Raw genomic sequence first — 144179 nt, 5'->3', positions numbered from 1 at the left:
TAGGGGGAAATGTCACCAGAACCACAAAGCCAGTAAACTACTGTCGATGCTGAGGATCAGAAGGGCAGTCAGTGTAAGTCTAGAAACTACAAGAGCGCTATGAACAGTACAATGATATTTCTGCGAACATACTGAAATAGGAGACAAAACACAACCTTCGGTCAGAACTATTAAGCCAGCAAACAGTCGGGGATGAGGATCAGGAGGGCAGCCAATGTCATTGTGAAAACTTCAACAAAAATAGGACAGTAAAGTTTTATTCCTAAAATACTGAAATGGGGGACAAAGCGCCACCTTCTGTATTAGAGGAAATGTCAGCGGAACCACTAATCCTGCAACCTACAGCCGGGGCTTAGGACGTGAAGGGCAGCCAATGTCAGGGGTAAAGCTACAACAAAACCACGACAGGAGAATTGCAAAATATTGCAGAATACTGAAGTATTGCAGAATACTGAAATGAGGGACAAAATGTCACCTTCTGTATAGCAAGAAATGTCAGCTGAACAACAAAGCCTGCAAACTACAGTCGGGGCTGAGGATCAGAATGGCACCCAATGTCAGTGTGGAAGCAACAACAAAATCATGACAGTATAATTATATTATTGCCAAAACACAGAAATGGGGGACAAAACACCACTTTATGTAGAGGAGGAAATGCCAGCAAAACCACTAAGCCAGCAAACTACAGTCGGGGCTAAGAATCGGAAGAGCAGCCAATATCATGGTGGAAACTCCAACGAAACTGTGACAGAGTATTGATATTATTGCGAAAATACTGACATGGGTGTCTAAATGCCACCTTCTCCATAGGAAGGAATGCCAGCAGAACCACTAACCCAGCAAACTACAGTCGGGGCTGAGGATAAGAAGGGAAGCGTATCTCAATGGGGAAACTCCAACAATACTAAGAGAGAAAAATGATATTATAGCATAAATACTCAACTGAGGGACAAAACACCACCTTCTGTATGTGAGGAAATATCAGCAAAACCACTAAGCCAGCCAACTCAGTCGGGGCTGAGGATCAGAAGAGCGGCCAATGTCAGGGTGGAAACTCCAATAAAAGTGCGCCAGAATAAGGATATTATTGCGAAAATATTTAAATGAGTGCCTAAATGCCACCTACCTGTATAAAAGAAATGTGAGCAGAACCAATAATTCAGCAAACTGCAGTCGGACCTGAGCATAAAATGGGCAGGCAATGTAAGTGTGAAAACTCTTTAAAATATGACCGATTAAAGATATTGTCACGGAAGGATGAAAGAAAAGAGAGGAAGAAGATCGGAGACGCTGGCTGCTGCGTGTTGTTGGTGGTCAGCCATCTTAACTATTCTGACTCATCCTCTATATGTATTGTATTTTTATACACTCGCAACAACCCCGTAAAATATTGGCGGAGGTGCTGGGTAACCACGGCTGGAAACGGAGCTCCGCAGTGGACGTCGCTTCACCGTCCGCACCATGAATGACGCTGAGCATGCGGGTTCAACGTCGCTGCTGCCTCCTACGTCACCGTCGCCAGCTACGTTGCTGGCACCTTCGGTTGTCGTTACCCAACCCAAAAATCCTGGAACTTTCTGCGGGACCGATGACGCCGACGCTGTAGAGGGAGTTGTCATGTACGAACGCGTGAGTGGAATGAAGAGATGGGACCCTACGCTTATACTAGCTAACCTGCGTTTCTACCTAAGAGGCACGGCAAAGGTGTGGTACGAAAACCACGAAGAGGAGCTAACCAGCTGGGACCAATACAAAGAGAAGTTTCCAGCATTGTTTGGCAAACCAGCCGGCCGTAGAAATGCCGCAAAACAGGAACTGGCCTCCCGTGCCCTCTTTCAGACGGAGTCCTCTGTCTTGTACATCTAGGACGTGTCGTAACGGCGATCACGACATGACAGAAGCTGAGAAGATCGGACACGTGCTTAATGGCATCCCTGACTACTCGTTTAATCGGTTCATGTGCAAAAGCTGCTCTACAGTTGACGCTACCATTAAAGAGTGCCGACAACTCGAGTAGGCCAGAAGCCAACGCGTCTTGCAACCATACGCCAGACTTCCTAATGCTGCCGCAACGTCGACGTGTGAAGATCAACCCACACAACAGCATGCGTTGCCATCAGAGGACGTGGTGCAAATAGTTCGACGTGAATGGATGCAACGGCGCCCGCAGCTTTCTGTTCGCGTAGCCCTCATGCTACCATTCTTTCAGTTCCCTTCGTACAAGCCATCGTTCGCAAGGAATTTGAAAACATTGATTTACATTCTTTCTGTGCTGTCGCCAATCCCAGAGCTAATGAAGGCCCTTTAAGTACTCTCGCTCCGCCCCGACACTTCTCTCCGCGTTATCGCAACCCGACTGAGTGGAGAACTGCTGACGCCCAGCCGATATGTTTCACCTGTCGCCACATTGGTCATGTCGCCCGATACTGTCGCAACTCGTGGCCCTCAACACCTAGCACGACCGCATGAGTAGTTTTAATGTAAATACCTGCAATGTCTCCCCCACCGCCGAGTCTAAACGCGCCGACAATTCTGTTAGGAAGACGTGGTACAGTCACTCACCATTGCCGCGCGGACACCAGTCTCGTTCACCGCAAACGCGTCACCTATCTTCACGTTAACCGCAACCACGTCGCCTTTCATCCCCTGTGGCTTTTGGCCGCACCCTTTTGGAAAACTAAGAAATGGAGCCCTCGGAGGTGATGCTGCATTGCCTACTACTGCAGCAAATCTTCTGTCTGTTTCCACAAAGAGAAGTGCGTTGACGTTAAAATAGACGGCGTACTTGTCCAAGCACTCGTCGGCACTGGAGTCCACATGTCTGTGATGAGTGCTAGCCTACGTAGACGTTTAAAGAAGGTCCTCACCCAAGCAGCTGCCTGAGTGCTTCGTGTGGCCGACGGCAGTGTGCTGGTTGTTCTTGGAACGTCTACTGAGCGTTTAAGTATAGCCAGCCGCCCCACTTCTGTTCTCTTTGCTGCGCTCGACAACTGCACTCGCGACATTATCCTTGGATTGGACTTCTTATCCCATCATTCCGCTCTCATCGACTGCGCAAACGGCGTTCAGTTGGAACTGCCTCAAGTCGCTCATGCTCTGAGCACCACTCCATCGCACTTGTGTTCGCTGCACGATGTGCGTCTGCCATCTGAGGCAGTCACTTACGTCGCTGTGACCGCACAGCCACAAGTTCCTGACGGTGAATATGTGCTTTGCCCCATCATCGACATACTTTTGAACCGGAGCGTTGCTGTTCCTCATACTGTGGTCACGGTTACCAACAACGATGTCGTTCTTCCGCTTCTGAATTTCCGTCTGTGCTCTCAAGTGATTCCGGCCGGCATGTTTTTGCCCAGCGTTTCTAGTGGTTCCGAATTTGACATTGAGAGTCTGAATGCCGAAATTGGCTTATTAGCACCAATTGCACCTCACAGCTCTGGTTCCTTAACGGATGTATTTGCGTAAATTATTGCACCTGACCTCACCTCTACACAGGCCACGGATAGACGTCACCTGCATGAATCGTACAGTGGCATCTTTGATTTCGGCGGCAGGCGTTTCGGAAAAAAAATCTGTTGTTCACCACCGTATCAACACTGGAGATACGAATCTTATTCTTCGGTGTCCCTATCGTCTATCGCATGGTGAACGTAGAGTCATCCAATCATAAGTGTACAAAATGCTCCGCAAAGGGGTTACAGAAACATAAGCCAGCCCTTGGGCTTCGTCTGTCGTCCTTCTGAAAAAAAGACGGTACCTGGCATTCTTGCGTCGATTATTGGTATTTAAACAAGATCACCCGAAAAGATGTCTACCCACTACCACGCATCGATGACGCCTTGGAATGCTTGCACGAAGCTAAATACATCTCGTCCATCGATCTTCGACCCGGCTACTGGCAAATTTCGGTTGATGAAATGGACCGCTAGAAGACGGTCTCCTTCACGCCGGATGGCTTATATCAGTTCAAAGTGATGCCCTTTTGCCTATGCGATGCTCCTGCGACATTTGAACGTATGATGGACTCCCTTCTGCGAGGCTACAATCCGCCTCTTTCATGTTCCTGTGCTGCCCTCTGACGCACGCCACTGCAAACGTTTTGGGAGGGTGTTGGGGATTCGCCGGTTGATTTGTGTACCTGCGCCCATGTTGAGTGTGCGCTGCTTCTGCGGTTCGTGGATCGCGATTAATTATTAATGGTTTCTCCGGAGCAGCTTGTCGTTCATCCATCGAGTATAGTGGGTGAACAGGCCCGAGTGCGCTGTTGTAGTAACAGCGTGGCCGATAAAGGCACGCCGAGTTCTGTCTGCTGACGCGGCTGCCTTGAGTTCGTAGTCGCTTATGCTTGCCATTGCACATCGCTTTTTTGTATTACTTTTACACATTCACTAAACATTTCGCATATTCAAGGAGACTTCGAGCGCAGCCTTCCAGGTGGCATTTGTCAAAGCGGTGCATTTGTTTACCTCCACAGCTTCAGAAAGCTGTAAGATTCGGTTATTGTAGAAACGGCACTTTGCTGATGTGAAATAATCTCAAAACGTAGCAAAACATACGGACGAGTCAGTATGTTTCCTTAAACAACTTAGACGCTTAAACAACTGCGACTGTGATCCAGACACATATATATTACGCTGTTACTACTGAATCTCGCTTTTGTTTAAAGGGACACCAAAGTGAAAAATGATTTCTTCTGCATCAGTAAATTACCGTTCTACAACACCAAAAACACCACTGTTGCAACTATAAGACGTTTGGTAAGCCAGAAAAAGCGCAAGAACGAAATACGGGTGGCGACGCCTACTTACGTTCCTGCACCTGGCGGCTGTGACGTCTTGGATTTTGATGACATCTTCTAGGGCCTACTATATATATATAGCGGTACAGATCGACTACATTGTGTTGTAAGGGAACGAAATATTGAACATAGCAAGTTTCGGGAACCTTTATTGAGCCAACGAGGCACAAATGCGAAAACATACTTTGGAATCCCTGACGTCACGCTGACATACCGGCGCTGGGGTTTTGGCGCGAAATACAAATACTGATACTTGGACCTTCATTTTTTCATCTACTAATCAAACTATTTTTTTAAATGACTGCCCGCAGGGTTCTGAAACAGTGCTTCATTAGTCTAAACTGATTTATTGTTTCGCTTTGTGACCCTTTAACTTCGTCATACACACAGTTTGCGCGTGCTACAGAGTATTATTAGAGACAACTGTGCTCGGCATAAGTCCCCACTTATATGCCGTGTAGTTCTATCGCAAAAAGGTGGATGCCATCGCCGACACCGTTGGCAACTGAGCGAGTTTATGCTGCTGTATTGAATGCACTGTCGTTTCTTTCCTGTTTGACGCAGAGGTAAACAATTCTTCATTGCAATTAAGAAATGTCATCATAACAACACACACAGACCCACCATCAACGGGAATGCGACCGCCAGCGTTCGGCAACGGTGACCAAAGTACAATATGTTGGCACAGTGCTGTGTCGCCGCTTACCGCTTATAGACGTCAGACTCTGGAGTTTTGCAAGACGCGTAGCGCCACCTGCCGGTGCGAAGAGGCAGTAATTGAGTATTGCGAAGCCCGACTCCCTTGCTAAGTTGCCTATGCAGTTAGCGACTGCGAAACAACGATTTAAATAGATTTTGGTCCACATTGCGAGTGTTTTGCGCATTTAACACCCAGGCAGAGAGCTATGAATTTCTCCGCTAATCGGACGCTCCGTCGAATAGGTGTTCTGTGGCTGAACTGCTAAGAGCTTGCTGGCTGATGGAGGAAACGGCAGAAACCTCAATAGCTCCGCGCGCTACGAAGAAACGCCGCAATCGACGCTAGTGTTGTGCTGTAAATTGCCATGAACGTGAAGGACTGAATAACAACGTTCAGTTTTACCGATTTCCATCGCGATCATATGAAGGGGAAAGGCGAGAGCGCTGGATACGGGCCGTTCAACGTGTTGGGTAATCGAATTACTTGCATTCCCCACTACACAGCGGCTCGCATGAGAAAGTGCGACAATGTTGTTCCACTGTAATTGTGCTGCGTAGCCCTGACGGAGGACCGTGGCAAACAAGCGAAAACTCAAGAATCTGCAGCCGCTAATTCGTTGGCAACAGAAAAAACAACGTTACGAACCATCCTGTGTATGCGCCATCGATATTTCCACCTGTTAACAGAAGTCCGCCACCGCTTGACTTAACAAGGGGAACGGAGAGATTTGGCTGATCACTTTAACCAAACATTTTCGTTCGTTTATGAATTCAAAATCCTGTTCTAGAGCATCGTTGTATCCCGAGCTCATTTCGGTATTTTGTATGTCCTGCGCCGATACAACAAGCACGTTTCGCAATGTGCTTGAGCCTGCTCGACTGCGTCTTTAACATGTGAGCAATAAAGTTGCTGTAGGAGCACTGGATGAGTAATTGCGAAGTACCGCACATCTGTAAAAAAATGTCGCGTTTATTTACATATATATATGTGCGCGTGTGTTGCTTGAAGCGTCTGCAAAAAGATCAAAGGTACTGCGCGATGATGTAGCTCCTGCGAGACAGAAATATGCGGCGCGTAGCCACTGTAGGAAGCTTATACTTTCGTTATGTTCCCACGTTGTTTGCTGCCTTGGTAAACGTTTGCAGTTTGCTGCCCTGAAAAAGGCTATGGAAGGATTTACTCTCTGTAAATAATTGCGAGAAAAAACGTTACGATAAAATGCATCAAAATATAGGAGACACTTAAGTCTTGTGCTCAGGACATTTTGAATACGAACCAATTTGAAATGCTTAGAGTTTTATGCTGATATGCCTACAAACAAACCTGATACTCTCTGTACTTGCGAGTTGCAGCACGCCAAAAAAACACATGAGACTTCTCTATATAGTACATGTACTTCGCCCTGATGAGCTTCCTCCCTTTCCGAAGCGTTGATGGGCGGAAGCTTTGCAGGTCCTTGATTTTTAAGAAACCGTGTCTCAACACAACCGAAAGAAGAGGGTCCATTGTGGCCTATGCACCTTCTCTTGAGGACATCTCTTTTTGCACTACTCAGTTCGTACCAAGGCTGCGATGGGGGCGCTGGTGACGGGTTTTTCCGCTGACGGGTTTTTCCGCAGAAAATTGAGAGTTTCCAGGAAGAGCTTCTCAAACAGGTGCAACAGCTCAAAAATGAGCTAAACACGGAGCGTGAGGCACGGAAAGTAGTTGAAAAGAGACTGGAAGCAGCAGAGGAAAAGCTGAACAGGACCGCCATTGTGACCGAGAATGTGCGTGACAATAGAACACAGACCCCCGACGCGACAGGTGCGGGAGGGTCAGAGAAATACGTGGAACGCAAGCAGGGTGATGATGGGTTAGCTGGGAAGAGCAGCACCTACCTTGAGGCCGCTACGCGGAAAAAGCAGGAGCCCAGAGGACAATGCCCCTTGTCGAATCCGAATCACGCGGAAAATGACAAAGGGAAGCAGGCAGACGTAGGAGAGAGTGAAAGGGTGATTATTGCAGGCGATTCAAACCTGGCTGGGTGCTCAAAAGCAATTGTGGAGAGGGTGAAAGGCGACAAAAGAGTGGTGGTAGGGACATTTCCAGGGCGCACACTGGGTTCTGTCATGGAGCGAGCAAAAGAAAAGCTCGCCGAAAATGCCCACGTGCGCAACCTCGTCATAGTAGCAGGTGGGCTAAATGACGTCCTAAACAGGAAAGGGCCAGGACTAGCCCAGCGCATGGCGAAGGGGGTGGACGACTTGCGTGAGCTATCCCCTCAGGTGCAGATCGTGGTGTGCACGGTGCCGGAGGTGCCTGTGCGTGACATTCATGTACAAAGAGCCGTAGTGGCTGCTAATGAGCCAATATGGAAAATGAGCCGAGAGAAAGGCTTCGAGGTTGTCGATGTAAACAGGGAAGTGAGAAGTTGCGGTAGTTTTAAACGAGACGGGATCCTCTTCAATTACAGGTTAGCACAAAAAGTGGGCTGGCTACTTGGTGGTCGCGCTGTTGCTTTTTTAGGGGGCCCGCGGGCGCTCAGGAGTTCAGAGTAGATAGTAATGAAGAAGGTCCCCTAGGGGAACATCAGAAGAACATCGCCTTCGATAATAGAAAAAGGAGGAAAACAAAAAAAGAGCTCGCCATGCAATAGGTTGCATAAACATGCAGGGCGGCAGAAGAAAGGAAAAGTGGGCAGAGATTGACGAGCAGTTACACAGAGAACAAATAGGGGTGTATGCAGTTACAGAAACGCACCTTAGAGACTCAGAAGAGCCACCAGTTGTTGACAATTATGTTTCGGAAAGGTGCAACAGGACTAAGTCGGAAAGAAAGGGAGGGGGAGTCGGAACGCTCATCCATCAGGGAGCCAAATGGAAAGGAGTAAATTCACAATGTCAAGAGCATCTTTGGTTATCAGGTACAATAAGTGGGAAAGAAACTTGGCTGGGCGTTACGTATTTGTGGACCGGAAAAAATTGCACAGAGAAGAATAAAGAGTTAGTGGAATGCATAAGCGCTGATATTAAAGGTTTCGGGAGTGGGGCTGAAATTGTCCTATTAGGTGACATGAATGCCCACATACAGGATTTAGATGGCTATACCGACAATACCGGGAAGTCAATGCTGGACTTTTGTGAGCAAAATAACCTCGTGATCGTGAATACAGGGCCTAAGTGTGAAGGACAGATCACGTGGGAAGTAGGAAACCGGCAATCAACCATTGATTACTGACTGATGGCAGAATGAATTCATGATAAGTTGAGAGAAATGGTCATGGATGCGGAAGGGTTTAACAGCATAGGGAGTGACCATAAACGCATAATATTGAAAATGGGATATGTAGTTGGGAAAGAGAGCAAAGAGAGCAAAATGGCCAGTCCAAATTTGAACGCTGAACAAATAGCAAATGCAGTCACTAGAGTTCAGGAAGAACTTGGCAAATGGGCAAGTAAAGAGTGGGAATATTGTGAGCTTATCAGTGTAATAAAGACAGAAATACGGAAAGAGAACCAACATGTTCGTTGGAAAGGAAAAAAGAAACCGAAAAGCTGGTGGAACAAGGACATACGAGAAGCGATCTCCGAACGACAGAAAGCATCTCGAGAGCACAGGCAGGCAAAGAAGGCGCAGTTGCCACAGGATGAAGTAACTAGTAAATGGGAAATATACCGGGAGAAAAAGTCTATGGTTCAAATACTGGTGCAAGAAATATTAAAAGGCGAAAGTGAACGTTCGTTGTCAGAAATACGTGAGAAACAGAAGGCCGCACCTAGAATATTTTGTAACCACTTAAAATTATTAGGCAGGAAGTCAACAACCATACAACATATCCTAGACGAAGATGAAAACAGACTCGAAGGAGAAGCGGCAATAAATTACACCAGAAAAGCAACCGCCGAATCTTTCCAAGGCAATGACGAGGTTATACTCGTTGAAAAAAAAAGAGCACGAAAGAGACCCAAGGGGGAAAGCAGCTGGTGCTGACATATTTAAACTGGAAGAAAGCGGAAGAAGAAGAAGAAGAAGAAGAAACTTTAGTAAGAAGAAGAAGAAACTTTAGTAAAGAAAGCGGAAGAGAAAATTCCTAAGCGTACAGCCACAGGGCTAGACGAGGTTCCCGTTAGGCTGATAAATGAACTAGGACCAAAAAGTAAGGAACCTCTGGTGAAAGCAGCGGAAAGAACATTAAAAGATAGACGAATACCAGACAGTTGGCGACAAAGTAGAATGAATTTAATTTATAAAGGAAAGGGGGAGAAAGACAGAATCCACTCGTATAGACCGTTGACCATTACATCGGTAATATACAGGCTAGCAATGCAGGCAATCATATTAAAGCTTCAAGCATGGACAGAGAATAATGGCATTTTGGGAGAGCTTCAGAATGGCTTCAGAATAGGTAGGCGTTTGGATGACAACTTGTTTGTTCTTACTCAGTGTATTGAAATATCAAAAGCAGAATGCAGACCGTTGTATGTGGCCTTTTTAGACATTACAGGAGCCTACGACAACGTGGACCGCAACATTTTGTGGGATATCGTGGAAGGGGAAGGCCTAGGTAACGATTGTATACAGCTTTTGAGACAGATTTACCTAGAAATTACCGTTTGCGTTGAATGGGAAGGGATGAGGAGCGAGGAGAAAGTTCATATCAACAAGGGACTGAGGCAGGGGTGCCCTTTATCCCCGCTGTTGTTTATGACGTACATGGTGAGGATGGAGAGGGCGCTAGAAGGAAGTAATATCGGGTTTAATCTCCCATAGAAACAGGCGGGTACAGTAATAGAGCAGCAACTCCCAGGTTTATTTTATGCGAACTTCATTGTGTTGCTAGCTAACAAGCAAAGTGATTTGCAACGTCCGGCTAATATCTGTGGACAGGAAGGCAACGAACGATTTAGGTTTGCAGTTTAGCGTTAGAAAATCAGGTGTTATGGTATTCAATGAGAACAGTGAACAGGCAGTGGAGATACAGGGCCAAGAAATACCTCGGGTAACAGAATATAAATACCTTGGTACATGGATAAACGAAGGCAATGAATATATGGAAACACAGGAAAAAACCATAACAGTAAAGGGGAAGAGAAATGCAGCCATAATGAAGCACAGAGCGCTATGGGGATACAATAGGTACGAGGTCCTCCGAGGTATGTGGAAAGGTGTAATGGTTCCAGGACTTACTTTTGGAAATGCGGTTGTTTGCTATAAATCAGGGGTACAATCAGGACACGACGGGAAGCAAAGGTCTCGCATCGGGTGCTCACGGGAAGACTACAAATGAAGCTGTGCAGGGTGATATGGGCTGGACTAGTTTTGAAGTGAGGGAAACTCGCAGTAAAATTGAGTATGAAGAATGGCTGAGGAATATGGAAGAAAGTAAATGGGCTGGGAGAGTGTTCAGGTATCTGTACAGGAAAAACATTGATTCACAGTGGAGGAAAAGAACTAGGAATCTTACCAGCAAGTATGCGGCCTGTAGGGTGGACAACACAACAACAAAGGTCAAGCGGAAAGTCAGAGAAGCTGAATTAATCTCATGGGTGGCGGCAATGGAAAAAAAAACCTGCCATGAGTAACTACCTTAGAGGAAAAAACGAAATCAGGAAAGAAACCATTTATGATAACTCAAAGGGAAGCTCAGGAGGAGGAGGAGGAGAAACATTTATTTTAAAAAATAAAAGAAAGGACAAGCAGATGTCTTTCTGCTTGTGCGGGAGGCGCCCTTAGTCCAGGGCTCCTGCGGCTCTTGCTGTCTCCCGGGCCCGCCGCACCAGTTGCTGCTGGTTACGAGGGTCCGAACTAGTCAGCACGGCCTCCCACTGCTCGGGTGTGGGGTTGGGTATTTGCGGGGCCGCCTTCACGTTGGGGCACGCCCATGTGGTGTGATATAGGGAGGCGTAATCATTACAAAAAGGACATTTGTATGAGTATAGTGTAGGGTGGATTGCGTGTAGTCTGCTTAAATGTGGGTATGTATTGGTTTGTAGTTGTCTCCATGTTACGGCGTCTTCACGTGAGAGGGTCTTGTGTGGAGGTGGGTATTGTCGTCTGTTCAATCTGTGGTGTTGTAGTATGGCGTTGTATTGTAAAGGTACGGGCTCCATGGATGCGTCCGTATCCCTCTCTTGTGGCGCCCGGGTGGCATGAGCTCGGGCTACAGCGTGCGCACGCTGATTTCCACGGAGGGACTCGTGTCCTGGAGTCCACACTATTTCAACGTCCGGGAATGCTCATTACTTTTCGTAGCGAGATCAGGATGCCTTAGAACACGCACCTATAAAGCGAGATATAAGAAGGAAGAAGAAGCATGTGCTTGCTGTGGTAAAGCTAGGGAAACAACGGAGCATGTTTTATTAGAATGTGAAGACGTCTACCCAGCGGTCGATTTAGGCACCACTGGCCTCCTTGAACCCCTTGGGTTCAGAGGGAGCAGTGGTAAAGCAAACATGTCCTCAATAGACATTAGTAAGAGGCGACTGGAGGATTGGTGGAAAAAAAGTAGGGAAACGACAAAAGACGGAGACGTACAAAAGCACAGTTCGCAATAGGGGATCAGAAAATTTGGGCGTGGTAGTTCATAGTGTTTTTTTGTGTCTTTTTGCATTGTTTAACCTAGGTAGAATATTAGGCAGTATAGTAGGAAGAGCTTGGTGGCGCAACCCACCGCCCCGTTCCAAAGGGGACGCTCATAACATCCATCCATCCGCAGCGCCGCCTAGGTAGAGTCTGAGGTCTATTGTGTACGTGCCATGTGAAGTGAAGAGCAGTTACCAAATCACTATAGGGCCGCAACCTAACTAAAAGAGCGGTTTTTTTCGTCCTGACTGCTTATTTTTTAAATCCAGCTCCATCGGTAGCGGTTTCACAAACTCGACGGGGTCAGGCCTAACCCACACTTCGCTAAGCAGGATCAACATTAACTCAAACTTCACGTGCACGGCTTTGAGAGGACTGAAGCTCGTGCATTTCAACTTCTAAGATATGTAGACGTATTTTGAGCGCGAATAATTATATTTACAAGTGAACGAGCTGCAGCTATGGCTTTATCGGTTCGACAGCTGATCATGTCGGCTTTGGTCAAACTATCACGGCCGGCACGCTAATTTTGCCGGTGCTGTCGACACAAAATGCCGTCGCGCTATATATATACAACTAGAACCCGTCAGTTGCGTCGTTGTCGGCCTATTACGATCAAATCGTCTCAGTGAGAAAATGCTGAATAGTCGGCCAACCATCGACGTCAGCATCTTGTCGGTCTCGTCATCGACCCGATGTTACCACGCCTAAAACCAGTACATGAAGTCAGGCACGCGCTGCCACCACCAGCAAAAGTGGACCCACGCTGAAAGAAGATCTGCGTCAGCAACGTGTTTTTGAAGTGTCGCCCAAGTGTAGCGCAGGGGCTTATGGACAAATCTGACAGCCGTCAATGCAAGGCGGCAACTATGTGGTTCACGGTGCAGTCCTGACGAAGCCCTGGCCCTTTTCTGTTTCAAAGTGGAGTTGCAGCACGTTTTCCGCACCGCACCGAAGTCGAACTACCAGTACAGTTTCAACGCGGTACATGGCATGAGCGTTTGCCACAGCGTGCGTCCAAGCGCTTTTTTTTTTCAGGATACTTTCTCCCGATATCTGGCCGCGCGGCCGCGCGCGCGTCCCTTCCAAAACGTTTCGCGACTAATCCGCTAGAGCAGGGCGCATGCGCCGTCGCTCCATGAAAGAGGCGGATTGGACCACCTGTTTCTGTTACCTTGACGACGTTATTGTTTTATCTCCCACGTTCGGCAGCCACCTTACCCGACTCGCTGCCATTCTTGCGGTCTTCAGAAAAGCAGGCCTCCGACTGAACTCCACGTATTCGGGCGGCGTCAGATTACCGTGTTGGGATGCCTCGTTAACGCGCCCGGTGTCCAGCCAGACCCGGAAAAAGCTTGCTCCGCACGCAGTTTCCCTGTGCCACGTTCTGCTTCTGACGTACGCTGTTTCGTTACCCTGCCTTCTTACTTTCGCTGTTTCGTCAAAAACATCGCCAACGTTCCTCGGCCTTTGACATATCCAAAGAAGAACACGCCGTTCTCATGGGGCCCTGAGCAAGCTCACGCGTTCGCCGCTCTCACTGGATTTCTCACCACCCCTCCCATACTTTTTCATTTTCATCCATCTGCACCGACCGAATTCTACACTGACGCAAACTGCCATGGCATCGGCGCTGTTCTCGCGCAACAGCGCAATGGCACCGAGTGCGTGATGGTTTACGCCAGCCGCTCGCTGTCACCTGCCGAGAGCAATTACTCCATCACCGAGCGGAAGTGCTTGCCTTTAGTTTGGGCTGTCGCCAAGTTCTGGCCATATTTGTACGACCGCACGTTTTCGTTCCTTACAGACCACCAGGCACTCCGCTGGCTGTCTTCCCTCCGGGAACCGACAGGACGGTTTGGTCGCTGGGCTTTCCGGCTGCAGGAATTTTCATTTGTTGTCATATACAAGACTGGACGCCTCCACAAGGTCGCTGACTGCCTCTCTCGTCACCGCGTGGATCCCCCTGATCCTGTTGCGGAGGATCCGGTGACCGAGGTGATGGCTTTTACTGACATGACCGACATGTGCGCTGAACAACAACGCGACGAATCCTTACAGTTCATCATCGGCGCAGTGCAATCTGGCAGCAGTTACGGCACGTGCCGCATGTTCGTGCTGCACGACGGCATCCTCTACCGCCACGATATTAACCTTGACCGCCCTGAACTGCTCCTTGTCCTTCCTCATCATGTGCGATCCGTCGCTTTGGAACAACTTCACGATGCACCGACGGCGGGACACCTTGTAGTTTTGCGTACATGCGACCGCGCACGACCCAGGTTTTTCTGGCCGGGTCTCTACCGCTCTGTGCATCGTTATGTCGCAACTTGTGAATTGTGTCAGCGCCGGAGGAGGAGGAGGAGGAGGAGGAACTTTATTGTTACAGAAACCGTTGCGCGGTTTATTCCTTGGTGGTTCCCTTTGACAGGGTCCACTGGCGATCGCGGCTCGCCGGGCCTGGTCGAGGGTCGCCAGTTGGCTTCCCAGGTCCAGTTCGGAGAGTCTCGCCTCCCAAGACCACGTAGTGAGTGTGTGTGTTGTGACTCGTGGCGAAATTGCGTCGCCCGGACGGTCGGTACATTCGTGTGTTATGTGCGCGAGTGTCGCTGTGTGGTTTCTACACCAGGGACATGTCCGGGACGTATATCTGTCTGGGAAGATTGCGTGTAGACGAGAGAAATGTGGGTATGTGTTAGTTTGCAGGCGGCACCAATCCCTTGCCTGGAGTTTATTGAGAGCTTTGTGTGGGGGAGCGTATTGTGTTCTTCCGAGACGTTGGTCCTGTAGTATTTGTTGACTTGTCGTTAATAACTCGTGGGCCGCTCGTCAGTCTGTCGGGGGCTGAAGAACGGTGTGGTCTGCCGTTCGGCTAGTGAGACCTCAAGCTGCGCAGTCCGCCTCTTCGTTGCCCCGCAGGCCTTCGTGCCCGGGGCACCAGACGATACTATGGGTCCATTCTAGTGAGCGACCCAGGATTCGAATGGCTTGTATAGGGAGCGTTCCATTCATATATAAACGACGCGCCGCTTGTGAGTCCTAAAGGACGCGGGCGGACCTTCCCTTGCTCTCGGCGACGCGAAGTGCGAGAGCGATCGCTGCTGCTTCTGCTGCTGCGCTGCATGTGGCGCGGATGGAGGCAGAGGCTACCAGGTTCCCCTGATTGACAACGGCGAGTGGGTATTTGGGCCCGCAACGAGGCGACGAGGGATACGGTCAGCGCCGGAAGAAACCTCTACTGCCACCTGTCGGACGACTCCATCCAATTGAAGTTCCCTCTGAACCGTTCTTTCGTGTCGGCCTTGACCTGCTTGGCCCTTTTCCGACGACCACTAGAGGGAATTAGTGGATCGCAGTCGCTACTGATTACGCGACACGCTACGCGATAACAAAGGTGTTGCCGACTAGTTGCGCCAATGACTTCGCCGATTTTCTCCTCCACGACGTCGTTCTCCACCACGTTACACTTCGACAGTCACTTACAGACCGCGGCCGCTCGTTCTTGTCTCGAGTTGTGGACGACCTCCTGCGCTCTTGTGCCACTGAGCGCAAGCTGTCCACCGCCTACACCTACAAACGAGCGGTCTTGCGGAACGTCTCAACCAAACCATCAAAAGATGCTGTCGATGTACGTCTCCAACAATCACCGCGATTGGGACGCCATGTTGGCCTACATGACGTTCGCGTACAACTCGTCCCGACATGACACCGCAAGATATTCACCCTTTTATCTTATGTATGCTCGCGACCCTACATTGCCGTTTCACGATATCCTCCCATGTGTGCTGCGTGTTGCAACTGAGTACGCTCGGGAAGTCATCGATCGCGCTCACATGGCACGTCAGGTCTCCCGATCTCGTTTATTAGCCTCGCAGCACAAACAGAAAGAGCGTTATGACCCGTACCATCGCGATGTTAAGTTCGCGCCTCGTGCTTGGGTGCTCCTTTGGTCACCATGTCGTTGGGTTGGCCTCTCCCAGAAGCTTCTCTCTCGCTACACAGGGCCTTATGAAGTCCTACGTCAAGTTAACGACGTCAATTATGAGATTTCGCCGCTACAGTTTGATGCATCCTCAAGTCCGACGCCTGTTGACGTCGTGCACGTTTCGCGGCTTAAGCCATACTTCGCTCGCTATTCGCCTACCATGCGCCGAGACGGCGCTTGACCACCCAGGAGTCCTGTTACGGGAGGATGAAAGAACAGAGAGGAAGATCGCGGGACGCGGGCTGCTGCGTGTTGTTGGTGGTCAGCCATCTGAGCTTCTCTGACTCATTTTGCATATATATTGTAAATACACTCTTTATATACTCCCAACATCCCCGTAACAATATTATTGCTAAAATACTGAAATGAGGGACAAAATGGCACCTTATTTACAGGAGCAAATGTCATCAGAACCACTAATCTAGCAAACTGCAGTCGTGCCTGAAGATCAGAATGGCAGTCAGTGTCACTCTGGAATCTCCCGCAATACTGTGACATTATATTGGCGTCATTGCAAAAATGCTGAAATTGGGGACGAAATGTCACCTTCTCTGTAGAAGGAAATATAAGCCGAACCACTGATCCAAAAAACACAGTTGACGCTGAGGATCAGAAGGGCAGCCATTGTCAGTGGGGTAACTCCAACAAAACTATGTTAGTATTGTCGCGAGTGGAAAAGGCGAGTGGTTAGTTTCAAGCGAACGGTCGTTTACTGTTCGTTTCTGCAAGAGCTACCACACACACTTCATCTTCAGCTTCCAGTGTTACTAGCGCGTGGCATACCCCTCCCGGTCAAAAAAAAAAAGAAAAGAGAGTTCGTCTCGATGCGACTACACGAATTTTATGCCACAATAGTTAGCGACGGGTTAAATACCATGAGGAGAAAATAAATGAAATCAGAAAGACATCGGGCGTAGACCAGGAACTGCACCACAAAGTTTGTGAATCCTTGTAACGGGAACAATGCCAGAGAAACGTGGTCAACGAGAGTGGTGCGATGTTTCGGCTCGGACAACTTCGTAATTGACAGGACATAGGCGATGCAAATCTGTGTAGGGTCCAAAATATCGACGCATTAACTTTTATGAGCGTCCTCGTATAAGTATAGGGGTCCAAGCCCATACTAGATCTTTCGGCTTCTGTGTTACGTCTCGGTGGCGTATGTTGTATCAACGAGCATCATGACTTTGTCGTGATAGAATTCGTAGCCGTTCAAGGTGCCTTGTTTATTGGGCACGCTGAACAAAAGCGTCTGTATCTGGTGTGGTAGGTTGAGAAGTTGGCAAGAGCATCAGGTCCGGCATAATGGTGACGTCTCGTCCGTAGACCAATTGGAAAGGAGCAAACCCCGTGGTTTCTTGTAGCACACTGTCATACGCAAAGTTCACATAAGGGGGCAGTTCGTTGCAATCTTTACGATCCGTGGCAACATGCATGGAAAGCATATTGTCACGTGGTCGTGACGTTGAATAACACAGTAGCAGTACTGCGAACGACAAAACTAACTTTTATTGGGCGAACCTGTGCCCACAAAACAGGCTACACTTATAGCGCAACGATAGCGGCGAACACGCTCGGCGATCGTCGAAAATCTGATCAGCGGGTCAAGCGCGTCGGCTTTTATACAGCAATCATCGAATGTTCCAGATTAAACGTTGGGACCCGCATGCCTTCTAAAATGTTCTACACCATTCGTGTCAAGCGATGAAACCAGATAACACAACGTTCGGCGACAACAGACAGCGGATAGAAGCATCGATAACTTTCCAGAAACTTCGGACACATGCAGGCGCGTCCCGCGCTGTGCGATAACATTTGTTAGGCGACAATACTTGTCGCCCGATAAAGACAAGCACACGTGTCAATACCCCCCTCTTAAAAAGCATCGACCCGATGCTGCAAACAAACGAAAGTAATAAGTAAGCACTCATAGCAAAGAAAAAAAAACAAAATAAGGAAAGTTCGTTAGCGTCCGTAAAATGGTTTAAGACGCACCACGTGGACCACTTCAGGTCGTGCGCGACGTCGCTGTGAATGCGAAATGCCGTCTGGCACGACCTCATAGTCCAGAGCGCCAATACGTCGGATGACCTTGTAGGGTCCGAAATAGCGTCGGAGTAGTTTCTCACTGAGTCCTCGTCGGCGTATCGGTGTCCAAACCCAAACACGGTCGCCGGGCTGGTACTCAACAAAGCGTCGTCGGAGGTTGTAGTGTCGGCTGTCGGTCCTCTGTTGGTTCTTGATCCGTAGGCGGGCGAGCTGTCGGGCTTCTTCGGCGCGCTGGAGATAGCTAGCGACGTCAACATTTTCTTCGTCAGTGACGTGGGGCAGCATGGCGTCGAGCGTCGTCGTCGGGTTCCTGCCGTAAACCAGCTTAAACGGCGTGATCTGTGTTGTTTCTTGCACCGCCGTGTTGTAAGCGAATGTTACGTACGGCAGGACGGCATCCCAGGTCTTGTGTTCGACGTCGACGTACATCGCTAGCATGTCGGCGAGGGTCTTATTCAGCCGCTCCGTAAGACCATTCGTCTGCGGGTGGTAGGCCGTGGTCCTCCTGTGCCTTGTCTGACTGTACTTCAGAATGGCTTGGGTGAGCTCTGCTGTAAAGGCCGTTCCTCTGTCGGTGATGAGGACTTCTGGGGCGCCGTGTCGAAGCAGGATGTTTTCGACAAAGAATTTTGCCACTTCGGCTGCGCTACCTTTCGGCAGTGCTTTAGTTTCAGCGAAGCGGGTAAGGTAGTCTGTCGCCACGACGATCCACTTATTTCCGGTTGTTGACGTCGGAAAGGGTCCCAGCAAGTCCATCCCGATCTGCTGGAATGGTCGGCAAGGAGGCTCGATTGGCTGTAGTAATCCGGCTGGCCTTGTTGGCGGTGTCTTGCGTCGCTGACAGTCTCGGCATGTTCTGACATAACGGGCGACGTCGGCGGTCAGGCGCGGCCAATAATACTTTTCTTGTATCCTCGACAGTGTCCGGGAAAAACCGAGGTGTCCAGCGGTCGGATCGTCATGTAGGGCGTGGAATACTTCTGGACGAAGTCCTGACGGGACAACAAGAAGGTAGTTGGCGCGGACTGGTGAAAAGTTCTTCTTCACGAGGAGATTGTTTTGAAGCGTGTAGGAAGATAATCCGCGCTTAAATGCCCTGGGGACAACGTCGGTGTGCCCTTCCAAATATTCCACCAGGCCTTTTAGCTCCGGGTCTGCCCGTTGCTGTTCAGCGAAGTCTTCCGCGCTTATCATGCCAAGGAAGGCGTCGTCATCTTCGTCATCTTGCGGCGGCGGGTCAATGGGGGCGCGTGATAGGCAATCGGCATCGGAGTGTTTTCGTCCGGACTTGTAGGTTACAGTGATGTCGTATTCTTGTAGTCTGAGGCTCCACCGCGCCAGTCGTCCTGAAGGATCCTTTATACTCGCTAGCCAACACAACGCGTGATGGTCACTGACGACTTTGAATGGCCTGCCATAAAGATAAGGGCGAAATTTAGCTGTAGCCCAAACGATGGCGAGGCATTCCTTTTCGGTCGTAGAATAGTTGGCTTCCGCTTTTGACAGCGACCGGCTAGCGTAAGCTATCACCTGTTCGACTCCGTTTCTCCTCTGGACTAGAACGGCACCGAGGCCTAGGCTACTGGCGTCAGTATGGATTTCTGTATCGGCGTACTCGTCGAAGTGCGCAAGTACAGGCGGCGACTGCATGCGTCGTTTGAGTTCTTCAAATGCGTCGGCCTGCGGCGTTTCCCACTTGAACTCAGCATCACATTTAGTTAGACGTGTCAACGGCTCGGCGATGCGTGAAAAGTCCTTGACAAAGCGCCTGTAGTAGGCACACATGCCAAGGAATCTACGCACTGCCTTCTTGTCGGTGGGCTTCGGGAACTTTGCGATGGCAGCTGTTTTCTGGGGGTCGGGGCGTACTCCGGATTTACTGATGACGTGGCCTAGGAACAGAAGCTCGTCGTAAGCGAAGCGGCATTTTTCTGGCTTCAGAGTGAGCCCTGATGACTTGATGGCCTCTAGTACTGTCGTAAGCCGCCTAAGGTGATCGTCGAAATTTTCGGCGAAGACGACGACGTCATCCAAGTAAACAAGGCAGGTCTGCCACTTCAATCCTGCTAACACCGTGTCCATGACGCGCTGGAAAGTTGCAGGTGCCGAGCAGAGTCCGAATGGCATGACCTTGAACTCGTAGAGGCCGTCTGGCGTGATGAAGGCGGTCTTTTCGCGATCTCTCTCGTCGACTTCTATTTGCCAGTAGCCAGACTTGAGATCCATCGACGAGAAGTACTTAGCGTTGCAGAGCCGATCCAATGCGTCGTCTATCCGTGGAAGGGGGTATACGTCCTTCTTCGTGATCTTGTTCAGACGACGATAATCGACGCAGAAACGTAGGGTTCCGTCCTTTTTCTTCACCAGGACAACAGGGGATGCCCACGGGCTTTTCGACGGCTGGATGATGTCGTCGCGCAGCATTTCGTCGACTTGTTCTCTTATAGCTTCGCGTTCTCGCAGCGAAACTCGGTAAGGGCTTTGGCGGAGTGGTCGAGCGTACTCCTCGGTGATTATGCGATGCTTGGCGACTGGTGTTTGTCGAATCCTCGATGTCGTCGAAAAGCAGCCTTTGTATCGTCGGAGCAGACTTCTGAGCTGCTGTTGCTTAATCACTGGGAGACTTGGATTAATGTCGTAGTCTGGTTCGGGAACCATGGTCGTCGGGGTAGATGCGGCGGAATCCGAGAGGACAAACGCATTACCGGTTTCCACAATTTCCTCGATGTACGCGATCGTCGTGCCCTTGTTGATGTGCTTGAACTCCTGGCTGAAGTTTGTCAGCAACACTTCAGTTTTCCCTCCAAGCAGTCGAGCGATCCCTCTTGCGACGCAAATTTCACGGTCTAGCAGGAGACGTTGGTCGCCTTCGATGACACCTTCTACGTCAGCGGGTACTTCGGTGCCGACCGAAATAACAATGCTGGAGCGGGGCGGGATGCTCACTTGGTCTTCGAGCACACTCAAGGCGTGGTGACTACGAGGGCTCTCCGGCGGTATCGCTTTATCTTTCGACAGCGTTATTGACTTCGACTTCAGGTCGATGACTGCGCCGTGTTGGTTCAGGAAGTCCATACCGAGAATGACGTCTCGTGAACACTGTTGGAGGATAACGAAGGTGGCAGGGCAAGTCCGGTCATGAACGGTAATTCTTGCCGTGCAGACTCCAGACGGCGTGATGAGGTGTCCTCCAGCGGTTCGAATTTGAGGGCCTTCCCACGTAGTCTTAACTTTCTTCAACTGGGCGGCGATGTGTCCACTCATGACGGAGTAATCAGCCCCTGTGTCGACTAAGGCAGTGACTGCGTGGCCGTCGAGAAGCACGTCGAGGTCGGTGGTTCTTTGTCTGGCGTTGCAGTTAGGTCGTGGCGTCGGATCACGGCTGCGTCGTGTTGAACTGAAGTTGGAACGTAGCGTCGTCAAGTCGTCGTTCATCGGTGTAGTCTTGCCTTCCTGACTTCGTCGGGACGGCGGCGTGTCGTTGTTGTGTCGTCGAGATCGTTTCGTCGTCGTCTTCGTCGGCGGCGGAGGATCTTCGTCAGTTCGACGAACAGCAACCGCACCTCCATCGGTTGCTGCTTTTAGTTTTCCGGATATGGGCTCGCTGACCGGCCCCGGGATGGGCCAGTGTATGGTCGGCGCTGCGGCGACAGGTAGCGTCCAGGTGACGGCGAACGGGATGGCCGTCGAGGGCTCCACTGAGTAGCGGCGAGGTAATCGGCGATGTCACGTGGGCGCTCTCCAAGCTGTGGACGCGGCGCGTTGACGGCGAAACCTCGCAGTCCCATCTCCCGGTACGGACATCGTCGGTAGACGTGACCCGCTTCTCCGCAGTGGTAGCAGAGCGGGCGGTGGTCAGGAGCACGCCAAATGTCCGTCTTCCTCGCGTAGGTGCGCTGGGCGACGGGTGGTCGTGTTGGCGGCGGCAGCGGCGGACGACGAAATTGCGGCGTTACAGGGCCCTGGCGTGGTCGCTGAGGAGGGCCTTGACGGCGTACGACGGCGGCGTAGGTCATCGCTTCGGGTTGGGGTTGCGGTAATTGAGGTTGCACCTCCGGGACTCCAAGCGACCGCTGAACCTCATCTTTGACGATGTCAGCAATCGAGGCCACTTGAGGCTGCGACGACGGGAAGATCTTCTGAAGCTCCTCTCGTACGACTGCCCTGATAGCCTCGCGCAGGTCTTCGGAGGCCAGTGATTGAACTCCGGCATAGTTTGTAGCGTTGGTGCGGCGGTCGAATTGCCGGTTTCGCATCTCGAGTGTCTTCTCGATGCTAGTGGCCTCGCGAAGAAACTCGTCGACAGTCTTCGGTGGGTTTCGTACCATACCGGCGAAAAGTTCCTCCTTAACACCACGCATTAGTAGCCGGACTTTCTTTTCCTCGGACATTTCCGGGTCGGCGTGGCGGAATAGGCGGCTCATTTCTTCTGTAAAAATCGCGGTGGTCTCGTTGGGCAGCTGCACTCGGGTTTCCAGTAGTGCTTGGGCTCGTTCTCGGCGTACGACGCTTGTGAATGTCTTCAGGAAGCCGCTTCGGAACAGCTCCCAGGTAGTCAAGGTGGCTTCTCGGTTCTCGAACCACGTCCTGGCAGCGTCTTCCAATGCGAAGAAGACATGTCGCAGTTTGTCTTCGCTGTTCCAGTTGTTAAAAGCAGCGACCCTCTCGTATGTCTCAAGCCAGCTTTCTGCGTCCTCGAACGTTGAACCGCGGAACGTCGGAGGCTCCCTGGGCTGCTGCAGCACGACGGGGGATGCTGGGGCTGCCATTGGGGTGGACTTGGTGGCGATCTTCCTGCACGTCTCAGGTAGGAGTCCGTGCTCTGGGGGCAGTCCTTGCAGCCGGCGGCTAGCTCGCTGATCTTGGGCGACGTTGGTTTTGTCCTCGGGTTTCGGGCTTGGATCGCGGCTTTGCGGGGGCGTTCGGTACATGAACGCACAAGCACCTCCACCAGATGTCACGTGGTCGTGACGTTGAATAACACAGTAGCAGTACTGTGAACGACAAAACTAACTTTTATTGGGCGAACCTGTGCCCACAAAACAGGCTACACTTATAGCGCAACGATAGCGGCGAACACGCTCGGCGATCGTCGAAAATCTGATCAGCGGGTCAAGCGCGTCGGCTTTTATACAGCAATCATCGAATGTTCCAGATTAAACGTTGGGACCCGCATGCCTTCTAAAATGTTCTACACCATTCGTGTCAAGCGATGAAACCAGATAACACAACGTTCGGCGACAACAGACAGCGGATAGAAGCATCGATAACTTTCCAGAAACTTCGGACACATGCAGGCGCGTCCCGCGCTGTGCGATAACATTTGTTAGGCGACAATACTTGTCGCCCGATAAAGACAAGCACACGTGTCAATATCTGCAATTGTTTTGTTGAGACGCTCAGTTGACCCACTGGTCTGCGCATGATATGAAGTTGCCGTACGATACGTTATTCCACTCAGCTGTAAAATATCTCCGACCAACTGCATGGTGAAGGCCGTACCACGGTCTGTGATGACAGCGGTAGCACCATGTCGAAGGACGATATTTTTGACAAAGAAGTAGGCTTCATCTGAAGCAATAGCTCGCTCAACAGCTTGGGTTCCGGAGTATCGCAGTAATCGGTGGCGAAAACAATCCAGCGGTTATGAGCCGAAGACTTAGGAAATGGGCCAAGTAAATTCATCCCGACTTCTTCAAGAGGTGAGCAAAGCGGTCATACAGGCTGAAGCAGACCGGCTAGTTTCATTGGTGGAAGTTTGCGATGTTGCCTGTCTCGACAAGTTCTGACGCACTGCTTCACGGTTTGTTAGTTTTCGCCAATTGTACTTCTCCTTGATCATTGCCAGAGTACGCGTGATACCATGATGCCCGGACTTTGCTTCGCCGTGGCATGCACATAAATATCGTTGTGGAGAGAAGCGAGTACAACGAGCAGGAAAACAGTTTGCGTAGGGTGAAAGTTCCGCTTGTATAGCAAGTCGATGCGCAGGTAGAAATAGGACAAGTGACGCCCGAGCTGCCATAGGGGTTGCTGACAGCTTCCTTCAAGGTAATTAATCAAGGGTTGCAGCTCAGAAGCTTGGCGTTGTTGTTGAGCTAAGTTACGTTAGGTTAGGTTAGGAAGACGGAAGAGGGCAAAGAAAACTACAGTCATCGTCAGTACCTAGTGATGCGGGTTCGACGGGGCGCAGGAGAGACAATCGGCGTCGGTGTGTTTCTGGCCAGACTTATAGACGATTGCCACGTCAAATTCCTGCAACCGAAGGTTCATTCTTGCGAGACCGCCTCATGGATCCTTTAGATTCGCCAGCCAGCAGAGAGAGTGGTGTTCGTTGACCACGCGGAAGGGGCTTCCGTACAAATACGGCCGGAACTTCTGGATGGCCCACGCGACCACGAGACATTCTTTTTCAGTTGCTGAGTAGTTTTTCAGCAGCAGACAACTTGCACCTGGCATAGGCAATAACGTGTTGAACACCAGCTCGAAATTCTACGAGTGTCACTCGGAGGCCAACGTTGCTAGCATCAGTATGCAATTCTGCATCGGCCTGTGTGTCAAAGTGACCAAGGATCGGTGGTGTCTGTAGACGTCGCTGAAGTGCATGGAGAGCGTCGGATTGCGCCGTGCCCCAAACAAATGTGACGTCGTTCTTGATGAGTCGTTGCAAAGGTACGGCAATCAGAAAAATTGGGCACAAAACGGCGCTAATACGCACAAAGCCCTAAAAATCGGGACACATCGTGTTTTGTCTTCGTATCGGGAACAGAGCAACTGCCGTGGCTTTCTCAAGGTCGGGGCGAACACTGCTGCTCTTGACAATATTTTCACGTACGTGTTTGTGCCGTAGCGGACATAACGACGTTGGGAAGTGAAGAAGAGTTTAAAGTGTCTCGAGGATCGGTAGATGGTGTTAGTCTAGCTACTGAACTGCACCCTTGCAACTGTATATATTGTAAATACATATATTTTCTCCGCGTAACATTTCGGTGGACGTGCGGGGTACTCCCGCCACAAGCCGGCCCTGGATCTTCGCTTTCGGGCGTCACATCGGTTCCACTGTTTTGGCTACTGACGCTGCCTCCGCCGCTCAGACACCAGCGGAAATAGCGCTAACCCAGCTGTTCGGAAATTTTCATCGGCACTGGCAAGGTCGACGTCGAAGAGTGGCTGACATAGTATGAGCGCATCGGTAAGCACAAATGCGATGACGCACTTTTATTTGGGAGGAACCGCGAAGGTATGGTTCGAGACGCATGAAGCCAACATTAAAAGCTGGGACTCCTGCAAAAAGAAGCTACACGATCTTTTTGGAAGACCTACGGGACATCAAGTGGAGGCCAAGGAAGAGCTAGCGTCTCGTGCCTAGACATCAGCCGAATCGTACGTCGCGTATATTGAAGACGTTCTGGCTCTCTGCCCTAAAGCGGACGCGGACATATAAGGTTGGACATACATGTTTATTTATTTATTTATTCAATACTGTCAATCCCGTCAGGGAACGTAACAGAAAGGGCATTCAAAAAATTACACTGACATACAAACATGACAATAATAACGGTTTAGAAATACACTATAATACACAGAATATACTCATACATCAGTAGCAGTAAAAAATATATAATCAGGTTCACGCTGCAAGATTTGGGTTGGACAGATAACCGTGTTAAAATGCAAAAGAATTAAAAGTAGTAACAAAGTAATACTGACTGTAAACAAAAATAATTACTGAGATGTAAGTAGATCGTTTTCAACAAGCGTGATAAAAGCAGTTAGTGATGAACTATTAACAGAGCCCACGTTCAAAGCGTTGCAATCGCGTATAGTCTGTGGAAAGAATGAATACCTGAAAGTGTCAGTGCGGAATGAATACTCGTTTAGTGTGTGTTTGAGGGGGGGGGGGTTATGACGTGTTTTTCTCGTTTGAGATGTCGTTATGTATCGTGAGGTATCCATAATTAATTGATTATTTATGAGTTGGTAAATGGTTTTAAGGCGCGCTAGTTTTGCTCTGTTTTGAAGGGTTAGCTTCCCGGCTTGATTGAGTAGTTCTGTCGGTGAGTCTGCTAGTGTATGTTTGTTAAAAATGTATCTGAGCGCCTTTCTCTGAATGCCTTCAAGTTTTTTAATGAGCTTGTTAGTGAAAGGAAACCAAACTACATTGGCATACTCTAGTACCGGTCTGACAAATGTTTTATATGCTGGTAACTTTATATCAGGTGGTGCTAGTCTAAGGCGTCTATTAATGGAAAATAACTGTTTTAGTGCGGTTGCCGTGACTTTGTTAATGTGAGCATCCCATCTGAGGTCAGACGTCGGCGGTGAATTGCCGTCCACGGTCACTGATGACAACCCGGGGAGCACCGTGACGGAGTATGACGTGATGCAACAAAAATGAAGAGACATCTGCTGCAGTGGAAGATGGAAGTGCCGCCGTTTCCGTGTAGCGAGCAAGATAATCTACGCATACTATAACCCAGCGGTAGCCAGCTGACGTCTTTGGGAGTGGGCCAAGCAAGTCTATGCCTACTTTTTCAAACGGTAACGTCGGTGGCCTAACTGGTTGTAAATAGCCTGCTGGGGCCGTCGTCGTTTGCTTGTGGCGCTGGCAAACAGTACAGCTGGCGACATACTGTTTCCTTGTTTTCCAGAGCTTGGGCCAGAAAAATCTCTGTCTAAGTCGGTGTAGTGTGCGTGCAAAGCCAAGGTGCCCAGACGTGATATCGTCATGCATGGAACGAAGGACACCAGGGCGCAGGTTTTCGGGCACAACAAGAAGCAATGGGGGACCATCAGCAGAGTAATTTTTTTTTGTGCAGCAAACCATTACGACAAGTAAACGGTGTTGTTCCTGCTGGCTCACGTGCAGCTGCCCGTGGGGATTTCAAGGTAGGGTCGCACCGTTGCTCGCTCTCGAAAGTACGCAGGTCTGGAAAGTCGGATGAGCTGGAAACTAGGTAGACATCGAAGTCATCCTCCTCAGCTTTAGTATGCGGCGAAGGTAGACGGGATAGGCGATCAGCATCCGTGTGACAGCGTCCGCTCATGTATTTAACGGGAAAGCTGTACTCTTGAAGGCGCAAAGCCCAGCGGGCCAACCGACCAGATGGGTCACGTAGCCCAACCAGCCAACAGGGTGAATGATGGTCAGTCACTATCGTGAATGCGCGGCCATGTAGATACGGACAGAACTTCTGAATGGTGAATACTACTGCTAGGCACTCGAGTTCCGTAACGGTGTAGTTTGTCTCCGCTTTTGTAAGTGTCCGACTAGGTAGGCAATGACATGCTCACGGCCATCGCAGAGCTGAACAAGCACAGCGCCAACACCCGCACCGCTGGCGTCAGTGTGCAGTTCAGTTGACGCCTCCGGATCAAAATGCCGCAGTACCAGTCCAGAAGTCAACAAAAATTTCAGCTGTTGAAACGCCGACTGGCAGTCAGCAGTCCACAAGTATGGGGTGTCTTTGTGAAGCAGAGACGTGAGGGGAGAGGCAAGCTGTTCGAAATTCTTGATAAAGCGCCGGAAATATGAGCAAAGACCCAAAAAGCTTCGCAGATCTTTCACCGTTTGTGGCTGTTGGCAGTCGTGAACCGCTGCTATCTTTTCAGGGTCTGCTCGTATGCCGTCTTTGTCGACCAGAAAGCCTAGTACGAGGACTTGACGCTCACAGAAATGACATTTCTTCGAGTTTAAAATAAAGCCAGCTTGCTGGATACAGTCGAGAACGATCGACAGGCACTGATTGTGCTCGTGAAATGTCCGGCCGTAGATAATGACATCGTCTAAATAGCACATGCAAACTTCCCATTAGAGTCCGCGGAGCACGGTATCCATAAATCGCTCGAATGTCGCTGGAGCGTTGCATAAGCCAAAGGGCATAACGTTGAACTCAAAGAGACCGTCAGGTGTCATGAAGGCAATCTTCTCCTTGTCTGAGGGGTGCATGGGAATTTGCCAATATGCTGACCGTAAATCAACAGAAGAGAAATACGACGCGGAGTGGAGGCAGTCGACGGCGTCATCTATTCGTGGTAGGGGGTACACGTCTTTCTTTGTGGCGGTGTTTAGGCGGCGATAGTCCACACAGAATCTCCATGAGTTGTCTTTTTTCTTCATTAGTATCACAGGAGCAGCCCAAGGGCTACATTATTCCTGGATCACTCCTTTCTGTAACATTTCTTCAACCTGCTCGGTGATGACTTTTCTCTCGGAAGGTGAAACGCGATAGGGCTTCTGACGAATTGGCGTTGCTTGCCCTGTATGGATGCGGTGTTGCATACGAGACGCCGGTGGTGTATGGGACGCTCGTTGGCCTTGAGCAAAATCAACCACTGTGGCGTAGCGAGCGAGCACAGCTTCCAGCAGACACTGCTCACTAGAAGACAGCGACTTGTTAATCATGCGCTTAATGTCAGCAGAATTATCATGGCTGGAATCGAGGTTGGATTTCTTTTTTTTCGCGGTTGACATTTCGACCGTTCCGACGCTGACAATGGCTTGTTCATCAAAACTTGCCAGTTTAAGTCCTAGCGGCAATGTTATGGATTGTGTTGAAACGTTCACTGTCCACAAAGGAGCACAACCATCAGTGGTGACAACGAGGGAGCGAGGGACTATCGCATTTTTCTTGATTGCACTGTTATAATCGGGCTCGGCTAAACCACAACAAGAACCTGTACGAGGGCGAGAGGTATTCACAGATACAAATATTGCAGTCTGAGGGGGCAAACACGCATCTTCTGACACGGAGAGAACGTCGGCGGCATCACTGGTGCTATCTGTCCTTGAAGTTCGCGCGTCGCGGCGAAGAGAAATCGCGCCACTTCCACAATCCAAAGTTGCCCCCCACTCACGCAAGAAATCAATTCCTAAAATAATGTCATGCGTTGTACGTTCAAGCACAGTAAATTCACTTCGAAATGTCTGGTCCCCTATCGTAACTCAAACAGTACAAACCCCAAGTGGGCGTAACATTTCCCCGCCAACTCCACGAAAGGTAGCGTTCCGATCCCAAGAAAACATGACTTTTTGTCCAAGACGATTTTTTAAGGACAGGCTCATAACAGAAACTGCCGCCCCGGTGTCAACTAAAGCAAAAGCACTCACATTGTCAACTAAACGCACACTTTGTTTTTAAACAATTTTACACAAGGGGGTCTTGATGAAGATGAACATATTGCGGCCTCACCCCCGTCGGTCGCACCAGTTAGTTTTCCAGCGGCGGCGGCGATAACGAGCGACGACGAGGTGATGGAGAGCGTCGTTGTCGTGTCGGTGGTGGTGTGAGGCTGCGACCGGAAACGGGGGAGTCACTGCGGTTCGCGCGTCCCTGCTGCAGCCGCTGGAATGAACTGGGATACGGCCAGGGCTCGTCAGCGGGCACGCGGGGTGTGAAGAAGTTAAACCGTGGAGCACGCTGCTGGCGGCGGTGGCAATACCTAGCAATGTGTCCAGGCACACCGCAGCTGTAGCAAATGCGGGAGTCGCGGCTTGTCGCGTGTGACACCGGTGACGTGGGTAGAAACGTACTTTCATACTGGTTGTAGGAGGGAAGAGCCCGCGGAACAAATCGTTGTGGTGCATCTTGTCGGCGCCCCAGACTTGTCGGTTGCGGTGGCGAGTTGCTGCTCTCCGTACGATCAGCATAGGTCCTGCGAGGTTCTCGGTAACTCTGAGGTGCCCAGGTGGCCGGTGACACACGAGAGCGATGAACAAATGCGCACTGATGGCACACATGAGCGCCGTCAACCATTTTAAGGCGTTCAAGCTCTTCTTTAACCACTTGCCTAATCACCGAGGAGATGTCGTCGTGGGTTGGGACGGACACATTCGCAACAGTAGTAACATTGCCCAAGCGTCCAAACTTTGGCCCAATCCTTCTCATTTTCAGCGCTTCAAACGCCCGGCAGTGTTTCCTCAGATCAGACAGAGTACTAAGATCTTCCTTCGTTATAAGAAAATTATAAACATCTTCAGCGATTCCTTTAAGCAGATGTCCTACTTTGTCTTCGTCTGTCATGGTAGCGCTGACGATTCCGCATAATTTCAGAACAGCCTCTATGTACGTTGGACACGTTTCGCCAGGTAATTCAGCTCGTCGGGAAAGCGTCTGCTCAGCCTTCTTTTTCTTAGAGATCGGGTCCCTGAAGCACTTCGTGAATTCTTCTACAAAATTGTCCCAGCTTGTCAAAACGCTCTCGTGATTTTCAAACCAGAGGAGCGCGGTTCCAGCGGGAAAAAAAAACACGTTATCGAGCTGCTTCGTAGTGCTCCAGTGGTTGTGGTGACTCACTCTGTTGTAGTGTTTAGGCGAGTCGTTGACGTCTTCGTTCGCCTTCCCCGAAGAGGTGGGTGGCTCCCGCAGTAGTGTTCAGTAGCCAGCCTGACCTCCGTGATTGCTGTCAGGTCCGCCGCAGGTGGGGTCGTCATTGCCTTCTCCGGAATCGGCCATGTCCGCTGCTTGTGGTCGTAAACCGGCCAAGCGTCTACTCCGTCGGACAGTTGGTAGAGCTGGGTCGTCCAGGATCGTCCAAGATTTACCCCGCACCTCCACCAAAGATGTTACGAATGATGTTTATTTACAGGGTGAAACGAGGTCCGAGATGGAAGCTACAGGCCAGGCCCAGCCGGCGCAGAGTACCACGAGATCACGCGCGCACACTCTACTTCTTCTTTCTCTGCCTCAGTCGCGCCGTGCTGCGACAATATGCCTAAGTATTTGTATTCACAGACCGAAGCAAGAGGAATGCTGTTTATTGTGTACTGAAAAAGTGATCTATGTTTCTTCCTTGTTACAGATAATACAACGGATTTATTACCGTTAATAGTAATCTGCCAATCTTCACACCATTTAGTTACTGATGCTATGGCGTTATTTAAAGCTATATGGTCGACGACAGAGTTAATTTCCTGATATAGCACGCAGTCATCGGCAAAAAGTCTAATGTTGTTAAAGATGTTAGCAGCCATGTCGTTTATAAAAATTAGGAATAACACTGGGGCTAAGACGCTTCCTTGTGGTACACCTGATGTAACATCAGCTGTTACGGATTTCTCGTTAATTTCGACAAACTGAGTACGGTTAGTGAGGTAATCAGTAATCCAGTCTAAAATTGGGCCAGTTCCTAAAGTTAGTTCAAGCTTCCTAATAAGTTTTGGGTGTGACACACGGTCGCAGGCTTTCGTATAGTCTAAGAAAATAAGGTCAATTTGTTTCTGGTGATCAATAGAGGTGGTTACGTCATGCACGAGTTCAATTATTTGAGTAACGGTAGAAAGTTCCTTTCGGAAGCCATGTTGGAAAGGTGTTAGAATTTGGTTATCTTCTAGATAGGTTGTTATGCGCTTTAAGATGATGTGCTCAAGTAGCTTGCATATTGTGCTGGTTAGTGAGATTGGTCTGAAGTTTGAAGGAGCTGATTTGCTTCCTGATTTATGTATTGGTGTTATTTTTGCTGTTTTCCATTCTTTAGGAAGGGTGCAGGATGACAGGGATTTGTTAAATAGTATTACTAAAGACTTCGCAATCCACTCGGCATATCTGCGCAGGAATGTGTTAGAAATGTTATCAGGCCCCGATCCTTTTTTAGTGTCTAAATTTAGTAGTAGGTTTAAGACTCCAGATTCAGTCACAGTAAGGGGCCCTAGTTGCTTGCCGGTGCAGGGGCTATTGCGGGGTGCATTACCATCGTCTGCAGTAAAAATGGAACAGCAGTAGTTCTTCAGTGTGGTTTCAGTATTTCGATTTTCCTGCGAGGACGGATGACTGTCATGATGTACTTCAGGATTTATGTAACGCCAGAACTTCTGGGGAGAATCTTTTAGGAAATTTGTTAGCGTATTTGAAAAATAGAAAGTTTTAGCTATTTTGATTTTAGATTTTAAATCGTTAGTGGCTAATGCTAATTTTTCGGCTGTTCCTTCTGATGGGTGGCGTCGTTGCGTTTTTTTCAGTCGCCGGACCTTCCGTTTGGCATGAATTACAGTTCGAGTAATCCAAGGATTATTTTTTCGCGCCATTTAAGTCTTAGTAGGAACGAAATTAGTAATACAATATGATAGAATATTTTTAAACTTGTGCGATAGAATTTCCATCTTGGTATTAGTGTCATCCGAGAGTTGACGGAACAATGACAGCTCTTCAGATAATGTCCCAGTGTCGTCAGCTCGGCTGTAGTGAGGAAATATTGTTCGGGATGAGGGTGTAGTGTAATGAAACGGGACAGAACACATTATTAGTTTGTGGTCAGACAGACCTAGAAGTACTTCTACATTCGCGTCATGATAAGGGAAATGATTGCTCAGGAACACTAAATCAAAATTATTAGCGCTAGTTCCTTGTACACGGGTAGGTTCTGTTACGATCTGCGTGAGGTTGAAAGAAAGCATCATATCGAAAACAACTTCCGCGCAAGGTGAATGATGTTGCAGTGTACTCCAGTCAATGTCAGGAAGATTGAAGTTCCCTAGAAGTATTAGTCTGGTGCTCTTAACATGACGTTGTATATAAGTACATAATAATATGTCTGTATCAGAACAAGGGCTGAGATAAACGCATCCAACTATGATATCGCTACTAGAAAAACAGAGGTTTCAAAAAATCGCTTCCACCCCTTCAACTTCAGGTATTGTAAGGAAAGGGACTTCATCTTTTATTAACAATACCACGCCTCCACCACGTGTTGGTCGGTCCTTACGAATTATAGCGTAGTTTGGGGGAATTATTTTAAAATTGTTAATGACTTTTGTTAGCCAGGTTTTCGTAATGGCTACGAAGTCCGGCTCGAAACCCACTAGTAATGATTGAAGGTGACCGAGCTTGTTGACAATGCTACGCGCATTTATGTTCATGAAAGTTATTTGGGACGTTGCTAGCGGCGTGGGCGAAGGGTTCGTGCTTCTGTGTCCTGGCTTTTTGTTTGGTTTGAAGCACGTGTAACAAGGCACACGTCTTTTTTTACATCGTCCCAAAAATATAGCTACCCGTTTATCTTTAGTTTGTCGTAAACCAGAGAGACCTTATCGCCGGAATCTTTTTTTTTTTTGGTTTGCCGTATTTCCACAAGTTTCTTCTAATGTCGCGAACACGGGGTGAAAAATCTTCACTGATGGCAAACGTAGTCCCCTTTAGTTTGTGACAATTTCGCAAAATTTTTGCTTTGTCCCTGAAATCTAGAATCTTCAGTATTATTGGCCTTGTTTTGTTTTCTTCCGGTCTACTTTCCCTGTGAATCCGTTCGATCGCGACTTCATACAATTTCAAGGAATATTTGGCAACCTTTTCATTCACAGAGCGCTCCAGGGACTCGTTATTTTCATCTTCTTCTGACATAAGATAGACTATGAGATTCGACCTTCCGGAGCGGTTCTCGAGGTCGTCTAGCCTTAGTTCCAAGGATGACACCACCTGCTGTAAATTGGTTACCTGTTCCGTACACGAGGAAAGCTTGTCTTCTAGGAAACTTAACTGCTCTAATTTTTTGTCGATTGTTCTTAGTCGTTCTTCTTTTATTACTTTTACGTCCTCTGCAATCTGTTGCAGTTGTCGTGAAAGTTCCGCCATATCGGGTCCAGGGTTAGTTTCAACATCGCCGGCACGCAATAGTAACTTTGTTATGTACACTACGTCAGACATTGTATCGAGAAGTACCGCGAGGCACGGCAGCACGACAAGACAACGCTTGCTAGATCGAAAGCATTTTCCAAAACGCTTTCTTTCCTGCACGAGGAAGACAAGCGGATTATTCATCTCTGCGCAAGCCCAGCTGCCGTGCCCTTTAGGTTGCGATGTCTCGTTGACAGCTTCTATAGTCCAGGTGGCCCGCAGCGCCGCTTCACACGATTGGTAAACTGCACTGTTGCTGCCGCTAGGAGTTGACGATGGTACTTCACGGAAACCATCCGAAGATTGTAGTATCGTATGCGCCGAACAACTGTCATTCTGGCGCAGAAGCAAATGGGCGGCTTGGAAGTGTTGACACGGTTGTTGGTTTCCCGCCGGTATCACCAGCAGGCTGGCGATGAACTGCACGAGTAAGACAAGCGGATTATTAACCTGTGTGCAAGCGCAGCTGCCGTGCCCTTTTGAAGCGAACAACTGTCATTATGGCGCATCATGTTGAAGCGGATCGCGGACGATGCGTTAAATCACCTGCTTTGCAGGAACTGCTCAACGCTTTAGTCCATCATTAAGGAACGCAGGAAGTTTGAGCAAGCAAAGAGCAAACGCATCGTACAACGCTTCGACCGACTTTCGAATACACCTGCCACTTCCTCCTGCAACGACCTTCCGGCGTCACATCCACCTACAGCGCCAAGCTTGACACAGGTCATCCATCGCGAACTTTAGGCTATCGCTCCAAGTTCTCACTGCCTCCATACGCATGACAACATGACCATCTCGCTCAATCAAGCTGTTGTCCTCCAAAAAATTACAAACATGGGCATCCAGTCTGCCGTCCGCCCACGTCCTACCCTTACCACTCCTGTAATTGCCTCTGATGCACCTCAACGACAGTCGTTCCTGAATCGATATTGGAACCCCTCTAAATGGCGAACACTGGATGACTGACCGATTTGCTTTGCTTGCTCCCCGGTCGGTCACATCTCCCGCCACTGCTTTAGTAGCCCCTGGCACTGCTCGCCTCGACCATATGCTGATCGCCGCTGCGACCGAGACCCTTGGCCTCATCACCCCTCCCTGAACCACACCATGCCGGCCTTCCCTCTCGGGTAAACACTACTAGCCTCCCGCCCTCGCTGCAATGCTGTGTGCCGTTCGCCTACACCTCGACGTCCCTCGTCCCCATCTTACGCGGGCCGCTTCTCGGGAAACTAGGCAATGCAGCTCCCGCAGGTGAGGCTGCATTGACGACTCGGACTGCAAAACCTCTGCTGACCCCTGCTGCTCGACCGAACCTTGTTGAAGTTTTGGTTGATAACGTAGCCGTTCAAGCCCTCATCGATACTGGCGCTCACGTGTCGGTTATGCGATCAGATCTTCATAGCCATCTCCGTAAAGTCCCGACACCTGCCAGGTCACCTGCCGTCCAAGTATCTAATGGCAGTGCAACAGCCGTGATGGGAATGTGTGCCGGCAGTCCAGTGTTAGTCCTGTTCATGTACTGGCCGAGTGTCCCCACGAAGTGATTCTTGGAATCGACTTTCTGACTGCGCATTCAGCACTTATTGACTGTGCAACTGGCACCCTTCGCCTTGAACTGCCCCATTACTTTGCCGACCCGACCTACGAAAAGTCCCGACTTCGTTCTACTGAATTTGTTCGACTGCAACATCATGCTGCGACCTACGTCCTCATGTCGCTTTCTCCACTACTTCGAGATGGTCTTTGCGTGGTGTCCCCACTTTGCAACGTCCTCCTGGCACGTCAAATAGCACTACCAAGCTCACTTGCAACCCTTGTCAACAATCGAGCGTGGTTTCCTCTTCCGAACTTTGGTTCGTGTCTGCAGGTGCTTCCTGAGGGTGTATCTCACGCTGTGCTGTCCCCTTTGGAAGACTGTGCAGTAGCTGCTCTTACGCACGAACTAGGATTAGACACTGCCTGCTGCTTTTGCCCCTCCTACTTCACGCAACGGCAAGTTAACGCCAATGATAGCTAATGATCTACGACCTGCTTGCGCCAATGCCCTTCGCCGCATTCTGATGTCTTAGGAAGACATCTTTGATTTTGGCAATCACCCGCTAGGCCGATCCCGTGTCGTCACTCATCCAATCCATACTGGTGACGCTACTCCTATACACCAGCGGCCCTACCGTGTGTCTGCGGCTGAAGGCCAGGTGTTCCAAGCGGAGGTGGACAAAATGCTCTCCAAAGATAACATCGAGCCTTCCCGTCCCTGGTGGTCGCGTGTCGTTTTGGTTGAAAAGAAGGATAATACCTGGAGGTTTTGTATCGATTACCCTCACGTCAATAAGATTACCAAAAAGGATATGTATCCGCTTTCGCGTATTGATGACGCGCTGGACTGCTTACACGGTGCCAGTTATTTTTCTTCGATTGATTTGCGCTCTGGCTAATGGCAAATTGCAGTGGATGAACGAGATCACGAAAAGACTCTTCCTCACCACAGATGATCTCTGCCAATTTAAAGTGATACTTTTCGGACTGTACCAATGCCCCTGCTACTTTCGAGCGCATGATTGACTCTGTTCTGTGCGGATTGAAATGGACCACATGCCTCTGCTACCTTGATGACGTCATTCTTTTTTCACTGACGTTTGAGAGCCACCTTCATCAGTTCTCAGCTATCCTTGCTCTTTTTCGATGAGCTGGCCTACAACTAGATTCTGCAAAATGCCATTTCGGCCACTGCCAAATACGAGTACTTGGTCACTTAGTTGACGCTGTTGGCGGCCAGCCTAATTCTGATAATGTTCGTGCCATTGGTGAGTTTCCGCTTCCGTGTTCTTCTAACGATGTCCGAAGTTTCCTAGGGCTGTGTTCCTATATTCGGCGATTTATCCAGAACTTTGCTGAAATCGCTCGTCCTCTCACAGACATCCTCAAGAAGGACACCACTTTTCGCTGGGAACCCAACCAGGCTGCAGTATTTTCAACGCTTATCAGTCGCCTTATCAATCAACCCGTGTTGCGCCATTTTGATTCGCATGCCTACACAGAAGTTCGCACGGATGCAAGTGGCCATGGCATTGGCGCTATCTTGTCCCAAAGACAGCGGGACAGAAATCGCGCGATCGCGTATGCTAGCCGTCTTATGTCAGCACCAGAGCGCACCTACTCCATAACAGAACATGAATGCAGTGGCGTAGCAGCAGGGAGGGGGGGGGGTGTCATATACGTCTGAAGACACCCGGAAATTGTTGATATCCTCAACTTCCTGGACTACACCCGGGGGGGGGGGGGTGACAGAAGACCTATGGGCCCTGGATGCCAGACGACCTAGCTACGCCACTGCATGAATGCTTGGCCTTTGTTTGGTCCATTGCTAAGTTCCGCCTTTACCTGCTCGGTCGACATTTTACCGTCGTGGCAGACCAGCATGCTTTATGTTGGCCATCGTCACTCAGAGACACGACAGGCCGTCTTGGCCGCTGGGCTTTACACCTGCAAGAGTACACATTTTCCGTGTCCTACAAACCTGGGCGGCTACATCAGGATGCCGACTGCCTCTCCCGCTATCCTGTCGACCCTCCCGATAGCACCGAAACCAACACAGATACCTACGCTTGGTCAATCTCCGATGACTTCTCCTGCATCGCCGACGAGCAGCGTTGCGACCCATACTCGCGGTCCATCATCGAACGCCTTACCTTGGAGCAACAGGACGTTTCCCTTCATATGTTTGCTCTCCAGGACGGGACCTTACACCAACGCAATATGAACCCACATGGTGCTGAACTGCTTCTCGTCGTTCGCCAGCATCTGCGCTCGATAATTTTCTCGCAGTTACACGATGTGCTCACCGCTGGTCATTTGGGTATCTCCCGTACGTACGACCCTGTGCGCAGGAGATTTTTCTGTCTTGGGCCATGTCTCCCTGTTCCAAGCTACGTCACTGCCTGCGAACTTTGCCAACGCTGCGAGAAGCCTCCATTGTCTTCCGTTGGGCACCTTCAGTCTCTAGATATCCCCAGTGAGCCATTTTTCTGCGTCGGCCTGGAGCTCCTTGGCTTATTTCCAACGTCATCCACGGGCAAACAAGCGGGTGGCTGTTGCGATGGACTATACCACGCGTTATGCTATAACACGGGCCCTCCCTATGAGCTGCGTAACTGGTGAAGCTGATTTTGTTCTTTATAAAGTGATCCTACAATATGGAGCCCCACGTCAGTTACTTACTGATTGAGAACGCTGTTTTCTTTCTAAGGTTGTCGGCGACCTTCTTCGCTCTTTCTCCACGTCCCACAAGTTCACGGCGGCTTACCACCCACCGACAAACGGACTTACCGAGCGTCTCAACCGTACACTCGCGGACATGCTGTCCATGTACGTGTCTGATGATCACCGGGATTGGGACTGCACGTTACCCTTCGTGACGTTTGCATACAATTCATCGCGTCACAATATTACTGGTTATTCTCCGTTGCATCTACTATATTGCCGTCACCCACTCCTGCCTCTTGAGTCGCAGCTGCCTCGAGATGCCAACACTACCACGTTCTATGCTCCCGACGCCATTGTTCGCGCGGCCACAGCATGTCGCAGTCCCCATGACCGTATTCTAGCGTCTTAGACTATCCAAAAGCACTGTTACGACAGTCGTCATCGGGACGCTCATTTCAGCCCTGGGTCACTTGTCCTACTTTGATTACCCTCTTGTCGCGTCGGCCTTTCGGAAAAACTGCTGCTGCGATACGTCGGGCCATACCGAGTTCTTCGCCAAGTCACCAGCCTCACATATGAGATATTACCTGTGATTTCGACGCCTTCTACCTCACCAAGAACTAATATCGTGCACGTTTCGCGACTAAAGCCTTATAACTCGCACACTGATTCGACACCATATGAAGCATCGAGACTATGCTCCTGCCGCCGGGGGTCAATTTCACGTAATAGTTTGCACCGCTGTGGCCAAAAGGACGTTGAGAGGTGAAGTGTAGGTTGAAGTGCCTCGAGGATCGGTAGATTGTGTTACCCTGGCTCCTAATAATGGAAAATTACTTCCACAACGTATTCTAGACGGTATATTACTAGATCATCCGAAGAACCTTCAAAGATTGTAATTGCGACAGATTCTTCACAATGTGAAGAAAAGTCAGTTGTAGGAATATTTATCCCGAGTTTTTACTGAACATTTTCTTTTTGGTTGCCAATTTCATACCAGCAGTCTATTTAGCCGAATTCATGGCAGTGGAACAGGCATTACGCAAATTAGGACCATCGATTACGTCAGCCGTGACGATCACTGATTCGTTATCATTGTGCTCATGCCTTACTGTTTCTCGTGATTCTCTCGTGATGAGGACGTTTCATTCATAGGTACCTGGGTAGTTGAGAAGCGTGCGTTTTATTTGGGTGCCTGGCTATAAATGACTAATTATAAATGAAACTGCAGACTCTCTAGCCAAGGCATCGATATGAGGCCCGATTCACCCTTATTGCCCCTTTGACTGCTCATGTTACTGCTGCTAGATTTCGCAGGAGTGTCATTATGCAGGCCGTACCAGGCTCTGCAATTACCAGCTCTGTGGATTACCAACATCTCCTATACCCTTGGCACAGAGTTTTTTGCCAAACACGAAAAATTCAAGTGTCCATCACGAGGCTGTGCTGCGGCATACTTGCATTGAACTTCTATCTACACAGGTCTGGTCAGGTCCCCTCACCATTATGCTCATTCTGTGGTGAAGCAGAGACAATAGACCATTCCTTGTCTTGCACGCATCGTTCTATTATAAGAAAACGAGGACTCGAAATCCCCCTTCGCAATATTGGCCTAAATTTATCAGCGCCTGTGATCCCAACTTTCGGAGCCTTCATTATTGGGTTCAGTCACAGAAATGTTTGCTTGGCAATCCAAAATTCTCTCATTGAAACCAATCGATTGCCATGTTTAACTGATCATTCTTCCTCGCCACCATAGCTTTCTTTTATTTCTTATCTATTATTAGACATTTTATGCATGGTTTTATTTCTGTTTTTTTTTCAAACACACAAGACGTTTACTTTTTAAGCTCCAACGTTCAAATTGTTAACTCCCTTGTTTTTTTTTTATACAACTAATTTACCCACCCGATTCATGGCCAATTCCCCACTGTGGGTATGTGCCGCAGCCAATCAGGACACCAACACCAACAACTACCCTGGCTACTGAGCTACAACCTTGTAACTGTATATATTGTAAATACATGTATTTTCTCCCCGTAACAATATGACCCAGAAATTTGAGCTCCTCGTGTCCAAAGTGACATTTTTCGGGCTTCAGAAGCAGGCCGGCGGTGCGGATGGCCTTAAAAACCGCCTCAAGTGGCTGGATGTGTTGCTCAAACGCAGTGGAAAAAAACTACATCGTCTAGTAGACTAAACACGAGTGCCACTTGAGTTTACAGAAAAATGTGTTTATCATGCGTTGAAATGTGGCCGTAGCAGAGCACAATTGAAATGAGAGGACTTTAAATTCAGAGACCATCGGATGTTATAAACTCCGTTTTTTTCCGGTCCCGTTCGTCAACTTCAATCTGCCTGCACCCGCTACGCAGATCCATTGGAGAAGTAATGGGCATCTCGCAGGTGATCCAAACAGTCGTCAATCCAAGGAAGGGGATAAACGTATTTATTCGTGATCTAGTTGAGTTTGCGATAATCAACGCAGGATCGTATTGAACCGTCTTTGTTTTTAACTAGTATAACAGGTGAAGCACAAGGACTTGTCGATGATTTAATGACATCCATCATCTAGCATTCCTATTGAAGAATACCATCCTGTTGTCTCTGCGACACGCAGTAAGCGTGTTTGCGAGCAGGTTGGACGGTTGGGTCAGTGATGGTTCTATGTTTGATTGAAGGAGTCTCCTTGACCTTTGACATCGTCGCTAAACAGTAAATGATGTACACTGAGGAGCCTCTCTTCGGGTTGTTCGAGCTGTGGACTGACGTTGATGTGACTCGTCAAGTCCATATCGCAGTGTTCCTGAATCGAGATTGTCGTTAACGAAGCACAGGCGTTGGATTCGTCCAGTGTTCCAATGTAGGTCATGGTGGTATGCCTCACAAAGGGCTTGTATTTGCCACTGAAATTTGTAACTAGGATCGTGGTTTGCCTATTTTGGAGCTCTACGAGGCCACGGGTGACGCCGACTTCTCAATTCAGCAAAATGGTCAGATTACCTTCGGCGAGGCCTATGTCTAGTTGCTCTTGAGACCACTCACCGAGGACGAAGATGCTACCTCGAAGCGGTTACGCCATGCAGTCATCGACCACGCGTAAGGCCGCTTGATGATGCTCATTTCTACACTCCAATATGAAGAAACATAGTTATAAAAGTCACGAACAAGTCGCGCAGATGACTGGTCGCACCATATTCATGAAGAAAATTAATGCCCAATATAACCAGCCGAGAACACTTGGGCAGCACAAGGAAACACGCTACTAATGTGGAATTACAAATGGCAAATTTGCCGGTGTATCGTCCAATGGGAGAGTCGAGGTGTCCTCCAGCCATGAACAGGACCATCCCACGCTGACAGCACCTTGCGTAGCCGAGTGGCCAGTGCGGCTCTCATAACCGAGTAATCAGCTCCCGTATCGACAAGTACAGTTGCCGGATAACAGTCGACGGAAACAGCAATAGCATCAGAAGTTCTTTTGGCAGTTTCGAATGAAGGCGCCAGCGGTACGTCGCGAGGGGGTGGCGGCTGCAGAGGATATTTGACGATTCGCATGACAGCGGCCTCATCCCCGAAGGTCGCCGTTTTCCCCGACGCTGGCTTCCGCCGTTGACTCCAGTGGAATCAGAGGCAGATCGAGTGGGGTTTAGTGACGCGTGCCGACGAGGTGATGGCAACCGTGACTGCCTCCGCTGCGGATGTGGAATCACGTATGCTGGGGATATCAGTCGAGAACTTCTAAGCCACTTCCTGATTATAGGTCTAGCCATTCAAAACTTATTAAGTACAGTATTGCCACTCACGCAATTAGAGATGCCCCAACCAAGAGCTATCCTCACCTTATCTTTGAAAGTGTAAGGAATCTGGCGACAAGGCTTAATGAGGCAGGTTATTCAGTTTCAGTGGTTTTTTTTTTATCTTGAAACACGTTAATTAAGGAACTTAACGTGCAACCAGGGTGGAAGGAGCTTAAGGAGCAAGAGCGGATCAAAGTTGCCATTATCCCCTCTATTAATTGTCGCACAGGCAGAAAAATGTGGCTTCTAAGTTCCAGGAGAGGATTGGCTTTTCATTTAAAGATAAGCTGAAGGGAATATGTGAAGCAATAAACAAGCACATTCTTCACAACGGGTGTCTGAGCAGGGAGGACTGCAAAGTGAAATATAGCATACAGTTTGTCTCTTGCACACGAAATGTTGTTTATTCGATTCCTTTTTCTTGAAGCCTACAAAATATATATCAGACAGAATGGAAGGTGCTTAAACATTTGACTAAGGAAGTACCATTGTTTTTAAGGGTTTTTGCACATCCACACCTTCCTGTGCATTGTTGCAGCATTGGGCGTCATCCAGTTTTTGAAAGTACTATTCTGCTGTTCACACACTGTGAAAAGCTCTCAAATGAATTAATGGAGGCTTATCACATTAGAAAGAAAGGCTCAATATGGGTAAGCCAGCCATCCATCTGGCTGCAAGATAGCGAGGTTACCGTGTTAGATGTTAAGTAAAGGCACTGAGTTGCATTGCGCCTTAGTAATTGTTTTTTTACGTTTATTAATCAGCCATGACATGTGTGTTGCCGTCAAAACATGTGCATTCAGTGATGTGAAGGTTGTTTTGGTATGTTTCTGCATATGCCAGGGGGCCGGGTGTTGGTCACGTGATGTGTGTTATATATTGGTTGTTTTCTTTCAATAAACTTCAATTGATAGTGCTGTATCCTGTCCCGTTCTATTACTTTTGTCGGCATCTGTCATGCAGTAGCTGCCATGAAGCTTCAACAACGTGCCCAATTTTCTATCATATCTTGTATCGTATGGAGCATTAGAGTTACGGAAGGGGTGCCATGGTATATTTACATGTGTGTGTGTGTGTGTGCGTGTGTGTGTGTGTGTGTTTGTGTGTGTATGTGTAAAGGTAAAATGGTGGTAAGGTGGGGTGGTGAAAGTAAAATGAGATTTTCACATCATGACTAGTCCTCTTAAAACACATTTAGCTACAAAATTAAACACTCTATTCTTATTGAGCACCTTGTACATAGGTATTCATATTACTAATAATCTTTTCAATGCAAATGCATATTAACTTTTTGAGTAATGCTAAGAATAGAACACATGGCTTTCTGTGCCGCAAGTTCTCTTGGACTCCTGCTTCCTTTAAACTTATACTGTGTAATATGCTTGTAAGATCAAAACTGGAGTATGCTTCATCAATCCGGGATATACCTACAAAAAACACAACTCTCATATTTAGTTGAAGCCATACAAAACCAAGCTGTACATTTTATTGTAGCTGCTTATTCCCATACCGCAAGCATATCAACAATTAAAAGTTGCCTTGATTGGCTCGGCAAACAAGAAAACTTACCTGTTTATTTCACAAATTCTCAATTGAAACATGTTCTTACTACCTCCATGTAGCTCATTGATATATATGTGTGTGCGTGTGTGCGTTCTGAGGCTGCCTTTTACAGGAATAGTAAAGATTGGTTTGGCAAGTTGGCAACTGTACCTTGAGGTTGTAGTTCATTCTCAATGAGATACAAGGAGGTAATAACATATATTTCAATTGAGAATTTGTGAAATAAATGGGTAAGTTTTTTTGTTGACAAGCCTGACCAATCAAGGCACGTTTTAATTGTTGATATGCTTGCGGTATGGGAATAAGCAGCTACAATAAAATTTACAGGTTGGTTTTGTATGGCTTCAACTAAATATGAGAGTTGTGTTTTTTGTCAGTGTATTCCGCATTGATGAAGCATACTCCAGTTTTGATCTTGCAAGCATATTACACAGTATAAGTTTAAGGGAAGCAGGAGTCCAAGAAAACTTGCGGCACAAAAAGCCATGTGTTCAGTTATTAGCATTAGTCAAAAAGTTGATATGCATTTACACTGAAAGATCACTAGCAAAAAATCTGATAGGGCAACCTAATAAAAATTATATCAGTTTTTTTTCTATTGCATTATGAAACGATACAACTGATACACTGATAAAATTACTTTTAGTTCTATTCTGGACGTATCTGAGCTATTCTGCTTGTACAAGTCTACTAGTGTATTCTTTTTATTAGTGTAATAGTGTATTCATATTAGTTTGCCAGATCTATAGTCTATCGGTATCTATGTGTGTTGTATAGGTGTAATGTGCTTCAAGGGGAAGCAAGCTTCCTCATTTGCCCAAAAAATGAGTCAGAAATAATGCATTTATATTACCACAAAAGACAATACATATACATCGAATACGAAGCCCAGGACTCAGAAAGGAAAGATTGTCGGAACAAATATACACCATACAACAGCTTAAAAAGAATAAAAATGTGATAACATTTAAAAGAGAAAAGATGTTTGCATTGGTTCACAACAAAGTATAGCCTCTTTAAACAGGAGGTTATTGGCAGTCAAGCCACCGAATTGGTTCACACGTACACCACGTAGATTATCAGACTTCACAATCTGGAAAGCTAGTGAATGGAAGGGGTGGATTCTTCATTATCCATTACCATGCCTTCATGGCTTTTTGCCGGATAAGTATGTCAGACATTCCAGTTTGCTTGTGGAGGGTGTCTATATACTTCTACTGACACCGTCACTTCAGATGACCATAATGAGATCACCTGGTCTTCTCTCGGAGTTTGTTGTGAGAGCACAGTCTTTGTATGGATTGGGTGTGATGACATACAAAGTACACCAAATCCTGCATCTTCCTAAAAGTGCGGCTAAACTAGGACCTCATTGGTCGCATTCTTAATTTGTATTTGAAGGCGGAAATGGACTTCTTGTGGAATTGGTCAGCGGAGCTAATGATGTTCATTTACAAATATTGGAATGTTATGTACTTGCTCGAAAGTTACAGGAGCTAAAGCTAGTTTAAATCTTTCACCAGAAGCAGTGAGTTTTTTTTGGTGTACAGGAGAGGACAGCTGGTCAGCAGACAGTTTTGTTAGGTACTGGAAAGCTGTGCCTGAACTTGGATGAAAGTGAAAAACAGGCTGTAGTCCACAACCGTGGCGGTGACTCAACAAGTGTCACTGAATATTACCGAATGGTCATCAACCAACAAACATTCCACTCTCTGCAGTACACTTGAACTATAAAGACTAAATACAGTGCATTTGTCAGCTTCTCAGGTGCGTTTTCTCTCATTTGTAGAAATCTTACTGGAGCGAATTCTTGTATAATTCTGAAATGCAAGAACTATTTCCTGTTGAAATTCTCCATGCAAAGCACCTTTCAGTCTGCGTCAGAAGAGAGGAGCCACTAGTTTATGTAACGCCCAGCGAAGTTATGCGCCTTTATATGTTTATAGAAATAGACAACAATATTTTCGAATGGAAAATACGATACCTTTATGAAAGAGACTAATTCCCGTGCTCAAGACATGGCAACGATGAACAGTATGTCTTCAGCCATGGTACATGAATGTCTGGTAATAACAGGTTATAGCGTTAAAAAACAACAGTTGGTAACAGTGCACCATGCTTTATGGCGTTCTGTAGTAATCAGCTTTTTGATGTTTGAATATAATAAACAAGCCAGAGCCATCAACGTTCTAGAGTGTTTATTTTTCTTGCGATAGCTTCTTGTTTTCCTAATGAACCAGCTAGCCCAATTTGCCACTCTTCATTATTGTACTCTTGTTGATTAAGTGCTTGGGGAATTGCATGGTCTACATGTTAGCAGTAGTGATGCAGCTACTGATGAACAGTTGCAGTAGCCAAAACATGACAATATTTTACAGGACTTGTGCACAGTTTCGGGTCGGTGTCCTTACATGTAGCGAAGGGCCCTACTTAACCACGTGACTGCCCTGAGTGGGTGATCACAGTGAACAAACAGTGCTTCACTAGCAGATGGTGAAGAGGCAAAGCTTCTCAGTCTGTATGCAGAGGCATGGAAAGCAGCTGAATGTTAAGTGAGCGGTTATGCTACTTGATACAACAGCATAATTTTCACACCATGCATCTCTCACTTTATTTTCTCCTTTGACTCAATGTAGCTGGTGCAATTTTATCCGTTAACTGTGGCGGCATGACTAAGACACTATCTTTTTTCTGAATGAAACAAGCAAACTCTGAAATTTTATTTTAACAGTGTATTACGGTTTGAATCAGACTCCAAACACTATATATGAAGCCTGTTCTGATAGTCTTCTTTGCTGTCGCGTGCTGAAAGCTACACAAGTTAAAGTACTTTTACACATTTCGACGTGCGGTGGTTGAACTAGCACCCAGTGAAGTATTGTGTATTCTGATTTTGCAATATGTGCACTGATGTTTAGCTGTTTTTGTTCATGAATATGTGGTTTTAAAATTGGTAAATCCATGTTCTTACTTGAATAAGTTCTCAGATATGTACTCACTTTTGCTTAAATAATATTGCTGTATTGTCATGTTCTGATATATTGCTGTAGATCTTGTACCAATAGCGATGCTTGTCCTGTTTCCTTGCTTCCTGTCAGTGTGCCATGCCAGTTTGTTCTTTTTGCACAAGCTCACTTGTGTTCTGTCACATATCACAACACTGTTAGGATGAATGCAAAAGTGGATAGTCTAGAGAAAATAGCTTCATATGAAGTTGTAATATTATAAAAGCATGTGCCAATTAGACCTGATGTTCTATACAGCATCTGTGAGCACAAATGGGCATGGTGAAGTTGGTACTTCAGTCTGTGTTCTTCCTCTTATGTGTTTGTTTAAATCTGGCTAATGTTTCTTGCTTATTCTTTCGATAATGGAGTGTAAAATAAACCCTAATCATGTTTGTAGTCAAGTTGCTTGTGTCTTGTCCTTGTTCCTTTGTGGATGGATGCATTAGCGTTGTTATAATTTTCATATCAAGTATGCACCAACTAGCCCAGAAAGTAGCTTTAATGAAATCACATTGGTAGTGTCTAATTTATGGCATTCACAAACTCAGCCTGACATGTTAGAGCTACAGTTAGTATCCATAGTCTCGAAAGTGCTTTGTTTTGCTTTTGTGAATAAACTTTATTACAACAGTAGGAAGATACCTATGAAGAAAGGAGTCAGACAAGCAGACACAATCTCTGCAATGCTATTCACTGCGTGCTTGGAAGAAGTATTCAAGCTATTAAACTGGGAAGGTTTAGGAGTAGGGATCGACGGCGAAAACCTCAGCAACATTCGGTTTGCCGATGACATTGGTCTATTCAGCAACACTGCGGACGAGTTACAACAAATTATTGAGGACCTTAACAGGGAGAGTGTAAGAGTGGGGCTGAAGATTAATATGCAGAAGACAAAGATAATGATAAATAACCGGGCAAAGGAACAAGAGTTCAAGATCGCTAGTCAGCCTCTAGAGTCTGTGAAGGTGTACGTCTACGCAAGTCAACTAATCACAGGAAACCCTGACCATGAGAAGGCAATTCACAGAACAAAAATGCGCTGGATCGCATACGGCAGACATTGTGAGCTCCTGACTGGGAGCTTACCATTATCGCTGAAAAGGAAAGTATACAATCAGTGCATTTTACGGGTGCTGACATATGGCGCAGAGATTTGGAGACTGACAAAGAAGCTTGAGAACAGGCTAAGGACCGTGCAAAGAGTGATGGAACAAAGAATGCTAAGTATAACTTTAAGAGACAGAAAGAGAGCAGTTTGGACAAGAGAGAAAACATGTATAGATGATATTCTAATAGACATTAAGAGAAAAAAATGGCGCTGGGCCGGTCCTGTAATGCGCAGATTAGATAACAGTCGGACCATTAGGGTGACAGAATGGGTACCAAGAGAAGGGAAGTGCAGTAGAGGATGGCAGAAGTCTAGGTGGTGCGCCGAAATTAGGAAATTTGCGGGTGCTAGTTGGAATCGGCTGGCGCAGGACAGGGATAATTAGAGATCGGAGGGAGAGGCTTTCGTCCTGCAGTGGACATAAATATAATGACGACGATGATGATGATGACAGTAATCCTGTTGTGGATATGCATTAAATGTTGCACATCCGTCTCGCAAAATTTGTAAATGTAGTTTTGTATTAAAAGAACTGGAGCACACCTGCTACAAAGATGTACTGATACTTTTCTCATGCAACTTCCCCAATGTAGTTTCACAGGCTAAGTAACGCTGCTGTGCTTTGAAAACTTGTGCTTTAATTTATGTTGAAACATGTTTAGGATAATATATCTGCATACAAGCTGTAAAAAGTTTTGATAATTGCACAGTTTACACTCTTCATTTTTATTTGATACTCTAATATCCGAACTGTGTTTGTTAATCTGTTCACGTGGCAGGCAATGCATTCAGGGTTGTATTTTCAGTTCATTTTAAAAACGTCTCTTCAGGCGTGTGGGCTCCGGCATGTATGCTATTTCTAACATGCTTTATCAGTGCCTCAATCAGATTTCTGTATGTCATATGATGATCTCTAACTGGGTTTAAAAGACTGATACATCGTGCTATTTGGTCTTGTAGGCAGCACAGTGAGATCTATCTGCTGCCTGCCAGTCTGGTAAAGAGTTCTATGGGTCAAGTAGGAATATATATCACTCTTAGAAGGACCCGTACAACCTATACATATTCCTAAGAGACTTGTAGAAATTTCTATCAGTTTTTTTTGCTAGGGTACTGATGTTATAGGTTTTTAACTAGTGATGGCACTCCGGAGAGACATTAGTGGAGACATTGCCCCACTGGGCACGTGCAGCAGCTAAGCCCAGTAGGGGGCGGGGGGAGAGATATATGGACTGGGCGCCGGCTTGTGAGAGCAAGGATGACGTGGCATTGCGGCGGCGCCCTCTCCCCTCACGCAACACCTGGCGCGCTAGAGCGACGGCAGATGTGCCCTTTCACCCACTCTGCTCCGTAGAGGCACGCTCGCAATGTAGTCACAACCAATGGGACTTGAGGTTCCATTTCACTGAGACGACAGACGCTGGCTTTTCTGCTCAGTGGGCCATTTGTTTAGTCTGTTTGAACAGAAACGGACCTGCCAGAGTTTGGTTGTTTCACGACAAAACACACAGTCATCAACAGAAAGTTTAGTTTTCTACGTTAAGTTCTTTACGAGATATGAAATGAGAAAAATCAAGGACCTAAACACTAAGCATTGTGGCATGCCAGAAGTGACAAAAGACAGATTTGTGAATTGGAGTTGTTAACATACAAATTGTGTTTAGTCATGAAGAAAGCATTCAGTGAATTTCAGTAATTGCATGTGGATCAATATTAAGTTAGCTTATTCAGGAGAAGGAGGCAGTGGCACAAAGTAGCAGAATTTAAAACGCTAAAAGCATCCATTCAAGGCAAGAACTGAGTTCAATGGAGGAGATCAAGTTAGTGAACATGACAATATAGTCGTGTTTTTCATGAGAGACAAGGTCTTATGGCAACCATGTTGACATTTGTTGTAGAAGTTTTGTGACACAATTTAGGATTATTATGGAGATTGAAATAAATGATGTTACAGGGAGGCTTGGCGATTGAGGCCAGCAATTGTTCCACCCAAGTGTCTCTCATGATATTACTGCGGTAGATCACCACGTGCATTCTGTTCTAGAACCTGAAAAGGTAATGCTAATCTGTGTAATGCATCTGTCGAATGCCGACAACAGTATGATGCTGATGCGGTGACAACGATGGCATGATCGATGATGGGATGACAATTCTAGAGTCATCACGGTTGAGGCATAACGACGTTGGGATGATGAGTGCATGCATGGCAATGACTGCATATCTACTACACAGCGTGAAGGCGGCAGCATCCGATGGCGTGATATTACAACAAATTTGAAATGACAATGCAGTGATCACGACAGATTGAAGACTGTGAATGGTGAACAATGATGCGTCCACTTGGCAACTAAATAAAAACATATGAGGACAGCTAAGCATGTCTTATCTGAGTTGTGATTGCGAAAGCATTAATGCCCAATTGAACGCCGCTGAGCAGTCCAGTTTTACGCTGCAAGTGATGCACCCTAGAGCTACATTGGTCCCGAGCTAGCAGGCAGCAGCAGCCTGCGGTGCCAACACCGCATGCCACCGATGTGCTGCATGACCAGAGACCAGGAAACAGCAGTGGCCACCAAGGCCGGCAGGCACGCGCAGTAGCTAAGCCCAGTGGAGGGGGGAGATACAGACCGGGCGGCGGCTTGTGAGAGCAAGGATGACGTGGTGCCGCGGCGACGCCTTCTCCCCTCACGCAACACCTGGTGCACTATAGCGACAGCAGGTGTACCCTTTCACCCGCTCTGTTCCGTCGAGGTGCACTCGTGACGTGGTCGTAGCCAATGGGATTTGAGGTGTTGTTTCGCTGAGATGACAGACGCCGGCTTTTTTGCTCAATGGGCCATTTGATGCTTTCGCATAAATAATCCCTACAGAATAATGACGGCGTGGTTATGTTGAGCTTGCGTTCACGCTTCGTCTACATGGACCGCCCTACCTGTGTACTTTTGGCACTGGGTCTAATTATGTACCATGCAAGACACTCAGCCATGGAGCACTCGCAAAGATCAGGCGATAGGCAAAAAACGCTGTGCTTTAAACATGCACCCATAGAGTGCCCCAATATTGCAACCAGCCGATTCGCGCATAGTTAAGCGTCCGCATGGCCGCGTTTGCCACGTGGTCATGCTATGCGAGTGTGTGGCTGATATATTAATTGAGTAATCGAAAGACTGGTTCCGAATGCATTTACTAACCAATTTGAGTCCGCGGCACTTTTATGTGCTGCTTTGAATAACTGCGTGTGGTACCGCGGTTCCCACAGTTGCCCAATGCATTGGCGCGTACTTTAGCAGCTGCGCTCGGCGTGTTTCGACTAAATCAATTTCATTTCAATTCTGCTCGCCACTCATGGCGGCTGTAGCTGCTTATAGTTATAGAGTACTTTGGTTATAAAGTACAGTAAGTCTAGATAATAAATTTTTTTGGGATGTGAGGTTTTATTTTGTTCAATCGAGAACTTCCTCAAATTGAAACCACTTAATTAGATCACGCAACATGCCATAAAATTGATGCAAGAGCCAAAAATGTTGTTTTTGCCTACGTTCACACTTATTGTAGCAGTTGAGCATGTACTCTGCCTTAACGGAAGAAACGATTAAACATTCTTAAAAGCTATATGTCAGTGATACTAAAATCACCAGAACTCAATTAGACCTCCTATACCCACATTTTTCTTTTTAATTATGGCAAATCAGGCAAGATATTATAGTTGATTCTAGGTTTTCAGTGCTCATGAATGTGACAGTGAAAGTATTGAATGTCATCTAGTGTAATGCAACGAAAACAAGGACACAAGAAAAAGCAAAACACAGACATAATTAGTCGCTTGTGTCTGTGCTTCATTTCTTGTGTTCTTGTTTTTGCGGCGCTACACTACATGCCGTTCCATGATGATCAACGAACAAGCTCACGTTGCCACCCCCGTGTAGAGAACAGGAAATTTTGTTATACACTTAAACCTTGATATAACAAAGTAGGTAAAATCGGCAATTCGCTTCGTTATAGAGAAATTTCCTTGTATTGAAATTCGATCTGTTATGCAAATGAGTACACTCGCTGATCAATTTGTGTTGCACGGAAAGGGGCTATGCAATTTTTCGAATTATTGGGCACTAAAAGTAAGCAAGTTTGAATGAGAAAACATTTTATTTTGACGAATATAGGAGTCAGCGATGAATGATACGGTTTCATGCCACGTTGATATCTTCACATCAGCGGTACGAATTAAGTGACGCCATGCTTTCGCGTGCACTCCACCCCCAAAGCGTCGCCCGGTTGCACTGCGACGACGCTATCATGAAAAGCGCCGGCAGCTGGGAGCGAATGCTTCGTCTGCTTCTCGTTCCAAGGGGGCATCGAAACTCGAGATTGCGCAACCTTCAATACTAAACGTCCGGGAAAACGGCTTACATGATGCCACGCCGTCTTCACATGCCCGCTCTTTCCACACGCAGCAGATTACCTCTAGAGCAGGCTGCGCGGCTGCGTATGCGCTCAGCCGCGCTTACATCCACGCGCAGTCATGGCCGAGACGCACGCCAACTTACCCCCCCCCCCCCCACTCCACCCCCTCGCGCGCGCTTGATCTCGTTACCGCGAGCTCGCTTTCCTTCCCCACTTTGACATTGCTCGCGTGGGAAGGCCGCACTTATGAAGCCACCAACTTTCTTGTCTCACCCTCGCACACTTTCACTCGCACCTAAAGCACAAGTGCACGGGGCGCGATAGGATCTGATCGCACTTGGACTTAATTTATACGGAACATGATGCGGCTCCAGACTGTTGTTCTTGACGCGCTGCACGCGGTTTGAGAGGTGCGTTTGCAAGCAGCCGCTTGTAATTCAATCATTTGACTATCTGCGTCCGCGGAAGTTACCATTGATTGTCTTGGCACTCCTCTGCGGCAGAAGCGAAATTTCGTTATACTGAAATTGCACACAAACACACCTCTTCACATTGAGGCTCTTAATGCATAGTGTTCTATGGAGAAGAGGTTATGAAAAGTTAGACACTTCGTTATATCGAGAATTTTGTTATACTGAGGTTTAACTGTATAGAGATTTGAATTTATATACCTTCTTGTGCAGCTCCTTGGGTCATGGTTTCTATGACTATGACTCATATGACTCTGCATCTGTTGAGTAGGAAAGCTCTCTCGCCCCGTTTCCCTACCGTTCTCCTTTTGAACGAGACCCCCTCTTGATGATATCCTTGTTCCACTCTTGGCCCACATCATTTCATAATCGAGGCATGTAAGGCCACAGTTCCTTATGCGATGCAGCTCTGACATCATGCGTACCATACAGAATTGTACGTGAGCCTAAGCCCATGCATAACCATTCTTTTGATCAAATGTTAATTTTTAGACTGACGTCCTTTCCTCTTGCATGACAGTTATCTCTGCTGTATTGTTGCTGCTCTCTCATGTATGTATACCAATAAATTATCGTAGTCAATTTCTTCTTGAATATTGAGTCCAATCTTTGCCAACTTAAGTGTGTGTTGAATGTTAATTTTTTAAGACCTGTCTTCACAATCTGCCTCCACCTCATCCATTTTAACATCCTCAATTCAGTCACTTCTCCATCCTGACTTCTAGGTGACTTTATTAAACTTGTTTAGGTTCCATGCAGTATTGCCGGTCATGTATTGTCTTATAAGTTTGTTAGACAGTGAAAATCTTCAACTTGACTGGAACCTGTGTAACATAAATATCATAATGCATCTTTTCAGTTTTTCCAAACTATGTCAATTCTGCTGATTCTGTGGGCTGTCCAAATTGTCCATGTTGGTCTTTTCAGTTATCATTGAACCAAGGTATCCGTCTTCTCTATGGTTTACCCTCAAAGCGTCTATTTCATCTACTCTGAGAAATTGGCATGCGGCTACCAGATGTGGGCAGCTTGCCTCACAACACATGCACATGCTCAGCTACTTTTGCCAACCTTTGTGCTAGATGTCAATCAGCATGAACGAAGCAGTGAGAATGGGGAATTATGAAATTAAGGCAGAGGTTCCAGCAATAAGGGAAGTCTTACTTATGAGGTGAGTACATGTGAAGAAAAGTACTCAGAAATGTTGGGAATTTGCAGTTTCCTGTTTATTGGTCTATTAAACTATCCCTAGCTATTTCAGTTATTTCATCACGTGTTGCAATTTTTAGTTGCAATTTGTTTTTCTTAAGTGCTGCCACACTTACTACTAGAAGTTTGAGAACCTATATTTCTTATTCAATTGGTTCATTCATACCTACAAGCAGCAGTCTTTTCACTTTACATCGGCTATTGAATGCAATACCTAGATATGTTCTCAGTCTACTTCAGTGGGAGTCACTAACACAGTGAATGATCATGAAGCATGTATGTTCTTAGCAAGTGCCTTCATGTGATGCAGCTGTAAGTTGAGGTGGGGTATGCTTTGGAAAGCATGTTACGTGGCTTACATGAGAATTATTTTATGCCAGGAAGCACACAAATATTCGTGTTTATTTCTGGTGTTCTTCTTCCTTAATTACCTTCTTGATTCCGCGCATATATATGAAGCAAGAGATCCTGGCTTGTTCTTTCTTTACATTAGCAAATTACATTAATCATATAATAGCACACGATACATAATTCAGCACACTAAAAGTCATTTGCGAGCAAAACATGTACTTGTCTTTTTGAATATCCCAGCTTAACGTTTTAGTGTGTGCAGTTTGGACGTGATTCCTCAGAAGCACTACAACTGCTTCAAGTATAAGAGGTATATTTACTTTTGCTTAAAAATAATCCTAATCTTCCTTGATAGCAGTCCTTTTTTTACTAGACGATATAAGTATGGTGCTTAATTCCAAGATAAATATGCCTGCTGTAACTGTATGCATCAGTGTTTGACTATTCGTTACCTACTATTCCTATTAGAAAAATGTATTTGCCAACCTCCAATTATTTGCATTGAAGTAGTGAAGAGTTTGACGGCAGCCTGTCTGGTTTGGTCAAAAGAGGCACGGTAAGTAGTTTAAAATTACATGCCAACCATAAAAATGAAAAATAAGAACTGGTTCAACTGGAGCTTTGTTCACAATCTTTGTGAACAAGTCTTTTAAGTGGGAGCCGAAACATCTATCTTGTATGCCCGATCTTCATTTGCTTACTATTGTTATTTGAATTCATCTAGCCCTAAAGAGGTTGAAATTTATTTCGTAATACTACTCTTTGCATTTTGTTTCCATTGCTGAGTTTTTTTAAAGTAACTTCATACACCACAGAAGTACAACTCAAACATTTTCATTCTTTCAAGGACGTCACAGCTAGTGGAAGGTATTCCGCACTAACATAATTATTTTGAGATTTCCAGTAAATATGTAATCCTCATAAGAAGTATCTAAATAATGTTGGCCTAAGCGGTTATACATTAACCATGTAGGCTTCATCAACTTCTGACATCGCTTGTTCTTGGCAAACTTGTGAGCTGACAAGTTTAAGCATGCAGTCACTTCCCTCCATATTTGTTTCGATGAAGGCTTGCCCTTTGGTGCTACTCTGGATCCACCCCCGTTTCCTGTGATTACCGCTACGGGCTTCAAGGCACACACCCTCAGGAAAACTTTTCCTGCACACACCTGGTTCTTTCACACTTTTACTAAGACAGACATTGAAAGCGAGGATGGCATAGCAGGCATGTTGGTTTCAGAAGTACTTTATTAAATAGCTTTGTAAGTATTCATCTAGTGGACATGTCCATATCCTCTTCTGCTGAAGTGCACATTAGCTGGGGGAGCATGTCTCCTTCTCATGCATACCCCAGCCCAGCCAATCAGAACTTCAAGAGCGGATGAAATGGACATTTCCACTGGGTGGACACGGAATACATCCCCTGTGCTCTGTCCTATCTTTCCACCCTTCTCCATGTATTTTACCCAGTAAACTACTGGTTCAGCATGTTGGTCATCTTAATCAATCTTCCAGTAGCTCAGCACTTAAAAGGTATACAATACAAAGAAGGCAATGTAAGCCCAAGCAGTTAGGCTGGTTATTGCTGCTGTTATGCACCATACAGGCTGAAGCGATGGCTTCACCGTAGCTTTCTAAGTTAACATTACTGAACTTTGAATTTAGAGAAGACAGAATATAAAAACAGACTAGCATTTTTTTATGTGCTTCACCACTCTGCTTTTTTGTGTTACTAAAATCAGTATATTGAACCTAAATGAAGTAAAAAGAAAAGGAAATTGTGTCACTAATTTCATTTCACTGTCTTTTTAAAAGTATAGCAAGATTTTTAATTGCATTACGAGTTGTTACTTATGTTTCGATCTTAATGTTCATTTCTCATGCTCCAAATAGGGCTACAACTGTTCCGTCATCCACAGCTATCAAGGCCTTATGGCAACTGAGTAAATGCTATGCATTGCATAATTTCTTAATACATTTTCATGGCTGCCTTTATCCTCTATAGTTCCTCATTAAAGCCAGCATCTTTCTTGTGACCACCTTTAAAGAGCATGTAGTAATGTATGCCTAACAAGAAAGATGGGTGCTTTGTAGTGCTAGTATGCTCTAAGTAAATCGTTTTATGCAAAAATGGCTGACATAATTGTCTGACAAATGCTGCATCATGTTTGCTATTTTGCCTTCTGTTTCAATTTCACTGCATCTATACATTTTACCAGTGCATCAGGAAGGTTCAAGGCTGTTCTTTAAAATGCTCATGATCACTTATCATGATCAGTTCCCCATATAAGTGGTTTTGCTGAAGAGAATACAGGAATATGAGCAAAATTGACATGGAACCAACATATAGATAACGTCTGCATGACTGTCTATCACAAGTTATATTTTCTGAGAAAAAAAAAAACTGGAACGTGCATCGCGTAATGTAAAACTTATTGCATACACCACCTTCATTAAGATGATACTAGAATATTCAGCCGTTGTTTGGAGTCCCCATCAAGTGACGCTTAAGAGGAAGTTGAAAAGGAGTGCAGGTGAGGAAGGATTACGGCAAGTGTTACCGTTCAAGCGATCCCTTTCTAGTTGTGCTGCCGTGCCCATGGCTGTGTTGCTTGCTTGATGTCTTTTGCCTCCGGAAGTTGCTGCTTTTAGGAGGGGACATTGAAACTAACCCTGGGCCCGAAGTTGCTCAAATCTTGAAACAACTTAAGGAAATCGCAGTTGATATTAAGGATATCAAAGAAAACCACCTGGTTGAAATTGAAAAAAAAGTTGACGCTTTATCGAAACTTGAAGACAAGGTCACTTTATGCCAAAACCGGCTTTCACATATTAACTAAGTTGTTCTGACCCTTGAAAAGAAAATAGACGAATTGGAGAACCACAGTAGAAGACCTAATTTGATTATTTTTGGCCTAACAGAACCAGAGAGTCAAAACGGCGAATCACTGGAAACAGCTGTAAATAAAGGTATCTTCCAAGAACTTCTCAAACTTAACCCGATAGCTATTGAACGAATACATAGATTAGGTCGTCCGTCCGCGAATAAGAAAGCACCTGTCATCTTGAGATTGTTCGACACAAGAGACAAAGCGTTAATTTTTAAACAATGCCACAAACTGAAGAACACTACTATATCAATAAGTGGAGACTATTCGCGAAAAGTTCGAGAAGTTAGAAGGAAGCTGTGGGCAAGTGCGAAAGAAAACCGCGAGAAGGGTGATAAAGTTTTCTTAGCTTTTGACAAATTATACATCAACAGTACAGCTTATATTATAAAAAAAACGACGCAGAAAAACCATACCGCCCAACGACCCGCCGTCACGCGCAAGCGCAAAAATAGGCACGAGCGTCGCCGATGATCCAGACAATGTTTCAGAACTTTCATGTTTAGAAATCTTCCAACCTGCCAGCCATAGCAATTCAGTTTCAGCCCAGGACAAATGTCTGCGTATCATGAATTTTAATGCTCGTAGCGTGGTGAACAAGACAGATTCCCTAGAAATTCACTTGCTACAACACGATCCGCACATCGCAGTCATAATGGAAACCTGGTTGCGCAGCGATATAACAAATGAACTTGTTTTTCCCCCCCAATTACAAAGTATTTCGTAAGGATAGACTGCGCAGAGGTGGAGGTATAGCGGTTCTAGTTTAAAATCAAATTGGAGCCACGCTTATCGGTGATACTCCCGAACTAGAGTGCCCATGCGTTAAGTTATAGTGCTGGGGTGAATCCTTTGTGCTGTTCGCATTTTATGGACCACCCGATGCTACACCAGAATACTTGAATAAACTTAAAGAGCACACGCCTCTCTACCAAAATAATAAAATTTTTTTGATCGGTGATCTTAACTTGCCTGGTGTCAATTGGGAGCTCCTCCAAGCAAACAATAAGGCTGATGCAAATGCTAACATTATTTTTGACATTATGCTAACACATGATCTTATTCAAGTGGTTAATGAACCCACGCGTGTGCAAGGGTCATCACGTTCTATATAAAATGTTATTTTAGAGCGCAGCTCTTTGGCGTACGTTCCTGAGTTTCGCGTCGTCGTCGGCGTTGTCGTCGGCGTTGTCGTCGGCCTCGTAACCAGCTCCACGACGAATCTGCTCCGCCGCCGCGCATGCGCGCTGTCGGCTCTCCGGGCGAGGGAGGATGATGGAAGGGAGGAGGAGAGACTGTGGAGGAGGGCTGGCTACACAAATGGCTCTTTGGCGTCCGTTCCTGGGTTTCGCGTCGTCGTCGGCGTTGTCGTCGGCCTCGTAACCAGCTCCGCCCCCCTTTCATCCCCCCAGCGCTAGCAGCGACCGACTGATACCGCTTTCGTGAGTCCGCTACCGCACTCACGAAAGACGTCGTGCACTTCCTGCAACTCGCATTAACCGTCCATCGATCCACACCGATGTTAGTAGTGGGGGACTTTAATGTTGACATAAAGACAAACAGCAATTTCCTAACACTTATGCGGGAGAACATCCCGTTCCTCTCGCTCGTAACGCGTCCCACGGCTGTGACAACCTCGCGAGGCACTTGTATAGATCTCGTCTTTGAGAATCAAGCATTGGTGTACCAAGTCGAACATATATCAGTCTATTTCTCCGACCACAAAGCTTCCTTCATGACTGTCAAGAACTGTTAGTGGAGTCTTTGTTAAAGGAATACGTGTGAAAAAAAAAATTATGTGATAGCGCATACATGTGTTGCTCGATTTCTTTGCCTCAATCTATCGAAAAGGTGAAACAGCTTATTTGCTGCGCTCAAATTTCGCATTAGGAAGTAACGTAATCGTCGGTAATTTTTTTTTTAAACCGAACCTTTTCCGAGCATACCGTGTCAATCGAAGATGGCTTATCTGACCATTACCTTATTGCACTTTCCTTGCCCATTGGCAGAACTACCGTTGCTAAAACTATCAATACCAAATCTTTTAAAGATTACACCACAGCGGATGACGCCAGCATAGTTGACTACATGGGAACTTGTCTTACGCGCTTTGCAGATAATGGTAGTGATGTGTCTACACTTTGGACCACGTTTGTTACAATGTGCAAGCATTGCTTAGATACATTCATACCCACTAAAACTAATGAAGTCAATAAAAGTACCCTTGGATGACGCGTGGAATAGTATAACTAAAGCGCAAAATCAAACGAATAAAAAAGAAGCATCCACGCATGGTCGTTATCACGGAACTCCAAAACAAGCTGTCATGCGCCGTGCGCAATTCAAAAAATTTTTATTTTTCCACAACATTACCGAACTTTATAAAAAACGCACCGGATAAGTTTTGGGGATACCTTGGCAATAGCAAGAAGGCTATTACGGAAATTGCAATTAATGGAACCATTCTTAACGACTTGAATGCCATTGCACAACATTTTAACTCTTATTTTCATAGCGTATTCTCCCGTGCACGATCAGGCCCATCTTTGAGTTCTGCAGGGATTGAAGAGCATGAGGCGAACTTTATATCTTACCATGGCATTGTGTCTATGTTGCTCAATTTAAAAACCAAAACAACTCCTGGCCCTGACAACCTACCGAATGTGTTTCGTAGGCGATACGCCGAAACTGTTGCCAAGTTCTTAGTGGTATTATTCAGAGCATCTTTGTTATGCACGAAAGTGCCTGAGGACTGGAAGATGGCTCGAGTTGTTCCGGTCTTTAAAAAAGGCGATCGATTATTGCTCGAGAATTACCGCCCCATATCATTAACGTCATCTTGCTGCAAACTTTTCGAGCACAAAATCGCAACTCGCATTAATGATTTCTTAGATGAACACTGCATACTAACAAGTGCTCAACATGGCTTCAGAAAAGGTTATTCCACTACCACACAATTAGTAACAATAATTGATTGAATTACCAAAGCTTTAGATGCCAACGGTCAAATTGATGCAGTGTTTTTAGACTTCAGTAAAGCATTCGATAGGGTAATACACAAAAAGCTAATTTTAAAATTAAGGAACATTAACCCTTTAAGGCGCCTTGTACACAATTGTGTACATTGTACTTCTGGTGTTTTTTTTTTCGCGTTTAGGGCGCGCAATTTTCTATTAGGTTGGCTTTAGCACATTCCCAAACTTTAAACTGACAACCATGTGCATTTTGGGCACCATCTGTCGCATTTCGGTGAAGATGTTCATATCAAAACAAGAAATAGCGGACGCCGGAGCAGCAAAGAGCGGTGAGTCAAGTTCTTATTTTTTTTAGAGCCGGTTTTTTTTATTGTGGCAAGCGAAAAAAATTAGACGCGCTTGTGCATCATATGAAGTACCGAGGAGTGATAATTTTATCCTTTCTGAGGAGATGACCGAACGCTAACGCTCGCACGCGCATGTGTACACGATTGTGTACAAAGCGCCGTGGTCGCTGCAGAAATGAAGAACGCTGAGAGTTGCTTTGATTTTCTTTCCAGGTTTTCTGGCCATTCGTCGTTCTTTCTACAATGCAAACAAGTATAAGAAAACCCAAAAGACAGCTGAAAGGCTTTTGGAGCTCATTGCTGATAAATGTTTCAGACGTTGGGGAAAGTGACGAAGAAGAAGCCACGTGCGAAACGACCGACGCCTGCGTTGCAGCTGCGTTCACCAACCTCACAGAAGAGGAAGATGCTGCTGTAGGGGAAACGCAAGCTGAAGAAGTGGACACAGAGTGTTTTTTCCTTTTGTGAACCTGGGTATCTGCAATTCTTGGCTGGACTACCACCATGACAATCAAACGCTGCCTGGAGCTAAACTCCTATATTTGATGAATTTTCGCTCGCTTGCAAGCTGCCGAAGCATTAATTAAGTCGGTACTACCCGAGAAAAAGCGTGGAAGGCCTTCTCTTGCAGAGATCCAAGCACCACAACCAAAGATAGGGCAAAAAAGCAAGAATATCGCTTCCTTGCACCGACGCGCACTACGACTCCTTTGACCATTGGCCCGAATCCCGCGACCAGAAGGTGCGAATTAGGTGCAAGCTCGAGAAGTGCACACGAGGCACCCGGATATTCTGCATGAAATGCGCCGTGCAACTGTGCCTGACGAAAGAGAGAAATTGCTTCCTCGCATTCCACAAGTGAATTTTGTGACCACCGAGGCGCTGTGTACACAATTGTGTACGATGTTGCAAATAATAAAGTTTCATGATAACTTTCAAGAATTCGATGGTTTTGTGTTTCTTAGGTCCCAAAAAGAATGTTTATATATCAAAAGGTTTTCTTCTATGCATAATTGCAAGTGGCGCCTGAAAGGGTTAACCTTCCGGACATCACAATTACTTGGATTACAGAATATCTGGATAATCGCCAACAGTATGTTTCAGTCGACGATCACAACTCGGGATATCTACCAGTCACTTCAGGTGTTTCCCAGGGCAGCGTCCTGGGTCCATTGCTCTTTCTTTTATATATTAATGACATAGTTACCGTAGTCAAACCAGGAACACAAATAAGGCTGTTTGCTGATGACTGCGTTGTATTTCCTACTATTAAGTCCGTGGATCATCAGGAGGAACTTAACTCTAGCTTGAATAATATATTTTTGTGGTGCGAAGAATGGGGCATGGCTGCAAACATAGATAAAACTGTCTCTCTTCGCATAACGCACAAAAAAATCCCCTGGAGTACACTTTTCAAATGGGATCTGTTCCATTAAAGCAAGTTGAGAGTTACAAGTACCTTGGCATAACGTTCACTAATAAATTATTTTGGAACCTTCACATTGATAACACGTGTTCTTCTGCCTTTCGTAAGCTAACCTATCTGCGACACAAAGAAATGCCCCCTCAAACGTTAAGCTACTCACCTACCTAACCTATATCCGGCCAAAACTTGAATATGCTTGCGTTGCATGGGATCCCTATACTAAAGTCAATCTTAACAAACATGAGAAAATAGAGAAAATAGGTTCGTTTTATTTATTTCAAGTTTAAAAGTTCGGATTCGCCGTCAGAGTTGATATTGGCTAACGACATCCCTTCGCTTGAACAGAGAAGACAGAAACACAGGCTAGATTTTTTACATAATCGAATTAATCACAAATTGGCTCTGGACCCTTCACTATATGTGAGTCGCATCTCCACAAGGTATACACGACGCCATCGTACGGATACACTGACGCCCATCTATGCTACGACAGGCAGCTATAAGTTCTTCTTCTTTCCCCAGACTATTTCTGAATGGAATTCACTACCCGCCCCTTACAACATGTGACTGTGTTTTTGTAAGTTTTTATTGTCTTTTTTGTTTTTACATATAATGTGTTCTCCTTGCTGTTGAATGAGCAAGGCAAATCCTCGACTCTCCCTTGCGTTTGATGTGCAATTCCCTTGCTTTTTTTTACATTGTTTTGTTTGCACCATGGATTAATTTAAGTATTGTGTTTTGATATATTCGTTAAGTGTTTCTGTGAGCAATATATCGTTGTAAAGTCTATATATTTTATGAATGTATACAGACGTATCTTGTATATGCCTTGTACTAATTGTATGCCCGTCCTGCAAGGACCACAATGTGGTCTGCAGTATGTACTAAATAAATAAATAAATAAATAAATAAATAAATAAATAAATAAATAAATAAATAAATAAATAAAATAAAGTCTGGCGGCGCGTTTTATTTGTTCGACATACCGAAGGAAGGAATCGGTCACGCTTATGTTGCAGCGTAGCAACTTCGATCTTCTTGAGGTACGTAGGAAAAAATATAGGCTGAAGGTGCTTTATCAAATAATGCAGGATCAACTTAAGATTGATGAGCTCAAATATCTACATGCTCCAGGCAAAAGATACCCGCGAACTAGCCATGACTACGTCATACAGCCGGACCATACCAACAGTGATACATATCGATACTCATTTTTCCTGGATGCGATAGAAATGTGGAACCAATTGCCAAACACTATTGTTAACCTAAAAGATGTCACCGACATTGAAATTGCTGCTGAGGCATATTTATGGGAGTTTTCGATTTAGTTTTGAAGTGCCAAATGATATGTGCGACTTGATATTCATTGTACGTATTTTGATGAATGTCAGAAGTGTGCTGAACAGCATTCAAGTGAACATCTTATTCACTGTGAATTGACAAGTGTTAAGCAACTTTACGTACATTGACATTGTTCATATTTGATTCATGTAATTGTATTTTCCTCTCTGTTATGACCCTCTGTGAGGGTTGACAGTATTAATAAATAAATAAATAGACACGAGGAATGTGGGTAAGAACACCTTACTTTCACCACAGGTTTTTTTAATGAACTGCTGTTATACTGCTAAAATCTGCACATTTAACAAAAGTACACTGCTCTGCTCCATCACTCCGTGCTAAGTGCAAGAATCCTGTACCAGGAAGTCAAACCAAGACGTGGGATGTTCAGTCTGTGAAAAGAAAAACTAGTTTGAAACATTAACGTGCAAAAACTAAAGCACACTCAAGAAAATAAACACAGCACAGGAACATATCCAATGAATCAGAATTACCTTTGACAGCAAACATATAGTTTCTATGGCACAGTGAAGAAACCTTATTCCTCCGGCTTTTCTTGTGCGCGAGAAAATAGAAAAGTGCATGCGTTCTCCCCACATTGCGTATCTGTCACCTTTTCACACACAACAAAGATGCTGTCTCAATGTGCCCAACTGCCTTTGCATATCCATTTCTCTGCTCTCATACCATGATACCTACAGTTAAAGACTGTAGCAATGCTTAGCTTGAATGAACCAACACAAGCTTCATGCACTGTGCTGTTGAACATGGCATTGTAAGTTAGATTCATGCACAGCACATTCATGTGCTATAAACATTTGATTGTGATTGTAGGCAAGAAGGTATGAGTAACGTAGCCAAGCCTAGCGGGAGCGCATTGCCCAGCCGGCAACCCTGAGCTCCCAAGAGGCTGTTGCGCGCTTGTGGGAAACTCTGTGGTTGCGCGTTCTCGAGTCGTCGGCGTGCGTTGCAAAATTGGAGGACGCTTAAGCTTCGCCTTCAATAGTGGAACGCGACAGCGTTCCCGTCGACCCGCCAAGGGGTGTGAGACAGTGGGCTACGGCGCAGCGACTACGCGCCCCGCATCGGACGCGGTGAGCGTCGAGCAGCGCCGCGTTCGGCGCAGCAACGAAATGTGCGCCTGAGCAAGCGACGCACGCCTGAGCCTTAGAAACAGCTCGTTTTTAAGGCAACACCGCATTCACTAGAGACGCTTTTGTACCGCTTTGAAGCATCGAAGTCGTGGCTGAGTGGTAGAGTCTCCGTCTCACACTCCGGAGACCCTGGTTCGATTCCCACCCAGCCCATCTTGCAAGATGTTTTTTATTCATGAAGTGCCTGCTGGGATTTATCGCTCACGGCCAACGCCAACGACGCCGACGACACCGGCTTTTCTGTGAAACGAGCGCCTTAACGCTGTCGCGTTAATAAAGTCAGTCTTTGTTCAGCACTCGCCTTGGTGTGCGTGTCGTTACCCACGCTCGTTACATGATGTGTGTCAGAAGTGGGATAGCCGTTCCCGCGCAAGCGACCGTTGCATAGCAAGCTCGAATTTCAAGCCTGCGCATGGAAGCCCTACTGCCTCCTGCTCCGCTGGTGCTCGCTGAGAACGCGGCAGCCAATTGGAAGAAGTTCAGGCAACGCATCGAGCTATATTTCGTAGCCACGGGAAAGGAACGTACCAGCGCGGAGAAGGCTGCCATTTTTCTACATGTGGCCGGCCAGGAGGCCATTGATGTCTTCAACACTTTTCGACTTACGTCTACCCAAGCGGAGGACTACGATGGGCTGGTGCACAAGTTCGAAGAGTACTGCGCACCACAACAGAATGAAACATTTGAGCGTTACGTCTTCCGCATGCGACTCCAGAATGAAAGTGAGCCATTTGAACGGTTCTTGCGGGACGTGCAGCTCAAGGCGCAGTCGTGTAACTTTGGCGATCTCAAAAACTCCATGGTGCGTGACCAGTTAGTCTGTAGAACTCGGGACAAAAAGTTGCACAACAGGCTGCTGCGCGAGAAGGACTTGACACTCGAGAAGGCCATTGATTTCTGCAAAGCGGCGGAGGCTGCCACGAGCCAGGCGCGAGTATGGGAGCAGGCAGAGACGACACAGGTGATCGGCGCAGTGGAAGGAAAGTTAGACGGGCCGGCTCGGAGCGAGACTTTGCGGCGGTGCAACTTCTGCGGCAGCTGTCACCCGCCGCGAAAATGTCCGGCATGGGGAAAGAGGTGCGTGGTGTGCCGAAAACTGAACCACTTCGCGGCGTGCTGCAGAGCGAAGAGAAGCGTTCAAGAAGTTGAGTGCCCTGAAGAAAAGTCGGAAGATGATTTTGAAATATTAGACGTGCATATAGCCGGCGTCGCCAGCTCGAACGATTGGATCGTCCCGGTTAAAGTTGACACAGATACAGTGCACATGAAGGTCGACACGGGAGCCCAGGCGAATTTGTTGCCGTTACCTAGGGAGGAGCACGACGCCCGACTGAAGGCGGCGCTCAGAGCAATTGAGACTGCAGGCTTTACCCTTAACCCTGAGAAGTGCGTAGTGGCCGCCGACAAGATCAATTTCCTAGGTGATGTCCTCTCTAAAGAAGGAATACGGCCCGATCCGGATCTGGTGCGATGCGTAGCCAGCATGCCCTCACCCACGTGCAAACAGGAGGTGCAAAGACTCCTAGGTGCAGTCAACTATTTTGGAAAGTTTTTGCCTTGTCTGTCTGAAAAAACACACATGCTACGCTCCCTCGCGAGGAAGGACAGTGAATTTGAGTGGACAGAGGCGCATGACAAGGAATGGAAAAATTTGTGTGGCATGCTATCCTCTGCCCCCTTGTTGGCCATTTTCGACACTCAGAGGCCCACTAAAGTGTCAACCGATGCCTCCAACTTTGCCTTGGATGCTGCTCTCTTCCAGCTACATGAAGGGGGTTGGAGACCGGTGGCGTATGCCTCGCGTGTTTTAACGCAAGCGGAAACCCGGTATTCTCAAATTGAGAAGGAGGCACTAGGAATAACATTCGGCTGCGAACGCTTCAGAGAATCCATTGTGGGGTCTCATCTGAAACTGAAATCAACTGAAACTGAAACTGAAACAGACCGTCAGCCCCTTCTAGCTATTGCGAAAATGGGACTGAATGAAATGCCCCCTCGGGTTCAGCGTTTTTTCTTGCGCTGATGCAGTTCGACTTCACCCTGCAGTTCGTGCCTGGAAAGCAGCTCCTACTGGCGGATGCGCTGTCGCGTCTGCGGATCCCACCAGACTCAACTCGGGCAGAGGAATATGAAGATGTAGCCATACATGCTGTGAACGTACTTTCAACCCTCGTCAGTGACGCCAGGGTAAAGAGGCTGCAGGCAGCGACGGCTGAAGATGAAGACCTCAGGCGAGTGATGACCGCTCTCGAGAATCGTGAGGCCATTCAAGGGCAGTTATCGCCGGTGGCAGCAGAGTTGTCGGTTGTGAATGATATCCTTATGAGAGGCGCTAAAGTAATAATACCTAAGAAGCTACGGAAAGAAATGCTGGACCGCGTGCACGAGGGGCACCTCGGGGTGAACAAGGCAAAGGCGAGAGCTAGAGCACTAATGTATTCGCCGGCTATGCAAAAGGACATTGAGGAAAAAATGTCAAAGTGTGAGACCTGCTGTCGCTACGCGTATCGGCAGCCATCAGAGCCAGTGCTAATGAAGCCTGTCCCTTTGTCGCCGTGGTCAAGAATAGGGTTGGACCTGTGTGAGCATGCGGGAGTGCACTACTTAGTGGGCTATGACGCTCACTCAAACTATCCAGAAGTAGAACAGCTGACTCAAACAACGAGCCACCAAGTCATCCAGAAACTGGAAATGTGGTTTGCCAGGCATGGGATACCTTTAGAAGTGTGCACGGATGGGGAACCGCAGTTCTCCTCGAGGGAGTTCCTAGAGTATGCCAAGCTATGCGACTTTCGTCACGTGGTTTCGAGTCCGAGGTTTCCAAGGGCAAATGGGCTAGCCGATAAAGGAGTACAAGTGTTCAAAAGACTCCTAAAGAAAACAAAGCATGCTAATGAGCCTCTGTGGCTTGGACTTCTAAACTACAGGTCATCGCCACTAGAGGATGGAAGGAGCGCTGCGCAGCAGCTGATGGGAAGACAACTTCGAGGCCGTCTTCCAGACTTCTCCACCCCTCAGGCAACCGAGGTGAAGAAGTAGACACAAAGGCACCGGCCAAGGCCGGTGCCTTTGTGGAAACCGAAGACGGGAGCCTACTGCGTCGAAATCGGCTGCACATCCTGCGGACGGCAGAGCCGCTCCACTCGCCTAGTGACACAACGGGCAGCCCCCGCCATCCTCAGAAAGCTAATGGCAGCGGCCAAGAAACAAGCCCTGCAGGCACCCCAGAATGTCCACCAGCCTCTGGCCTGCACGATGCAGCAACTCCCATGCGCCGCCCTCTGCGGGCAAGGAACCCGCGAGTGCGTCTAACTTACGATGAGAACTTCGAGCAAGAACCTGGACCCTCACGTGGGAGTGAGGGAGGTGTAACGTAGCCCAGCCTAGCGGGAGCGCTCAGGGTTGCCCAGCCGGCAACCCTGAGCTCCAAGAGGCTGTTGCGCGTTCTCGAGTCGTCAGCGTGCGTTGCAATAAAGTCAGTCTTTGTTCAGCACTCGCCTTGGTGTGCGTGTCGTTACCCACGCTCATTACAGTATGTAAATAAGAATGTTCGCTAATAAGCTGTGCAGAAGTGCTCTCCCGTTTGGACAGAAGCCGAGCACAGCCGCAGTGAACAAGAAGCCAACTTATACAGCATTTAAAATCTAGGTTCTAAATGTGCTACAGATTTTTCTTAATTCATGGTCAAAAATCTAGGTGTTAAAGGGCACAAACATTTAAAAAGTCTCTATTCGGACAGGCAATGCTATGTCACCTAGTTTGATAAAATATGCCATATCACTGGTCTCCCAAGCTAAGGCTGCTGTCCAGTTGCAAGTACAAATCACTCAATTATGTCTAGGGCACGTTTGAGCAAAAGGCAGCTGTTATGTAATCGCTAGCGCCCCCTACGTTTCCCTCTGCTAGTTACGCAATAAACGCCACTCCCAACTGGGGGATAGGCCAGTGCTGATTCAACCCGCTCACCATGGCGTCCGTTGCCCTTTCTCTTATCAGTTGTAATCCACAGTAATCAAAATGTAACAGATATAATAGCAGCCAAGATTCTGTGCCATTGAGGCCTATTTCCTGACATTATTTCTTCTCAGAAAGCTACCTCTCTAAAAAAAAGCCTTTACAACAACATAACCCAAACCTTTCTTGAGAAAAGCCATCACACTGGCCCTTCAACACTAATTACACAGTGGCTCTTTGTGATGTAATGTTATGTACATCAGCACCTTACAAAGTACAGTAAAATTTAGTAATGGCAGTGTGACAGGTACACAAAAAAGTAAAGGGATAAAACATCACACAGGCTGTCATCAGTGTTCATATCTACATTTCAATGTGGATGTTTTTAGCACTGAATACATGTTCTCATTAAACTGAGTCATAATATTACAAAAGCGAAGGGCAAGGGTCGTTACATTCTAAACGGACAAATGTGCTTTATTACGATTCACCGCAATACAGGAGGTGTTTTGCAGTGAACCGTTACATAAGGTTTTGGCTAACTACGGCGGGCGTGTCCTGCAGCGAGGCCTCTTGTGTATTGCGGTAAAGCGTATTACTGTGACAAGAGCTAACCTGGCATGTATGGCTTTAGCCAACAAAAGTTCTCAAGACATCATGCATCCTGCCACGAAAATCTGCTTTGTTGAGAGTAGAACATTAGGTTCGTCGCTGACAGAAACCATACCTTCCACATTCACGTAAATCTTTCCCAATATCGGCATGCTTCACCGCAACACACAAATATGTTAAGGTGATAACGATGGTCTAACAGGCTGGTGCAAATATTTCGACAGGGGAGCGTGCCTTCATCAGGGCAACTGCTTTCCTTGGCAGTTTTCATATACGTGAGTCCCCCCCAATTCCCCACAGGGGAGATTTAGCTGGACCTTTGCCAAGAGACGTACCGACAAGCGTTTGGTAGTGGCTGGTAGAGATGCAGGAGTCTAAAAAGCGTTGCGAAATTCGGTTCCGTAAGGTTAGCTTCACCGCAATACAAATATGTTAAGCGGTTAGACATACAAAATGTTTTGCGGTGAATCATAGCAAGCGTACCTGGCCTTTGATGCAAAGCAGCTTCCTAAGAGGCACGCTAATCCCGTGGCTAGTTATGCAGTTCCCCGCATGCGAGTGAGTTTCCTGCGTTCGGCGGCTTCCCAGTGACATACAAAATTACACTGATTGACTGTGTTGTAAATGGGCGACGGCACTATATGCTGATACAAAAGCGTCGTTTCGCTTTCGAAAACTGCGCTCGGCTAAAGAGAACACCTTGACTCGCACATGACCAAAGCAGTTGAACAGGAAACTACGAAATTACGTAGCTATTATGGAAGAAATCAACAGTTCAGAAAAAAATGGCAGTGTAAACATTAACTGGCTTACGAGGTCGACAAACCAACGGTTCAAAGCATCACAGCCACGTCCGAAATAGCGCTGAAGGCCGGCCAGTACACTTAGGTTGCAGCGGTGGCGTAGAGGTAGAACACCCGCCTCGCGTGCAAGAGGTCCGTGGTTCAAATCCCGGTGCCGGCAATTTTCCACCGGATTAAAAAAAAAAAATCCGCGTGTTGATAAAATTGCGTAAACAGGCCTGGAGTGTGGCCTGATCCCGGTGACCAGAACCGGTAACGCACTCCCTCACCAGAGCAGGATTGGCCACCCTGGTGCAGTACTTGGCCACAACCTCCTATATGAACAACACAATCAAACCCCGGCCCTCAGTCCCCAGCAGCTGCGAAGCAACTGACCACGGCGGCGGTCAGACCTGCGACGCTGCAGAGGGTGCTAAGAATCACTGGCTCCGGACAGGCCGCCATTGGAGTATGAACCTGGCAACGTTTAACGCTAGAACGTTATCTAGTGAGGCGAGTCTAGCAGTGCTATTGGAGGAATTAGAGGGCAGTAAATGGGATATAATAGGGCTCAGCGAAGTTAGGAGGCCAAAAGAAGCATATACAGTGCTAAAAAGCGGGCACGTCCTGTGCTACCGGGGCTTAGCAGAGAGAAGGGAACTAGGCGTCGGATTCCTGATTAATAAGAATATAGCTGGTAACATACAGGAATTCTATAGCATTAATGAGAGGGTGGCAGGTCTTGTTGTGAAACTTAATAAGAGGTACAAAATGAAGATTGTACAGGTCTACGCCCCTACATCCAGTCATGATGACCAGGAAGTCGAAAGCTTCTATGAAGACGTGGAATCGGCGATGGGTAGAGTGAAAACTAAATACACCATACTAATGGGTGACTTTAATGCCAAGGTAGGCAAAAAGGAGGCTGGAGACAAGGCAGTGGGGGAATATGGCATAGGCACTAGGAATATCAGGGGGGAGTTATTGGTAGAGTTTGCGGAAAAGAATAATATGGGGATAATGAATACCTTCTTCCGCAAACGGGATAGCCGAAAGTGGACGTGGAGGGGCCCGAACGGTGAGACTAGAAATGAAATAGACTTCATACTCTGCGCTAACCCTGGCATCATAAAAGATGTGGACGTGCTCGGCAAGGTGCGCTGCAGTGACCACAGGATGGTAAGAACTCGAATTAGCCTAGACCTGAGAAGGAAACGGAAGAAACTGGTACATAAGAAGCCGATCAATGAGTTAGCGCTAAGAGGGAAAATAGAGGAATTCCAGATCAAGCTACAGAACAGGTATTCGGCTTTAACTCAGGAAGAGGACCTTAGTGTTGAAGCAATGAACGACAATCTTGTGGACATCATTAAGGAGTGTGCAATGGAAGTCGGTGGTAACTCCGTTAGGCAGGATACCAGTAAACTATCACAGGAGACGAAAGATCTGATCAAGAAACGCCAACGTATGAAAGCCTCTAACCCTACAGCTAGATTAGAACTGGCAGAACTTTCGAAGCTAATCAACAAGCGTAAGACAGCTGACATAAGGAAGTATAATATGGATAGAATTGAACATGCTCTCAGGAACGGAGGAAGCCTAAAAACAGTGAAGAAGAAACTAGGAATTGGCAAGAATCAGATGTATGCGTTAAGAGACAAAGCCGGCAATATCATTACTAATATGGATGAGATAGTACAAGTGGCTGAGGAGTTCTATAGAGATTTGTACAGTACCAGTGCCAACCACGACGATAATGGAAGAGAAAGTAGTCTAGGGGAATTCGAAATCCCACAGGTAACGCCGGAAGAAGTAAAGAAAGCCTTGGGAGATATGCAAAGGGGGAAAGCAGCTGGGGAGGATCAGGTAACAGCAGATTTGTTGAAGGATGGTGGGCAGATTGTTCTAGAGAAACTGGCCACCCTGTATACGCAATGCCTCATAACGTCGAGCGTACCGGAATCTTGGAAAAACGCTAACATAATCCTAATCCACAAGAAAGGGGACGCCAAAGACTTGAAAAATTATAGACCAATCAGCTTACTGTCCGTGGCCTACAATCTATTTACTAAGGTAATCGCAAATAGAATCAGGAACACCTTAGACTTCTGTCAAGCAAAGGACCAGGCAGGATTCCGTAAGGGCTACTCAACAATAGATCATATTCACACTATCAATCAGGTAATAGAGAAATGTGTGGAATATAACCAACCCTTATATATAGCTTTCATTGATTACGAGAAAGCATTTGATTCTGTCGAAACCTCAGCAGTCATGGAGGCATTACGGAACCAGGGTGTAGACGAGCCATATGTAAAAATACTGAAAAATATCTATACCGGCTCCACAGCCACCATAGTCCTCCATAAAGAAAGCAACAAAATCCCAATAAAGAAAGGCGTCAGGCAGGGAGATACGATCTCTCCAATGCTATTCACAGCGTGTCTACAGGAGGTATTCAGAGACCTGGATTGGGAAGAAATGGGGATAAAAGTTAATGGAGAATACCTTAGTAACTTGCGATTCGCTGATGATATTGCCTTGCTTAGTAACTCAGGGGACCAACTGCAATGCATGCTCACTGACCTGGAGAGGCAAAGCAGAAGAGTGGGTCTAAAAATTATTCTGCAGAAAACTAAAGTAATGTTTAACAGTCTCGGAAGAGAACAGCAATTTACAATAGGCAGTCAGGCACTGGAAGTCGTAAGGGAACACATCTACTTAGGGCAGGTAGTGACTGCGGATCCGGATCATGAGACAGAAATAATCAGAAGAATAAGAATGGGCTGGGGTGCGTTTGGCAGGCATTCTCAGATCATGAACAGCAGGTTGCCATTATCCCTCAAGAGAAAAGTGTATAATAGCTGTGTCTTACCAGTACTCACCTACGGGGCAGAAACCTGGAGGCTTACGAAAAGGGTTCTACTCAAATTGAGGACGACGCAACGAGCTATGGAAAGAAGAATGATAGGTGTAACGTTAAGGGATAAGAAAAGACCAGATTGGGTGAGGGAACAAACGCGAGTTAATGACATCTTAGTTGAAATCAAGAAAAAGAAATGGGCATGGGCAGGACATGTAATGAGGAGGGAAGATAACCGATGGTCATTAATGGTTACGGACTGGATTCCAAGGGAAGGGAAGCGTAGCAGGGGACGGCAGAAAGTTAGGTGGGCGGATGAGATTAAGAAGTTTGCAGGGACGGCATGGCCACAATTCGTACATGACCGGGGTTGTTGGAGAAATATGGGAGAGGCCTTTGCCCTGCAGTGGGCGTAACCAGGCTGATGATGATGATGACACTTAGGTGCCTCGGCGCGTGTAATGTAACAGGAGACGGCAGGTGCACGCGTACATCATTAAGGAACACATATTATATATGTCGGTAAAAGCGGTCACTCTTCAATTCTGATATGCTTCACCGCGTAACACTAGTCTACTGCGGCGAAGCTGACTTCAGGACGCCGATTTCTTCAACTCGTCTAGCGAGGCAGGTCCGTTTATCACGCTTGGCAACGTTTGACATTTTCTGCATTAATTTCGTTTGTTCTTTTTAATTTTATTATCACAGTGACCCTGTATCACGCAGTAGCAGAGCTAGTGCCGCGTCTTAACTGCGTTAGGAAAGGTAAGCGTGTATGCAGCAGGCACGGCGGCATTGGCTCTTGTTTGGAAACTTCAAGAGACGCTCTTCCGCGCAGCGATGCCATTTATATTATTAAAAGAATGCAGGTGATGATTGAATGAGCCGCAGCAAAGCGGTAAAAAAGCAGTAATAATGCTGTTCTAAAGCCCAGACCACACGTACGCTTGCGGACGCGCGCAAGCTCGCGTTCACGCGCCCACGCATGCGCACACGGTGCGGCATGGCTCGTACGGTTCGAAACGCGGCGTGATCTCGGGGAACAGCTCCTCTCTGCTATCGCACGCTTGGGTTGCCTCGCGTCGGCGCGCCTGGCTACGCAGCTACGGCGCGGAGCGTTCAACTCTCACTGAAGCAGATTTATATCGTGCAAGAATGTGGTTCTTCCTTCCTTTTTGCACTGATATAACAGCTATAAAAATATGACAATTACGTTTGTAAATATTGAAGCATCTTGAAACGCTGTCAGTAACAAAGTGCGAAGCGGGGCCTGCCGACGCGTCTGTCCCAACCACTGGACAGCTTCGCAGCGCAACCGGCTCCGTGAGATGCCATGGAAATGAACGGATGTGACATCATGGTTTATAGCGGACGTGACGTCATGGGTGAACGTAGACATTTTGGGCACCTTTCGTCTGCTGTGCCCCGGTCACAGCAGACACGGCCATCTGTTTGTTACTGTGACTGTCCCCCCTCCTCTAATACTTCGGTTTGAGAGTAAAAAATTAAGTCAAAGAAGAGGGGGTGTAAATTAACACATACACAGATAAAGTATTGACCTGATGAGCACTTGTACTTTCTCTACCCTCTCCATTCCTCAGCTAGCGAATACGTCTTGCTACAGTCACACACTTTGAATTTTCTTCATCGGGGTGTGCACAGTGCTCCCAGTGAATGTTAAGCCTTGTGGGGTAGTCCCGGGTCTGAACCCCAGATAGCCATTTTGGGCCAAACCCATAAGTCTTCTGCACCTTTCTCGCGATGTCGCTGCTGCTCTCCTGCAACGCTAGACGATGATTATCAACAAGGATTCATTCCGAGCTAACGGCAGCAACTTGTCATACACTGCCACCAGCTCAGCAAGAATCTTTGATGCCGTGTCCCTCGAATTGCACAATGTGGATCGCTCCGTGTGCTTCAACCAACTTTCCCTTTGAATGCTGCCAGTTCTGTGTTGATGATCTAGCAGTTTTCCGCACGCAAAAATTTTTTTTCTGCCAAAAGGAGACGTGCAGTCATATTGATACCTATCATGTATGCCTGTTCCAAATTTATGGTATCAATAATACACGCTTTATGACCTGTCCTTGTATTCTTCCGCAGCTCCAGTTGGCGTGGCACACTCCATAGCTTCCACTCCAGTGCAGACTTGGTGAGACAGAACAGAGTATTTTTCTTTCTCGCATGGGAGCCAGAACCGCGAAAATTGCGAGTAAAGAGTATTTCGTTGTATTTCAAAGTTCCTACATCCGATTCTTCCACGCGTTGTCATAATTCATTCTGCCTTTTTATATGCTGAGAATATATTTAGAGAAAGTATGGTAGCTTTCAAAAAATGCTGTAGAGCTTTACACTGCATTATTTACTGTGGGATTTATCCCAGCTGATATCCTTTAAAAATAAAAAGGTAGAACAAAATGCAGCCGAACATTTAATGGATATATGAACAAAATTTATTGGGTTCCTTGTTTTACTTCGTCTTTTTGTTTTTTCAGATGAAAAAAACATGAGCACAAATTTTATTTATTACTGTTGAAACTGCAAAAAAAAAAAAGAAGTTCTAGTACAAACACAGGGCTGACAGGTGCTTCCACATGAGTAAGGTATGCTGAAAATAAATCTAAAGATAAAATTCCAGGACTGCATGATGCTATGCCGAGGCCATGGTTGGGTAATAATCCTTGACATTCTGTATAGTCTCAACAACAGCATTGTAAGTGGCCATGTCTGGAAATAGAAAGAGACCACAATTGAGGGCAAGTGCAACAATAAATGGCAATGTCACTACAAGACCCACTCTTATCAGATGCATTCACACACTCACATTAAACTGGACACCCTCAAAGAGCCATTACTGTTGATTTACAAGGACATGCTGAACTAATTTTGGCACCACTTTACCACCAGAAGCAGTATTTTTCAATGGCACTTTTTTCTTTTGCCATTGGCTTGAACACTGCCCTTATAACAAGGATTAACCCCTAGATGAGGCAGATGAAATGAGAATGCAAATTGACCTTCAATTCTCTGATGGCACTGTTTGACACACCACATTGCATCGCGGTCACATTTTCTTTATTCTACGCAGGCTTCACGTTTTACTGTTTGACATTTTGGTGCTATTTGGCAGATGTGTTTAACCTTTTTTCAGGAACCACTGTACTTCACTGCATTGCCCTGCGAAAAATGTCAAAAATCTGTGATCAGTGATAAAACAAACCGAGAATGAGAGGAGCTAGGAAGTGTAAAACATCACTAATCAGAAATGGACGAACTGCCTCAGCCTATTAGCATGCTTGCGGTGTTGCGATATGCTGCTGCCGCTGCTGCCATGTTGGTGTTGTGTCTTGTTCTCCTTGACCGTACTTGTTTTGTGAGAGAATTCCTCAGCTAGCAAGCCATGATCAAAATCTGCGATGAGTGCCAAGAGGTCTTACTTGCCGATGGAAGCCTGATGAAATACAGCAAATGCGTGCCTACCACTGAGAGGTTGTTCTGGTGGGTGAGAAGTTACTTTTAGAGGTAAAGGAGAACTGCCAATAATGCATGGTGATGCCTGAGGCACCACTACTCAAAGAGTGTTGGTGGGAAAACTGACTCATTACTCATTGCTAGTCTCATAGCCATAATGCAGAAACTCGATGCTCTCGTGAGTTTACCCGCACAAGTTGACAAAATCAAGCAATCAATTCATTTGATGTTACAAAAGTATGACGAAATATTGAACAAGCAGGTCCAACACAATAAGGACATAAATTTCCTGAAAAAGCTCGCTTGCAAATTCGAGAGTAGAGTCGCTGTCGTGCATGAAATTCAGCAGCTGAAGGCCTCCTAAATGACATAAAATGTGGAAGTAGAAGGAATAACATTGAGTGTTAAGAAATCCGCAATCCAAAAATGCAAATTTGCTTGCAAAGCTGAATGTCATATCGGAATCAGTCAGCCTGCCCGATTTGTGTGACAACATCAAACATATGCACCCACTTTCTTTCAAGCCAGGTAGAAAATCTGGAATTATTGTTCGCTTCTCATGGCAGTCACTCTGTGATAGATGGCTAGCAACACAGAAAGCCCTCATGAGTGCTAAATCACCTGTTGTAATCAATGAAAACATGTCGACACAAAATAAGGACCTTCTTCCTTATTCTCGGGGATGGGCTGCCTCGAAATATGTTGCAACAGAACTGCTTGTTGGCTTCGCTGGTGTTGCTAACTGTAAACTGCTGTAAAGAAAAGCTTTGGACAGTACTACAGGAAATCTCAATCAAAGGTAAAGAGTAAAGTTGTCAAGCTATGCAAGGCGTTCAACTTGGCCAAAGATATTAACAATCTGAGAGCTACAGCGCTAAACATATTTTTCAGTGCAAAGACGTGCAAGCCCAATGTGCCGTTTAGGAGCATCGTGAGCGAACGAGGCACGTGGCAGTTGTTACTTAGTAGGCACATTCTAAAGGTGCTAAAATCTGTTAAATTACCCTTTCTCGACAGGCAATTCACAAGACATAGTGCAGTTTCTACGAAACAAACAATCCACAGGCAACGTGTTTTCTGTGGATGTTGAGGATCTGTTTTATTCATTTCCTTATGATGCACTTTTTGTTGCGGTAAAGATATGCATGGAAGAAAGCGGTATCATAGCTTTTCAAAATACAGCTGCTGTTACACTTGAGGACTTTTTAACATTATTGGAAGCCTCTCTTATTAGTACTATCATTTGCTTTGACAAACAGCTTTTCTTGTCAAAACATGGCATTTGCATTGGTTCGTGTATTGTGCCGCTGCTGTGTAACATATTCTTATCTAGTGCCGACTGCCTGCTTGATGAGGCTTTTAAATGGGACAGCACTTCAACTATTTTAAAAGTTTTTAGGTACATGGACCATTTCTTTGAGGGCCCCTAAAACGGTTCGGACAAATTTTGTAGACGCGTAGGGTACAGGTTAAGTAGAACATTCGCACCACAATTTAAGTGAAGCATTACGTCTTAATGGAGCTACAAGCAATTGCAAGTTACCCTCCTCCCTAGCCATGCTTTTCCTCCTCAATTCGTTCACCGAGCGATCGCGGCTAAGCTCCGCCTTCACTGGTTCTGCGTTACGATGCGACGTCACATCGTCCACTTCCGGTTGTTTTGGAGCCCGACCCGCCTGTGCGAAACCTCTCCGCTAGCCGCTCGGCCGTCGACCCCAAGCGAGAGCTGTCGAAGCAGCGGGCGTTGCGAGCATTCTGGCGTAGCGTCGAACATGTCTGGTATTCTGGTAATCACACACTAGCCGAGCGTTTGAACGGAATGGTGTAAACATAAACTCAAGCTGATGAAGGAACTTTAGCGTAGATGTATGTGAGCTGCCTGATCGGTCTCCACGGTCAAGCCACTCATTGGTGCAGAGCTTAACCAGTTAAAGAAAGAGCTAATATTGCTGTAACCAAGTGTAAAACATTTTAAACATTTACAAAAACAACATGTTAACGATTACACTCCTGCGAAACATTTACACAAGCAGCAAAGAAGAATACATTTTGTTACTGCTACTGTGTGTGGTTGAGCGCTATGTCATAGAGCTCAACCACCTGGCCAGGCCCTGTCCCCTTGCGCTTCGTGTTTACCTTAATACCGGACTCGCGAAACGCTATTGCGTTAGTAATTTTCCGGTGTAAAGTGACGGCCGCAATCACGCAAATCCTGGCGCCGATCGGATAGCGGCAGTCCGATGCGCTGCAGCCAGTCCGTTCGTCTACTGGCTTGCAGAGGGACACGATGTCGCAGCTTGACATATTGCCAGACGCTACGTTTGCAGTCCACAACGCAACAAAGTCGAATCACAGCGCTCGAGAAAAGACAGACCGACACTGACGGTGGAGCTCTCATCAAAGACTGAGTGCATTGTTACGTAAGCAGACGAAACTTCCTGTGCGCCGGAAGTGCTTAAGCCTACTGAAAAACTGTTCTTGTGCATTTTCGTTATGTCAGTTTCTTTTTATAAAAACAAATTAACTAACATTCCAACTATTATGCACATCATTTGTTTACCATAGGGTTGGAAAAATTATTGATCACGCGCCCTGGTGAGCCAATCAAATAGCTCGCCCCACTGACGTCATAAGGGTGATTTCCGTCATTGGGCAGGGGCGGCTTAAAATTCCGCCAAGCAGTGTACTGCGATCGGTAGCAATGTGCATTTTTAAAACCGTATAATAAATTACACGCTTTACGCCCAGCACTTAGACGTGTCAATTAATGATCAGAAGGACCTACTCTAACGACTCAGTACATTTGTAGAAAATCGTCAAAACTGTTTCAGGGTCCCTCTAATCCTTTTTAACAGACAAGGCTCACTGAAGCGCTGCGATGATATTCTAAACATTTTCAGGGACAATGGCAAAGGGCTTTCATTTACGCATGAAATGCCACTGCTTAACACCCTGCACTTTTTTAGATCTAAGATTAAGCTTTCATGACAGGCAAGCTTGTTGGTAATATTTCCCACGTGCCAAGAAAGGGTTGCTGCCGTATAATTCATGTCATTCCAAAATTGTCAAGCGTGGGATTGCTATGCTCTGCTTGGAATCTGCCCTCAGAAAGTCGTGTACATAAACGATGCAGGCCTCGTTCATAATCAGATTAAGCGACTTAAAGCAGCACGGTTCCCTGATTTGTTGGTGACTTCAGTTACCGAAAGCCTTTTACAGAAGGTTAAAGGTACAAGTGCCACACGGGAGGATGAAAGTGCCAGAACCATAAGACCTGCAGTAATTCCTAATGTTCATAAGGTCTCCCATAACCTCAAGAAGGTCGCAGGCCGGTATGGTGTACCCATTGCCTTTTCTGCCCCCATCAAACTGCGTCGAATCTGTTCAAGAACCACTCGTGAAGAAACCGGTTCGCAAGGCTGTGGCAAGAAGCATGGTACGTCCTACGGGAGATGTGCTACAGGCGTGGTGTACGAAATTCCCCTTGAGTGCGGCAAGTCCTACATAGGACAGACTGGACACTGCATAAATGAACGAGCCAGGGAACACAAACTAAATCTAATGAAAGATGGCGTGGCACATTTGCTAGTGCACTGCAAGGCCTGCATGTGCAACCCACGTTTTTCTGAGATTAGGATTCTTGGCAGAAGGAGATCTCAAACAGCATGTGAGCTAATGGAAGCTTACATTAGCTTACATTAATTGCTTACGCACATTGGCACGCGCGCGGGCGGATGGCGGTCTGCCCTTTGTTCTGCAGGCGGTTTCGGCTTCTTGCGCTTGTAAAACTGATGTCTATCTTGTTACTAATCGCTCAAAGGACAACCGCTTGTTTCTTGCTGGCTTAGTGCTCACAAGGGTGCGCAGAGGAATGATGCCGCTGTGCATGCATTTCCGTTGTTTTTTTTCTTTTGAGACTCGTGAAATCTAATTGCCTCTGGTTGGCGATAAGATGAAGATTAGCGGAGGTTAGCAGATTAGCGGAACGGGCACATAACCACACAGTTTTCTTGAGTACGCGCACCTGTGCAGTTCTATTACGCTATGGATGTACATTTAGTGTAAGAGCAGGAACATTTGAGTCTTGCGAAATATTTTTGTGTGCGCATTTCCCAAGCCTTGAACAATAACAACGCATCAAATTTTCAATTCTCACAAGTTTATTTCCTTTTTTACTGTTGCTATTCAGGAATGAAGAGTACAGATATACCAACGAAAAATATTTTTTCTCGCTTTACGGTCACCCTAGAAAAATTACGGTAAAGTTATTTCAAAATAAGTCCCTAAGAAGAATTGGAATCTGAAATAAAAAGAAAATTGACCCTGGGCGGTCGCAGATGGCGAAAAAATATCGACCCTCAATGGGTTAAACAAGCCTGTCTTTGATGGCTGCACACATGCCACATAGCAGCCGTTCGGCGAGACTCTCGAGAGAAAATATCTAGGATTGTTTCCAGACAGACAGTGTCCACGGCATAGTTTTACATTGAATATTCAAAAGTCACCCCAAACGCGCGTTTTCGTGGAATTCAAGGAGCACATTTATTTTCATGAAGCTTTGAGCACCTTTGATGACCTTTAACTTAATTCAAAGGTTTCTAAAATTTATAGTAAGTGTACAAACTCTGATATTTGTCTAAACTACACAGTAGTTCAAAGTGTTCTTATAATCAATGTCTTAGATTGCTCATCTTATTGCTATCAATATTTCATTCATCTATGGCTGAAATTACCTCTGCTGATTTTATATTCGTGCTGATTTAAATTAATTCTTGGGACCTGAGCTAAACGGGCTATTAGGTGTTTCCACCTAAACTATCAATCGGCTAAAAATAAAGATGCTGGACTCGACACTTTTTAGCAGCTTGAATATTCACTTTGATTTTATAATACTGTAAGGAATGCGATACAGCCAAGCTTGGTTCCTTGGTGTCCTCTAAATTACCAGTGTTTTACCAGGCTCAAACCATTAAAGTGATTGGTGGCGTATCGTTACTTAGTGAAACAATTTTCATGTTGAGTGTACTGAAGAATTTTGCTGAGTAACAGATGAGTATGCGGTTTTATGGATTGTTTGTTATGCAAACTATTGAACTATCTTATGAAATACAAGGCCGCATAGCACATTTTGGTTATACGCTGGCAGTCGCTACGTGCCCTCTAGGAAGCGTTCTACCGCAATAGTTTTTCAACTGGTTCATTAATAGCTGAGACAAATATTTGACGTGCCATGAACACATCGTTTCAGGAGGAGAGCGCCCATGGCAACAAGGAAACTCTCTTCGCTTGCCCCATCTAGCCCCCGCAAGCGAAATTCCTTCCCTGCGCTTTCCCATACCAGAGCTGGATGATCATTTGATGCACATGACACAGGCCCAACCTTTTGTTTACGCTTTCTTGCTGTGTGGTGCACTTGCGCTGACGGTCTCGTGCGTGAGCCATTGCGTTTTTCTCGTTTCGTTCCGCACTCGGTGTTGCGTGCTGTTTGCAATAACACCTACCTGACTAGCAGTAATATAAACCAGTGCTGCACGAACACTGGGGCAGATGCAAGCAGATCACAGAGCATGAGTGCACGCTGGAACATGGTAGAAAATGAAAGTTTTGTTTTCTGTGAGCACGCGACTGCACAACATGGGCACAAGTAAACAGAATGGAAGTACGTCTTTCTTGCTATGATACAAAGTAAAACAAAGAATGCAGACATTCGGTTTGTTGCGTTTAATATTTCTCTAAACTTTGTTTCGTCTATTGAAGCAACAGATCAAATGAATAACTGCTGTTGCCTTGAATAATGCTCAGTCACATGTCACTGTGAGTGATATTACAGCACTGCAAGCTACGTAGGCGCACTTGTGCGAATGATGTCGACTCTCATGCTGGTAGTGCGGAAAAGGGCTCAGGGCACTTGATTTCAAATTTCAGCCCTTTTCACAGCGCTTAGCAGTGTGATACTATGCAGGCACAATCCCTAGTGCGCATTGTATGCACTGTGCTTGTCAGTTCAGAGTGGCCAGACCTGGTGAGGGGCTCTTTAATGCCTGCCGAACGGTAGTGTATAGTCCTTTTTAGCCTTCCTTGAAAAGTTCTGCCAGTACACATTCGACAATCGATGCGATGTTTTGTTTTCTGTGAGCACGCGACTGCACAACATGGGCACAAGTAAACAGTAGAGGTTTATGCGGCAGATATTGCGTACCAAATATTCCTAAAATATTTTAAGGATGTTTACGAAAACCTTTCCTTTGGCGAATCCCATGAGCACCCCTATCAAAAACTTGGATGCGTACCAAATATTCCTAAAATATTTTAAGGATGTTTACGAAAACCTTTCCTTTGGCGAATCCCATGAGCACCCCTATCAAAAACTTGGAAACCATGGGTAACTATCAAAAGTTCTTTAAGCGGTAGAGTTAGACAGCCTGTTGACTAACATCAACAGGCTAACTCTACCGCTTAAAAAACTTTTGATCTGTTACTATATATGCATGGCATTTTAATGCTGTCTCGGCACTAACAAGAATAACTTCTGTGGCATTCAATTGTATAGGCTTGTTTATAACAATTATTGCCCCACAACATGTAAAAATCAGAGCACTTCTGTACAGTTTAAGCGATATTTGCCTACATTTCTCAGTGTGACTTCCCAAGTAAGAAAACCTCAGTGTAACTTTTCGAGTAAGAAAATCCTGTGGCTGCAAACCTGCTGTTCAGGTGTTTACAAAAAAGGACTTTCGCACCTTTGAATTTAGATATATGGGTAGAGGTTTATGCGGCAGATATTGCGTACCAAATATTCCTAAAATATTTTAAGGATGTTTACGAAAACCTTTCCTTTGGCGAATCCCATGAGCACCCCTATCAAAAACTTGGAAACCATGGGTAACTACTGAACTTTTTGGCAAATTACGAAGGAAAGAAGCTTCATATAAATTCAATGTCTAACCTACAAGATCTTAAAATATTTAAATGATTTCATAGTAAACTGAACAATGAACTAAGTAAAGCTACACATAATTACTACTAAATGTTGTTCTCTGCCTGCACACACAACACTAGGAAAACCTGGGATGAAGTAAATTTCCTTCTGAACTGTTTACCACTCCCCCTTGAAATCTTAAGAAGGGAGTGGCTATTCTGGACTATAACCAATCTCGTTAATGTATGCATCACTGGCATGACAGGTCTAACTGACAACAGGTCTAACCTTAATACGAGTGCTTGCTGTTATATTAGCACCTGCTGCAGGGACACAATAGTTTTGAATTGCACCGATGAATATGAGGTAATTTTCAATCAGCTGAGCAGCAGCAATAATGCTTGCAATGCAGATGATGGCAAACTAAAGTTTCTAGATTTGAAATATCATAAGAAGCCAACAAACACTGACACCAAGGACAACGTGGGGGGAATTACTTGTGCTTAATAAATTAAATAAAGAAACGATAAATTAATGGAAATGAAAGTGGATGAAAAAACAACTTGCCATAGGTGGGGAACGATCCCACAACCTTCGCATTTCGCGTGCGGTACTCTACCAATTGAGCTACCACAGTGCCGTTTCCCCGTCCACTTTCTTGGGTATTTATGTTTCGTAGTAGAACCCTGGGAATGTTAGCCAGCGCCACCACTCACAGACCTTGGCAGCAGACGTGCAACTTCCTTTCTGCCGCAGGCGTCACGAGAACGTGATCTTTTCGGGTGAAGGCAACTGGTCAATAAACCCACACATGCTACTTGAAGCCATCAATGTTGTCGGATTCAAGGCCCTCCTTATGTAATAATCGAGAAGAAAGGAGATTAACCGAGGGGCCCGATTTTTATTAGTCATATCATGAGAAGCCAACAAACACTGACACCAAGGACAACATAGGGGAAATTACTTGAGCTTAATAAATGAAATAAAGAAACTATTTATTAATGGAGATGAAAGTGGATGAAAAAACAACTTGCTGCAGGTGGGGAATGATCCCACAACCTTTGCATTTCACATGCGGTGCTCTACCAATTGAGCTACTGCGGCGCCGTTTGCCCATCCACTTTCTTGGGTATTTATGTTTCCTAGTAGAACCCTGGGAATGTTAGCCAGCGCCACCACTCACGGGGGCCCCTCAATTAACCCCCTTTCTTCTTGTTTAGATTTCAAATAGACATCCTTGTACCAGTTTTGACGTGGGTGCACAATATCTGTGACAATTGGTACATTTCTAGAGAAAATGCAGATTTAACGCACTCACTTTATTAAAGGCGACAAAACCTCCACTTGTAGTTAGTTACTGTCCCATATATAGCTTACCTATCTTTTCAAGGGGGCTACCAACTTTTTTAACAAGAACCAAGTTCTCACCAACTACCAATTCGGGTTTTTAAAGTGAATGTCCACATTAGTTCAATAGTACTATAAATCATGAACTGCTACTAATGAAGATTCGCTATTATGAGATTCGTGGTATTGCATTAGAGCCGATTCGATCATACTTAGGCCATAGAAGCGAGTATGTGCACATTAACAATAACTCATTGCCGGTGCAACCACCAAAGCTAGGCGTTCTTCAGGGAAGCATATTAGGCCTGTTGCTATTCAATACCTATGTGAATAATATTGCTAATGTTGACCTGGAATCGAAATATATAATTTATGCTAATGACACTACTCTTCTATTTACATCTACAAATGGAGTAGAGCAAGTTTAAACAGCAAATTCCGTGCTGGAAGAAATATATAAATGCTGCACCAAAAATGGCTAATTACAGCAAAATCTAAAGCTGTATTATTTCAAGCAAAAATAGAAATGCAGTCTGGGAGTTAGAAATTTTAATAAACTAATCAAAAATAGAACTTGTAACATGAATTAAAATGCTAGGCATACTTTTCGATCAAGAACTTTCATGGAATGCTCACATTAGCTTTCTAGTCGGCTAACTCTCCCAGGTTGTTGGCCAACTTTACAAAGGGAAATTGCTGACTTACAACGGTTAAGATGTACAATTCATTATTCCTTAGTCGCATTAACTTCTGCAACAAATTCAAATTGACTGTTCATGCTACAGGAAAAAAATTGTTCCCTGTATCTGTAACATGCTCCATGACTTTCTCCGAGTGCCATTGTTTAAAAAACTATGTAATCAAGCGTTCCAATTTTTATAAATACTGCCTATAATACACTTTCACCAATGAATCTAACTAAAATATTAAGACTCTACAAAATAGGAAACCTAAACAGAAGCATGCCACACTACTCCACTCGTGTTCACAAATACTTGTACACGCCACATCCTCAGACAAACTACACTCTGCAGATTGGTTACAACTTTCCTAAGCCATTAAATAATAAATTAATAAATTATATTGATCATACTTCTTGTACAACTTTTTAGATAAACAAGTTCTTTGCGTCTTCAAAGTGTCAGTGTGCTTTATTTGTATGCTTGAATTAGTCTTTCTTAAATGTTTTATTATTTGTTTTTACATGAATTTACGACTATTTTTGAATTTTGAAGCATTTTTGAATTACTCCATTGCTTTAGTAAAACAACTTATTTTCTTGCTTATTTTTCTTATCTATGTGCTCGGTTTGTAGCGTTTAATAGCAATGCCTTTTCCAATGTGTATACGTATGGCGCGCTTCTGTGCAACAAATTGTTGATTGCTTTATTATTTTACCTGTTTCCATCACAATATTTCATTTTTCATCACATGCTGCTACTGATCATACCACCATGTACAGGAATCAGGGCTTTCTCAAGATCAACCTTTTTTCTTGACATCCTTTCATTTCATGTAAAACCTCATTTTTTTTACCCTCATTCTTTCGGGAAATCGGATAATTCAGACTGATCCTCTGGCGCTGGCAGGCGTACATATTATTTAATGCACTCAAACAATCAATTTGGACAATTCTCGGAGTTCGGTGAGCGCAGAGCACCGCCAATGTGCAGAAAGGGTGCAAACGTCCAACCAAAACAAAGCGGTGGAGTCTGCATTGCCATAGTTATCAGTGGATATCGTACGTGAATGCCAGCAACACCAGAACACTTCGTGCCTATTTGTGCCTGTAAAGCCTATATTCTTGCGTTTACCACAGCGCATAACACCATGTTGGCCATGTGCCTTCATAACTGCACAGGCGCCATCCACGAGCGGTGTCCATAGCCACCACGGTTTCGTCCATAGCAGTTGCGGCAAACACTAGTTTTGTTCTGAATCTGTACACGCTCGCGTTGACAGCGACTGCGGTTTCATCTGCAGCGGTTCCGGCAAACAGTAGTTTCGTTTTGACTCTACACGCGTAAGCCACATTTTTTCAAACTGTCTAGTCGCCATCTATGGTCGTGTTGACAGCGACTACGGTTTCGTCCGCAGCGGTTGCAGCAAACACAAGTTATGCTTTGATTTTTTTGTAGGGCCAAAGAATGGGACTAATGAACACAATTCCATAGATACTCTGACCTGAGTGAGTCCAATCAACTTAGAGGAACAATATGCCAATTAATAATGGGTGTTTTAACAAATGAGCAAATAAATGATGCTAATGCACAGGTCAACAGATGACCGGCGTGGTGTGTGTGGCGAGGCACAGACGTTGAGCCAGAGCCGGGACTTTTCTGCAGTGGCAGCATGAGAGGCCATGCGTGTTGCACTGTGGATCAAGTGTTGTGGTTGAGGAGAAACAGGTGACATGGCACCATATTCTGAAACGACTACATGGCACCAGAATGATCTATATAGTTTTGACTGCTTTGACAAGCGCAAGCAGGCCATCAGCTTTATTTTAATCTGTTTAGGTAATATGAAAACCCACATGTTCAGCTAGTGGTGGCGAAGGCAGCATATGTTTGTTGATAAGTTCCAGCAAAATGTATGTATTAAACAAGTTGTGCAATTTAAATTAGGCACCTTTTAAGTACGTTGAAGACATAGCAGGCCAACCAATAATTTGAATTTTGTTTGAATTAAAGTACAAGATATTGTTTGAATTATCAGGAGTTTATTGTAATGAAGAAGCGAACAGAAAACTACACATAACTGACGCTTTCCAGTTGAAGAATAGTGGTCCATCCTGTAACGTTTCTATTTGTCTAGTGCTAGGTACAATGTACCAGTGAAGCCAGTCATACCAACTAGCCTAGTTTCAAGAGATGTTCAGTGCCAGAGAGTTAAATATGCACCTCGTTGACATGGTCAGGTTGCATTCAGAGGTTGCTTACTACCGTAAAAACCGCACTATAGGTCGGACCGGAATATAGGTCGATCCCCCAACTAACGAATTCTCAAAATGAAAAAAAAAAAAAGTATTTTTGAATGGCAAAAGTACTGAAAGACATGACACCCTTACCGTGAAACAAATGCGACTCAGGGGGTTGCACAATGGTGACAGTATTTATTTAAATGCTGCTTCCATGTGCACCTGGTCAAGTTTTTAGCAGTATCGCGCGACCATCGACCCGCGTGCTTGTCAGCACCTTATTAACGGCGCTGAGCAGCGAAACAAACGAGATACGCGCATGTGTACACATGCCCTTACTTTCGCTGTTTAGCTGCTCCGTGCCGTGATGACAAGGTGCTGACAAACACGCGGGTCGATAGTCACGCGATACTGTTAAAAATTGGCAGGGTGTACAGTACACAGAAGGGCACGAAGTGCGCAAGCGCTACTCCGAATCAGAGCAACGCCTTTGATCAGAGTCGGATGACGAATGCTTCTCGCTGCCCAGTCCATAGGCGCGTGCGATCTCTACCGCTTTCAAACGAATGCATTCGGCAGTCACAGGCAGCGATCTTACACGCAGCTCTCGGACGGACTCCGCAACCTTGCCTTCCAGTTCTGCAGTCCGCTGCGATCCGGCACGAAATGAAGTTTTCTTTTGGTTGCTGCAAGTTGCAATACGTTGCTTTTGCCTCTGCCACTACCGAATGCTCTTTTCGGATACTTCAAGTTCGCGCTGTGCCGCCAGGTTGCCGTGGGCTTCCGCGTACTCAATCGCCTTTTTCTTGAAGGCGACGGCGAATTGACGTCGGCTTCCGCTCATTTTGAAACAAAATGAAAATGCAGCCTTTAATTAACATAACTTTGCGACAATGGAAACGCAAAATGCCGGTGCCACAACGTCGCCACGCCACCATAGACGCCGCGCTGCTGCTGATGGCGATGGCGGCTGTTTACTTCATCTGCCCATTGTTGCAAGACTTCCGTAGTTTTTCCGCCAATGTCCGGTATATAAGTCGAGGGTCGACTTTTCGCGATAGTTTTTTGAAAAGAAGTTCGAACTATATTCCGTTTTTTTACGGTAATTTTTTTTCTTTTCTTTCCATCGTTTTATTGTCCACTGCTTTCATGCGCTTCTTACTAAATACTGATTCCCTATGTTCCCCTCATTGTTACCTATATTCAGTGCTTGCACTTTGGGGGAAATGACCGGGGTTGTGCAGTTATCTATTCCGTTTTGATAAGCTAGCCTAGTGGCAAACACATTTTTCGCTGCTGGCATGAAGTTGGTCTACCCTTAAAGAGCAGGCAATGGCTCTCAAAATAAGTCAGCAAGACATGTTAGGATGCTATTAGCAGCGAGAATTAGGGGTGGTGCCCTCTTGCGAGTGACGTCGCTCGCTCCGGCTCGCTCGGCTGCCGCGCGCGCTTGTTCCCTTCGTGTATGCTTGGGGTATGGGTGGATCGAGCCGTACGTATTGAAGGGTATGTCGGCTTCTTTCAGCTACCATGACAGTTTCTTCTTCAAGAGCGCGTGAGCTTTGCGGCTTGGATATCGCAAGCTATGTAGCGTCAAAGGGGTCTACTGGTTTTGCAATGCACATATGCGCCGTGTCTATCTGTAAATTTTGCGTAAAAAGAATGTCTGAGAATTCAACACGCGAAGTTGTGTATGATGCCTCGCTAAACATTTAACATTCCCTTAGTATTTAGCTATGAGAGACATTGCATTTTACATGGAAGAAAAATCTTGGTAAGTGGCGTCAGCATGTTACCCGATGTTAGAAAGACGCTGCCCAGCGAAGCTGTCATCATGATTCTTATTACTCTGGTGTGTTGTTCTATTCAAATATGGTCATTCATTTATCAGTAAAAAAATAGGCGTGCATTTCTTATGAAAAAGTTTGCTGCTACTTTCATCCTCCTCTGAAACAGGCCTCCAAAAAACGAATTGCTAATGGCTGCTAACACGATGGCGCGTCATGTAGAGTATTGACATAGTTAATTCACAAACACCATAGTAGCAATTACCTGAGAGAAAAGTTTCGTTATTAAGATTGAGAGCGAATCAATTGAAGGTGATGAAATGTTTCACAGTGGCCCTCAGTAGCCTTTATCGACAATATGGCACACCCCTGATCACGTAACGGTAGCAATCGACTGTCGGTATGGCGAGGCATGCTATGTTCGCGAAACCAACAGTTCACTACAACTTCGAATTGAAACCATAAAGCATTTTTTTACAGCGCCAACTGGAATTACTAAAGTATTCTGGAGCTACTACAGCGCAGCTTAGATTGCATAGAAAAGGAAAATTCGAACACCTTCTGTCTCACAATGTCTCAATCCAGTGTTCTTTAATTATACAAACAGATAACTATTCGCTTCGTCGGTACATAAGAGAACCTTGCCCAACTGCAGGCTAGATAAAGTGCTCCAATCCAATCGCAAACATTCATAAAGAAAGCACCACAAGCCTTGAATATACGTTCACTTGATTTCTGACCCTCCACTGGGGAGTTTCGATATCTTCAATATATCCCATACTATTAATGATTGACGCTTTGACTTCTTTCTGGCTGTAGCCATGCGGTCCAACAGGCTTATTTCACTAAAAAAATTGGGTCGAGCAGCCTGTGTCAGTTCGCCAAACAGATTCGTCATGTATATTCCTCAAGCTACAAGCACCAGTAAATTTCTCAGGTCAGTTGAACGTGTAATACGGAAAAAGAAATATATATATTGGTACATTCCTATTTGTATTCTGTCAATAGCTGTAAACCTTCATTAACTTCACTTCAAATTTCCGCTGCTTAAAGTAAACACGGGAAGAATCGCCTAACAGTGACAAGCAGTTAAAGAAGCAAGTGGTGCTTGCAGAATCTAAACTCCAATGTTAGTTAAGTACTCGCGTTACTGCCGAGCGTTTCTGTGATGAAATGCAAAAATTCGATATTAAACCATGAAATACTCGTGAGCAAACTTGTTTTAGCGGATTAAAATCAACGTAACTGTTGTAGAAGTCATATATAGCCAGTGTTTGTGACATACTTGTTGCACCGCGGCAGGTATGGCATCATAACTGGATTCCTGTATGCTATGTTTTTGCGATTGTCCATCCGCGCATGAAAAACCCGCAATGGGCTCTTTAGCACTTATTCGGCTGGCATTGTAGCATTGCCTTTGAGAAGTGCATTGTTGTATAAGAAATTAGCTCTTTGAATAAATGTTCGCAAAGGAAGACTTAATAAAAATATATTTGAGACGACCACCATAAGTATAAAATCAGAGAGAACGAGGGTGAACAAACGAAAACACTGCAGAAAGCGCCCGGACAATGCCCGAACTGTAGCAGATGACAGGCGCGAGTCTTTGCCCTGACGTCACGCGAGCGGCGCTCGCAGCGCCCCTGTAGTTCGTTCTCGGGGCTAATAGACCATTGTGCTGTTTACAGAGACGCTGGAAAGCTTCCAGTTTTCTCCACAGTGACAATGGCAAGGACAATGATGAGCAGTAGCAGTGGGGTGAAACATAAGCCCACAGATTTTCATCACTTTCCTCTGCAGCTAATCACAAATTTACAAACCAATTATGTCATATATTGTGTACAAAATTGTAAATATTTGTACTTGAGGCACAGCAAGCGTTCCTTCCATTTCAAAATGTAGAAAGCGGCTTCTCGAACATTGAACGCACACATGCACGTTTTTTTGGGTGCAGGCTCAGCGTTGCCATGGCGGCTACAAAACTGTACTTGCAGCATTGCTTGAACCATTGGACACTTGTCAAAGACGCAGAGTCAATTTCTGCAGCAGTCATAACACAAAGAACATATCAGCAAAAACAAAAACTTCACCCTGGAACATGACAAGCACTTCACAGCATGTACTCATGGAACAGTAAAACCACATGTAGACCACAGAAATAAATGTTTAAATGAAACAAAGATGTTTCAGTTCCCATATGGCAGTCTTGCCCACAAATCAACAAGGATTCAACAACCAACAAGGAACAAGGAGTTCCCTGTATGGGAACTTAAACGTTTTGTCTTTGAAACTTTTCTTGCTGTGGTCAGTGTCAGCTTTACTGTGCCATCATCATCACTGACCAGACGAGTTTTCGTCAAACCCTAGATTTCTTTCAGCACGTGCTTACCAAAGTCTTCCGTTACTGCAGGTGGGAAAAGCACATAACTTTCACAGACAATCGCCAACTTAGCCGTCACTTCCCCAATTACTTCGATGATGCCCTCCAGTGGTTCTTGAATCTGCATGAACAGAGTGCAGTGCATTCTTTACTGCTGAGAGCCCAAGTGTGTCAACAAAGCACAGCAGACTAGCAGACAAACTTTCAGCAAATTTCCATTTCTTTCGAGCAGTGGCATTCATTTCAAACATCTATAATCAAACCACACACACACACAAAAAATATGTTGTGGAATCTACACGTAAGTCAGTGTGTCAGCAAACTTTCGGAGACATTGGAATATTCAATAGTTCTTATTATTGCAGTCGTTTTATGTCAAATTATTAATTTATAATTTATTGCTCTTTCATGTTACACATAATCATTTAGTATAGGGTACCACAATGTATTCAAACATAAATTGACTGTAGAAAATGCAAAAAGTACCACATGTTAGTGACAATGTACTACTTGACAGTTCCACAGGCCTTTGTTTACCCTAAAGCTGAGACCAAATCAAATAAACCAGCATTTTTCCAGTTATTACAGATATAGCTGAAGAAATACTCATTTCTCGAAGTTCTAAACTCATTCTCCACATCTATTTTTGTTGCAAGAAGATTTCTAGCATTTTGGCAACAATTTTTTCATCCCAGCTGAGATAGAAGGCACCAATCAACATATTTTTTAAAGGCACATTGTATGATCGACTCATTCAAATTATCTGTATGGCAAGATGATATAGTGGTGTGGCTGTAAAATAGCCAATTTTTCAAGTTTTTCAATACTAGGAGTGCTTTTGTCACTGGCAAAAGCAAGTAAAATTGCAATGTTTAAATATTCTTTTCAGGACCCAGGAAAATCCAGAAGGTGCAAATATAGAATAGTAGTCCAGTTGACATAGTATAGCCAAAAACTATTTCAAGTTGGAGGTTCACTACATCGGCTGAAAAATAAGTGTAAAGGTATATTTTTTTTTTGCAAGAAACATTGTTTTCAAGGTCAAAAATGTTGCTTTCGTGACCGACCTAAAAATATATGTGATACATCGTTAGATAGCTCTGCATGTCTGCTAAAAATGTGAGATGTTACAAAAAGGAATTATTTCTTAAACACAAAAAATTATTTGACTGTTTGTGTCAGCATTGGCATTTTCTCCAACATGCGCCAAAGCTTGCCAGCCTGGGATGCAGACGACAAAGAAGTGGTGTCATGGTTTGCGTTTGGTTGCCAAGAGACGCACACTCAAACACAATGCAGCAAGTGCCAGGTGAACCATACAACCACTGCAAGTGGAATATCACAATGTGTTAATTTCGTCTGGGCCAGTACCACAGAGTTGAAAGGTACATTTAATCCGGCTTATAAATAGGATTACTTACATTTAAGTAGCCATTAAATCAAGAAAGAGCACTGATGTCAGTCATGCAAACATTTTACAAGATATGTCACACTGCATTGCACTGCAACATACAGGGAGCAGGGAACAATGTGTCCTGCTCCCTAATTAATTAATTATGGGGTTTAACGAGCCAAAACCACTTTCTGATTATGAGGCACGCCATAGTGGAGGACTCCGGAAATTTCGACCACCTGGGGTTTTTTAACGCGCACCTAAATCTACGTACACCGGTGTTTTCGCATCTCGCCCCCATCAAAATGCGGCCGCCATGGCCGGGATTTGATCCCGCGACCTCGTGCTCAGTAGCCCAACACTATAGCCACTGAGAAACCACGGTGGGTCCTGCTCCTTAGAGTCCACACACTGTCACAAGAGGATACAAGTAGAAAATTTCCTAATTATAACTGAAAGCATACACAAGCACGAACAAATTCTTGTGTTGTGTGTTATTGCTGTTTGACAGCCTAAACATGCTCAACTATACAAGTCATATGTGCTCTGTTCAGTCTGATGTGGTCAGGCATGGTTGGCGACTACTTTTCACATTCATGGAAAAAGAAAAAAGTGAGTTGAGGCCGCGACGCTTCATGTTCCTTGTCTTCGTATTAATAAAAGAAAAGCCAGTCAAAATCTGTTCAATAGTTCGTTTTATTAACAATCTCTTCGCAATCCACGTACAAACATTTCAAGAAATAATTATTCCTGTCTAAAAAATACCTTTTTGTAAGTTCTCACATAACAGCAGACATGCACAGCTCTCTAATGATGCACCACATATCTTTAGGCCGACCACCAAAGCAACTTTCTTGAGCTTGAAAACAAAGCTTTTCGCAAAAAAAAAGATGAACTTCACCCTTTCTTTTTTTTTTGCAGGCAATATGCTTAACCTCTAAAGCTTCAAGTATTTCTCGGCTGTACTATGTCAACAGGGCTACCATTCTATATTTAATTTGTACCTTCTGGATTTTCCTGGGTCTTGAAAAGAATATTCAAACTTTGCAACTTCACCCACTATTGCTGGTGACAAAAGCACTCCACGTATACAAATACTTGAAAAACTGGCTATTTTGGCAGTCACACCACTTCACTCTTTCCATACACACCATCTGAATGTCTGGATCACACAACATGCCATTGAAAAAAAAAATGCTGACTCGTGCCTTCTAGCTCAGCTGGGCAAATAAATAATTGCCCGAATGGTAGTAATCTTTAACCAGAAATATAAACGTGGAGAATGACTTCAACAAACATGTCGAAATTTTTTCAGCTGTATCTGTGAAGGTCGAAAAAAGGTTGGTTCATTTGGCATGGAATGACCCAGCTAACACGTCAGAGAAATATTTTCCTAAACACCAGTGTCACAAATTTCAGTGCTCCAGAAATGGACAGAGACAATTCAAATATGTTAAAGAACATTTATCTAGAAAACAACAACAACAAACTACCCTGACATACTACAAACACTATACACACACAAGACACTCCAAAAAATAGCTATACACATTACAAACAAGCCATTAACTACATATTGTGCCTCTGCTCGCCTAACCAAAGCGAAATCGTGAGGAAACGAACTTTCTGACCATCGCCAGTCCTGTCGGACTCCGGCCCCACGTGGCAAAGGATGTTGGCCTGTGTGGTTGAGGGCGTGTTTGTTTTTAGGCGTTAAGGTAGTTTTTGGAGTGTCTTGTGTTTGTATAGTGCTAATAATGTGTCAGGGTAGTTTGCTGTGTTTTTTTTATATATAAATGTTCTTTAACATATTTGAATTGTGTCACTGTCCATTTCTGGAGCGCTGAAATTAGTGACAATTTGCGAGCCTGCCAAGATTCGCCAATTGTCAGTGTCATCCAGCTTGCAATCTCCAAAAGCCAACAAAATCTGTCAGCGTAAGTAAATGGCACCATTTGATGAAAAGTGTAATGACTTGGATGCATACTTGCACCGGTTCAAAAGGATAGCCCTCGGACAAGGCTGGGACTGGGGTGAATAGGCCACAGGCCTAAATCTTTGCCTGGTAGGTGAGGTACTGAGTGTCTTTGGGAGGATGACCGCCTCCGACTCCCTAGACTATGACAAGGTTAAGACGGCGCTACTACAAAAATTCCAACTTACAGCGAAAGGTTTGCGCAAGCGGTTGCGAATCTGCAAGCCAGAAAACACATAAATGAGAAAGCAATTTGCGTGCCGCCTGCCAAATTATTTTGACCAGTGGGTGGAAATGGCCGAGGTCGCGAAGACTTATGCAGGGGTACGCGATTGCATAGACAGTGAGCAATTCTTAGCTTGCTGTAGCCACAATCTGGATATCTTCCTATAAGAGAAGAGAGAAAGTTGGATTCACTCAATGATCTAGCCGAACACGCTGATCAATTTTTGGAGGCAAAGGGGCTGAGAAAGATAGGAAGAGTGAAAGAGGACCCAGACAGAGAAAGTAGACAAGGCAAAATACAAGTCTCAGGGAACCGCGCACCCGCCCCAATTCAGATGTTTCCTCTGTAATAGTACTGGGCACTGCGCCATGAACTGTCATGTGTAGGGAACAGCCGCCTCCACCAACAAATAGTGTGTCAATTATGCAATAGAAAGGGACACCATGCGAATGAGTGTAGCTTTGGCATGTCGCAAAAACAGCATGTGTAATGGGCAAGTGTGGAGAAACTGACTCGCAACCGAACTGTGTAGAGGTGAACCAGGCTCAAGAGAGCCAACAGGTACCGAGAAAAAAGCAGAAAGGAGACCGAATGGAACAAGCTCTGCCTGTTGTAGAAGCAGAGGTTCATGGTCAACGGGCAATGGTGCTAAGAGATAGCGACACAAATACATTTTTAGTAAAGAGAATCCTGGTATGTGACAAAGATCTGACAGGAGTGCTAACACAAGTTAGCATGGCTGACAACACAGTGAGATACCTACCTGAAGCCTGTATCCAAATCTCCATGCCGTATTATACCAGGTGGCTTAGGGCAAGATGCCTTGAAGAGCCATTATACAATCTAATTCTAGGAAATGTATCTGGAGTATGGAGAGTGGATGATCCACATTGGAGCTGGAAGAGAAGTACAGCTATCGCAGCAAGAGAGATGAATGAATGTGGTGAAAAACTACGTCAAGAAGTGAGCAAGCAGCAACTGTACATCAATAATTCACGAGAAGCAGCAACTGGGGTATGCTGTCCAGTTATATTGTTGGCTGTATGAACCAGAGCCCAAACCCAGAGCAAGGCACCCATGTCAGCCCTGAAGGCACCTGCAATTCAATGGTCAAGAATCACACCCACTCATTTCGTGGAGGAACAAGACAAGGATGAGTTGGTCAGATCGTGCCACAAAAAAATAGGAAAATTAGTGAAAAGAAGCCGCACTATGTTTGAGTTTTTTATGCACAAGGGTCTTTTATACAGAAGATGCATATTAAGCTCGGGCAAAGAGGCTCAACAGCTCATTGTGCCTAAGGCCTTTAGGGAGGCAGCGATGAGATTAGGGCATGATAGTATCATGGCTGGTCACCAGTGCGTAAAAAACGCTCTAGCAAAGATTACAGAAGAGTTCTTTTGGCCCGGAATCCAGAGTGGCGTGAAGAGATACGTGAGGTCTTGTGATGTGTGCCAAAGAATGGTACCAAAAGGGCGAGTGCAGCGGGCACCACTTGGGGACATGGCCATTGTCGGCGTGCCATTTCACAGAGTGGCCATAGACATATTAGGCCCCATAACACCTGCATCTAGCAAGGGAAACGGTTATGTGCTCACACTGGTGGATGTGGCTACCAGATACCCGGATGGAGTTGCGTTGAAGACCATTGACACCGTACAAGTGGCAGAAGCTCTCCTCAAGATATTTGCTTGGTATGCGGTTCCACAGGAAGTGTTGAGTGACCGAGGATCAAACTTTATATCAGAATCGATGGAGGAGGTCAACAGGTTAATGTCCATTGAGCAGAGCTGAAGACGCCATATCACCCTATGTCTAGTGGGTTGGTCGAAAGATTAAATGGTACGATTAAAACTATGGTCAGAAGAATGTGCCAAGAGAGGCCCAAGAGAGGCTGTCCTTTTCGCCTACTGGGAGGTACCACAGGCAAGCATAGAACTCTCGCCATTTGGAATGTTGTGTGGAAGAACAGTGAGAGGACCACTGGTGATTATCAAGGAATTATGGGCAAATGAAGAAATCGGGAGAGAGCTAAAGACCACTATACATACGTATAGGAGTTGAGGGAAGATTATAATAAACATGCAGAGTGGTGCACCATAACAGACACAAAAGTACTACACAGACACAAAATGTACTACGACCTGTGGGGGCTCCACTCTGCGTGCGGCTAGGGATGAAGGCGAGCTCCGGATCAAGCCCTACACAGTCGCCCCATGGTACTCCCCAACTCATAGTGTGGGAATTGCGACTACGTCGCGTTCGAACGAATATGGCAACCAGTGGCGTCAACTGTCACAATGTTTATTATTACCAGCAATAAAGAACACTGGCAGAGGGACGTCCTCTCTGTAATAAGTAATTATAGGCCGGCCTCGTTGCCCGGGATAGTCAGGCAAATGAGGCCACTCATGGGTTGTGGCAGGTACTCCAGTCCGGCGTCAGAGAGAGTGAGTCTCCCCTGGTGGCGCTATTTTGTACCTTTTTACCTTCACGAGGGGAATGTCCTCCTCACCTGTCAACTACCTTCCTGCAAGTTGTGGAGGAAGAGTGCGCGCGCGTCGCGAGAGCAAGGGAGAAGCGAGAGAGGGCGTAGTGCACCTCTCCCGTGTTTCTGCCGGCTCTCGCCGCTACCGCGACGATGTGGGGGAAGGTGGGCGCGTTTTCTCCACAGATTGCAGGACAGTGAGCCGAGGCCTGATGCCAGAAGACAAGGCTCTGATCCTCTTTCCTAGCGATAGCAACAAGCTACTGATGCAGTGGAAGGGACCTTGTCCTGGGACTCAAAAGAAGAATGATGTTGATTACGATCTCCTCATAAAGAGTCATAAGAAGGTGTTTCACATAAACATGTTAAAGGAATACGAAGAGAGAGAGACAAAAGAAGATTCCACAATAGCTTGCATGGACGTGACCGACGAGACTGTTGTAACTGAAATGCCCACGTACAGCTCCAAAAAGAGTATGGGTGTAGAAAACATGGTAATTAACCCATCCCTGTCGGAAAAACAGGATGCGGAACTGAAGGCTCTACTGTACAAGTACAGCTATTTGTTTTCGGACCTTCCAGGAAGTACAGAATTAGTGCAATGCAAACTTCAAGGCACGACTGAAGAACCAGTATGTTTGAAGCAGTACCCTGCAACGCTGGCAGTACAAGAACCGATAGAGAAAGAAGTGGATGAAATGCTGCGACAGGGAATAATAGAAAGTACTAACTCAGCATACAACACACCCTTAGTCGTGGTCAAGACGGCTGATGGTTCAAACAGAGTCTGCGTGGATATCAGATGCTTCCATAAGGTCCTGAAAGCGGATTCTGAGCCTATAACGAGGATTGATATTGTGTTCGCGAAAGTCACAGGCAAGAAGTTTTATTCAAAGCTGGACTTAATGAAAGGCTACTGGCAGATCCCCATGGAAACATCACCCAAGGAGAAAACAGCATTTTCATGTTCTAGCAGACGTTAAGTACATGCCTTTTGGGTTAAAAACAGCTGCAGCAGTATTCACAAAACTGATGAGACGAGTCTTGCATGGAATGCAAAATGTAGAGTACTACATTGATCATTTTAGTAGGCTACACTACAAAAATACGCGAACACTCCCTGGCACTAAAGTCAGCCGTAAAAAAGTGAAAAGATCAATACATCAATCTCACCTTAAGTAATTTTATCAAAACATTTCCGTCTAAGTTTTGGCGATGCCTTAATTCGAAATCCCATCAGACCAGTAATCCATCACCAACTGAAGCTATGGGAAATGCTACAGAGTTCAATGAATACTTTATTTCAGTATTTACACAAGATAACGGTTAACAACCCAACCTCAAACCTCTTTCGAGCAACACAGCAAAACTAGACGACTTAATCTTAACCAAATCGGGAATTTTTTCCCTCTTACTCGAAATAGACCCTAATAAATCTTGTGGTCCTGACAACATACTAAACGCATTTTTGAAGTGCCACGCAGAATGGATGTCGAATTTCTTGCTGATTATTTTTGTAAAATCATTGCAAATGAGCAAAGTTCTGGTGAAATGGAAAACTGCTAAGGTTATTCCTATACATAAATCCAGTGACCTTACCAGTACAACAAATTACTGACCGATCTCGCTTACTTGTACGGCTGGCAAAATCCTCTAACATATAATTCTAAAACACATAGTATCATTCGTAGAAAAAAATTAATTTAATTGTCCCTAATCAGCATGGCTTTAGAAAAGGATTATATACGACTACTCAATTGATTGAGACAATCCACGACTTAGCGCTTACAATGGACAAATGCAGTCAAACCGATGATATTCCTAGACATATCCAAAGTGTTCGATCGGGTTTCCCATCCAAAGTTACTTCAGAAACTTATCCACTACCTCGGTGATAAACAACATCACCAAGTGGATAAAAAGCTATCTGGCAGGTTAACGTCAATATGTATGTTTCAGCCGACTCTTCGGATTGCGGCGATGTGCTATCTGGTGTCCCAAAAGGTGCCGTTTTAGCTCCTCTCCTCTTTCTTCTTTTTATCAATGATTTACACATTAATACTAACGCCACAGTAAGAATGTTTGCAGGCGATTGCGTTATCTACAAGGAAATAATCTGTCGTGATGACCAGATAACCTTACATAGTGCACTTGAAAATATAACACAATGCTGCCAAACGTGGCAGATGGTGATTAACACAGAAAATAGTTTGTATGACAGTCATGAATAAAAGAGTGCCCATGAACTACCCATATTATTTACAAGGACAGATGTTAAAGAAAGTGGAAGAGTATAAATATTTAGGCATCATGATTTCATCAGATATTAAATGGGGCAAGCAGGTAACATATATTGTTAATAAAGCGCTGGCAGTTTTATACTCGTTAAAATACTCGCTTAGATCCACATCAATAGATACTAAACGCTTAGCATATACCTGTCACTAGTTCACTCTATAGTGGATTATGGATTGAATAGTATGTTGGTTTCCCTACACCTAGATCTGCAGGCTTGGAGTGACGCCTGATACTGGCGAAAGATGCCGAGAGCAAGTGGGGCTATACTAATCCAGGTATAACCAAATTAGGAAGGGCCACTAAGCTTGAACAAAGACACTCCCTCACCAGAACAGGAATTGGCCTCCCTGGTGCAGTATTCGGCCACAACCTCCTGAATGATATCTTCAATGAACCAGTGGCCCTCAGTCCCCAGCAGCTGTGGAGCACCTGACCAAGGCGACGGCGGTCAGGCTTGCAACGCAGCAGAGGGTGCTAAGAATCTCTGGGTCCAGACAGGCTGCCAATAGAAAGTGACCCTTGTAACGTTTAACACCCGCACCCTCTCGAGTGAGGCTAGATTAGCAAGACTCTTCGAAGAACTATCAGACATTGTTTGGTATATTAACGGCCTTAGTGAGATTAGACGAACTGATGAGGCTTACACATTGCTGAAAAACGGCCATGTCCTCTGCTATAGAGGTCTCCCGAATAAGCAGCAATACGGGGTAGGATTCTTAATCCATAAGGACATAGCGGGCAACATTGACGAATTCTACAGCATCAACGAGAGGGTAGCAGTAGTCGTAATCAAACTCAATAAGACGTACACATTAGAGGCAGTACAAGCCTACGTTCCAATGTCCAATCACGACGATGAGGTAGTAGATCAGTTTTATGAAGATGTTGAATTAGCAATGAGAAAAGAGAAAACTTGGTATAGAGTAGTAATGGGTGACTTTACAGCAAAAGTGGGGAAAAAGCAGCCGGGTGAAGAAGCAATTGGCAACCACAGCGTCGATTCTAGAACCGATAGAGGAGAGATGCTGGTAGAATTCGCAGAAAGGAATAAGCTTAGAATAATGAACACCTTTTTCAGGAAACGTAGCAACAGAAAGTGGACCTGAAAAAGCCCTAATGGTGAAACAAGAAACGAAATTGATTTCATACTTTCTGCCGATCCCAGCATAGTGCAGGATGTAGAAGTGATAGATAGGGTAAAGTGCAGTGATCATAGGTTAGTGAGGGCTAGGATTCACATCAATTTGAACAGAGAAAGAGTAAAATTGGTCAAGAAAAAACAGGTCCACGTAAGAGGCAGAAAGGGTAAGAGCAGACAAATTTAGGCTGGTACTGGCAAACAAATATGCAGCCTTGGAACAGAGAGATGAGGATAATGACACAGCGGTAGTGAATGAAACCGTAACGAGGCTGGCTTCAGAGGAAGCAATTGAAGTGGGAGGCAAGGAACCAAGGCAACCAGTAGGCAAGCTCTCTCAAGTAACAAAAGACCTAATAAAGAAACGACAAAGAATGAAAATATCCAACTCAAGAGATAAGATAGAATTAGCGGAACTGTCAAAACTGATCAACAAAGCGAAAATAAGTGATGTTAGAAATTATAAAGTGAGAAAGACTGAAGAAGCTGTAAATAATGGATGCAGCCTGAAATCAGTGAGAAGAAAACTTGGCATAGAACAGACCAAGATGTATACACTGAAAGATAAGCAGGGTAATATCATCAGCAATCTCGCAGGTATAATAAAAGCAGCGGAAAAATTCTATATTGACCTGTACAGCAGCCAGAGGGCTCAAGAGTATTTGAAACGATAATGAACAGGATACAGAGACTCCTCTTATAACTAGAGGTGAGGTCGGAAGGGCCTTGCAAGGCATGATACGGGAAAAGCGCCAGGAGAGGATGGAATTATAGTCGATTTAATCAAAGATAGAGGAGACATAATGCTACGAAAACTGGCGGCTCTCTATACAAAGTGCCTATCAACTGCAAGGGTCCCAGAAAACTGGAAGAATGCAAATATTATACTAATCCACAAAAAGGGCGACGCTAAAGAACTGAAAAATTATAGGCCCATTAGCTTACTCCCAGTATTATATAAAATATTTACCAAAATAATTGCCAATATAGTAAGGGCAACATTGGACTTTAGTCAACCAAGGGGGCAGGCTGGCTTCAGGAACGGATACACTACAATGGATCACATTCATGCCATTAATCACGTTATCGAGAAATCCACAGAGTACAATAAGCCTCTCTATATGGCTTTCATAGATTATGAAAAAGCATTCGGTTAAGTAGATACCAGCAGTCATAGAGGCGTAATCAGGGAGTACAGACCGCTTGCACAAATAACATGGAAAATATCTACAGAGTTTCCACAGCCACCTTAATTCTACACAAGTAGGAAGATTGCTATGAAGAAAGGGGGTCAGACAAGAAGACAATTTCTCCAATGCTATTCACTGTGTGCTTGGAAGAAGTATTCAAGCTATTAAACTGGGAAGGTTTAGGAGTAAGGATCGACTGCGAATACCTCAGCTACCTTCGGTTTGCCAATGACATTGTTCTTTTCAGCAACACTGCGGACGAGTTACAACAAATTATTGAGGACCTTAACAGGGAGAGTGTAAGAATGGGGCTGAGGATTAGTATGCAGAAGATAATGATAAATAACCAGGCAAGGGAACAAGAGTTCAAGATCGCAAGTCAGCCTCTAGAGTCTGTGAAGGAGTATGTTTACCTAGGTCAACCGATCACAGGGAACCCTGACTGTGAGAAGGAAATTCCCAGAAGAAGAAAAGTGGGTTGGATCGCGTACGGCAGACATTGTGAGCTCCTGACTGGGAGCTAACCATTATCAATAAAAAGGAAAGTATACAATCAGTACATTTTACCGGTGCTTACATATGGCACAAAGACTTGGAGACTGACATAGAAGTTGAGAACAAGTTAAGGACCTCGCAAAGAGCGATGGAACAAAGAATGCTAGGCAGAAAGACAGTGGTTTGGATCAGAGAGCAAACAGGTATAGACAATATTCTAATAGACAATAAGAGAAAAAGAATGGCGCTGGGCAGGTCATGTAATGCGCGTTGGACCATTAGGGTGACAGAATGGGTACCAAGAGACGGGAAGCGCAGTAGAGGATGGCAGAAGACTAGGTGGTGCGACGAGATTAGAAAATTTGGGAGTGCTAGTTAGATCACAGGGAGAGAGAGGCCTTCGTCTTGCAGTGGACATAAATAGGCTGCTGATGACGACGATTCCCTTCCGTAAACAGAACATAGCGAAATTGGAGAGCTTGACGTAATAGTTCTTAAAAAAAAATTAAATTATGGGGTTTTACGTGCCAAAACCACTTTCTGATTATGAGGCATGCCGTAGTGGAGGACTCCGGAAATTTCGACCACCTGGGGTTCTTTAACGTGCACCTAAATCTAAGTACACGGGTGTTTTCGCATTTCGCCCCCATCGAAATGAGGCCGCCGTAGCCGGGATTCGATCCCGCGCCCTCATGCTCAGCAGCCTAACACCATAGCCACTGAGCAACCACGGCGGGTGGTAATAGTTCTGTGGAAACCCGCAAGGTGGAGAGAAGTAATTAATAAAGGGAAAATCTGACATCCACCCGTTTGTAGCAATTGCTACGAAGGAAACCCATACGGGTTCCCTGAAATAAAAGCCTCACAGTTGAAGAAAAATTCGTCCTAGTCCGGGACTCAAACCCGGGACCACCACCTTTCCGGGGCAGCCACTCTACCATCTGAGCTAACCAGGCGGCTAGCAGATGGCAGGGCGAAGTCGAATCTGTCAACAACACGAAGCAAAGGCAAGAGTTTGACGTAAGAGTTCTAAGGAAACCCGTAAGGTGGAGAGAAGTAATTAATAAAGGGAAAATCCGACTGAAAATCCGGTTCGAGTCTTCGACCAGGACGAATTTTTTTTCAACTGTGAGGCTTTTCTTTTGAGGAACCCATATGGGTTTCCTTCGTAGCAATTGCTAAGAACGGGTGGATCTTGAATTTTCCCTTTATTAATGACTTCTCTTCACCTTGCGGCTTTCCGCAGAACTATTACGTCAAATTCTTGCCTTTGCTTCGTGTTGTCGACAGATTCGACTTCGCCCTGCCATCTGCTAGCCGCCTGGTTAGCTCAGATGGTAGAGCGACTGCCCCGGAAAGGCGGTCGTCCCAGGTTCGAGTCCCCGACCAGGGCAAGTTTTTCTTCAACTGTGAGGCTTTTCTTTCAAGGAACCCATATCGGTTTGTTTCCTTTGTAGCAATTGCTACAAACTGGTGGATGTCAGATTTTCCCTTTATTAAAATTGGAGAGCGCACAAAGGAAAGCGTTTAGATTTATTTTTAACGAGTATCGCTGTCTTGACTCCCCCACAGAACTATTAAGGCAAGCTCAACTTCCGACTATACAAGATCGAGCTCGACTACTTCATCTTAAGTTTCTTTTCCTTCTTCTTAACGGCAGTATGAAGATTAATGCGAGTGACTACTTACTACAGACAAATACACCCGTATTTACTCTAATCTAGGCCAACCCTGATTCTAAGCCGACCCCCTAAAGTACAAAGCCAATAAAAAAATATTACGTCGAATGTAGGCCGAAGAAAAAAAGCGAGGACAGCGTTCACAAAATGCAAACAGCACTTATTGAATCTGAACGTGCAGAGCTCATTCAACGTCGTCGTCGGTGTGTTCCTCGTCACTTTCACCTTCAAACAGTGCACTATCTTCAGTACCGTCAAGCGCATTAGATATGCTGCACTTTTTAAAGGCACACACGATCAAAGTACCTGAGATGTCGTCCCACGCTGCAGCTACCCAGCCCACCAGCTGCGATAGCGATGCACGTTTGATGCAGCCCGTTGCCATTAGCATGTGGTCTTCGTCAGTCAACCAGTCCGTGTAATATTTCTGCAGATGATCCTTGAAAGATTTGTTGATACAGACATCAAGTGGCTGCAACTGGCCTGTCATGCCGCCCGGTGTGACAGCGAGGTCCGTGTTCGCTTGGGCAAGTGCAGCCTTCACATTGTCGGTCAAGTCCCCATGGTAAGAGTCGATGACGAGGGAGTTCTTTGTCAAAAGGGATCCTGGTCGCAGTCACCACACAATCTTAACCCACTCTTCCATCATCGCACCCGTGATCCATCCGTTCTCATTTGCCTGCACAATGACATTTCTTGGGAAAGTTTCTCGATCAGGCAGTGTCTTCCTTTTAGACATCATATAAGGAGGGAGTTTATGTCCATCAGCTGTGCAGCACAGCATCACAGTTGCTCGCTGCTTCTCGTACCGCAGAACGCACCTTCACCTCCTTGGCACCCTTTTCATTCACGGTGTACGCCACTGGCTTAGCAGAATACACAGCCGTCTGGTCGGCGTTGTCGCTTTGCCCAAAGTTGTAGCCTGCCGCTTCTCTCTTTCGCATCACGTAGCTCTGAAAAGCTATCAGCTTTTTTTCGAAATCGCTTGGCAGCTTCTGGATGATTGAAGTGCGACATGGGAGGCCGAAGCCGAAGCGCTTCATGAATTTCTAAAGCTTGCCCTGGGTGGCATTGAAATCCTTCAGCGTTAGGCCTCACTCCCTCGAAACTTCCCTAGTTTTCGCTTGGAGCACTTCTGTTGTCACTGGAAGGACAGCTGCTCTTTGTGTCAGAACAAAGTCGGCCAAAACTGTCTCAGCTTCGTGGTGACAGCCTTTCTTTTGTCCGCTAAATGCCATCCTCATTGTGGTGCATGCAAAAAGCTGCTGTCGTTGTCCCCTCCAACGATGGACGTTTTTCTCGTCGATGCCGAAGTCCTGCCCGGCTTGAAGGTTTGACAATGCCTCTGCAGCTATCACAACCTTTTGCTTGAAAGCGGCACTGTAGTGGCATCTCCTGCTTGGTGCCATCGCGGTAACATCACACCACACATCGACATGGCCAACATGTCACGGGTCAAAATGGCGACCTCGCTTGTGTACGGTTGGCTACTGGCACGGCTAGTAGCGGCTGCGACACTGACTTTTCTAGATGGCGCTAGCTATGCACCACATTTAGCAGTTTCAATGAAATACTGGCAAGTTTTTTTAAAATCTTAAAATCTAAGCCAACCCTAGAGTTTGGAATATGATTATCTGAAAAAAAAAACTATGGGCCTAGATTTGAATAAGTATGGTAGGTCTCGAACAAAACACAGTGAGCACTTAACAGAATACAGATTACACAATGACAAATTCAGGTACTCCTTTTTTCCACATGCAATCCATAAATGAAACATGTTGCCTGATTACGCTGTCACTGCACATCACTCGAAACCTTTATCGCCAAATTATCAAACAATGCTTTGTAGCTACGATCTGTACGTAGGCGAGCTGCGTCGTACGATGGAATTCTGATCCACTTCTCAGTTTTCTACCCCGATATATATATATATATATATATATATATATATATATATATATATATGTATATATTGCCGCTAGGTGTCACGCGCCAGTGCTGAGAAAGAAGTGACTGGAACGCGCTCGGCAAGAGGTGGGCGCTGAAGAAGAAGAAGCAGAGGCTGAAGACGCCGGCTCGAGTTTTTGTGTACGCCATCTTGTACAACTGCCTGTCTTGCCGACGCCGGGTACATCTTCAATTGTCTTTTCGTGACAAAACTGGTGGAGCTGCGGGGTACGGTTCATCCGATGCCACAAACTCCTCCCGGTAGCAGGAGTACCAGCCCTATACTAGTGGACACCACTGTTCAGCGGGCCAGCAGGAGAATCCAAGGATTACCTTCGGAGCTTGATCACCTCTCTGCAACAACATCGACATCCCCATGGACCAGTATGGAAGCAACATCGACGTCTCTATCGACCGTTACGCAAGGTACTGAGTTGCCGCAACGGCAACTCAGTACCAGCTGCAGAATGTCAGAGTGCCGAAAGTGTTCCGCGGGGATGTCTTCGAAGATGTTGAAGGCTGGTTAGCCCAGTTTGAGCACGTTGTTGAGATAAACGGATGGAGCGATGCGGCGAAGTTGAGAAACGTCTACTTCAGCTTGGAGGACGGCGCTCGCACTTGGTACGAGAACCGAGAAGGGCTCCTCAAATCGTGGCTCGAGTTCCGCCGTGCCTTGTTGGAGACATACACCAATGCTGATCGCCGTGAACAAGCCGAACGGGCACTCCAATCCCGCATTCATCTGCCGAATGAGAGCGTGACTTCGTACGTAGAGGATATGACGCACCTCTTCCGTCAAGTGGACCCTACCATGTCAGAGGAAAAGCTGCGCCATCTAATACGGGGAGTTAAAGAACAGCTGGCCTGGTTCGAAGCCCGCTGAAGACCGTGGGTGAATTCTTAACCGAAGCCACCACGATGGAAAAGATGCTGCACCATCGCTCAGCTTTCTATGAAAGGCAAATGAACGCTACTTCACCTTCGGACCAGCGCTCAGCTACGTATGACAGGCACGCGAATGCTGCTTCACTAACGGACGCGGTTGTCTTTGGAAACCTGGACGTTCTCCGAGACGTTATCCGCTCTGTAGTTTGTGAGGAGCTTCAATGGCTCAGCTGCCTGCCTCAGCCCACGCTGGGTTCCATTTCTGCCCTCGTGAGAAGTGAAGTGCAGCAAGCGATCCAAGGTCCCGGCCCAAGCAGCAATGCGCCGCCTGTGACAGGATAGTTGCAGCGGCCATCGTATGCGGAAGTTTTGGGGCGAGTCCCTGTCCGTGCTTTGACCCATTTCATTCCCGCCACGTCTTACGGCGCGTCATACATCCCGCTGCTCCCATCAGTGCAACCGATCCAACGTATGGAGGATCGGTGCCCGCTCTAAAGGAAATCTGACGTCTGGCGTACAGGAGACAGAAGGCCTCTGTGCTATCACTGTGGAGAAGCCGATCACGTATACCGCGAGTGCCCATACCGCTGCCTTGGACTGCAATGTTTTGCCATGGATTCACCAAGGCCCAGATATGGCGAAAGGCCTAGGGTGATTGAAGAGTACCTGAACCAGCAGGGTATGCCACTGTTCCCGCGGCGGCAGTCGCGCTCGCCGTCCCCCAGGCGATCTTCCCCAGCTGCTAGAAGCCTTCCAATGGCAGCGCAGGGACGATCGCCAAGCCCTCGCCGGGAAAACAAAGGACAGCGACCTTCGGGGGCGAGACCGCTGATAATTGCCTTTCCGAAGACCTCCCATCGACGCAAGCACAGTCTACGCAGCACGATTCAGCGATAACAGCAGCCAAACTCAGTGACAGACTCTCGCTAGACATACCCCTTGTGCTGGATGGCCGCCACGTTAGCGCGTTATTGGATACGGGTGCCAACTACTCATCTTGTGCGGAAAATTAGCGAGGGAACTTAGAAAAGTTATTACGCCTTGGTCTGGAACGCCAATTCGTACTGCTGACGGGCATATCGTAACACCGTTGGGCATGTGTGCGGTCAGAGTACAAATTCGTGGGTCTATGTTTCCAGCCAGCTGCCTTATACTCCGCGATTGTTCTCGGGACCTCATCTTAGGTGTCATCTTTCTGCGAGAGTATGGTGCCATTATACGCGCCGTGCACACTGACGGACGCGCCACTGGTGGCGGCCTTGCGCAGAACACGCGGGAGAAGAGCTTGGCGCGCGCCGTAGTTTGTTGTGTCGTTGATTGTGCTTCTCTATCTTATTCACATTTTCAGAGCAAGATAGGCAACACCATTCGCACGTGTAGGGTGGCCAAAGATTCAGGGAATGTCGAAGAAGAATTGTTGCAGGGTGGGGGGCTCAAATACCAGTGAAAACGTGCCAGCGATACAGTTTTAATCATTCCCGGCAAAGCCTCATCAGCGGGAGCAACGGTAGCAAAAATGGATCGTCACTTCGAAGGGAAATTTCTTGTTCACATCCTTTCCTTTGTCTCGTCGGTGTTTTTTTCCACTCGATCATAGTTAAACGCATGAGCAACGAAGCTCACCTGCAATGCAGCATGAGGTTTAAAGGCATTTCACTAAACTTCGGAATGCTGTTTGCTGCTTATATTGTTTTCCGCTTCTTTCCTGCATTGTGCTAGCTAGGCAGCACAACTGCACGAGCGCATTGCATTGTATGTTAAAGCTACTGAAGTTTGCAAAAACTGAAATTGTTGGTTTCATGTGGCGCGGTAAATCCTGGCACCAGCTGTCGCGCACTTCATGTTTTTACATCTATTTTATGCGTGGCTTCGCACGTGTTTAACTGTTGCTAGTTGCTCCATGCATAACTCTTGTCGATTCTTTTGAGCTGCGAAGTTTTCCCCCTGCCTTGTTTGTAAAAGGTATGAATCACGCTGTGTCATATCGGAATGATACCAAGGAAGCGCTTCTTTAACAGCTTTATTCTTTTTGCCCGAGGGCATCTTAGATATTGTTCGCGTTTTTGGAAGTGTGTTTAGAAAATAGGTAGTTCAGGGCGAGAATTGCTAATAGCTGCTGCATATGGTATATTTGTTCCATTTCTCGCTGAATAGTTCGCATCCCGTTTGGGAAGTCATCACACCTCGATGCTGCCGGAGCAAACTTAACACGCCGAGTAATTTGTTTATTTCACAACATAGTCCCTTCTTGCATGTGAGTTTTGTACTCAACTGAATTCTTTCTTATATTTACGCTTCAGACGACTAAACCGGGCCTTGCCGCCAGCGCTCATCTACTTTGACTGGCGCTGCTCTGCCTTTCAATATATCATGTGGCACCTCTCTCTAGCAATATAAAAAAGTACTGAGAAGTTAGTCAGTCTTTAGCTTTGTACGCTTCCAAGCAGCTCCCTTGGGGAACATAAAATTGCACAAACTGCAGCAGGAACGGTAGTTCATCGGCGTATGCAGCAGAATTGCATCGGCGGTACAGCACTAACACATGCTTTTATTAACCCGAGTGTTTGGTGACTTCGTTGGCGAGTGTACGCATTTCCATCAATAAATTAATTCTTGAGGCGACTTAGACTGCACTTATTCGGCGATGTCACATGTATTCATGGGCAGAAAAATCACAACGGCAAATGCAGAGATTGCACTGTGCGGATTTGTTTGATATAAGTCTGCACTAGCGACGGGTGCTTATTATTCGGGTACAGAAGCAGCATTGCGGCAAGGGTAGAATAAAAAAAACCATCGAGAGATCGCATCACTCAACAAAATTTATCGGCTAGTGAACATCAGCTCCACGTCATGTAAATGGGGTTCATGGTGTTTGTCTGCAGGACACACCTTGCACGTATGTGGACCATGTTGTCCCAAACACCGGTAACATTGTGTTCATACCTGTTTGCTCAGAGGTCAGCATCTTCCCTACAGCTGTCACCGCAGATGAAGCAGCCTGGCACCCGAACAAAGGAGAAATCGCAGCCGCGAACTTCAGCCATCATTGCTGCAAAGGGTTCTCGTTTGCTACTGCTCCCGTGTGTACTGTTGGAAGCGTCCGCTAGGTGGCTTTCAGTGGCGCCTCTATAGGCGGTGCACGAGGCGTATAGACCTCCGGGAGCGCACAGTGACTTTTTCGACAGATAGAGCAGCGAACTGCCGCAACAATTGCCGACGTAACGCGCTTCGGGTTTACGCCGACAGTGTAACTTTACCACCACGCGCAAGTGTCCTGGTAGCGGTCGTATGCAACGATCTGCATGACAGCGAAGCTGTTGCAGACGGAAATTCCTCCCTTATGTGACTCATGGTGTATGTGCAGCCTGCAGTCTCATTATGCTTCGAGGTGGACATTCTACGCTCCTCGTGACGAACTTCAGCCAGGAACATCAGCACCTGTTTCGTCGTACTACTATCGCTTTTGCTGAGCCCATAGCAGAAGTTGCTGAATGCTTTGCGTCTATAACAACGGACAACCCAGCTCAGACACTCGGCAATATCGACAGCAATTCAGACCTTTCGGAGGAACACCAAAAAGTGCTGCGTGAGTTGCTACTTCAGTTCAAGGGGTGCTTCGCATCTATTTCTAAGGTACGCTAGACGCCCATCATGAGACACCGAATAATCATGTACGGTTCTCGTCCCATACGACAACTGCCTTATCGTGTATCGGCGAAAGAGCGCAACGTGATTAACGTACAAGTGAAAAAAATGCTTGACGATAACGTCATACAACCATTCCAGAGCCCTTGGTCGTCGCCAGTGGTCCTTGTAAAAAAAAAAAAGACGGAACACTTTGGTTCTGTGTTGACTATGGAAAGTTGAATAACATCACAAAAAAAGATGTTTATCCGCTTCCGCAGATGAATGATTCGTTAGATCGGCTGCGGCGAACCAAGTATTTTTCATCCATAGATTTGAAGAGTGGATATTGGCAAATCGAAGTTGACGAACAAGATTGCAAAAAAACTGCCTTTGTTACCCCGGATGGACTGTACGAAGTTAAAGTACTCCCATTCGGCCTGTGTTTTGCACCGGCCACATTCCAGAGAATGATGGACACTGTTCTTACGGGTCTGAAGTGGCACAGTTGTTTAGTATACTTAGATGACGTCGTTGTGTTTGCGGCGACCTTCGAAGAACATTTGAGGCATTTAGAGGCGGTACTTGAGGCACTCCGCTCTGCTAATCTCACACTAAAGCCAGAAAAGTGTCACTTCGGTTATGAAGAGTTGAAGTTTCTCGGGCATGTCATGAACGCCAACAGGGTCCAGCCTTACCCAGACAAAACATCTGCTGTTGCTGCTTTTCCGACTCCTTGTGACAAGAAAGCAGTACGCTGCTTTCTAGGTCTGTTTGCATACTATCGTCACTTCATCGCTAATTTCTCCCGGATCGCTGAACCACTCATAGGCCTCATGCGAGAAGACACACGCTTCGTTTGGACGGATGAGCAGGACGCAGCTTTCACTCAGTTATGGCAGCGCCTGTAGGAATCACCCGTTCTCGCTCACTTTGACGACGCTGACACCGAGGTACATACCGACGCAAGCAACATCGGTCTTGGCGCTGTTCTTGTTCAACACCAGGAAGGCGTCAAGCGAGTGATCGCTTACGCCAGTCGCACCCTTTCACGCGCCGAAATCAACTACTCCACTTCCAAGAAAGAGTGTCTAGCGGTTGTGTGGGCCATCATGAAATTTCGGCCTTATCTCTATGGTCGCCCTTTCAAGGTGGTGACAGACCACCATTCCTTGTGTTGGCTAGCCAACCTACAAGACCCGTCCGGGCGACTTGCTCGATGGAGTCTCCATCTGCAGGAGGTCGACGTTACCATCGTCTGCAAATCAGGCCGCAAACACAAAGATGCGGACACGTCGTGCGTTCCTGTCAAAACTTCCGATAAGGGCATGGACGAAGACGGCGCATTCCTTGGGGCCCTCACCGCATCTGACCTGATCACACGGCAGCGCGAGCACACTGAAATACGCCCTCTCATCGATCACCTAGAAGGCGAGAATGTTACAATTCCACAACACATTTCTTGCAGTCTCTCAACCTTCTGCCTCTGAAAGGGTGTCCTCTACAAGAAAAACTCGAGTGCCTGCGACAAAAAGTATCTATTGAAGTTCAGTGTTTGACGGAAGCCCGTCTGGTCGGGATGAAACATGGTTAAAAGGGTAAACGAAAACCTGGGGCACTTCACCGACCAAATAAAGAATAAGATAAATAAAGAATAAAGATAAAGAAAAACGTCTTCTTTTCTTCTAAACCTTTATTTGGTCGGTGAAGTGCCCCGGGTTTTTGTTTACCCTTTTAACCAAAAGTATCTATTGGTCATACCTGCCACCCTCCGTGATGACATTCTCCTAGCCTGCCATGGTGAGCCCACGTCAGGACACTTGGGATTTTCACGCACTCTTGCAAGAGTACGCCAGACGTACTACTGGCCCAGATTTTCTACCATGGTGAAGCGTTACATGCAAAGCTGCTGTGAGTGTCAATGCAGGAAATCACCGTCTTTGAAGCTCGGGGAGTTACTCCAGCCCATCGCACCACCTAGCGCGCCGTTTGATCAAATCGGCATAGATCTTCTGGAACCCTTTCCCTTGTCAGCCAGCGGAAACAAGTGGATTATAGTCGCCACAGACTATCTAACATGCTACGCCGAGACGAAAGCTGTACAGCGTGCCACGGCCTACGAAGTTGCCTTTATCGATCAGATAGTCCTAAGACATGGTGCCCCATCACATGTCATCACCGACAGAGGAACTGCTGTTACGGCCCAACTGATAGAGGACATATTTGAGCTGAGCTGCATGCAGCATCGCAAGGTCACTGCCTATCTGCAGACCAACAGACTGACGGAACCGCTAAACAAAACCATTGCTGACATACTGTCTATGTATGTAGACGCCCAGCATAAAACATGGGATCAAGTCCTGCCGTAGGTTACATTGGCATACAACACCGCCATTCAGGAAACAACGCGATTCACGCCGTTCCTACTAACACACAGAAGAAGCTCGTCAGCTCATGCATATACACATCACGAAGCAGCAGAGCACAAACGCGCGATGCTACAATTTTCGACATCGGCAAGTCAAGTACCAGCCAGGTGACCAAGTCTGGGCGTGGACTCCAATTCGTCGCCAGGGGTTGCCTGAGAAGCTGCTTAGTAGATACTTTGAACCCTACAAAGTGATACGCCACATCAGTCAAGTGAACTATGAGGTCATTCCCGACGGTGCCGCGTTGCCTCGGCATCGAGAGCACTACTCAGAGAAAGTGCAGAATATTCGCCTCAAACAGTATTTTGCGCGTTAAGGCGGTGCCAACCCGATCTCATACGACTTCCACACTTCCACTTTCTGTTAGTAAGCATCGTAGTTTAGTAAGCATCGGGTCAATGCTTTTCTTTTGGCGGGGGGATAATGGCGCTAGGTGTCACGCGCCAGCGCTGAGAAAGAAGTGACTGGAACGCGCGCTTGGCATGAGGTTGGCGCTGAAGAAGAAGAAGCAGAGGCTGAGGACGCCGGCTTGAGTTTCTGTGTACGCCATCTTGTACAACTGTCTGTCTCCCCTACGCCGGGTACATCTTCAATTATCTTTTCGTGACAATATATATATATATATATATATATATATATATATATATATATATATATATATATATATATATATATATATAATATATATATATATATATATATATATATATATTTTGACCATAGGACAGTAAGAACTCGAATTAGCCTAGACTTGAGGAGGGAACGGAAGAAACTGGTACATAAGGAGCCGATCAATGAGTTAGCGGTAAGAAGGAAAATAGAGGAATTCCGGATCAAGCTACAGAACAGGTACTCCGCTTTAACTCAGAAGAAGACCTTAGTGTTGAAGATATGAACGACACTCTTATGGGCATCATTAAGGAGTGTGCAATAGCAGTCGGTGGTAACTCTGCTGGACAGGATGCTAGTAAGCTACCACAGGAGACAAAAGATCTGATTAAGTGCCAATGTATGAAAGCGTCTCACCCTACAGCTAGAACAGAACTGGCAGGACTCTCCAAGTTAATCAACAAGCGTAAGGCCGCTGACATAAGGAAGTATAATATGGATAGAATTGAACATGCTCTCAAGAACGGAGGAAGCCTAAAAGCAGTGAAGAAGAAACTAGGAATAGGCAGGAATCAGATGCCCCGCTTCCAATAGGTAGCGACGCACAAGAAGTGGTAAGGGAATACATCTACTTAGGGCAGGCAGTGGCGGCGGATCCAGATCATGAGACGGAAATAATCAGAAGAATAAGAATGGACTGGGGTGCGTTTGGAAGGCATTCTCAGATCATGAACAGCAGGTTGCCATTATCCCTCAAGAGAAAAGTGTGTAACAGCTGTCTTACCAGTACTCACGTACGGGGCAGAAACTTGGAGGCTTACGAAAAGGGTTCTACTTAAATTGAGGACGACGGAACGAGCTATGGAAAGAGGAATCATGGGTGTAACGTTAAGGGATAAGAAAAGAGCGGATTGGGTGAGGGAACAAACGCGAGTTAATGACATCTTAGTTGAAATCAAGGAAAAGAAATGGGCATGGGCAGGACATGTAATGTGGAGGGAAGATAACCGATGGTCATTAAGGGTTACGGACTGGATTCCAAGAAAGAGAAGCGTAGCAGGGGGCGGCAGAAAGTTAGGCGGGCGGATGAGATTAGGAAGTTTGCAGGGACGGCATGGCCACAATTAGTACATGACCGGGGTTGTTGGAGAAATATGGGAGAGGACTTTGCCCTGCAGTGGGCGTAAGCAGGCTGATGATGATGATTCTATTTTGCTGCTCATGACTCCCCCAGTACCTGCTGAGTCTTGTCGCTTGTGCAATGAACATCCAATAATAATAATAATAATATATACATAATATATATACATAATATAATAATAATATATGTACATTTTCTTTCTTTGTTCTTTTGTGTGCTAAACCTTCCAACATGGCATTTACTACTTTTTTCCCCCTCCTTTTATAGCATTTGCACAATGAGTAAAGAGTGCATATGTACCGCCTTGTTCACCTAAACTTATCTACGTCCCCGTCTACTTGAACTGAATATGTATCCTGCCCCTTTCCTGCAACAGCTTCAAATGTGAAACTAGCAGTATGCTCATATAATAAATAAATATTCTGGTTGCTACTGACATGTGGGAGGAGCACTTAACAACATTAGAAGAGTTATCACAAAGGCTCAAGGGCGCGAAGTTAACCACTAAGCCAACGAAATGTGAATTTTGCTTCCAAGCAGTTCTTTTCCTAGGACGTAAGTTAGAGATATGGGCAGAATCGCTGCTAAAGAGGACATATTAGAAATATTAGGACATATTAGGCAGGGCAACCAAAAACCAAGGAGGTTCGATCATTCTTAGGGCTGAGAGGATTCTACACAGTTTATGCCTCATTACGCCAAAATAGCTGCGCCATTAGTGGAACTTAGGAAGAAAGGCGTTAGTAATGTGGTGAAACAGAGCTCATCACACAGTAAAGACTTCGAAACACTAAAGGAAAAAATGGTGGTACCGCCAAACCTGTTATACCCAAATATGGAGGATGAGTTCATGTTGTGCACTGATGCATCCGACAAGGCATTGGGAGCGGTGCTCTTGCATGTAAAGGACGGGGTTTTACATCCAGTATTTTATGCCAGCAAGGAGCTCAATGGTGCAGACAGAAATTATTCTACAGTGGAGAAAGAATGCCTGGCATTGGTATGGGCTGTCAAAAGGTTCCATATTTATCTGTTCGGCAAATGTCTCAGAATACAAATGGACAACCAAGCCGTTGGAATTCTTGAGTAAGGCTAAGTTAACAAACGGAAGAGTAATGAGGTCGAGCCTCGCTTTGCAAGAGTACTGTTCTCATGCGGAACATATTAAAGGGAGAGAAAACGTGGGTGCAGACTTTCTGAGTAGAGTTACTTAGGTTCAGACATTAATTCACAAGACAACAAGCAGTGTAAATTGTATTTTGCTGTGCAGAGAGTCGTGTTGAAGTGCAATGAAGAGATTAATTGTTTGGTGCTGTGAGGTGATGTATCGACAGTGGACATATGGAGTGGCATTGTGATCATTTCATTTCAAACCTGGTGTGACAAGTGTGTGATGATAAGTTTTTTGTGCAAAAAACTCTTGAAATGGGGGCCTATGTCCTGAGTCACTGGCAAGACCTGTATGATAATGTGAAAAAGACGAAGACGCCCGTCAATGAAACAGAGAAGGGACTCGCAGACGAGAAGCACATGAAGGGCATGAAGCTGAAGAAAAAAGAAGAAATTAGGAAAAAGGAGACGCAAGCATGAATGAGCTGGGATTGCCGACGTGGTCGAGAAGCAAGACAGTGGCATCTCCAGTTGTGCTCTGGAGGCAGCAGCTATCGGGACAGAGACCGGAGAGGGGACGTTCGTGAGTTGGCCAGCGACAACTCCAGCTCTTGAGCCTTGACTGTATCACCGTGGCTGTGTTCCAGGCTAACCCAGGCCACTGTCCAACCCCACACTGCCGTAACCGGTTGCTGTCCTGTGCCACAAAGGCAATCGCCTGGCCACGTCAGCGGCACAACGGTCAACTGGCCCAGACCGCGTTCTGTGCCACGCAGGTCTCTGTGGAAGACCACAACCTCATTGCTCTCGTCGGAGGTCAATGCCCACGCTGCGTCAAAACCATGTAGGCCAACCCCCTTTGTCATGCTGGGCCTGAGTCCGACATGACTGGCAATGGTCAGAACGTTCATTTTCTTGTAACGTCGTGTTGGTTAGTCAAGCGGAGGAATAATATGTACTTGAGGGCTGTTTTGTTTTTCTGTGTATAGCTACTTCTTGCAGTGTCTCGTGTGTGTATGGTGTTTATGGCGTGTCAGTGTAGTTTGCTGTATTTTTTCGTAATTTTTTTACATAAATTGTTTAACATACTTGAATTGTGTCTCTGTCCATTTCTGGACACTGAAATTCATGACAACTGGCCTGTCGCTATAGGATCAATAATGTGTTTTTCAATACATCAGCCAGCTTAACTTGTCGTAATAGGCCTTATCTAGCCTGCATATTGTTACATAGAAAGAGGCACAGGAACTGCTATATACAGGCACATTGACAGGTGTAGTTGTTTATTTTTCTCGGTTGACCGCTTTTCACCAGCTAATAAATGTTAAACATTATTGCTGAACGAAGGGGCACCTGCATGTATTGGAAGTTTCTTTAATGTTATCGATGGTGCAAACCATTGTCAGTCATCCCCAAACCTTGTGTAATCTGATTGTATGTGCAACACGAATTGTGTAGTGCTTTCTGGAAGACATGCGGCCAGAAGCGATTGCACTGGAACCTTTGACGACTCGTATAAAAGCTGACGCACTTGACCTGCTGATAAGATTCTGATGATTATGAACCGCGTTCACCGCTATCATTGTGCTTTGAGTGTACTAACTTGCTTTTGTGGGCACAGGTTTGCCTACAAAAAGTTAAGTGATTCACAGTTTTGCTGCTGTGTTTTCCCCCATCACTACTATGTGACATCTGGTGGAGGTGCTGGGCAAGCGAAGGTAGTCTACATGGGCGAGCGAGAAGTTCTTTTTTACAAGGACGTCGTGCAACGAAAATGAAGACAGTCCACACCAAATACCCTAGGGACAATATTGGTCGTGCTTGTACTCACAAGTACTCACAAGGCTTCGTAACTCTGGGTCTGTTTGCTGCTGTTCGGTGAAGTCATCTGCAGTTATTGCTAGGATGGTGTCGTCGTTCAGTTCCCCTTGTGGCGTCATGGCTATAGGGGCGCGCGACAGGCAGAAAGCATTAGAATGCTTCCTCCCAGACTTTTACACCACTATTATGTCGAATTCCTGGAGCCTGGAACTCCATTATACTAGGGGACCAGAAGGATCCTTTAAGTTTGCCAGTCAACACAGGGCACAGTGGTCGCTTACCGCATTGAAGTGCCTGCCATATATCTAAAGCCGAAACTTTGCCGTAGCTCAAATGATCACAAGGCAGTTTTTCTCCGTCGAAGAATAACTCGCGTCCACTTTTGAGAGTGACCGGCTAGCATAGGCTATTACGTTTTCAACTCCGTCCTTTCTTTGAACTAGCACAGCACCGAAGCCTAGGCTACTTCTGTCAGTGTGGATTTCTGTCTCGGCATCTTTGGCAAAGTGTGAAAGCACCGGCGGTGACTGCAGCCGTCATTTCAGCTCCTAAAATGAGTCATCTTACCGTATTTCTCATTTAAAGTCGACAGTGACTTTCATGAGATGATTTAATGGTTCCACAATGCTTGAAAAGTCTCTTACAAAGTTCCTGTAATAGGCACACAGGCCAATGAATCTGCACACTGCCTTTTTCCCAACGGGCCGTGGGAACTTAGTGATGGCAGTCTCCTGCGGGTCGGGACAGCCTCCAGACTTGCTGATGACATTGTTTAGGAACAGAAGTTCTTCGTAAGCGAAACAACACTTTTCTGGCTTCAGGGTGAGTCGAGATGGATTGATCGCCTCTAGTACTATCTGAAGCCGCCTCAGGTGACCTTCAAAACTCGTGGCAAAGACTACATCCAAGTAGATGACACAAGTCTGCCACTTGTCCTGCCAAGACTTCAGTCCAGCATGCCAAAGAAGCCCAACACCTTGCCTGTCTGCGCATCAAGAACCAACAGAGAACCAACAGCCAGCACTACAATATTCGACGACGTTACGTGGAATACCGGCCCGATGGCCGTGTTTGGGTCTCAACTCCAATACGCCGACGAAGACTCGGGAAACTGTTACGATGCTATTTCCGACCTTACTAGATCATCTAACGTATTAGTGTACTGGACTATAAGGTCGTGCAAGATGGCATTTCGCAATCACAGCGGTGCCATGCACAACCTAAAGTTGTCCGCATGGTGCACCTTAAGCCTTTCTATGCCCACAGACTTGGGACTTAGGAATTTTGTTTCTATGTTGCTTTGTTCTTTCTTTATTACGCATGGTTTCGTTTTCACTTTCATGTCTGTAGCATCGGGACGATGCTTTATAAGAGGGGGCATTGACACATGTACTTGTTTATCTTTCTCAGTTGACCGCTTTTCATCAGCCAAGAAATGTTAAATGTTATCGCTCGGAGCAAGACGCACCTGCTTATATCGGAAGTTTCGTGAATGTTATCAATGGTGCTAACTCTTGCCTGTTGACATCATCAAACTTTGTGTAATCTGATTGTATGCATGACGCGAATTGTGTAGTACTTGCTGGAAGACACGCTGGCACTAGTGATTACTCTGGAACCTCCTATGACTTGCATATAAAAGCCGGCGTGCTTGACGCGCTCATCAGATTCCGACGATCCCCGGCAGTGTTTGCCACTATTGTTCTGCTTTGAGTATAACTCCAGGGTGTCTACGAAGTTGACATTTCCAAATTCCCTGAGTTTTCCAGGTTTTCCCTGAGTGCCCTTGCAAAATTCCCTGAGTGATGCAGAACTGTTTTATGTCAAGACGAGCTGAAACCATATCGTCCGATGCGGTCACTCTCAGTAAGCATATAAAAAAATTAATAAATGACTTAATCTAATTTGAATACTAAGGAGTAGTGTTCATGTTATTCAAGAATAGAAGGGAGGGGTTAGTAAAATGCACAGCAAATAAAATGTTTTCGAAAAAAATTGCAAATTGAATCAGACATTCTCAAAGACAAATAAAAAAGGAAATGCATACAAAAGCAAATATTTTCGAATATGAGCTATTTCTATCAACTGATAGCAAGCTCAGTGGTATGAGGCCCGAACTTTGTCACAATTGAGATCCTCTCTCAACAGCTCGTAAGTCAACCTCAACTGTCCTGACATACTCTCAGCCCGCGCACAACGCCTCATTGTTGTGTTTCACTGCTTCAAAGAGCTTATTTTGGTTTGGATGAGGAACACTTGCATCTCGGCATCAGCCAACACTTTGTTTTTTGAGCTCAAGCTCCTTTAAAACGGCGGCAGCACGCTTCTTTTCCCGTTAATTCCTCAATGCATAGGTCCTTTCTGTTCTTGTACTCCTTCCGTCATTCGTTCGCCCCACGGACCAATTGAAGCATCTTCTTGGTCAGTTGCACAGTCTGCGTCCTAGTTTTCAAACTCCTTAGGGGCCGCGAAAATGTCCGAAAAATCGGCCAGTTGGAAAAAAATAAATGCGTGTCATTTACTGCCCTTAAGGGCTCAAACCGTCACAGGCACATTCGAAAATGCTCTGAAGGCCTGTCGGTACACATATTAGGCATATCAGCGCTCGTACTGTGACAGGAAATACGGGGTGCATGCGTATATAATTAAGGAATACATACTGTGCCAGAGGCAATAGCCCCTTCCCACGCTTGTTACGCTTCACTGCAATACTTTTGCGTATGCTTCACCAAGTAACATTTCTGTACGGAGGCGAAGCTGACTTTCGGGAACCAGCATTATGCAAAGCACCATGCTTTCCGAGCTTCTAAGCCAGTCGCGAGGACCGCAAGGGTCGAGCCCGTGCCACTGCTGATAGCAGCGAATTCTTTCAATAAAAACACGGCACCCAACGGCAAGAAACTTCATAAAGAACGTCGAAGCAGAAAGGCCTAGCGTTGCCGCAGCAACAGCTACGGCTGCCAGAGGAGCTGCGTGCGAGAGCGCTGGTTTCGGGTGACGAAGTAATCAAAATGGCAGCAGTGGTGGCTTTGATTAATGCCGTTTCGGATCTGCGGTCACGGCAAAACGTCCGGAAAATAGGACGGAGAAGGGCTTTTGCGTCTGAAATTTAAGACGTACTGATACATTGACTCTATGGGGTACATGGTGGTGCCGTAAAGCCGTCCAAATTATCGGGAATCCAGAAAGTCGGTCGTTGACTGTACACTGGCAACTCCTCCAGCCGAAGACAGGACGTCAAAGACGATTCATTACGATTCCCATCTTTTGCTCGAGCCAGCATTACTGCGAGTTTCGACCCTTTCAATAAAATTACAGCTAAATCTCCCTGATAGAGGAACAAATTCCCTGAGTTTTTCCAGACTACTCAAAATCCCTGAGAATTCCCAGCTTTCCCCGTTGGTAGACACCCTGAACTTGCTTTTGTGGGGACAGGTTCACACAATAAAAAGTTAAGTTATTCACAGTGTTGCTGCTGTGTTCTTCCCCGTCACTACTACGTAACAGTACTGATATATGCATATTGCGTGTTGCTTGTGGACGATGCATGTGGGCACCCCGACGAAGATGAACGCTCTGGCTCTTGAGATGTCGGTTGAACTGGCCAGCGCTGCAGTTATCCTTTGTAAATATACTTTGTACATAGTCTCCAGTTCTTAATCCTTCGTTTGTGTAACACTTTGGCGGAGGGTGTCGTTCCCCGTCCTCACCACAGAGCGCCGCAGCGGCCACACCGTCCTGCTTTCTGCCATGGCTCCCGGTGACGACACCTCGTCTCCTCCTACCTCTGCGACGTCATCAACAACGTACGTTAAGGTTACTCATCCCTGCGATCCTGGCATATTCTCCGGCCAAGATAACGTTGATGTCCAGGACTGGCGCAGCCTGTATGAGTGCGTTAGCTGAAACAACTGCTGGGACCCTACCATTATGCTAGCGAATGTCCTATTGTACTTGGGCGGAACTCCTCGTTTCTGGTTCCAGACACACGAGGACGAGCTCTCTAGCTGGGATGCGCTGAAGGAGAAGTTCAGCGACCTCTTTGGAAATCCCACCAGTCAACAGCTGGCTGCTAGAAATTGGCAACTACCAATTTTCCCCAGATGGGGGAAATTGGAGGTGCCATCTATGTGAAGCCGAGGCCAAAGGGGTGTTGCCTCTGCTGAGGGGCCTTAAAGGGCCCCTGAAACGGTTCGGACAAATTTTGTAGACGCGTAGGGTACAGCTTAAGTAGAACATTCGCACCACAATTTAAGTGAAGCGTTACGTATTAATGGAGCTACAAGCGATTAGAAGTTACCCTCCTCCCCAGCCATGCTTTTCCTCCTCAACTCGTTCGCCAAGCAAGCGGGGCTAAGCTCCTCCTTCACTGGTCCTGCGTCACGATGCGACGTCACATCGTCCACTTCCGGTTGTTTTGAAGCCCGCCCCCGCCCGTGCAAAACCTCTCCGCTAGCCGCTTGGCTGTCGACCCCAAGCGAGAGCTATCGAAGCAGCGTGCGTTGCAAGCATTCTGTTGTAGCGCCGAACGTGTCTGGTATTCCGTTAGCGACAGGCAGGCTGGTCATATCGGCAAATGACTGGAGGCATAAACTCAAGCTGATGAAGGAACTTTGGCGCAGACGTACGTGAGCAGCCTGATCGGTCTGCACGGTCCAGACACTTGTTGGCGCAGCGCTTAACCAGCCAAACAAAGCGCTAATATTGCTCTAACCAAGTGTAAAACATTTGAAACATTTATAAAAACAACGTGTTGATGATTACATTCCTGCGAAAAATATGCACCAGCAGCAAAAAAGAATACACTTCGTTGCTGCTACTGTGTATGGTTGAGCTCTATGCCACCAGGTGGCTGCACCGTGCAGGCCATTCACCTTTGCCCTTCTGCTCATCTCGGCTCATCCCGTTACGGCACAGTCAAGCGGCCAGACCCTGTCCCCTTGTGCATACGTTTGCCCTGATACGGGACTCGCGAAACGCTAGTGCGTTAGTAATCTTCCGGTGTAAAGTGACGGCCACAAACGTGCAAATCATGGCGCCTATCGGATAGCGGCAGTCTGATGCGCAGCAGCCAGTTCGCTCGTACGCTGCCCTGCAGAGGGACACGATGTCGCAGCTTGACATATTGCCAGTCGCTACGTTTGCAGTCCACAAGGCAACAAAGTCGAATCATAGTGCTCGCGAAAAGACTGAGACCAACTCTGACTGCGGAGCTCTCGTCAAAATGGAGTACGTTGTAACACAAGCAGACGACACTTGCTGTGTACCGGAAGTGCTTAAGTGTACTGAAAAATTGTTCTTGTGCATTCTCTTTCTGCTACTTTCTCTTTATAAAAACAAATTAACTAACATTCCAACTATTACGAAGATCATTTGTTTACCATAAAGTTGGAAAAATTATCGATCACGCGCCCTGGCCAGCCAATCGGATAGCTCGCCCCACTGACGTCATATGGCTGATTTCGGTCATATGGGTAGGGGCGGCTTAAAATTCCGCTGAGCAGTGCGCTGCGATCGGCAGCGATGTGCATTTTTAAAACCTTATAATAAATTACACGCTTTACGCAGAGCACTTAGATGTGTCAATGATCAGAAGGACCTACTTTAACGACTCAGTACGATTGTAGAAAATCGTCAAAAGCGTTTCAGGGTCCCTTTAAACATTGTTTTAGTTTTCTGCAGATTAATTTTTAGACCCACTCTTCTGCTTTGCCTCTTGAGGTCAGTGAGCATACATTGCAGTTGGTCCCCTGAGTTACCAAGCAAGGCAATATTATCAGCGAATTGCAAGTTACTAAGGTATTCTCCATTAACTTTTATCTTCATTTCTTCCCAATCCAGGTCTCTGAATACCTCCGGTAAACACGCTGTGAATAGCATTGGAGAGATCGTATCTCCCTGCCTGACGCCTTTCTTTATTGGGATTTTGTTGCTTTCTTTATGGAGACACACATTACCAACTCAACCCCCAGAATCCTCTTTCTCCCGGACATGGCTAAGCTATGCACGGTTAGGCACAGGAGGTTCGACTGGTTAGCACAGTTAGACCACGTCTTACCGTGCATGGCTTAGCAGTGTCTGGGTCCAACCCTCCTGTACTTTGAGAATGACAGCCCACAAATAAATATCATGAAACAAAACACTGACAGCATGTGGCTTTTATGTTAAATATTCTCAGACTTAAATATTAAAAGTGCAAAACAATAACAAAAACCTCAAAATTATACATTTTTTTTGGGTGCCGCTCTGCACTACCTCGGGGATCAGTCCATTGCAAGAGGCGGCAGTTCTACCAGAAAGCTCGCCTTTGTGCATAGCGTTCACCGCCAGCATATCTCGGTAAACAATACGGTTACACAGGCTGCAGTTGCCGGGAAGCAGTGAGGAATCTTTGAATGCTATCGCGTTCCACTCATAAAGGTGAAGCTTAAGCATCCTCCAATTTTTCGTTAAAATTTCAGTGTTAGCTGCAAGAAGCACATGGTGGAAGTAATCACCTACTCACGTTTCTTAAAGGGACACTGAAACACTTTTTTAACTCATCATAAATTGCCATCACTGAAGGATGTCATCTCACAAATGCCATGCCCAAATTTTTTTTTAATCCTTCAACTTTATGTGGAGTTATTGCACCGTTACCCGACTTTCTTCTTTTATTCATTTCCACTAGCACGCTGGAAGCTACACAGTGGAGAAGCCAAGAGGGCGAAGCGCTGGCCAAACATCGAGTGCAGCAGTAGACAAAAGGCTCATCGCAGCACCCCATAGCAGCTGTGGTAAACTACGCTGGAACGCCATGTGCAGCAGATGCAGCTACACACAGTGCAAAGATGAGATTACTTCTTTTTTTCAGATCGCAGACACATATTTTTCATCTATTTAACTAAAAATTAGGAATTAAGCAAAAATATTCTTGCGATCACAAAATAAGCCAACAAAATTGGTGGCCCAGCTGCTTTCAACGCAGCTGCATGGCAACATTGTGGAAAGCAAGAGCAAGCAATATGTAACTGTGTTTGACAAAGTATTGTAAGTTCCCTGCTGCATGCAGTACAGTATTATTTGGCTCACTTGTTCACAGCAGCCTCCCGGCCAGATCAGGAACATTTTATTACTGTGTTAAAAAAGTCTTTCGAGGCACCTTTCGAATAAAAATTGTTTCTTTACATAAACATAGAGATGCAACATCACATGATGGGCTGCCGTATCGACAATGAGTCCTATATTTTATGTTATCGAGTTCTGTTCAAGATAAAACTTCATGGTTGCTTTTCGTATTCTGTGGCAATGCAAGGGCCTATATTAAATGAGTCAAGTTTATCGAAAGCTGGTGGTAAGAATATGATTTAACCATACCTGTACAGTTCTGCATACATGGGACCACATATCCAGGATTAACATGTTACATAAAGCGAAGACATGGGTTTGCGCTGCACCTGCAGCCAGTTGTTTTTATCCACCTTTATTTTTATTAATTTGTATAATTCAGTATTAAGTACATTTAATTTCCCCTATGCTGTTCTTGGCGTCTATTTCTTGGCTTTTTATGATATGACATATAAAGATCGGGCCCTCAGTTTTCTTTCTTCTCATTCATTACATAGGGAGGCCTCGAATCCAGAAGCATTGATGCTTTTAGGTAGCATACGTGGGCTTACTGACCAGATGCCTTCACTCAAATGTTCATGTACATGTGACGCCTGCGACAAAAAAAGGGTGGTCATCTACCGTCAAGGCTGTGAGATGTGGCACTGGCTAACACCCCCTGGTTTAATTCTAGTAGATTAACATAAATACCCCAGAAAGTAGATGGTAAAACAGATCTGCAGTAACTCAATTGGTAAGAGCATCACACACGTAATGCGAACATGTGGGTTCGTGCCCCACCTGCGGCCAGTTGCTTATTCATCCACCTTCATTTTTACTAATTTATAATTTCTTTAATTGAATAAGTACACACATGTAATTTCCCCTATGCTGTCCTTGGTGTCTTTCTTTGTTGGCTTCTGATGATAATCACTCAGTTATTTATGAGAAGGCTTGACGGAAATGTACAAACTGCGTATCTGTATGGTGCAAATTCAGGCTTTGTGGTCTCACTTTGGCTGTAGGGGTTACTTATCGACCCCTTAACATGGATTTATTGTCTTTTCTGATCTTATGGATTATATAACGAAACACAAACTAAACTTGCAAAATTTCAATTGTTGGTGATTTCAACACCCCTGGTCAACGCTATCTGCGAGTGGCCATCACAAAGTCATTTGTGATGGTTTTATTAACATGACTATTTCTATTGATTTGACCCAAATTGTCAATTCTGTAACCCACAAAAGCTCAATTTTATATCTTGTTTTCATTAACGAGCAACTAAGACAAAATGGTTATGATTGTAATATTGTTGAAGGCCTGTAGGACCATAAGAGTATCGTTGTTGATTTCAATTTATGAACTGTGCCTAAGCTTCGTTCCTACCAGACTGTTTTGTACATTGAGCATACTGATGAAAACTTCACAATTGGGCTGTTTGCATCCCCTTCGGCGTGTTTTCGAGCTACGCTAACCATCCCTCCACAGACACATTAGTGCACCATTTTTATACAGTGGTCTATCAATGTTTCACTGATTACATTTGAACCAAGTGTGTAAAATGCAATCCCAAGCACCCGTGGTACCCATGCGAGGTTATACACTTAATTCATCACATCAGGCATCTCTGGAAACAGCTTTATGCTAACAATGCGATGAAAGTTTCAGCATTGCCTACAATTAAAAGCTACTTAAAGTATGCTGTCAAACGCAAAAAGTTTCTATTTTAATAACACTATGTTATCCTTCATCAAAAGCAAACCATCATTGTTCTGAAGAACTATCAGTTCACCAAGTCAGAGCTGCAGTTCATTTATTATGGCTGGTCAACCATTTTCCAGTAATGTTAGCATCCCTGAAGTCTTTAATGACTACTTTAAATAATTCCCTTGTGATGATGGATGCACCCCCCGTTTTGCACTGATTTTTTGTCATCACCTTTTCCTAGTATGGTAATCACTACAGCTGGTGTACTTAACCTTATGCACAAGATGAAAAGTACTGGACCAGATAATATACCAGATATGTTTTTACGGTGATATTCTGAATGGTGTTCTTGGCATTTATCCCTAATTTCTTTAAAGCCTCTTAAATCATTGTGTGCTCTAATACTCTGGAAATGTGCTAAGGTCTTTCCCATTCACAAAGACAGCAATGAGCAGGTAATGTCTAACTGCAGACCTATTTCTTTAAAGGGAAGCTGAAACACTTTTCGAAAAAAATGAGTTCTCTGCGGCATTCTACAGTTTTGAGTCCCCTGAACACGAATATCTCGTTCAAGAAGGGCGGAAACAAGCGCAAGCAGCTGTTTTTTCATGAAAACGCGCACCAGCGCCTCAGGGTATCGCGCGAACGCCGCTGTTGCCCGTGATTGGTCGGAGCCGCTGTGACGTCAGTGGCGGCAGTCGCCGGTCGGCGCCGCCGTTTGAGAGCGTTGCACGCTGTTCTGTTCTGGATGCATAGCTGAGTTGTAAGCATTATGGAACGTTCTCGCTGTCTCGGACAGCTTGTATTTTCGCCGTACATGTTCGAACCGACAGCCGATCCGGAAAACGATGGCGGCAACGGCGGCAACGACGATGTTGAGTGTGCCAAAAGCGAGAGCGATGTGTACACCTTCTCGCGCGCTGGAAATCTTAGCTGTTACATATGCTTTTTTTTTTCATGTAGCTGCACGTTCCAATGACGGGAGAAAAAATGCGCTGAAGTGTCACTGGGAACTTGCTGCTGGAAGAATGCCGAAGCACTAACTTCTCATTAGACTGTAAACACGGGTACAATTCCGCGATGTCAAGCACCTTGCCGCTGCTTGTCTGAAGTCCCGTGGTTTTCTGAGCGTTGATACACGATCGCGAACATAAGGGCCGCGTTTCAAAGCGCGCACATGCAGTGCTGCGAGGTACAGTCATGGAAGTTGCTTATCATACACATCCAGATCGAGATGGTCAGGGGGATTATATGTGCAATATTCAGAATATGGTTCGACGACTTTGCGATTGTGGCTCGATCAAGAATCGGTATGCGCGCTCCATGCTAGTGTTGACATAAAGATATTAGGCAGTTTTAGCACCGCCGTGTGGTAAACATGATAACTGCAACCGTACGTCGAATATCACTAGGCAAGCCTATACTCCAATTTATACCTCAGGTGCAACGCTGTGGAAGCTACGCACGAAGTCCGGTTACCAAAATTTATTACTGCGCGCGTTTCCGTCTATGGTTCGCAGCGTGCCAGCGGCATTTTCTCGCGCGAGCATGCACGTGAAGCTGCCGCGACGGGCTGCAATTAAAGAATGCCAAAAAGAAAATTGATTTAAAAGAACGTGTTAGCAGCCGTATAAGTACACGGATTGTTTCTATGGGTAAATTCTTTTTTTTCATTCAGAACTGAGCTTATATATGAAAAGTTTTCTCAAAAATCGGGTCAAGAAACACCGAACTTTTTCTAAGTGCGAACGCAGCCACTGCAAGAAGTATCTCAAGCCTCCACAGCGTTGCACCTGATGTATGAAACGGAGTATAGCAACGCTATAGCAACAACGCGTTTCCGCATTTGTCGTAAGGCTATCCGGCTATCGCGGAAATGGTCCGAGCACAGCACAGTTGATTTCGTCGGCACGAACTTATCTCTCCTCACCGCACTGCGCTGCAAGCTTCTTGTGCTTCGGGAACCTGTGAAACACCACATCGTCCCACCCGCGTGTGTTCGCGCAGCCGATTGCTGCACAGAACGAGGGCATGTTGGGCGCCCTTGGCTGTAGGCACTCACGCAGCACAGAAGGAAAGAACAGTTTACGAAAATCGCAAAACAAACGTGAGCGGCGGCGGCGGCAAATCTCTCGTAGCGTCGTTCAGTAAAGCGCAGGACGGAAAGAGGCATGCCAGCGCATGCCAGCACGCCCGTCCGGCAGCTCGGTCCCCGCCAGTGACGTCACTCTCGCCGGTTCTCTCCTCTGGTAACCTCCTCACCCGGCGCTCCGGGAAGCGATGGGGGGCGTGTCCGCGGGGGTGATTTAGAAAGCGATTTCCGCCCCTTATATTAACAAAACGAAGAAAAAAATTTCGGAACCGTAAATTATTAGGTCTGTTCTTCCCAATCCCAGCAATTCATGGAAATTGAAAACCGCTTCAGCTTCCCTTTAATATCAACATCTTGCAAACTATTGGAACACATTATTCATAAATATGTAATTGAGTACTAATCTGAACATAACATTCACTCGCATGCTCAACATGGCTTCTCGACGGTAACACAACTTCAATTCTTCCATGGTATTGCATCCACACTAACCTTAAAGCACAGCTTGATGCCATTTTCATTAGTTACAGTAAAACATTTGATAGTGTGTCATAACGAACTTCTCATTAAACTCACAGCAATAATTAATTATTTTAAAGCACTAGGCTGGATAGAGGACTAACTAGGTTCAAAAACCCAGTTCGTTGCATTGTCTCACATGTATCTCGTGTCAGTGTTACATCCGGTGTACCACAGAGTACTACGTCTTGGGTCCATTGCTGTTTGTTATATATATAAACGATGTTGAAGTAACTGCAGGCACTTCTGTTAACATAAGACTATATGCTGATGTCTGAGTCCCTTATTCTACTACAGTCAAATCCCGGCACGACGAAGTCCACTTCAACTAAATTTTCATCACAATGAAGATTTTTTTCATTCCACGTCAATGTCCCATAGAACACAATGCTTCGACATTCCCGCAAAAACAAACTACTTCACGGGCACATTTTCACTTCCACGAAGCTTTTATGGAGCAGACGTGGGCAAAATTATTTAAACTGTAGCTCATCAAAACCCCTAAAACTGTTTTTTCATGAGTTGACAAACCATCGACGTTGATAGCATTAAAAAAAAAAAACACAGACTGGAGCTGCTCAGACCATGATGAGACGTAAACAGAACAGAAAGCCGCCAAGCCACGTTGGCGATGGTGATGCAACGTGCTCTTATGGAGGAGCACCCAAGCTCCGAAGGAACGTTTTGGGTCATATTGGTTAAAAAAATGGTGTGCATACAAATAACATACACACAATAATTTATTTTTATAGTATTTCTAATCACTCATTTTCTACAAAGTTTCATGAAAATGGCTCCGGTGTACAACACCAATGACTATACGAAGTAGCCGTAGCGAGGTCAAATCCCGGTAGGGTGCGATGAGGCGTTCGGCAACGCACCCCTGACAACAAACAATTGCACACTTCACTGGGATCCAGCCACAGGTATGCTTGTATTGCAGTTTACAATTTTATTAGAGAGACAAAAAGAGCAACTTGCTGAATTTCTAAAATTATCAATTATTTGTTATTGCAATTCTGCATGTTAAATTATTTTACCTCAATATTCTTAATAGTTTATTAAACTTCTAAATCACATTTCTTTAGTCCAATGCTCTACTACTCAAAGCTAGTTTTGTCTTAATTCTAAACATAATGGAAACTACCTGCTTCTTGGCCAATCCCCCATAGTGGCTATGCGCCAGTGTTTGGGAGACAAGACAAGGCGATTGCACGCCATTTGGTCATTGTCTCTGAAAGCTGTTCGATTGCCAGCTGAAGCATCTTGCAGCTGACAAAGAAAGGCAAGTTTTTGTCACTAGAAGACAAGGCTCAAGTTATCACCCAGGCTGAAGCTGGAAAGAAAAAATCATTAATCGCGGAAGAATTTGGAATTCCGGCAAGCTCTCTTATGACAATACTGAAGAGCAAGAATGTTATAGCCAAAGCGCTTAACTTCAGGGACGTCAGCGAAGCAGAGGAAAGTGACTCCGTCGATGCATGATGCTTTGGACAAGGCAGTTTTCACCTGGTTTGTGGAGACACAGACCAAGAAAATCGCCCTTAGTGGTGATATTGTGCGGCAAAAAGCACTGGATTATGCCTGCATGCAAGGAATAGATCCCTTTAAGGCCAGCGTAGGTTGGCTGAACAGATTCAAGTCACATCACTGCATCATCAGCAAAGTTTTGTGCAGTGAAGCTGCTTTGGCGGTTAGTGATGGCGCCATTAGGTGCACGTCAGGCAGCCTCGCAGGCATCCTGAAAAACTACGCACCATCGGATATTTATAATGTCAGTGAGAATAGGCACTTCTACGAGATGCTGCCCAGCGGGACCCTGGGATTTAAGGGACTGCACTGCCACGGAAGCAAGCGCAGTAAGAAGAGAATAACCGTGCTCCTTGTGCGCTAATTTGGACTGTTCGGATAAGCGGTCACTTTTGGTCATAGGAAAAAGTGCCAAACCACGCTGCTTCAAGAATCAGAGCGTTTCCATGAAGTACGTGGCTAACACTTGGGCATGGATCACCCGGGCCATTTTTGGAGAGTGGGTCGAAGCCTTCAACAAGGACATGGGGAGGCAAGGCCGAAAGGTTTATCCACTTTTCGACAATTGTTCCACCCACATCATAGAGGATGTCGAGCTGGAAAACGTGCAGGTAAAGTTTTTCCTACCGAACTGCACCTCTATCATTCAACGCCTCGACCACGGGGTCATCCAGAGCATCAGGCAGGCCTACCGTGAGCGCCTTATTTATAGGCTGCTTCTCAACATGCAGTTGCACCGCAAAACAAAAGCAGCCTCTTTATGTTGCACCAAGTGATTGCCGCTTCATGGTGCGCAATGAGAAGCGCCATAATATGTAACTGTTTCCGCCATGCTGGGTTCACTGCGCAGGCTGCCGATACTTTGGACTTTGAGAACGAAGGTAACGATGGAGATGGGTTGCCGTCTGATGAAGTCACAGCCGCGTGGGCAGCCCCGCAGGAAAGTGGAGATGTGCCTGCCGATGTACATCCCAAAGCCAAGCAGACTCGTGCATGGCCATGCGTGAAGAATTGACAGACCAAGAAATCCTGAAGAGTGTCCAAAAAGACAGTGTTTCATCTTCATCCGATGAAACAGCCACACAACGTGAGCCCGGACCCCCGACTGCATTGCAGGTCATGGACATATTCAATACGATCAGGCATTGCATCAGGTCCCAGAACGGCGATGAGGCAATGGCTCTGCTAGCAGCATGCAAGAGTCGTGTTGTGCCATCGTTTGGCAAGATGCCGCCAACAACTTAGGCTGACCAATTTTTAAAATTAAAGCTTGCTTTTTGCGTCAGCAAGTCACGTGTCGTCTATGTACTTAATAATATCACAATGAATTTCTGCTACAGCAAAATTTCTCACGCGCCCCATCAATTTTGTTGTAGCAGGATTTAACTGTACAACTAGTACTCATGATCAGTTTAAGTTGACTGAAATCTTCGCCGGTTTTCACAAATGGGACAGAATGTGGCAACTGTCAGTTACTTTTACGAAAACAGTTTCAATTACTTTTTCAAATAAGAAACTATTTCTATTTACATATTTTAATGCAGTGCACAATCTTGCATGCGTCCGAACGATAAAATATCTTGGTGTTACTTTCTCCCCCGATTTAATATGGCATGCTCACATTAAATGCATAACCAATAAGGCTTTGAGAAAATCCAGTTACCTTAAAGGAAACTCACAAGATGCAACTAAGGAATATAAACTAACGGCATACAGATCACTAATAAGGCCTCTACTTGAGTGTGCGTCAGTTGTGTGGTGACCACGTCATTGCAAAAATATAGACATACTTAAGTATATTCAGAAAAAAGCCATTAGACAGATATAATCGTTAGTACCATCATTTCTCACTGAGAACACATGCTAATAAGCTGCTACTAAAACCTCAGGGTCCATAGGCGTACTTGCGACCATGTTCTGCTACGTAAAATCGCTCATGGGAAAACCTACATCAACACACCTATTGTTTTCACAAAGCCTTCTTCTCGGCTCACCAAAAGAAGTCATCGTCTTAACAGTGCTTTTTTGAATTTATCGACTGATGCCTAGGTTTCCAGTTTTTCCACACAGAATTGCGGTTTGGAATGGCGTTTAGGGGCCCTTGCATGAGTTATCCAATGATGAATTCGCTGACGAATTGCCCAATTATGTTAATTAACGAACTATTTCTTCCTGATATTACTTTTTCTGTGTTGTTTGTTTTCTTTTTCTTCTTGTATCTAAGATGTATTTCTCAGCTCTGAAAACATGATGTACTCGCTCCTGCAATATCTTGCTATGCAAAATGGGAGTGAATATAAATAAAAAGTATATATATATATACACGCATACACACACACACACACAACATGCAATATTTTATTAATGTACCATACACTACTAACAACCAACTCTGTTGCACTGGACATGGCTGTTGATTGCTATACACAACATACAGCTTTGCACAACATCCCCAAGATGAGGCATGAAGTAGACAGCTGCACTTATAAGTCAAGATTAGAACACATCACATCATGTGCGAAGCAATGATATTAGTATATCTAACATAGAAAGCGAAGGCCAGATAGAAACCTGCATTATACACAAACAGAACCATGGACAGAGTTGCAGTGCGAGAATTTTAAACTAGAGTACCTGTCCAATGTAACCTGTACCAAAATTTTAAATTTTCGAGTGCCATGTAGCTGGGCAGAACTAAGGTAACATTGTTTGCCGTTAGATTGCGCAAGTCGGATTATTTTTTGTATTTCGCCTAACTACATGATTACTTATTTATAAACTCCATTAAATATTACATTAAGAACAAGAGTGTCAATGAGAAAATTACAGACCATCATGAAAAATTCCCCATACAGCTTTCTATTGCTCAATACGTGCTACATAAAACATTTCTTCCAAGCCTGAAAGAAGTCCGGAAAGAAAAAATGCAATGCAGCACTTTCGCCTGGCTTCTTTCAGGCTCGGAAAAACTTTTAAGTGAGACATATTGAGCAATAGAAAGCTGGATCGGGCATTTCCCAGGATGGTCTGCAATTTTCTCACCCACCCCTTTAGTACAAATATATTTAATGAGCTGATTAATAATAGCCAATCACATAATTATGCGAAATACATAATCTGACTTGATCCAAGCAACTGCAAACATTACTTTGGTTCTGTCCAGCTACATGGCATTCACATATTTTTAAATTTTGGTGCAAGTGGGACACCCTGTACATGTTTAAATAGCAACACTTTCAAAATATAATTGCTATCACAACAAGGTGTATATATGGACAAATTGGTACAGCACTACTTTGAAATGAGGGTATCGCAGCAAGCAAGGACGAAGAAGGCACCACGCGCCCCGACTTGCAACCAACTAAATTAAGTTTCTGCGGTTCTGTGCCAGAGCAGTAGTTCACAAAAAACTAGGCAAAGCTACAGGCCCCATCAAATAAGGACCACATCATTAGGTCCTCAGAAAATTAATTCCATGTGCAAGCCAAGTTGTGTGTCTAATTCTCACGTGCTGTGGGTGAGTCTGCATAAGACAGGGAGATGCTTTATTATGCAACTAAGGGAGCAAAAGTGTTTAGGCACATATTATGCTTTGCATCTGGCGGCACAGGGCAAGTGCTCTCTTTGTTTGCCATTGCAAGGCAATTTTGAATAGGTATAAGAAAATTTTATAATGAGAAATTATGTAAAGGTTTTTTTATGCAGAAAGCTGGTGAATCTAGCATTATTGTGCCTTCAGTGGCATTAACATGCAGCGAGGAGAATTCCTTGAAGCGTGATAATCTAGAGCAGCCCGAGTGGTCTTCTCTTTTGAATCTTTGCGCCTGCGCTGTTTGTCATTTTTATTTTATTCATTCACTCTAACTCTTTTGTTGACTGTGCAAAGTGATTTACATACAATTTTTGCAACTGCACAATTTGTACTGCTTGGCTTGAAAAACTTGGATCTCTTTGAATAAACTTTAGTGGCTAATAAGCATTCACTGTCCTTGTTTACTGCACTACCTTCCCTGAAATGCTAGGCTTCCTCATCAATTTGTAATACTCTGAGGGTTTTGTTACATTGCTGTATTGTATTGCATGGATTATTGTGTCATTTAATTTTAGTGTAGTTATTGGGGCTTTTGTATTTCCTAAACACATTGCTTTTGGAGCGCTCATTTCATGTAAACTTTCTATTGAAAGTAACATATGTTGACCCACGTTCCGAGACTCCCTCCTGTAAATTGTGTAGATACGTCTTTCTTCCCATCAAGCATAGATGAGTAGGCGAATAATTGACAGCATAAAGTAGACTGAAAGCCAAACGACGCCCGTCAGGAGAAGCTTACAATTCCAACTCACTGGATTCTTCATGATTACTTGAACCACCTGCTTGTCTGGGGATTCCATCTTGAAGGACATGCCCTGGGGTTCGCTCTGTGTAAAAGCAGGGCAAGGCAGTCATAATACGATAAACAGAACTTTGCCCGCAAACTCTTACAGCGTGTAATGAGACAGTTTGTGGCAAGAGCAAGATCGCGTAATACAGAACAGGCGGGAAAGACGCGCCCGAACGAACAAGCCAGCTACTGGCTCTCGTTCTTGTAGACGCGCCCTTTCTCAATCATTTTTCTGTTACATGCTGCCACATGCCTGTTCTCGTATTCCACGGTACACCTCTCCGGTTTTTCTTACAGGAGCAAATGCCGCGCGTCAATCGTAGATAACCTCGCCCCGGTTTTTCTCGCACGAACAAATGCCTCAGTGCCGCACGCCAATCGTTCATAACCTCGGCCGGCTAACAAGGGAATAAAGAAAAGAAGGTACCTGGAGAACTTTGCCGAGCAGGCATACAGTCTGCCTCTGGTAATTAGCGAGGAGCTTGGCGTTAACGCGCATGTTGCACTTACAAACTTTCAACTGCTTTCAACGGCTCGCAAAAACCGAAGGGCTGCTAGCCAGCGCTAGCCGCGAATAAACGAGAATACCGTATAGCAGGGTTGCCACGTCTTCGGGCGAAAAGTCGCCGAAAATTGCTGAAAAGTAGCCAACTATGGTCAATGCCTCCTTTACTAGATGCCAGCCGCGTTGTCCGTAAGTCCGTAAACTCGGTTCCTGGCCCTCTCCCTTTTCTCTCCTCCGCGAAAGGCAACGAGCGTCGCTTGTAGCGGACGTCTGCAACCTAGATCACATGCTGCGGCCTCTGAAATTACCATGGTGTCCCTTGCCATCTCGGAGGCCCGCGATAACGCTCGCTAACAGACGCCCGCGCATATAAAGCGCCGGCGGAGCATTCAGCCGCCGCTGCCACATCCGCCGAAAGTTGAAAAGGCAACGAGCGCCGCCTCACGGAATTTATACTGAACTAACTTCAAATAAGGGAACCGCCGCCACAATGGGAAAGCGAGCAACGCGGCTGGCATCTAGTAAAGGAGGCATTGCTATGGTAAATGTTGGCCGGCGCTGGCAACCGCGGTGCTGGCAACGTTATTATATGGTGGCTAGAGAGCCATTTTCGAGTGCCATGTAGCTGGGCAGAACTACAGCGTCCTCGATCACCTTGCCCCGGGGTTGCCCCGAAACCAGAATGGTGCGCCTTGCACCGCCGTGGTGGCGCACTGCGGAGGGTCAACATCGAGGACAAAACTGCACCCATTGCAGGGTGCTTGCATGCAGTGCTACTTTGCCCCTGGCGCGCAACACGCGCGCGTGCACATTTTGTTGTTTGCAGGTGCTGAGCATCTGCGGCAAGCGCTCGAACCTTGTCAAACTGCGTGCTCCGACATACCTGGTTGCAAGCAACACCAATGGATCTTATAATTAATCCTGACGACCCGTTCCTGACGACCCTTTCAACGAGCCTGTCCACTTTCGGCCGCTCTTCACCACATTTTTTGACGAGGTCGATAAGCATGCCGTCTTCGCTGTCAGACGAAGTTGAAAAATGCTCATCGATTGCGGCAATTAGCAGCGCTTCCTTTCTCATTGCCGACATCTCCACTGGCTAACTCCGTCAACACCGTTGCAACCGCAGCTATCGGGCCAGAGCATCCACGGTTCTGCAGCCAGCAGCGCGCGCGCGCGTCCCTCTGTGCTTGCTGGGATTGCACCCCGGCGCACCGCCGATTTTCTCGGTGCGAGACGGGGCAATGGAAAAGGCCGGCGCTGGGTGCACGCACGTGGCAGCAGACGACCCCAAGTGGAGTCCGCTGCTGCCACGCATGATGACGTCACAAAAAGAACACTTAGTAAAAAATACATGAAATGCTAACGTTATCGTTTTGTTGTTAAATACACTACGCCTAAATAAATAAAGCATTTATTTTGTGCTGCGTTTTAAAATCGAGAATGACTGTCGACGCCTACACACGCGTGCACGCAATGGGAGGACCGTTGCGATTCCTTGTGGCTGTGTGGTGTGTACTGTAGTATTGAATCACTGTGTAATATCGGCGAGTACGAATAACGTTGCCGTTACGAAGCTACAGAAGCTTCGAACGAACTGTGCTGCATCCACAAAACAGCACGACATGTCGCCTCATTTGGACTGTCGGTTTCGAAGAGTCGTGGTAGCACAGCGCCGACTGCATATGGTGCCGACACGGATCATGCATATTGCAGGGTATGTCGTATGTAGCGATTCTTTAAGTTGTGTGTACGCCTTCTGGCAAAGTCGGATGTCTGTTTGGCCTTGGACACCACGTCGACACACTGCTCTCGAGCTCGAAAACGCAGAAGTGGTGCGCGTCGGCATTGACGTCGATGTAGGGTGCATACACATTTCCAAATCGCTGTGCAAAGTAAGGGCGCCTTTTGTCGATGAGCAAAGTGCATTCAAACATTTCGCGTCGCCTTAAGCACGCAGAAGCCTAGTAGCGAAAGCCTGGACGTGAAACGTGAATCTAACAGAAAGGCCTGTTCCCGCCTGAAGGCAATGTCGGCAAGTGTCTGTAACGAGTGTCAAGTGACTCACACGAGGCTGGGCGTTGAAAAGTGTCTCTCGAGTGCCGCTGCTTCAGTCTGGCCAGGGCCCAACCCGCTTTCATGAACCATTTGAAATGCCCAGTGTATTAGTTGCTATAGATTGTGGTGCAGTGAGACAGCCATTCCATAGCAGCCATGAAAATTACCTGTGGAAGTAATAGTAATGCGATAGGCTTTCGTGGTGATTGTCATTATGTATCACATGCATCGGAGTGCGATCATTTACACCCTGTGCTCGTGTTTAGATAAATGCTTTATCTTCTGAAGATACGGTACAGCACCTGGATCTTGAGTGGATCTTTCACTGTACAGGCGATACCAAAACCTATCTACCTTTGTGTGTTTCATTTTCAAAGAAGGCCAAGTTTCTTTCACTGAGTTTCACTCACTAAGGGAGCAGGCTTGTGCGACTTGCAATCAACAGGGGTCAAACACATGTGGTAGAGCTTTAGTTGTACAATATTCAATTGGGGACCATTGTACATGCACCCCTAGGAAATCATTTGCTATGGCAAACACTAACGTAGTGGCATTTCTTTTTTAAATTTGTATGCCTTAATAATATTGTTAAAATATAGAAGTATGTCTGCAAATTTAATAAATTTGGAGATCCTGACGTAATTCCTAATGCATGTTGGTACATTATATTATTCCCAATGGACTCCTCAGTATCGCTGTTATTTCTCAGCATTCTCCCACAACAGGTATTCTTTCATCTCTGAAACAAACGAAAGTCCTCCCGCTTTTCAAATCTGGTGACTAAGGCATTTGTAGCTATATATAGATTGATCTTCTTAGCACCTTATTCAAGCAAAATGTTAGAATATGTAGTTTATAAGCATACTGTTGAATTCATTGAATCGCATAATGCCCATGTAAGTTCTAACATGGTTTTTTGCTTGGATTTAGTATGACGTCGCAGTTAACTCACGACGTCACTCATGCTTGTGTTTTCTAGCAATGTCAATCATGATTAATAGTTTGCACTTCATTTGCTTGCTTTTTTTCACATTGCATGGCGTGTGCATATTATTCTTGTATGTATACCTGAATAAAAAATTCAGTTGCAAGTCAGTGCTCCTGTTGCGTTTTCACTGTCCTTCATACTTTGTGCACTGTTTCTACTCTTTCAAAAACGCACTAACTCGTCCAGCTCTCAGTCCCAAGTAACCACGGATATCCGTGGGACGTCCACCATAAGTCCCAACGTCCATCCATCCGGATATCCAACACGGACGTCCGTGGGACGTACAGGAGAAGTCCATATCCTGTTTGGATGTCCGAAGGACATCCCACCGGGATGTCCATGGGACATCCCATTTTGAACGTCCGCTGGCTGTCCATAAATAGGCATGCCCAGGATATACCCTAGTGAGTTATATATAAACTAGCATAAATATATTGCCGGAAATTTTAGTTTGTTCATATTATATTTGTTTATTTTTGTTCTCTATCGGACACAGTTCATTCTTTTTTCAAAGCAAAATAAATATATTTCCAACTTGATATCAATTCTGCCCACTTTAACATCGCAGTATTAAAATACGATTTTTTTTTCTATCGGTGGGTCATACAAACAATTTGTAGTTTGCTTTAAAAAAATGCTTGTTGATCGATGACTAGCAGAATATATAAGCGCCCATTTGAAGCCACTTATTCGACCTAGAGCCAAGCACTCAAGTTATCCCTCATTATGAAAAGTTCCTGATCATAGAGTTTTGGTCCTGACCTCCGAACATGTAGGTTCAGGTTTATCATTGAAACAGGAAGTAAAACACGTTGTTGGGCTAGTTGGTGCATTGTATTAAGAAAAAAACAGCAAAAAAAAAAGACGGACACAGGAAACATACACAAGACAGGCCTCTTCCAGCCTCTTTCCTGTCTTCTCGTATGTTTCATGTGTGCGCCTGTTTTTGGCTGGTTTCTTAAAACAGGAAGTTGTCTGCAGTGTTCAATTGTGCATACAATAATATCATTATAGGTAACAAAAACAAATCTCAAAGGCTACGCTTTTGGTGGCTGCGTGCGTTGAAAGCGATTACGAAAGCTATAATGCGTCAGAGCCGCCATTCATTGACAGTAATCTCAAAGGCTATGTTTTTCTGGCGCCGACAGCTTTAGCAGAAACTAAAAACTCGAAAATCAGATACCGAATATTCCCAGAATAAGTAAATATTTCACTGTGTAATAATAGAATATTTTAAAAACCTATTTATGTTTGCGTAGATGCACGTGGAAGTGTTACAACCTTGGCAAAGCAGAACGCTGCAGTCATCCAATCCAATCCAAGCTCTAGCCATCGTCGCCACGCCATTTTTCATTCTGCGATCGTTGTAAGGGCAGCGGAGCAGCGTTTGTCACCTTCCGTGCCTGCCGAAGTCTCCTACTCAACTACCAAGGTATGACAGCTACATCGATTTCTTTTTTAATTCGTTTGGGTATTGAAATGTGTTTTCTTCACAGGTGCCAGGATGCCTAGACTGCGGGAGAAGCCGCACGCGCGAAAAAGAGCGTCGCTGGAAACAAAGACGATATTCGAGGACTTCGGATCTCGCACCGGCAGCCAGCAGTCAACAGCTCGAGAATTCGCAAGTCTAGAACTGTGCAGTGGCGCGCATACCCCGCACGCATGCATTAACATGTGCGTTCGGGCTGTCCCTGCAAACATTTGTACGCCTTGTGATGCTGGTCGCTGCACCGAGGCGACATCGGAAGTTCAGGACGGTGGTTGTGACACTACGCGCACTAAGGACAATGTGCGTTGCTTCCCTGATGGATATACTCTACGTGACGCTTCGGATGGTTCACTTCGCTGTGAGAACGGAACAGGATCCCTTAGGAGAGGTGTACGCACAAGTCAATGCGGGTTTTCTGGTAAGCAGGACCCCGGTCTACATTTGCTTTAGCTACCGCGGACTCTTCATCGGCGCCCTTTGATTCTCCTGGCAAACAGCTTCTCCTGGCTAATGCGCTCATGATCAGAGCTGTAGCCGTCAGTAGCGGCAAGATCGCCTGCTGATCTCTACGAAAATAAAAAGCTCCTTTTAAAAAAAGTGAAGAATATATTAGTTGTTTTTAACTACAAGTTTGTTTAATATCGTGAGAATATGGTCACTACGGCCACGGCGGGGACATTGTAAACGAGAGTATGCATTCGATGGCCAAGTGAGTTTTAATAATTGTAAGAACGCACTACGCCACGAGAAAGAGCTATTGTTTAAAGAAAGTGAAGAATATATTGATTGTTCTTCACGAATAGTTCGTTTAGCCACGTCAGAATGTGGAGACATTGGGAACGAGAGTACGCATTTGACGGCAAGTTGACTTACGAGAACGCACTACGTCGCGAATAACATTTAAGCTGCAATACCATTAAGCATGTCCGTGTGGCACCCCGCGAATGACATTAAAGTTTAAGGCATTAGCCAGTTAATGTCATTTTTTGTGCTCGTGTCGCAGAGTGCTAGTGAAGTGATGTAGTCAAGATTAATTCCTTCATGTCATTTCTGTTGCTTTCGCTGCTTAATAATGCTAATTGATGTGTTTTTGCTCTTTCTTTTTATTCCATGCTGCAAACTCAAATGTCAAAGCAGGGTGGGCAATAAGTATTTTTGTTCTGCTGTTCTCTACCTTGTTGTTGTGCTATTGAAATTGCAAGTTTTCTTCTTTATCCGTGTATTTATTTGTTCTTTGAACAGTACGCATATATCTGCTTATTGGTCTTTTTATGTATATGTATAAGGTCACAATAAACGTTTAATTGTATTTGGAAGTTGGTGTAAGTTCATTTCTCGTTTATTTAGAACAAGAATGCATTCAAGCATTAGACCAATGTAATATATATAATGGTCCGGTGCTTGAATGTGTCCCGGCCACTATTGTCGCTTCAAGGCATGTGTATATCTGGAATATCCCCGGGAAGACACACACACACACACACACACACACACACACACACACACACACACACACACACACATATATATATATATATATATATATATATATATATATATATATATATATATATATATCCTGAACGTCCCCTGAATGTCCATGATGGATGTCCGCGTCGGACGTACTACGGACGCCAAAGCGATTACCTTTGGATTCCCCAGGGACGTCCCTCGGACGTACGTCGGATATTCATGGACGTCCCACGGACATCCCGAATATCCAGAAAGGACGTCCGTCGGACGTCGCCCGGATATCCGTGGTTACTTGGGGTATGGAAGCTTAAAGTCAGCTGTTAAAATGAGAATCCAATAAACATGGAAACTGTCTGTAGGACAATAGCAATTATTTTACTGTTTGCAAAATGCAGTTTGTACATGTTGGTACAAGAAGATTTCAAAGAGATATACAGAGTGTTACAGTGCGTAAGGTTGAATGGTCCCGTCCCTGCCATGAATACTGCAATATCATCATAAGTGTGCACAGGTCTTGCACTGCAAGCCAGAGACTTGCTCTAGGGCTTATTCTATTAAGTGTCAGCTGCTTGCATTCATAATGTGGTTGGTAAATTGCTTACCTATTTCCCACCTAAGTTCTCTGCATTTCATTCTGCTGTATTCATCGAATTGTTTTCAGCACTGTTCTATCAATGACATCAAGGGTTACATTCATTTTGTGTCAAGGTGTTTTCTAATGCACCAAGATTAAAGATTCTGTCAAGTTTTCAAAGCTGACACAATGGCAAAAATATTCTCAGCCATAAAGTGTGCTCATTGAGACACCAGGCACCTTGTCCCACAAAACATCAATCAGTTCTATTTTTAGATAAAAGCACATCAGTTTCTTACTTGTCAAGCTACATCTCTAGGCACCACATGGTCTTTCCAAAAAGAAGGTTGCACAAGTATTTAAATGCACTGTTTAGAAGTTTACTGTTAAGACTTGTGTTTCCTTCATTTCAGTTGCAATATGTGAAGTAGGTAGCAAGAGTGTTCAGCTTTTGTGCATCTGCTGTTGACAGAGCTAAGCTTACATGAAGGTGAAAGGGCATCCCTGCATATATCAACCCAATGTAAAGGTATGGCTTGATAAAGACATGTTGCGCTGGAAAGGTTAATTAAAGGTCAGCAGGATTCTCTGGTAATGTGGCATGCACAATACAGCTGGGATACAATATGCAGATCACTTTGCAATTACTCATTCGCTTCTTGCTTTCTTTCTGCAGCATAAGTCTGCATGCTATGGTGTTATCTTCATAACATAATAAAAAAAAATTGCAATTCATTGCTCCACCAAAGGCACCATCAGCCAGCTAAGCCATTCTTGACATAAAGCTTGTCAGCCTGGTCACTACATATGTTAGCTTTGAGAATGTCTTTTCACACAAACTTATCACAGGAACTTTGGAAAGGAGGTCAAGAACGCAACATAAATCTTTGGAAACTGATTTGTCCAGCCCAGTATCATTTTACAGTCCTGGCTTTCTTGATGCCAGTTTGGGACTTAAGAAGCTGCAGCTTAGCATGCAAGGTGTCGAATTATATATATTTCAGAGGAGCTAGACTTGAAAAGCCATTTTATTATCCCCCACATAAAGGTCCAAAAGGCTCTACATGAAAACTATGAGATAAACTTGCGTAAATCCCATGCAATGTGAAAATTGGTGTTATGTGAAGTATTTTACAGATATAGTTGGCTATGCCAAGGTGAGGTATTGCTATCGGTGATTCGAAATGAACACTCATGTGAAACTTCCTCTTGAATCTCAAACGGAGGTGACCAACAACGAGTGCGTGTGCTGCTGCTGAGACACCTGAATCTTTTCATGTGAGCCATCTGGTTCCAACGCAGGTAGCGTGAGAGTCGCATGACAAAGCTGGAATGACGACAACGCAGCGAACACGATGGCATCAGAAACATAACACATCCACACACCTAGTGGCACAAGCTAATATACAACTTGGTCTACTGGGTTGGCATAAAAACATGTAAGAGTAACAACCCCATTATTGAAATCTTTCAATACAAACTATAACAAAAAATTTTGTGCTTTGTTGCACCTATAAAACTACATAAAAAATCGTATGCTAACATAAGCAAATACACAATAAAAAGTCCATTACAGCAAAAGCAATATTGTATTATTTATGCGACATTATTTTATTGATGAGGCCATGAAAGTAGAAATGCCAGGTGATAACACTATGCCAAAGCTCAAGCAAATGTCTCGTTTAGTCCACTTCCTGTTTGGTGGACTTTAATTTGCTGGTCATTGATGCTTGTACACGTTGACATAGCTCCTGCCAGTCATGGCAAAAGCTGATATTATTGTGATTATGGCATGCAGTTTTTCAACTCCAAGCCCAGCTGCTGCTCTTTTTTTTAGCATAGCTTCCTTCAGTTGCAGCAATAATATAAAATTAATATGTGCTGGGCCAATGTACAAATATTTCTGTACTCTTGCATGTCATCCTATCTTTTTACTTCTCCCATTTCTGCCCAGAATGATGCAGTTGATTCGATTTCCAAGGTTGATTTTGCATTGCTTGTAATTAAGCTTGGAAGGCAGCATTCCCCACCCTTTTTCTGTCCTTGCTGGATTAAGCAACAAGCGAGAATACTGCTTCATGTGGCACAGTGGTTGCTTTATTTTGTCCTCCAGTGTAATAGCAGTTGCTACGAACTTAGCAAGAACCTGGTCCAGATGCCAGCAATCCTTTCTGCACCTTCGTCACAGATGTCTGACAATGCAAATTATTGGCAGAAAATTTGCAGATCATGCACTTCAACTTGCTCACCAGCTTCAATGCATGTTGCTATGCAACGCTTGCAGCAGTTTGTCCAGTTAACATATTCCACTGCCAAAAAAACTTGTGTGTCTGAATCAG

The 144179-nt window shown here is 45.6% G+C and overlaps 1 protein-coding gene and 1 long non-coding RNA gene across 2 annotated transcripts; one reads left to right on the top strand and one right to left on the bottom strand.

Moving 5' to 3' along the window:
- Positions 1–74589: 74589 nt before the first annotated feature.
- LOC135913391 (replication protein A 14 kDa subunit-like) lies at positions 74590–135367 on the bottom strand. Its single transcript, XM_065445984.2, has 4 exons — positions 135181–135367; positions 134716–134790; positions 90993–91104; positions 74590–74886 (listed from the first exon to the last, which is right to left on the bottom strand). The coding sequence occupies exons 1-4, from the start codon at positions 135250–135252 to the stop codon at positions 74810–74812; spliced, it is 336 nt and encodes a 111-aa protein (XP_065302056.1). The 5' UTR covers positions 135253–135367; the 3' UTR covers positions 74590–74809.
- Positions 135368–138967: 3600 nt separating this feature from the next.
- Positions 138968–141109, top strand: LOC139059933 (uncharacterized). Its single transcript, XR_011514523.1, has 2 exons — positions 138968–139736; positions 139801–141109. It is a non-coding gene; the product is annotated as an uncharacterized lncRNA (long non-coding RNA).
- The last annotated feature ends 3070 nt before the right edge of the window (positions 141110–144179 follow it).

The sequence above is a fragment of the Dermacentor albipictus genome, chromosome 1 (genome assembly GCF_038994185.2).
Source record: "Dermacentor albipictus isolate Rhodes 1998 colony chromosome 1, USDA_Dalb.pri_finalv2, whole genome shotgun sequence".
Lineage (NCBI taxonomy): Eukaryota > Metazoa > Arthropoda > Arachnida > Ixodida > Ixodidae > Dermacentor > Dermacentor albipictus.
The sequence above is the reverse complement of the archived record's forward strand: the minus strand, read 5'-3'. Positions and strand labels throughout refer to the sequence as shown.

What these genes read in the sequence shown, in the direction of transcription:
- LOC135913391 (XM_065445984.2), bottom strand. Translation starts at nt 135,252, where the DNA reads ATGCGCGTTAACGCCAAGCTCCTCGCTAATTACCAGAGGCAGACTGTA. An exon ending in AAGTAATCATGAAGAATCCA is followed by an intron (nt 91,105 to 134,715) that starts GTGAGTTGGAAT and finishes CTGTTCATGCAG; the next exon opens with ATTCAAGAACCACTGGAGGG. An exon ending in TGCAGTAACGGAAGACTTTG is followed by an intron (nt 74,887 to 90,992) that starts GTAAGCACGTGC and finishes TTCTATTTCCAG; the next exon opens with ACATGGCCACTTACAATGCT.